Source organism: Symphalangus syndactylus, chromosome 5 (assembly GCF_028878055.3).
Source record: "Symphalangus syndactylus isolate Jambi chromosome 5, NHGRI_mSymSyn1-v2.1_pri, whole genome shotgun sequence".
Taxonomy (NCBI): Eukaryota; Metazoa; Chordata; class Mammalia; order Primates; family Hylobatidae; genus Symphalangus; species Symphalangus syndactylus.
This window is the reverse complement of record NC_072427.2, coordinates 91,358,471-91,498,568: the sequence shown is the minus strand read 5'-3', so window position 1 is coordinate 91,498,568 and position 140,098 is coordinate 91,358,471. Positions and strand designations below refer to the sequence as shown.

Genomic DNA, 140,098 nt, shown 5'->3' with positions numbered 1-140,098 from the left:
GCATCTTTCAACAAGGGTGTTGGTTTGATTCTGAGAATCTCAGAGCCATAATGAACCTCTTAAGAAATACTTCCTGGATTCAGCCGTTAGAGAAGGAGGTCAAAGCCCATGTTCTAAGTGGATTTCCAACAAGCATACCCCTAATGTGTTTCAGGTACTGGCCCAGGTACTGCAGGCATTGAGTAAACAAAACAGTCCCTGCTCTTACAGCCGGGTTTCTCCACGCTTTGGGATATTTATGGAGGCGATGCAGGAATGTGGCATTTCTTTTTATGGAGATGTAACATAAATACAGTGCACACGTCTCAGGTCATATGGCTGGTTGAATTTGTGGATGTATGTATACCTATGTAATAACCATCCAGATGGAGATAGAGAAGTTTCCAATAGCCTGGAAGGTTCCTTCATACCCCTTCCCATCAATAACATCCCCCCCCACAGAAGGGAACCATTCTGACTTTTATCATTATGGATTAGGTTTTGATTTTCTTGAACGTTACATAGATGGAACCATGCAGTATGTTTTCTTTTGTTTTTGTCTTTTACTCATCATGATGTCTGGGATACATGCATGTTGTTGGATATAGCAGCCACGTGTTCTTTTTCATCGCTATATAGTATTCCATTATTAGAATTTTATTCATTCTACTGTTGATGGAAGGTAGGATTTGTGTAGTATAGTTACCCTAAGGAATAAGCACCTGAGTAGAGAGCATTTTGAGAAGTCTGAGTGGTTCTACACCAGCAGATGCATGATTACACTGGTAGTGGTTGGTGATGCTGTGGTCGTGCCCAAGACCAAGTGTGCCCTGGAGGAATCAAAGTATGTGTTTGGTTGTCTTTGCCAGGGACACCCAAAGACCACGACTCCCCTGAGAACGGTGCGGACAGCTTCGAGAGCTCAGACTCCCTCCTCCAGTCCTGGAACAGCCAGTCGTCCTTGCTGGATGTGCAACGGGTTCCTTCCTTCGAGAGCTTCGAAGATGACTGCAGCCAGTCTCTCTGCCTCAATAAGCCAACCATGTCTTTCAAGGATTACATCCAAGAGAGGAGTGACCCCGTGGAGCAAGGCAAACCAGTTATACCTGCAGCCGTGCTGGCCGGCTTCACAGGTGTGTGTGGAACTCCAAGAGCCTGGCCACCCAGGCTCCTGGGTCCTGTCCCTTGCTTTCAAGCCACAGTACCACGTTCACCGAGGGTGTTTCTAAGCTAGGTACACCAGTGCTCTACGCTCCATGTTTTATGCATGGCTTGCTGTATCTCTGAATTCAACAAAAGCCACACTTGGAGGAATTTTCATGTACACAGAGCTCCATGGAGTGAATGAAAATCGACAGGCCACTCCCTCCACCTGGGACGTTCTGAGGAATAGTTGGAGCAGGGGACGTGGCCTGTGCAGTCTTCAGCCCTGACTCACCCACTCCAACAATCTCAAAGAATGTAAACTGGCTTAGGGAGGGGCAGCAGAGCCAGTCTCAAATAATATGGGCACTGTTTACCTTTTCTTGCTTCTAAAATCTATCTGCTCTTATTTTTGAGGTTTGGGTGACAGCTATTCTAGGCAGAGGACAAATATAAAGCTGTTTTTAGAAACAGGTATTTCCAGTACTTTAGCAAAAATACTGGGGCTTTGTTTTCACTACTTCATGTATCCTTAAGTGGGTTTTTTTTTTTTAACCATATGGAGCCACTGTGGATTGAAATTACCTAACTTAAAAAAAACTGATAAGTTTAAAATAAGGATACTGAGGCATTCATTCTTTTTCTGTCATCCAAGAACAACCAGCCACGTAAACGTATTAAAATACACGGAAAGAGTGTGTGAAAGCTATTACCGGTTTCATTATTGGGAGTTCAGGGCCTGAGAAGAACAAACAGCCATAACATTAGTGTGGTTCATTTTAATAGTAACATAAGTTTGTGTTTATTGACTGCCAACTCTGTGGTTAAGTAGCCATACAGTCTGTAGTCTGTGGGACAGCCTGGCATGGGGGTTGTATGAGGCCATTTTACAGATGGCGAAATTGGCTCACAGGTAGACAGCTATCGGTGGTCACACAGCTCTGGTTCTAGAATGCCTGTCCTATGCTTTACAGCAAAGCTTTATTGATAACGGCCATTGCGTTTCTGAGGAAGAGCTATTTGGTAGAAAGAGGTTGGGCTTAGGCTCGGAAGATCTAAGCTTTTCTCCTGTTTGCTGTGATGGGCGTGTGATCCAGGACAAGGCACCTGGCCTCTGAGCCGCCTCTTATCCCTCCGCTTTAGAACAGGACCACACTGACACTTGCTTTGCAAGGTGGTAGTTCTAAATGTCAATCGAGAACAGGTGCACAAGAAGCTCTTGGCAAAGCATGCTTCACCAGACAGAGGCTGTGAGGCAACGGATGTGACCCCGCATGGCTATTGAGTAAACCGGGCTCACATTAAGCAATTTATACATGGTCATTTGGCAGGAAGGTGGCACGGGATCCCACGTATGACACGCCTCATTCTGTGATGAAACACCCCTTCAGCCACCCCCATCTCTGCCCCACTGGGTGTTTCTAGAAATAAACCTTGAAGGTTTTTACATAAGGAACAATTAAACCAGATGGGGAATTTTAATGCCAAGAGTTGGTGGCCCTAAACTTTCTTCCAGAAAGAACAAACCTAGCAATCAACGGGAAGAGTGTCTCGTCTAGTGACCTTATTTTCTAAGAGGAGGCAGTGTGGAGGAGGAACTCACATTTGGTGCCCAGCCCCATCTCGTTAAAGCACTTAGTACTGTCACCAACACCTTGAGTGCCACCTTTGATTGTCAATCGGAACCCCATTCAGAGAGTTGGGTCTGCATTCCTAAATCAGCATGTACAATTAGGATGGTTAAAGCCTTGCTGTATTTTACATCTGTGAAAGGGTATGATCCATCTCCCTCCATCTCTCTGCAGGAAGTGGACCTATTCAGCTGTGGCAGTTTCTCCTGGAGCTGCTATCAGACAAATCCTGCCAGTCATTCATCAGCTGGACTGGAGACGGGTGGGAGTTTAAGCTCGCCGACCCCGATGAGGTATGGCCAGAGCCCTGGGAAACCTCTGGGCTTGGAAACCTGATTTCCTGGTTGCGTTCAAAAACTCAGTTCTTTGGGCACAAAGAAGGGTTCACCAGTACTGATGAGAATCTTTCCACATGAGGCATCCTTGACTGTTGGGAAAATGGAAGTGGAGTCATTGCTTTGTTGATAAATGTGTACAGTGTTTTCTGGGTATGCTTCATACAAGGGCGTTGCACAGATTTCACTGTCTTGATCAGTTGTCTGATCAAGAGGCCCAAGGTGCAAACTGAGGTTCTCTGCCAACCATCTGAAAACGCCTTACGAAGGCTGCCATTGTCCATCGGGGGAATAAGCCTCATGTGGCCCCAAGCCGGCCTTCTGTCTGCTCCTTAGCTGAGCCCAGCAGCATTGACCCCAGCCCTGCAGAGTTGGAACCAGGAGCCCTGTCTAAAGGAGAAGGCCAAGGGCAGGTGGGACACCAACCCCTCCAGAAAAGCGTTGGAGAGAAGCCCTTGGTCTCTGGCACCGGGGAGCGTAATCTGTCACCATTCCCACCCCGCCTCCAGTTCCCTTGGGAGACAAGCATTGAGGAATGAGTATATCACACAGCTCAGAATCCCACTCGGCACCTGTTAACTTCAGTAGTTGGAATAGAAGCCTGGAGGGTGGGTGACACCACCTTTCCCTGGTCTCGGGACCCTCCTGGCTCTGAACCCTTGGATCCCAGGAGGTTTCACTGAGCTGGGGCCAGGGAGCAGGGAGTGAGGTCTCCCGCAGATAGATTTTAGAACCACCACAGCAAACAGTGGTTCTGCCCCTTGGGGACACAGTGCCCCTGCCATAGGTACTCAAAGGTACTCAGAGGTACTCAAAAGGTCCTCCTGCAGACCTTGTGTAGGTGTCAAGTTCTCTCTAGGGTGACCCTGCCTCAGAATCATAATCAGGGAGGAATGTCATTCACTTTTTCTTCATTGACAAATTGAGTTTAACTCTTTTCCATCTGTGTTCACCAAAGGTGGCCCGCCGCTGGGGAAAGAGGAAAAATAAGCCCAAGATGAACTACGAGAAGCTGAGCCGGGGCTTACGCTACTATTACGACAAGAACATCATCCACAAGACGTCGGGGAAGCGCTACGTGTACCGCTTCGTGTGCGACCTCCAGAACTTGCTGGGGTTCACGCCCGAGGAACTGCACGCCATCCTGGGCGTCCAGCCCGACACGGAGGACTGAGGTCGCCGGGACCGCCCTGAGCCAGCCCCAGGCTCGTGGACTGAGTGGGAAGCCCATCCTGACCAGCTGCTCCGAGGACCCAGGAAAGGCAGGATTGAAAACGTCCAGGAAAGTCGCCAAGAAGCAGTGGCCTTATTGCATCCCAAACCACGCCTCTTGACCAGGCTGCCTCACTTGTGGCAGCAACGGCACAGCTAATTCTACTCACAGTGCTTTTAAGTGAAAATGGTCGGGAAAGAGGCACCGGGAAGCCATCCTGGCGCCTGGCAGGCCGTGGGACGGGATGGTTCTGGCTGCTTGAGATTCTCAAAGGAGCGAGCATGTCGTGGACACACACAAACTATTTTTAGATTTTCTTTTGCCTTTTGCAACCAGGAACAGCAAATGCAAAACCTCTTTGAGAGGGTAGGAGGGTGGGAAGGAAACAACCATGTCATTTCAGAAGTTAGTTTGTGTATATTATTATAGTCTTATAATTGTTCTCAGAATCCCTTAACAGTTCTATTTAACAGAAATTGTATATTGTAATTTAAAATAATTATATAACTGTATTTGAAATAAGAATTCAGACATCTGAGGTTTTATTTCATTTTTCAATAGCACATATGGAATTTTGCAAAGATTTAATCTGCCAAGGGCCGACTAAGAGAAGTTGTAATGTATGTATTATTTACATTGAATAGACTTACAGGAATAAGGCCTATAGGGGGTAATCCCTGCTTTTTGTGTTTTGTTTGTTTGTTTGTTTGTTTTGGGGGGTTTTCTTGCCTTGGTTGTCTGGCAAGGACTTTGTACATTTGGGAGTTTTTATGAGAAACTTAAATGTTATTATCTGGGGTTATATCTGGCCTCTGCTTTCTCCTTTAATTGTAAAGTAAAAGCTATAAAGCAGTATTTTTCTTGACAAATGGCATATGTTTTCCACTTCTTTGCATGCCTTTAAGTCAGTTTATACACAAAATGGATTTTATTTTTTAGTTTAACTGTGTTTCTCCAACAGCTCACCTCTCCCTGACCACCCAGCCATTTCCTTCCTGTGCTCCACGTTCTTCTGTGTGATTAAAATAAGAATACTATTTTTGGAAATATGCAACTCCTTTTCAGAGATCAGGAGGGATTTATGTAGCAGCTATTTTTACTGCAAAAGTAATTCACTGGAAAAAAAATGTAATTTGTAAGAAAGCTTTATTTTTATCTCAGCTCTATGTAAAGTTAAAGTTACTGTACAGAGCTGAAGGATGGGGGGCGGTAGGGGTCTTGATGAAACCTCCTGAACTAAGCACAGTCTGTCCCATCTTTGTTCACTCGTGTGTCTCAACCATCTTAATAGCATGCTGCTCTTTTTGCTCAGTGTCCACAGCAAGATGACGTGATTCTTATTTTCTTGGACACAGACTATTCTGAGGCACAGAGCGGGGACTTAAGATGGGAAAGAGAAAGCATCGGAGCCATTCATTCGGAGAAAACGTTTTGATCGAAATGGAGACTTTTGTAGTCGTTTCAAAAGAGCACCTGAGTCATGTGTGTTCCCGGCCTTTATAAATGACCCGGTCAAGTTGGTTTCAAAGTCCGACAGGCTTGTCTGTTTACTAGCTGTGTGGCCTTGGACCGGTGGCTGACATCTGTAAAGAATCCTCCTGTGATGAAACTGAGGAATCGGGTGGCCGGGCAAGCTGGGAAGAGCAAAGTCAGAGCTGCGATGCCTCAATACCCACAAAAGACCATTCCCAGTATACATAAGCACAGGATGTTTTTCTCAAGAGGGACATATTTATCACTTGGACATCTGTTTATAACATAAACAGACATGTGACTGGGAACATCTTGCTGCCAAAAGAGTCCTAGGCATTGGCTCATTGTATGTGAGGTTGAACCACGTGAAATTGACAATATTAGACTGGCTTTTATCTACAAAGAAGGAGTTTCATGGGGTTCAGCCTAATAGTTATGGAAACTACAGTCCTTATAAACCATTGGCATGGTAATAAACAGATCTTAAGCATAAAAATTTTGTAATTGGGCCTTTACTCTCTCAATAATAAAGTATTTTGTTTATATAAACTCTTTGTGATAGTCCTCGTTCTTCCTCTCCACACGCAGCATGAAGGAGTTGGAGGAAGGATGTTAATCCCAGATCCATTCTCTACTCAAAACATTCCATCATCAAGAGGCAAGTCTCTGTTTAACTGGTTTATACACAAGTGACTTAGAAACCACAACCCAAATTGGAATCAACTCTGAGCCCTTCCTAAAAAAATTCCCAAAAAGTGCTCCTTCAAAGCAAAAAATTCTTTTAAGGAAGTGTTATAGTAGAAAGATTCAGATGTCTTTCTTTGCCAGAAGCTTGGCAGAGATAACTGAGGAGAGATTCCGGGATGTTTATATTAAGTACATTCGAATTTGAGGTTTAAGTACTTTTGGAACTGAGGCCGCAACACTCTGTCCCCTCAGTGGACTCTGACGTTGTTAAGGTGATGGTGGTCTTAGGACACCTGTTTTCAAATTTATTCTCTTTACATGCTCCAAAATTAGTGAGCATGCCAACAAGCTTATATTCATTGGTGTGCTAGAGCCAGCTCACTGCGTTCTCCCGAGAACTACATGTCTCTTCCCATCACCGCATCAGTAATGGTAGCTTGAGATGGGGCATGATGAGAGTATTTACACCATGGGAATCAGCAGACACTACAAATCAGGGCCTTCTCTCCCCCAGAGTGCTGATTGTTAAACATTTACTAACATTCTACTGGTTATATCTATCAATAATTTCCATATTAGAAATTAAAGTAAATTTTAAAAGAATTCATTTAAAAATAATTTTACTTATTGGCATTAACAGCATTTTTTTCTTGCAAAAAGTAATTATTTTTTAAAAAGTTAACATGGCATTGTTTCACATTTGCAAATCTCTTTAATGTCTGGTTTAGTATTAGAGTTGGATTCTTCTGTTTCTGCATTCAATCTGTTCGCATATATTTTGATAGAGTATGTGAAGAAAATCTGGCCTAACAGATATGTAACAGAAAAAAGGAGGAGCATTTAAGGCTATTTCAGATAATTGTAGATATTCTTTCTTTACTATGCCAAAACTTAACAAAGTATAATTCCTTAGTTGCAATTCAGGTATGAAACTATATTAATAAACTTTCCTAAGGTTACATTAAATTCCATTGGTCTACCTTGCACTTTGAACAGATCTTTCAGCCGTGTGTGATTTTGTAACATCCCACATTGGTCATTTGGAAAATATTGCTTCAAAATGTTAACACATTTCAAAATATAATATTAAACAATTACTTACTATCACCACAAATCACATCAAAAAAGTACTGGGAAACTATCAAACTCACAGTAGTGGATACACATTTTTTAAAATTCAAATTTTCACTTGAAACCTCAAATTTTACAATCAGCAACAAATACCCTTAGTATTTGAGGAGAGATTCTGGGATGTTTATATTAAGTACGTTCGAATTTGAGGTTTAAGTACTTTCGGAACTGAGGCCGCAACACTCTGTCCCCTCAGTGGACTCTGATGTTCTTAAGGTGATGGTGGTCTTAGGACACCTGTTTTTAAATTTGTTCTCTTTACATGCTTCAAAATTAGTGAGTATGCCAAAAAGCTTATATTCATTGGTGTGCTAGAGCCAGCTCACTGCGTTCTCCCGAGAGCTATGTGTCTCTTACCACCATTTTGCGGGGGAAGCGACAGGCTCACTTTATTTCGTTTTTGAGGAAGTACCAGCCAAATACCCAAATCAGAATAATTTGCCAGTTATTCTCTCAGATAAAAGTGATGTTCATGAATAGAGTGGATAGTTTAGCTTGCAACTCAAATACACAACTGCATTTCCTTAGAACAATCGCCATATTTCAGTATGTGTGCAGACCAGTTCTTTACGTGTACTTTCCATTTTATTACACAGAAATTAAAAAGATGTGTTTTCCATTAGTAAGAAATAAGTTTTTACTGCTTCGTCAAGAGCATTCTTGAGGCCAGGTGTGGTGGCTCACACCTATAATCCCAACACCTTGGGAGGCTGGGGCAGGCGGATCACCTGAGGCCAGAAGTTCGAGACCAGCCTAGCCAGTATGACAAAACCTCATCTCTACTAAAAATACAAAAATCAGCCAGATTCGGTGGCACATGCCTGTAGTCCCAGCTACTTTGGAGGCTGAGGATGGAGAATCACTTGGACCTGGGAGGCGGAGGTTGCAGTGAGCCAAGATAGCGCCATTGCACTCCAGCCTGGGTGACAGAGTGAGACTCCATTTAAAAAAAAAAAAAATCTTGCGTGAAACTCTTATTTTTTCTTTTCTTTTTTTCTGCAAGTGCATGGTGGTGGTGGAGAGTGCAGTGACACAGTGACTGCCAACTGTTCCGGTTCACGTGATTCTGGTTCAGCACCACAGTGCAAAACCACCTGTGTTTTTGTACCATCATAGCAAAGGTCAAAAAGTCAAGCATGGATTTGTATCCTTGTAAAAATAGTCTTAACCATGAGGATCCTTCCGAAAGGGTCTCAGAGACCTCAGAGTCTGTGGGGCACATTTTGACAACTGTTCTAGAAAGAAGAGAGGCTCACCCAGAGCAAAAGTGGTGGACCTCAGGAGGACGAAGCGAAGGTAGGGAAAATTAGCCTTTGGCCTCCCGAATCCAGTGTCTGTGCTTCCAGTTTTCTGACCTTTTCATAGCCAGGTAAGGAGGAAGCATTTCTTATTTAAAGCAAAAAGAATTGTCTGGTCTGCATGATAAAGAAAAGTTCCTTCACACAGGGTGAAATGGATACTCTCAAAGCCCTTTTCCTGCCATCCTTCTATTTTGTTCTTTTCCATGCTCCAGTCCAATTCCAAATCTGTTTTAGGAAACAAAAAATGTATATTTTGCTACTTTTTTTTTTTTGAGACAGGGTCTTGCTTTGTTGCCCAGGCTGAAGTTTAGTGGCAGGATCACGGCCCACTGTAACCTCAACCTCCTGGACTCAAGTGATCCACCCATCTCAGACTCCTGAGTAGCTGGGACTACAGGCGTGCACCACCAGACCCATCTGATTTTTAAAGTTTTTGTAGAGATGGGGTCTCCCTATGTTGTCTAGGCTGGTTTCAAACTCCTAGAATCAAGGGATCCTTCAGCCTTGGCCTCTTAAAGTGCTGGGATTATAGGCGTGAGCCACTGCACCTGGTCTTGCCACAGTATTTCTGAAACTCAGAAGAAAAGAGGAAAGGGAAGGGAAATAAGTATTTAGAGAAATCATTTTTTGGAACATCTTCAAAACTGAGATTGTGCAGAAATGAGGTCATGGGGCCTGCCTGCCTGCCTTTTCCATGGTGGGGAAGAAGCAGAATTAAATTTCCGTCAGTGCTGCCCCACATCCTGGCTCTCCCTTGTGTCCTGGCTCTCCCCAACATCACCCTACCAGCTTTCTTTTCTGATAGGGCTCCAGAACTCCACGTGGTGGACACTTGTCACTGGGAATGATTCAGGCTTTAATGGGGCTGCTGGGCGGGGGCACAGGGCTTGGGGGCCAGAGGAAGTGGTGCAGGAACTGTGGCAAGAGGTAGAGGGAGCAAGCTGCCCCATCACCTCTCCTGAAACATCAAGCAAGTTAACAGGAGGATTTGTTGTGGTTTGGAGCTGGACCTTGGATTATCACTGTCACTGGGTCTGTCAGGCACTGTTTGTGACCTTGGGCATGCAATTTAATCACTCTCTGCCTCAGTTTACCTTCCATAAAGCCAGGTCATTGGTGGCTGTGGGGGGGATTGATCTATTGGGGGTGTAAGATTGTGTGAAGTCAGTAACCTGGGGTGGGGGTGCTACTTGAACAGAGCACGCCAAGGAAGGTGTGTTTGAGCCAGGGGATCTGCAAAGAAAATATGGTTCCCACACAATCATGTCTCCATTTTCATCAGAAGAAACCCAGGGGCAGAGTTCAGTCATGAAACAAGTACTTAACTGAACCAAGACTCAAACCCTGGTCTTCTGTTTTCTGCTGTTGTCCTCTGGCCAAATTAACCCTGTCATGTTTGGTTGAAGTCATTATAAATGCTGCCCCAGATGCTACCTAGGGATCCTCCAAGTTTCTAGTTCCTCCTTCCACAAACCAGAGGCCACAGCCCTTGATTTGAATTTTAAATTATCCAGGAACCTCCTACCCAAAGAACACACAGCCCTCATGTACAGCAGCTGGTGGCAGCTAGCTGAGTTCGAACAGATGCAAGAACCTCATAATCTGGGCCAGATGTTAATCTGTCTTTTCTGTAACAGCAAAACAGAAGGGTGAGTCTTGAAGCAGTGCAGGGGGAAACCCCTTATTGTGCAACTCTTTTGTAACTCCTGGGCGGAGTTTGGACATGTGACTTCTGCTTGAAATTTAACATTAGGGGAAAGACCATTTTTGGTCATAGCTGAGGTGATGACATCTTGGCAACTGGAATGGACATGACCTCTGTTCCATGTACTATGAGTAACTGCCCCCTCCCCATTTCTCAAAGTCATGTTCAGATGGCAAAACTGCCTGGGATTACCACATCTGACTCTTGCTAGCTGTTTCTGTGTCTATGGCTTCATACTCTCCAGACATAGACCTGGGGCTCAGCACACATGTGTGTTTGAGTGGCATAAGGTCAGAAGCGCAGATACAGGAGAGACTGTGGCCTGGAGGAAGGTGGGTTGGTTGGAGGACAGAAAGTGGAGGTGGTAGCGAATGCAGATAAGTAAACAAAAAAATGAGCTCTTAAGCAAAAAAGATTGCTTGTCTGCTGTAGCCTGTAAAGCTCTGATGAGAAACACCTTTATGATTTGCTGGTAAACTCCACCCAATTTGGTTCTGGAAGAGGTTATTTTTCATTGCAGTGCAAGCATGTAATTAGTTAATTGGGAAATATGGCGCCATTTTCAAAGCTCACTTTCATCTGTCATCTCATTTACACCTCCCTGTGACCCTGGGAGATTGGTTTTATTATGCCCATTTCACAGATGTGGAAACTGAAGCTCGGAGAGGTGAACCCCCTAAAGAGAAATTGGAGAGGCTTATCCTGACTCATCCGTGACCCGATTCCTTGTGCCTGAGATGCAGACTGTGGCTTGGGAATAGGGGAGGGCTCAGAGGGCTGGAGCTCAGCTGAGTGGCCGGACGTTCCCTCAGAGTGTACCCTCCTTTGGGTTCCTGGTGACCCTAGTAGTTGTCAATAGTGCTGCAGGTGCTCCACGCCTTCCCACCCTCTGGATGAAGCTCATCCTAAGGAATTAGCATCTCATTTCTAATTCTCAGGTCCTCAGCAATCAGACTTGTATTTTGGGTCAAATTTGCATACCTTGGGGCTTCTGTCTTCTCAAGCTATGTATGGACCCCAGAGCAAATCCCAACCATGGTTCAATGTCAGTCTCTGGGAATCTGCAGATCACTGGAAGCCAGGCTGTCCACACTTTATGGAAGCCACTTCCTAGTAAAGGAGGCCTGGAGGAAAGAGGCAATGGTATAGGAGTCTCCCTAGAGTGAGAAGCGTGGAGCCCAGCACTTCAGCTATGTCTGTGGCTGGAGCCAAAATAACCAGTTGCTCCTGGTCGCTGCATGTCAGCAATTGTATTACAACAAGAGGCCACAGGGCATCACCCTACCCAACACTGTGATAGGGGCTGGGGTCACATGTGCTTAAGTGTCTCTGTAAATCAGCCCTTCAGTTGGGATTAAGACAGTTCAGGATCCCAAGAACACACATGCACACACACAACCCACTTGCACATACATGTGTGCAGTCACACATCCAGAGACACACATAGACATACATACATATACACACATGTACGTGTGTGCACACAGGTATTCACATGCACACACACATGCACACTCATACACTAACACACATGTGCATATGTGCATGCATGCACACACACACACATACACCACTCCTTTTGCTTGCTTCACCTTTTCTGTCTCTGCTCCTCCTGGTGGTCATCACCTCCCATGCCCTGTCTCCCGTATCAATGCCCCAGGACTACCTACTATAACAAAGTGTCACAAACTGGGTGGTTTAAAGCAACAGAAATGTATCCTTTCACAGTTCTGGAGGCTAGAAATCCAAGATCATAGTGTCTATAAGGTTGGTTCCTTTTGAGTGCAGCGAGGAGAGAGCCGGCTCCAGCCCTCTCTCTCCTTGGCTGGTAGATGATCATCTTCTCCCTGTATCTCTTCATGTCACTTTCCCTCCTTGCCCCTCTCTGTGTCCAAATTTCCCCTTTTTATAAGGATACCAGTCATATTGCATTAGGGCCAGCTCTAATTATTTCATTTTAACTCAATTACCTCTGTAAATAACGTACCTCCAAAGACAGTGTCATTCTGAGGTTCTGGGGGTTAGGACTTCAACATATCAATTTGAGGGCACACAATACAGCCCATATATGCCTCAACACTAAATAAGTTACATGGTAGTTCTGTTTTTACTTCTTTGAGAAATCTTCATCCTGTATTTTGTAGTGGCTGCACTAATTTTCACTCCCATCAACTGTGTGTCCCCTTTTCCTGGCATTTCGATTTGCATTTCTCATGATTAGTGATGTTGAGCTTCTTTTTTCATATACGTGTTGGCCGTTTGTATGTCTTCTTTTGAAAAGTGTGTATTCATGTTTTGACCACTTTTTAATGAGATTATTATTATTTGTTGTTGTTGTTTTTACTGTTGACTTTGTTGAGGTTTTTGTATATTCTGGATATCAGCTCTTTGTCCAAATGAATAGTTTGCAGATATTTTCTCCTATCCAAAAGGGCATCTCTTCCCTTTTAGATTGTTTCCTTTGCTGTGCAGAAGCATTTTAGTTTAATATAGTCTCATTTGTCTATTTCTGTTTTCGTTGCCTGTGTTTTTGAGGTCTTAGCCATAAATTCTTTGCCTAGCACAATGTCCTGAAGTGTTTTTGCTATGTTTTCTTTTACCAGTTTATGGTATCAGGTCTTATGCTCAAGTTTTTAATTCACCTTGGGCTGATTTATGTACATGGTAAGAGATAAGGGTTCAGTTTCATGCATCTATATGTGAGTATCTAATTTTCCCAGCATCATTTATTGAAGAGGATGTCCTTTTCCCATTGTATGCTCTTCATGCTTTTGTGGAAAATCAATTGACTGCAAGTGTGTGGATTTATTTTGGGGTTGTCTATTCCAGTGGACTATGTGTCTATTTTTATGCCAATACCATGCTATTTGGGGTACTATAACCTTGCAGTATATTTTAAAGTCAGATAGTGTGATGCCTTGTTCTTTTTTCTCAGAATTGCTTTGGCCTTTCAGACTCTTTTACACTGTTTTTTTCTATTTCTGTGGGAAAAAATGATGTTGGTATTTTGATAGGGATTTCATTGAATCTGTAGATTGCTTTGGGCAGTATAGTCATTTTGATTATATTAATTCTTTCAATCCATGAGCATGGGATGTCTTTCCATTTGTTTGTGTTCCTTTCCATTTTTTTTTCATTAGTATATTATTATTTGTGCAGTGAGCAGAGCCAAGTCAGGGACACTGTTTCTAGAACCTGGCTGGCTCCCCTCCCCCAGCCCAGCTGATCGTCCTGGTTGCCAGGCACTTGTTTGCATTAGAGACAGAACACTCTGCAAGGTTCTGAATGGTCAATTGCAGCCCTTAGGCCACTGGCAAACAGAGGCAGAGCCACAGAGGGGCTGCTACTCCTCAAAATGTCTCTCCAGCCACTCTGGAGCTGGTGGGGGCTGCCCTGCTGGTGATGGCTTGAGAGAAGCCCTGGGGGTCCCTGGGCATCCTGGGGAGGTCCCGGTTTGTGCTGCTGTGGTGATCTTAATCATCAAGAGATGATACACTTTATGACAGAGGAAAAGAACTGAGCGAAACACTGTTTCCATCAGGAGGTCCGTGTAGAAGGCAGCCAGAACACGTAGAAGGATGGGAGTTAAGACCCAGGCCCAGGAACCGTTCAAGTCACCCTTGATGGAGGCCAGACCTTGAACGTTATAATCCCTCTGCTTGTCAACCATTAATACAAATCTGAGCAGGTCTTCCCTGCAGGACATAGGAGGCTTTCTGGAAAAAGCATGGAAAAACAAGCCTCCTAAATGTTCTCAAGTGACTGATGTAGGACACATCTTAAAAGGATCAAAGGAGGATGAAGAAAAACTTCAGAAGAAAATGACAGGTGGTTTGAATGAAAACACTCATTTTGCAGAAAGTCCAGAAGTGCTCAACCAAGAAATTACAAGATGCAAGCAAAGAGTACAGAAAAAGGAGGCAAAAGAAAAGCTGGAACTTTTGAATGCACAAACAAAAAAGGTCATAAAAGATACCATGAGCCAATTAAAATCTATGGCTGAAAATTTGCTAGACACCACGCGGTTGTGAGATTTCCCTAGGGACCGCAGTGACGAGAACTAGAAAGCAGAGCTAAAGAGAAAAGCAGAAAATGAAGACCGCCTCCCCCGGCCCCAGCCCTCCCAACTGTAAGTCAGAAGAGTATGCTGGGTGACGGTAACTTAAATGTGTCCTGTGAAAGTCAAGAAAAATCAAGAAATAGCCAGACAATTGTGGGAAGAAAATGCAATGAATGAGAGCTCACAGGAAAAATCAAATGCCTCCAAACTGAGAAAGCATCTTTGCAATTTGAAAATTCCTAGCTGGGCCAGGTGTGGTGGCTCATGCCTGTAATCCCAGCACTTTGGGAGGCGGACGCAGGCTGATTACCTGAATTTGGAAGTTCGAGACCAGCCTGGGCAACATGGTGAAACCCTGTCTCTACTAAAAATACAAAAAATTAGCTGGATATGGTGGTGTGCACCTGTAATCCCAGCTACTTAGGAGGCTGAGGCAGGAGAACCGCTTGAACCTGGGAAGTGGAGGCTGCAGTGAGCCGAGATTGTGCCACTGCACTCCAGCCTGGCAACAGAGCAAGACTCCATCTCAAAAAGAAAAAAAAAATCCTAGCTCACAGGTGGGATCCAGAACCTGCAGCTGAAGCTTCAAATCCTGCCTGAATCACATCAAGAACATATAATGCAACTTCAGAGATCACCTGAGGTGGAAACACACAGCTTAGAGATGAAGAAACTTCCCAGTGTGTGTAGAAACGTGAACACACACAGCGGATTTGAAGCCTCTACGAGGAGATGGCCAAAGACATCAGCAAAGAATTGGAGAGAACCACTTCCTTCTGTCAGGAGATTATTGGCCGGGCGCGGGGGCTCATGCCTGTAATCCCAGCACTCTGGGAGGCCTAGGTGGGTGGACCACGAGGTCAGGAGATGGAGACCATCCTGGCTAACACAGTGAAAAATACAAAAAATTAGCCGGGTGTAGTGGCGAGTGCCTGTAATCCTGGCTACTCGGGAGGCTGAGGCAGGAGAATGGCGTGAACCTGGGAGGTGGAGCTTGCAGTGAGCCGAGATTGCGCCACTGCACTCCAGCCTAGGCGACAGAGCGAGACTCCATCTCAAAAAAAAGAAAAACCTCAGGAAAGCTGGAGGGCAGTTCTGCCCACTGAGAGAAAGCTCCGGGAGCTAAGAAAAGAAGATGATTGTAGTAGGCCGATCCTGGCTGACATGGGGTTCAAGTTCCAGGCTTTCCCTGGGGGATATTTCGCTCCTGCTTCTCCAGGCACAGCCCACAGACGCCCAGAAGTAGCAGGGGTCCCCTGGGTCATCAGGTCCCCAGCAAGGAGGAGGGAGGTGCTGTGAGGCTCAGGGACCCAGGCCACCAGGTTTCACTCAACTCTCCCAGCAGTAGGGCCCTGAATGCGCAGGACCACAGTGGGACACAGCAGCCTGGGCTGTCTCTCTAAAGTGATCTTGATTTATCTCTTTTTAGTTTAGCTATTGTCACTTGGGATGCCACGATTTTCGTTTCTTGAAGTTTGGTATAGCATTATAATTTTATGTTAGTATTTTAAAATATAGACATCAATATAATTCTCATAAATATAATTCCTCATCACTGGACCCTTTAAATTACATGGTATGAGTATCGCATTTTTATTTAAGTTCACCTTTTATGTTTGAGATGGGTGGAGATGTTTAAAACAATAAAGTTCATTTCTGAATGCCATAAGCTGTTATTGTATACAAGTAACAATATTTACCTGAATAAATTTTGTTTTTAAAAACAATGCAAAAAAACTTAAGAACAATATGCCATTCAAACTATCTAATATTTGTATTAGTTTAGTCCTAAATTTATTGACTAATCTGGGAGAGTCGATATTTTATAACTATTTGTTTCTTGTTTTGTATTTTTCTTAACCATTGATATTTGAAGACAATGTTGTTTAAACATTTCTAAACTATATAATCAACAAAAAGATTTCCATTGATGGCAAACCCATTCTCTGTTACACACACACACACACACACACACACACAACACCCGGAATGTTGAGAGAAGGGGCTTTCAGTTGTTATGTCAGTACCTGAAGAAAATGTAGAATTAAAAGAGATACAAAGTGTTTTTTTAATATTGAAATAAAGGAAAAAATTTGTACGTACACAATTTGTACACACAGAAAAGACAACTAAATTATCTATACACTAAAGGAGAGTTGCCTGATGTATCAGACAAGATTTCAACAAGAAGCAGTTCATTCCAAATGGTGCAGATGAAGAGACTTTGATAAAGGAAAGTTTCCTGGGCTGTCACAGTTTCCTATGACAGTTTCCTGGGCAGAGATAAAGGCTAGGACAAGAGATGGTGAGGCTCCCAGGGGCTAGCACTAGGGAGAAGGTAGTCTCACCTCTGGGCATGAAGGGAGGAGGATGCGGTGTCATCTGAGCCCAGTGAGGAACTGTCTTAAGACGTGCAGAAACTAGAGCTAGAGGTGCCTACTAAGGTGGCCACGGCTCGTTGCTGGAGTTGCACCCCATGCTCCAACTGTCTCTGCAGGCGGCTGAGGAGGTGGGAAGATCAAGGAAGGCTCTCTGGAGGAGGTGGTCCCTGAGCTTAACACTGATGGGTGAGTAGGAGCTACCTTCAATGCTTTTCACACATGAATGGGTAGATGAATCACTTGGAGATCTTTCACTAAGCAGGTTCAGATTCATCAGGTCTTGCAGCGGAAGCTGAGACCCTGGGTTGCTCCCAGGTGATGCCTACGGCAGGATGAGAGGTGGAACAGCAAGAATCCTTCGATAAATACAGGGCAGGATCCGGGGAAGTTGAAGGGACAGGAGCATTTCCTGCAGACAGTACAGCCCAGGCAATGACACGAGGGCACAGACAGCCTGGTCTGCGTGAGCTGTGCCATGCAACTGGGGTTCTGCAGCCCAACATCAGGCAGGGAGGACAGGACCGTGAGAACCAGCGTGCAACATATGCAGGGTGTCTTCCCAATTATCCTCAGAAACACTCATCTGCCATGGGCGAGTCTCGTCCCGAGGATACCACCTGTCCCAGAAAAGTGTGAGGAACCGTAGGCTGAAGGTCCCCCTTGGAGAAGCCACCATGGAGGGTATGCTTGGCCTCCAGAATCCCCTGTGTGGGTCAGCAGCTCCCTGCTCTCCCGGTTGCTCAGCCCAGACATCTGGAAATCCCTCCTGACTCCTCTGTATCCATCCATCAGGTACTCTCATAAATTCTGCCCTGCAAAGCCCCTCTACTCTCTTCTGTCCATCTCAACTACCGCCATCCTGCAAGCCACGATTACCTCTTCCCAGGTGCTCTGTTCCTTGGGTAACCACCTCCCTTACTAGGCCCCCACTGCACTATTACTTCCTCCAATTCATGTCTGCACACGGCCAGAGTGGACCTTTTACCAAAGACCTGAGCATGCCTCATAAGAAGCCAGACCTTGGCCTGCATGCAGTGAGTGTGCAGCAGCCCTTGGCCTTGGTCCCTGTCGCCTACCTCGGGTCATGAACAGCAAAGGTGAGCACACATCCCTGAGTGCCCTCGACAGGCCTGGCTGGGGCCAGCATATCATGCTGTGCCCAGTGTATTATTCATAGCTCCCTTTCACTCTTAAAATTGCTTCAGTTACGACAATAAATTATATGATCACACAATGAATGGGTCACTTGAATTCAAACTTTTCAAAGAGAGCTGCAACATTCTTAAAATATAGAAGCTCATGAGAAAATAGACAACATGAGTCAAATCAAACTCTAAATACAGCCGTGGACAGTCAAAGAAACGCCACTGCTTTGCCAAGTTAGCCCATGTGGGAACATCACGTTTTTGGTTAAGACAATTCTATATTCTTAAAGGCCAAATGTCAGCCACCTCAGTTTTGGGAAGGTCCCAGTAAAAGCTGAATAATGTGTAAGCATAGTTTCAAGTTAAGGCCCCTCTAATTTATTGTGGACCTGAAGATACTACGCTCGAAAATCATTTCACAGGAGTCCATTCTAAAGTTGATATGATGCAACGTTCTTGTGAGTTATAGACAAATGATTCATCTGTTTGACTCAGATTCAAGGACATTTTTTGTGGTGAAGTAAGACACTGAGTCTCAAGATAGAATGTAAAGATATGGAGTTGCTATGCCAGGAAAAGAACTATAGAAAGGGCAGCTAGGAAGTCAATGCAATAGTCAGCACACCTCCGGGGCCCTCCCTGGGAGCCTCTGATTCCATTACTCTAGGGTGGGCCCTGGACATCTATATTTTCTCCAAGTTCCATTCATGATTCTAATGCTCAACAAAGCTGGGGAACCACTGCGATAAGGCATGATCTTGAGAGTTATGGCGCAGAGACACGCATCTGCCTCTGACTCAGCACAAGGGGCACCCCGCGTCTCACGTCTCGTGACTGCATGGTGTACGGTGTGGTCAGTTCAGCCTTTATGTCTGATCTCTGTCCTTCTCCACCCTGTGGGGTGCTGCTGACCTGTGGGGTGTTGACCACAGATTCCTACCCCATGCTTCTTGGGGGTTCATCCCATGGGGATTTCCAGAAGGAGACTGGAGGTTCACTCTCCTGCCTCCCCTGATTCCTGCTTTTTTTGTTTTTGTTTTTGTTTTTTGAGAAAGGGTATCACTCTAACACTCAGGCTGGAGTGCCGTGGCATGATCTCGGCTGACTAGCAACCTCAGCCTCCTGGGTTCAAGCGATTCTCCTGCCTCAGCCTCCCGAGCTGCTGAACTGCAGGCACGTGCCACCATGCCTGGCTAATTTTTTTATTTTTAGTATATTTTAGTAGAGACGGGATTTCACCGTGTTGGCCAGCCTGGTCTTGAACCCCTGACCTCAAGTGATCTGCCCGCCTCGGCCTCCTAAAGTGCTAAGATTCCAGATGTGAGCCACCATGCTCTCCTGCCTCCCTTTTGACCAGCTGGCCTTGAGCTGGCTGTGTCTGTGGGCCTGAGGCTATGCTCCTCTCAAAGGCTGACTCTCCATGGCTCTCCTTGTGGTTCCTCTAACTAGTCCCTTCCCTTGTCCCTCGAGGCTTAGAAGGTGCTGAAGCTGAACTGCAGGGAGCCTCAGGTTACTGTCTGTATTCATTACCTGTGTCTGCTGCAAGAAATTTCCACACACTCATTCACTTAAAAACAACATATATTTATTATCTTACATTTCTAGAGGACAACAGTCCAGAAATAGTCCCACTGGGCTAATGTCAAGGGCTGGTGCCCTCTGGAGCTCCTAGAGTCAGCCTGCATTCCCAGGCTTATGGCCCCTTCCACCATCCTGAGAGCCAGCAGTGTGGCATCTTCAACTCTGTCTCTGCCCACCCTCTGCTTTCATCATCATTCATCTCTGACTGTGAGGATCCTACTTCCCTCTTTCGAGCTACCCTGTGATTACATGAGTGATCCATGACAGTCTGCCCATCTCTAGATCCTCGGTCACCCTGCAAAGTCTCTTTTGCTGAGTAAGGCAGCATGTTCACAGGTTCTGGGGAGCAGGAGGGGGACCTCTTGGGGGTCATTATTGGGTGTACCGCACCTTGCTTTCTACTTTGCAGTTTCCTATGCCCACACCTTTGTGAACCCTTGTGAAGCCCCTTGGTGTATGAACCCTCCTCAAAGTCACCTATTTCCAGCATCATTGTTTCCCTAACTCTGTGCACCATCTCTAGCACTTATTTTTTAAATGTATTGAAAAGATAGACTCACTTAGCATTTATGGAACAGATTCCCAAGGTAATGAATAGATTTGAGCAGTTTGCTGACAGAGGTGCCCAATGGAAATATCAAAGTACAAATGAGAATGTTGGTGGTTTCCATGAAGTGAAGCTATCTGACCAGACAATAACATAAGAATCATATCTCCACAGAGATTACCCACTTTTGAATCACTCTGTCAAGGTGTTGGCACAATGCTGCCCTCATTATCGAAAGGCGATGACTACAACAGGCTTGTTCATTCAAGAGCTGTACTCCAGTCAAGGAACTGAGAACCTCCCGGGGGGCACAGCCTTGTGCTTGGTTGTGCAACCAACGTGCCTTATTTCTAATTTCACACACAATGTGTGTGATCAGCAAAATAAGGGCCCCCCAAATATGTCTATGCCCTAATCTCTGAGGCCTGTGAATGTGCTGTGTTACATGGTCAGAGAAACTTTGCAGATGTAATTAAATTTAGGGGCTTTATAATAGCGAGATTGTCCTGGATTCTCTGGGTGGGCCAAATTAATTTCATGAGTCCTTCACAGTAGGGAGCTCTCTTAGGCTGGGAGCAGAAGAGAGATGCAGCAGGAAGGGAAGTCAGTGGGAGTCTGATCCTGAGATGGATGCCATGCACGCTCACTGGCCCTGAGATGCAGGGGCCACGTGTGAGGACCAGAGGGAGATCTCTAGGGGCTCTGACGGCTCCTCCCAGCTGACAGCCAGCAAGGAAACAGGGACCTCAGCCCCACAACCATGGGAACTACTAGCAGTATCGATGAACCTGACTGCTGATTTTTCCCAGAGCCTCTTAGTAAGAACCCAGCTGGTTGACATCTTGGTTTCGGGCTTACAGAACCCAAAGCAGAGAAAGCAACTGAGCTGACCCAGACTTCTGACCTACAGAACTGTCAGGCAATAAACCGTTATTGGTTTCAGCCCCTAGCTTTGTGACGTTTGTTATGGCAGCAACAGAAAACTAAACGAAGCCATTTCAGTGAGAGCATGATAAGTGCTGTAAGATAGTATTCTCCAAAAGAGAAAATTTTCAGTTTATTTCTGATGATAAAAGTAATACACTCTCATTCTTGGAAAATAGAATAACATGGAAAAAAATAAAGAAGACAATTAAAATTACTTATGATCTCACCAACCAGAGATCATTATCATTATTGCAATGGACTATATCGTGTTCCCTCAAAATTCGTATGTTGAAATTCCCAACCACCAGTGGGACTGTATTAGGAGGTGGGGTCTTTATGGAGGTAATTAAGGTAAATGAGGCCACGAGAGTAGGGCTCTGATCCAATAGGATTGGTGTCCTCATAAAAAGATAATTTAATAATTATATATATTGTATATACACAATCTCTCCCTCCCTCTCTGTCTCTCTCTCTGCTACGTGAGGACACAGCAAGGGGAGAGAGCAGCTGTCTGCAAGCTGGGAAGAAAGCCCTCATCAGAAACTCAATAGGCTGGCACACTGATCTTGGACTTGCAGCCTCCAGAACTGTGAGAAATAAATGTCCCTTGTTTAAGCCACTCAGTCTATAGTATTTACTTATGGCAGCTCAAGCATACTAATACAATTACTGATCGCATTTTCCTGTATTTCTTACCGATATTTTAAAGCCCACATACAATATTTTTCTTAGAATTAAGATCATGTCATATATAATCGTATAGCTTCTTAATAAGTAACATTGTTACCATTAATATGTTACTAGAAAAATTTAAAAAATCTGTTTTTCAATGACTACAGAATAGTTTTTCAAGCTCCATAATGGCAAGGTCTTTCCTTTTTTAAAAAAGTGAGGTTTAATTTACATGCAGTAAAATGAACAGATTGTAAGAGTTCAGTTTGATCAGTGTATTAGTTCATCGTTGCACTGCTGTAAAGAAATACCTGAGACTGGGTAGTGTGTAAAGAAAAGAGGTTTAACTGGCTCATGGTTCTGCAGGCTGTACAGAAAACACGACAGCCTCTGGGGAGGCCTCAGGAAACTTACAATCATGTCGGAAAGCAAAGGGGCAGCAGATGCATCTTACATGGCTGGAGCACAAGGAATAGAGAGAGAGGAGAGAGGTGTTGAACACTTTTGAACAACCAGATCTTGTGAGAACTCCATCATAAGAAGAGCATCAAAGGAAGAAACTGCTCCCGTGATCCAATCACCTCCCACCAGGCCCCCGCTCCAACACTGGGGATTACAATTCGACATGAGACTTGGGCAGGGGCACAGATCCAGACCATATCAATCAGTTCTGACGAATGCATTCAGCCATGTAACTCACACCACTATCAATACATAGATGTTTTCGATCACTCTAGAAAATTTCTTCTGTGCCACTTCCTGATCAATTCCCACCATTCCAGAAACAACTTCTATTCTCATTTCTATCCCCATGAATTAGTTTTCCTTGGGAAGGTCATAAATGTTATCATACACTATGTACTTTTGTGTCTGCTTCTCTCACTCGGAATAATGCTTTTGAGATTCATGCATGTTGCTGTGTATTGGTGCTTTGGTCCTGTCTGTTGCTGAGTCATATATGGATACACTGCAATTTTGTTATTGGTTCACCAGTTCATGAACGCTTGGGACATTTCTGTTTTGGAGCTGGTATGAATAAAGCTGCTATGAACATTTTTGTGCAAGGATTTTTGTGGGGATGTGTTTTCATTTCTCTAGGAACTGAATTGTGAGTCATAGGATAGATATATGTTTAAAATTGTAAGAAACTTCCAAATCATTTTTCAAAATGGTTATATCATTTTACATGCTCACCAGCTACATACAAGAGTTCCAGTAGTTCGGCTTCCTCTGCTGTACTTGGAATGGTCAATCTTTTTCATTTTAGCCATGCTAGAGGGCTGAAGTCCTATCTCGGTTTTAATATGCATTTCCCTGATGACTAATGCTGTTCATGTGCTTATTGGTCACATATCTTATTTGGTAAAGTCTCTTTTTAGTCTTTTACCTAATTTTAACTAGGGTTTTTTTTTAATTATTAAATTGTAGCAGTTTTTAAAAATATATGCAGATGCTCCCTGATATGCAATGGAGATACATCCTGATAAACCCGTTGTAAGTCAAAACCATCATAAGTTGAAAATGCATTTAACACTCCAATAAAGCCATCATAAGGCCAAAAAATCATAAGAATGGATGTTTTCTCTCAGCCTGTGGCTTGCCTATTTCATATCTTAATAATGTCTTCTGATGGGCAGAAGTTTTTAATTTTGGTGAATTCTCATATGGCTTGGCTGTGGGTTATCATCCAAATCTCATCTTGAATTATAATTTGAATTGTAATCCCCACATGTTGAGGGAAGGACCTAGTGGGATGTGATTGGATCATGGGGGCAGTTTCCCCCAAGCTGTTCCTGTGATAGTGAGTTCTCACAAGATCTGGTTGTTTAGTAAGGGTCTGGTGCTACCCCCTTCTCTCTCTTTCTCTCTTGCCACCATGTAAGATGTGCCTTGCTTCCCCTTCGCCTTTGTGAGGCCTCTACAGCCATGCAAAACTGTGAGTCAATTAAACCCCTTTTCTTTACCCAGTCCCAGGTAGTATCTTTATAGCAGTGTGAAAATGGACTAATACAAATTCCAATTCCAATTTTAGTGAATTCCAATTCCAAATTTTGGTGAATTCCAAAAATTTTTTTTCTATGACTCTGCTAACAAATGTGTCCACCTCCAAATTCATAAAGATATTTTTAAAGTTTTCTTCTAGAGGTTTTACAGGTTTAGTATTATGATAAGGCCTATGGTCCACCTTGGAATAAATTTTTTGTCTGGTATGAGGTAGGGATTGAGGTTCTTCCCTCTCCTCATATGGATTTCACTTATTTCTGCATCTGTTTTTGGAAATTTCCTTTTTTTCTCATTGAATTGCTTTGGCATCTTTGTTGAAAATACCATTTGACCGTATAGTTGGGAACTTATTTCTAGAATTTTTATTTTGCTTGATCTTTTATGTCTATTCTTTCAGCAGTACAGTACTGTATTAGTCTGTTCTCATTCTGCTAATAAAGACATATGCAAGACTGGGTAATTTATAAAGGAAAGAAGTTTAATTGACTCACAGTTCCACATGGCTGGGGAGGCCTCACAATCACTGTGGAAGGCAAGAGAGCATATGCAGGAGAACTCCCCTTTATAAAACCATCAGATCTCATGAGACTTATTCACTACCATGAGAACAGTATGGGGAAACCACTCCCATGGTTCAATTATTTCCACCTGGCTCTGCCTTTGACACATGCAGATTATTACAATTCAAGGTGAGATTTGGGTGGGGACACAGCCAAACTATATCAAGCACTGTTTTGATTACTACAGCTTTAGGTTAAAATTTGAAGTCAGGTAGTATAAGTCCTCCAAATTTGTTCTTTTTCAAAATTATTTTTGCCATTCTATGTGCTTTGAATTTTCATATAAATTTTAGAATCTGCTCATTGATTTCTATTTTTAAAAACCATCTGGGATTTGGATTGGGATTGCATTGCATCTATACATAAATTTGGAGATAACTGACATAATAAGAAAATTGTCTCCCAATCCATAAACATTGTATATATTTCCATTTATTTAGGTCTTCTTTTATTTCTCCACAACATCTTATAGTTTTTATTACAGAGGTATTACATACCTTTTGTTAAATTTCTCTCTAAGTATTTCATATTTTGGGGTGCTATTGTAAAGAGTATTTTAAAACTTTTATTTTTAAATGCTATATAAAAATATATGTGTATATAAAAACACCTATCACTACAGCTATATGTTTATATTAATGTCTCTATCTATATCTATCTTTGAGTCTCTATTTTCAGACTTGGGCAAACTCTACTCCTCAATTCATGGAACACTCTCAGTATTGATCTATGCATGGTAGGTGCATTTCATACATATGTATGTATTTTTAACGATGTTAACAAGCACCCTCTATTTCACCTTCCAAACAAAAACTTAACTTAATCTATATCTAATCACATGGTTCCCTCCACTTAAGGCCTATCCCCTGGTCTCCATAGTCAAGTATCATCATCCCAAATCAATCTCTGAATTTATTAAATCGTTTCCCTGTTCATGGATTTTGTGGTGATGTTTCCAGGTTTTTGCTGTCACAACTAATTCTATAGTAAGTATTTTTGTGTGGTATATTTGGTCCAAACACTGATTTTATTCTTGGGATGTGTTTTTATAATTGGAATTCCCGTGCTAAAGTACATCAAAGGGCATGAACATTTTAAGATTCTTGATATATTTTAGCAAAAGATTTCCAGAGTGCTTGTATCAATTAACTCTTTCACCAGCAAGACAAGAATGCCCACTTCAGAGTACCTTTGCCAAAATTTATTAAATTTTTTTAACATTGTTAAATATCACGAGTGACACTTTTAATTTTTGCATTATTCACATTTTATTAGACAGTGGTTTTTCCTACTCCGCAAATTTTCTATTTTGACTTTAAAATATTTGTGTTTAATGATGTTTAATGTATTGTGGAGAGTAACTAACTGCACATCACATTTATGGAAAGTATTTTTCCCTTTTAATTTTGTACATGATTATGCCAAATTTTATACATGCTCCATCCTCATGACCTAAACACCTCCCAAAAGGCCCAATCCCCACCCCCCCAACAGGGTTACACTGGGGATTAAGCTTCCAATACATGAATTCTGGGGGACTCATTCAGACTATAGCAAATATTAAAACTATAAATTGTATAAAATTGTATAAACACAATTTACCTATAAACTGTTAGGAAGTGCCATTGTTCTAAGGTCACCCTAGTCCTGGTCAGCCAGTCTCACGTGAAATAAAATCCACTCGGCTGTGAAGTCACCTCCTTCAGCACAGTGCCATCATCCCTGCCCCCTACTTAGTGAAAAACAATGAGACTTTTAAAGCGTTGCATTGGAAAGCATTACCTACTCCTGCAGCCTGATATGGAATAGCCTCAGACCCTCCAGCCCCTCTCAGAATGAGGGAACTTTCTCCAGCTCCGCAGGACTGTGCAGGGCCCCTTCCCAGTGCAGCCTTGACTGTGGGGTGCGGTCCCTCTGCATGCCACTCACAGGACAAGTTTAATCAAGCCCAGTTTAAGGATCACAACCATGATGTCTACAAAAACATGATGAACTACAACCATTCGTAGTTCATTAGTTCAGAAATTCATTACTGAACTTCTGTGAACCTCCACAGTGCAAGAGCCCTTTTTGAAATGCAAATTTGGATAGATTCCTGGTTCAGGCTTACTTATATGCCAAGATAAATGAAAAGGGGATTCTTAAATGTCATTCAAAGATGATTTCTCATCTAGCACACACCCTGAGCTTCTGGAAGTCGCCCAATCACTCACTACATTATTCACCACATAGGTATTACACAAAGACCACGAGAAAAAGTCATCGTCCAAACCAGAGAAAGGAAATTGACCAGTGACCTGTCCTGGGCACATAGCCGCATGTGATAACAGGCAGGACCCTGGCAGGGCAGAGAAATCAGCTCTGTTCAGAGGTTTCCAGACTAAATTTCAAAGCCCTGTACAGTTTCAACAACAATGAAAATTTAAGGATCAAGTGTACTGGCCTTTCAACCTTCTACTTTGCCAAATAAACAAATTGAAAAAATAGTTACACTCATTTTTGCTATCATTTTATAAAAGGATATTTTTAACAGAAAAAAGGGTAAATAAAGTTATCTTAGAATAAAAGACAGTTTCTCAATTAAGTTCATTTGAAGTATGAAAACTTGCTATACATTCCTTATTTTTCTACTTTTGTTTGCAGACCAGTGCAAAGGCTTTTATATGGACCAACCCCAGTCAGAAAGCAGGCACTTGGAAACCTCATGTCTGTGAAGAACAAGGGGTGGAACCTCTGAAATCCTCCCTTTTGAGACTTCCTGAACATTCACACATCCTTCTGTGTGCCTTGAAAATGTAAGAAACAGATGTGGGCAAGAGGCAGCCAGAAGTCTCCAGCACAGACCCTGCAACCTATCTGCTCGCATCGCGCTTGTGAGACATGTCAGCGATAAACTCCAGGAGTAGTCACAAGGGGTGACAGTGGTTCCCGCCCAGCTCTGCATCCAACAGCCTGGTGGAGCCTAGGCTAAGTCTACAAAAAATACAGAGCTCAGAGCTCCTACCTAGATTTCTTTGCTTTATTCAGGCAGAATTGACAAATTAAAAGGTATGTATTTAAGGTGCACTACTTGATTATTTGAAATACATGTACACAATTATTCTAATTAACATATCCATCGCCTCACAGTTACCTTTTTGGTATGTGATGAGAACAGTCAAGATCTGACCTCTTAGCAAATTTCTAGTGTACAACACAGTATTGTTCATAGCAGTCACCACACAGGACACTAGATCTCCAGAATTTAAGTTACATTTTGATTGATTAGGTATGAGTTGGGCCTAACGATAGCATTTTACTCTTTTCTTTTTTCTTTTTTTTTTTTTTGAGACAGGGTCTTAACTGTCACCCAGGCTGAGTGCAGTGGCACAATCGTGGTTCACTGCAGTCTCAACCACCTGGGCTCAAGCAATCTCCTACCTCAGCCCCACAAGTCGGTGGGACTGCAGGCACACCACCACGCCTGGCTCATCTTCTATTTCTCATAGAGACAGGGTCTCACTATGTTGCCGAGGCTGGCCAGGAACTCCTGTACACAAGTGGTTCTCCCGCTTTGGGCTCCCAAAGTGCTGGGATTACAGGCTTGAGCCACTGCACCTGACTGGACATTTTACTCTTTATCACAGCATTAGATACACAGGGTCTAAAATATCACAAGGCTTATAATGGAAACAACTAGCCCCTGGCTGTGCCTACCCCACCCTGCTCATAGCCATGAGATTACGACCACCAGTGCACTTAGTGATGCTTTTGGGAATTCACCTCAATGCTTATTAATAACATGCTCATAGGGCTAGATCCCGATCCTCTATTGAGCACATTAACTTTTGGGGTCTGCAAAACCATGGCTTCTCCCCACTAAAGATGTCCATGTCCTAATCCCGGGAACATAGGACCCTGTGAACATGTCACTTTCTATGGCAGAAGGGACTTTGCAGGTGTGATTCAAGTAAGCATCTTGAGATGGGGAGATTTTCCTGGATTAGCCAGCCTGGTACAATATCATCATAAGGGTCTATATGAAAGGAAGGGATTATCCAGCCTGGTCCATTATAATCATCAGGGTCCATATGAAAGGGAGAGATTATCCACCCTGGTCCAATATCATCATAAGGGTCCATATGAAAGGGAGGGATGAGAGTGGAGTCAGAAAAAAGAGAGGTCACCGTGGAAGCAGAGGTTGGAACAATTCACTGTGAAGACAGAGGAAGGGGCCAAAGCCGAGGAATGTGGCGGCCTCTGGAAGCTGGAAAGGGTGAGGAAGATTCTCCTCCGAGCTTCCGGAAGGACCACAGCCCTGCTGACACCTTGACTTTAGTGCAGGGAAGACTCATTTCAGACTTCTGAACTCCAGAACTGCAAGGTCACACTTGTGTTGTCTTAAGCCACTGAATGTCTGGTAATGAGTTACAGAAGCAACAGGAAGCCAATACAGCTCTTTAATACTCCCCCAAATTACCACCCTGTTGCCCCAACAAACATTCGCTTCTCTTTCTTCATCTTCCCAATGTTGTTTATCTGGGTCTTCAGGAAGTCAATACTATGATTATGTAAATATTTTCCAGTGAGCCACATCAAGAAATAAGATTGCATTTCTGTCTCGTACATGTGTATGTTTTCAAGCTTATAATTACTTTGGATTTTCCCTGATGCACCTCTGGCTAATTTTCAACAGCAACAATTTACTTGTAAAACCCTTTCTCAATTCTATTTTCCGCACAGCCTATATATCAAAAAAAAGTTCAGTTCATGTTTTTCCTGGAGGAATCCCTCTGGGAAACCCTGGTCTCCCAGCTTCCACCTGGACCGATGGCTCCCTGGGTCCCTGTGTGGCTGCCAGCCTGACAATCCCTTCTGTCCTGCTCTGCTTCATTGGTTTCGCTGCTGAGACTCCTCTTTCTTGGTTTTCTCTCTTATCTTGGACGAGCACGTGCCCAGTAACTGCCTGAGAAAGGGTGCAGACAAGAAACGTTTCTTGAGATATTGAGTGCTTGAAAATGTCTGTATTTCATTTTCATAATTGATCAGTAGTTTCATAAGCCAAGAATTCCACATTAGAAATTCATTGCCTTTCCAGAATTTTGAAGGCCCTTGTCTTCTAGCTCCCTGTATTGCTCTTGAGAATTCTAAGGGCCTCCTGATTGCTGATATTTGCTAAGTGGCCTCTGTGTTCCTCTAGAAGTTTCTAAGGCCTTCTCTTTATCTCTGCTGCAGTGATATTCCATGATGATTTGCCTTGGCCTGAGCATCTATCAGGAGATTTACACCACTTAGCTCTAGGGAATTTTCTTGCATTTTAAAAAATAACTTATTCTCTATATATTTGTTTCCTTTTCTCTCTTTTGGAATTCCTGTTTGTCAGGAGTTCAACTTTCAGGGCTTATTCTCTTGTCTTTTCATCTTTCCTCTCCTATTGTTGACTCTTCAGCCTTTTGCGGTATGTTTTTTTGGCAAAATTTCTTATTGTTATCTTCTAATCCTCCTGTAGAATTTTGTTTCAGCTCTGTCCTCTTTCCTGCCCCCAATCCTGGAGCTATGAATGTTCCTGCTAGGAGCCTGATCTTGAATCACAAGTATACAGTTCCTCTTAAGTCCTGGAAGGTTTTAATTGTGGGTGTGTCCAGAAAGTTTCCCTCTGCTCCCTGAATTGCCTGTTTTCTCTGAGATCCTTTCTGCCTTGTCTTTAGTTTCTGTTTGCCTGTGTTAGAGGACTTCCTGTCTGGTGATCCTGGGCTATCTATTCATAGTTAAGAGTGAGGCACTAAAATATTTATCAGAAACTGGTGTGCTAGGGCAGGATTTGCCTGTGTGGTGAGAGGCAAAGTACATGTTCAGAGGAGCCCACATTGTTAGCATCTGGAGCCTGTCCTCTGGGTGATGTTGACCTCAGAAGTCATCTGTTTTCCTGCTTGCTGGTTATAGGCTTGGCTATGGCTGCCCTGGAGCAGGGATGGGGAAGGCACCGGAAGTCCACCATTCAGTGTGCACAATTCATACCCCCACCTCACCCTGCACTGGAGTGCCAGCTGCCTCGATTTCCCAGGGGATCACCCTCGAGTCTCTCGTGGGATCAAGGAGTTAGTGTCTGCCTGAGCAGCAGATCTAACAACCCTTGGACAGCATTCAATAACCCACCTCTTGCCAACCCCATCTCACCCCGACCTTTCAGAGGGCCTGGAGTCTGATTCCTGAGCCTCTCGGGTGGATCCTCAAGGTCTTCTGCTTGCACCTCTGACTGCAGACACTCAGTAGCCAGCTTCCTTCCCTCCGCTAAGTCACCTCCCACCCATGGCTGTGTCTGCTTTCCCCTTCAGACATAACTCACATTGTCATTCATCTTATTTAATCCCCAGTCCTGGGTTCCTCACTCTGTAGGTTTCCTGTTTTCATGCTTTTACTGACGTTTTAAGGAGGGTGGGCAGAAACAGAAATGAAAGTGCATGTGCCACTGGCCATGTTTAAGGCTCTTCTGCCTGGGCTGGGCACGGTTGTTCATGCCTGTAATCCCAGCACTTTGGGAGTCCGAGGTGAGTGGACCACCTGAGGTCAGGAGTTCAAGACCAGCCTGGCCAACATGGCAAAACCCCGTCTCTACTAAAAAATACAAAAATTAGCTGGGAGTGGTGTTGGGCGCCTTTAATCCCAGCTACTTGGGAGCCTGAGGCATGAGAATCACTTGAACCCAGGAGGCAGAGGTTGCAGTGAGCCAAGATCGGGCCACTGCGCTCCAGCCTGGGTGACAAGAGTGAAACTCCATCACCAAAAAAACAAACAAAAAAGCCCCCCAAAAAGCAAAGACTCTTCTGCCCATGCCTGCCGTAGACACTGAAAGGAAAATGCAAAGCACCTTCCAGGAAAGCTGACTCACAGAGGTGCACAGAGCCAAGCCAGGAGCTTCTCTTTCTCCCACAGCATGCACCTATCCCCAGCAAGTCCTGCCAGCTCTGCTCTAAACAGGACCAGGCTCAAAGCTCATCTCTTCACCTCCTTCACTACCTTCCCTACTATTCGTCTGGGATTCCTGCAGGCACCTCTGACTAGACTGCCCTGCTGTGCCCTCTTCGGTCTATTCTCAGAAATTAGACTCAGCTGGACAGATTCCTGTTAAAATAAAAGTCAGATAATATGACCCCTTCATTCTAAACCCTCCAACAACTTCCCATTTCACTTGTGACAATATCCTAAGGCCTTACCAGGAACTGCAGAGTCAACACAATCTTTCCATATCACCTCCTATTCCTGGCCTCTTTGCTTAATCTGCATCAGGCACACTGAACTCCTTGCCATTTCTCACACACCCTGAGTGTGTTCCAGCCCCAGGGCCTTTGCACTTGCTGCTCGATCCCCAGATACTCCTATGATCATGTCCTCACTTACTTCCATGCTCAGCTGAAATGTTACCTTATTAGAGAGACCTCCATTGTTTTATCAATCCATTTGTGGCCTGAAAAAGTCTGATTGTCATTCCTGGGTTCCAAACACCTTGACCCTTCAGCTGCTGATATTACAATCAGAAATTCATGCTGTTTATTGGTATTCTGACTTCTGTTTGGAATCCATGAAGATCCCTAGGCCAACACTTCTCAAGCTTTAATGTGCATGTGAACCAGAAAGATGCTAGCCAATGCTTCTTAGACTTTTACATACAAAGGAATCACCTGGAGAACTTGCCAAACGCAGATTAAGACTCAGTTTTGGGACTGGACCAGAGGTTTGCATCTGTAACACGCGCCCAGGTGATGTTGAGCCTGCTGCTCCCCAGCTTACCTTTTGAACAACAAAGTCTAGACCAAGGTGAGGATACTGTCCCTCTCATCCCAGGACACGAGAGAGAGAGGCTGGGCCTTCACCCCTCCCATCCCCACCTGTGGGCAAGTTACTCCATCAGCCAGAAGATGGTCAGCTCTTACAGCCTCAGAGGTCTAATGACACAACAGCTGCAGCACCTGCTCCCTGGGTGCCCGCCTGTGGGGTGAGTCAGCGGCTGGACTGAGATGACAGCTCATGAGCATGTCTCCTGGGACTGTGCCTGTGGCCTGGGCTTGGGCCAGACTCTGTCAGCAACTAAATGCACCCGGAAGGCTCTCCTCAGCTCTTCAAATCCCACCAGCTCCCTGACCTGCTTTCCCCAAGCCCTACCACTCCTCTCGCCTACTCTTAACTGCCTTCGTCACCCCAGTTAGGTCAAATGGCATTCTCTTCAGAATGACTTCTACCATTTGTTGAGACTCTGTTATCTGCCAAGCAGTGTTGCAGGCATTTCCCTGGCATCATTTGATGTAACTCTCACAAGTGTGCTATGGGATGACTGTTATTACTTTCTTTTAAGATGAGGAAATGAAACTGCAGTGAGGGTAACTAATTTGCTCAGGATCACAAAGCTGGGAAGTGACGGAGGTGGGATCGCAGCCTGGCTCTCCGATTCCATCTTGGGCAGGGGACATCACATCTGTGCCACTACCCTACCTGTGGTCTACCAGCCTCCACCACCTCCATTATCTTAGTGGACAGGTGGAGAAGCACCACCTCATCTTTGTGGTGGGAAATGCTGTACTTCAGCTTCCTTCATCCTAACACCCAGGGAAAAGGAAACATCCCAGTTCCATCTCAGCTAGCTTTCCTGTCTTACCTAATATAAGATGGGATAATAACTGAGACTCCCAGGTGAAGTTCACAGCCCAGGGATACAGGCTCACTAAAAACCTGAAACCTAATCACTGAACTCTATATAGAATGATTCGCCTCTCCCATTTCAGCCCAGCACATCAGCAGTGCTCTTTTATAGTAACTGGAACACAATACAAGCTATATGTCAGTGAGCTTGAAGATATATGAATAGAAACTTCTCAAACTGAGAGACAAAGGGAAGAAAGACTGAAAAAAAAATGGAGCACCATGTTTAAAAATGCAGGAAAATTACAAAAGGTGTAACATACATGTAATGGGAATACCAAAAAAGAAGAAAGGGAGAAAGGAACAGAAAAAATATTTGAAGTAATAATGACAGAATTTTCCAAAATTAATGAGACACCAAACCACAGATTCAGGAAACTAAAGAGAACACCAAGCAGGATGGATATTTTAAAATGTATACCCAGGTATATAATATATGTTCAAATTGCAGAAAATCAAAGATGCAGAGAAAATAATGAAAGAATTCAGAGGTGGAAAAAAAAAACCTACCTTACATATGGAGGATCAAGGGTAAGATTACATCAGACTTCTCCTCGAAAACTATGCAAGTAAAAAGAGAGTGTGGAGTGAAATCTTTAAAGGGCTGAAAGAAAGAAAACACCACTAGCTATAGATAGAATTCTATATCCAGTGAAATTATCCTTCAAAAGTGAATGGCAAATACTTTTGCAGAGAAAGAAAAACTGAGGGGGTTTGCTGCCAGTAGGACTTCCTTGGAAAAGAAGGGAAAATGACCGAGGTGAAAAACTCAGGTCTACTAAAAGGAATGAAGAGCATTCGAGAAGAAAGAAATGAAGGCTAAAATGAATATTTTCTTTTTCTTATTTTATGCTAATCTAACAGTTTATCATTTTCTTCAAGATAATAGTAGTAAACATGTATTGGGTGATTACAGTTTATAGATTAGTGAAATGAATGACAAAAATGTTGTAAGAGATGAGGAAGAGAATTGTGAATACTCTGTGATAACATATTCTCACTACACATGAAGTGGTATTGTGTTATTTGAAAGTGGACTTGGATCAGTTTTAAATGTATATTGCAAAATCACAGGCAACTACTAAAAATAATTGTAAAGATGTATAACTGATATATAATGAAAGAAGAAATAAAATGGAATCATATAAAATTCTCAAGGAAAATCAGAAAAGGAGAAAAAAGTGTAAGAGGAAAAAGAAACAGAGAACAAGGGAAACAAATAGAAACAGTAATAAATATGGTTGATATTATATCAAATATATCAATAATTAGTTTATATGTCAATGTTCTAAATATGTGAATTACAAGACAGGCGCTGTCTGGGTGGATAAAAAAAAGCAGACCTAACTGTATGTTGTCTACAAGAAACCCACTTTAACTATAAAGACACAATTAGAATAAAAGTAAAGAGGTAGAGATAGATACACCATGTTAATGCTGGAGTAGCTGTATTTATATCAGACAATGTGGACTACAGAAAAAGTATCAGGGCAAAGGGGCAAGAAGGGAGGGGTGAGCAAGTGGAGCCAGGAGGAATTTTAGGGCAGTGGAACCTCTTCTGTACTTTACTGTAATGGTGCATACAGGACATTACGCATTTGTCAAAACTACTAGAACTGAACAACACACGGAGTGAACCCTCACGTAAATTATGGACTTTCACGGATAATAATGTACCAGTATTTTCATCCATTTTACAAACCTACTGCAACAATGCAAAATGCTAATAATAGTAGGGGACACTGTGGGAGGAGTCAAGGGTCTACATAATATCTCTGCACAATTTTTCTTTAAACCTATCACTGCTCTAAAAAATAAAGCCCAGTTTTGCTTTGTTTTGTTTTTAAAAAAAGAGGCCACATGCAGTGCCTCATGCCTGTAATCCCAACACTTTGGGAGGCCAAGGCAGGATTGCCTGAGGCCAGGAGTTTCAGACCAGCCTTGGCAACACGGCGAGATCCTACCTCTACAAAAAAAAAAAAAAAAAAATAGCTGGGCATGGTGGTGCATTCCTGTGGTCTCAGCTACTGGGGAGGCTGAAATAGGGGGATTGCTTGAGCCCAGGCATTTGAGGCTGCAATGAGCTATGATAATGCCACTCCACTCCCGCCTGGGCAACAGAACAAGACTCTGTCTCAAAAAAAAGAGAGAAAGAAAGAAAGAGAGAGAGAAGGAAGAAAGGAAAGAAGGAAACTATCACAACTATAGGCATTGGCTGACCTTGACCTCCACCCCGGCCCTCACCACCTGGCTAGTCAGAGCCTTGGTCCTCTACATCCATGGGGCCCCTACTGCCTGAGCTAGGCAACCCCTCAAGACCCCAGGGCTGGCCTTGGCAGACAGTTCTCTAATTTCATTCTGGGTAAAGGGACCGTGAGCAAGTTGCTCATGGCAAAGTCCCAGAGGATGAACAAGAGGCTCTGAGTCTTGATCTGCCAGAGAGATTCTAGGAGAGAGAAGTGGCTTAATAAACAAAAGGTGGCAAATATGAGCCAAAAGAAGGCCCCATCCCCTTGTAGTAAACATGCACTTCTGAAGACGGCTCAGTGGATTGGAGACTGTTCCCAGGGCCACCTTGGGAGGCATGAGGGAAGGAGCTTGGGTCAACCTGTCATACTTAAAACAGAGTCACCCTCACTCAGACACTTACTGAGCAGGGACAAACCGGCTTCACAGAAAATTTATGAAATTTTAGACTCCATCTACTTATTTCCCCTGGGTTGTTACATTGAAAATCCAGGTCTCTCAGTTTATACCTTTGGGGAGACTCTTCAGTCACCTCCCCATCTGCTAACATTGATCAAACACAAAGGAGAGAGGGGCCTCAGAGGAGGGTCCCTGGGACCTTGGTGGGCAGGACCCAGCTTCCCTGTGCAGAAGGAAACTTGAAATCAGGAGACTGAGCCTCACCCAGGGACAGGCCCCACCACTGTGCCCTGAGAGGCCTTTGTGGACAGAAAGGGACAGGGCGTAGCCTCACTTGGACCCTCTGGGTTTGCTGTGGGGCCAGCTGGGCCTGGTGTGGCTGAGCTCCAGGGTGCTGTCAGCCACTCCCAGTTCCCTCATGACCTGGGCGGGGAATATAATATCACCTCTATCTGTGCAGTGAGCACAGCAATGTCAGGGACACCGTTTTTAGGACCTGGCTGGCTCCCCTCCCCCAGCCCAACTGATTGTCCTGGTTGCCAGGCACCTGTTTGCATTAGATACAGAACACTCCGCAGGGTTCCGAGTAGGCAGTTGTGGCCCACAGGCCACTGGCAAACAGAGGCAGAGCCATAGAGCGGCTGCTCGTCCCCAAATGTCTCTCTAGCCGCTCTGGAGCTGCTGGGAGCTGCTGTGATGGTGATGGCTGAGATCATGAGATGAGCCCCGGGAGTCCCTGGGCATCCCTGGGAGGTCCTGGTTTGTGTTGCTGTGGTGATCTTAGTCATTAAGAGATGATACTTTTTAAAGAGGAAAAGAGCTTAGTTAAAGTGTTGTTCTCACCAGCAGGTCCATGGAGAAGGTGGAACACTGGACTAAAGAGACAGGCTGAGGAAGTTCTCACCCCTGATGGAGGCCAGACCTTGAATGTTACAATCCCTCTGCTTATCAACCCTTAATAAAAATCTGAGCAGGTCTTCTCTGCAGGACACAGGAGGCTTTCTGGGAAAAAAACGTGGAAAAGTGAGTCTCCTAAGCGTTCCCAAGTGATTGATGCAGGACCCATCTTAAAAGGATGAAAGGAGGATGGAGAAAAACTTCAGAAGGAAATAACAGACAGTTTGAATGAAAACACCTATTTTGCAGAAAGTCCAGAAGTGCTTGACCAAGAGATTGCGAGATGGAAGCAGAGAGTACAGGAAAGGAAGGAGGAGAAAGAAAGGCTGGAAACCTTTGAATGCACAAATAAAACAGGTCATGAAAGATACCATAAGCCAATTAAAATCTCTGGCTGAAAATTTGCTGGACACCATGTGGTTGGGAGATTTCCCCAGGGACCGCAGTGATGAGGGGAACTGGGAAGCAGAGCTAAAGAGGAAAGCAGAAAATGAAGAAACCACCCCTCTTAAAAACTAAGTAAATTTTTTAAAGTTATGTGCATACATTCTGTATATACAGAAAAGATATCTAAATTGTATGCACGCAGAAGGAGCGTTGCCCCCACAAGGAACAGTTCATCCTAAATGGTGCAGATGAAGAGACTTTGACAAAGGAAGTTTCCTGAGCTGTGGGCAGGGATGGAAGCCTCCCAGATGCCAAGGTTTCCCACCCCCAGGTTTCAAGGGAGGAGAGAGGAAGTGATGTCATCTGAGCCCAATGAGGCCCTGACAAGGGACCAGGGAAAACTGCCCCCACTTTTTGCTCCCATCCTCTCACTGACTGCGGGTGCACAGGCAGCTGCCTGAAAGAGGACCTGCGAAGTGCAGGCCAGAGGAGTTGGCCTCCAGGGCACAGAGCAGGCAGAAAACAAATCTGGAGAATGACCAGCACTCTTGGGTTTATTTGACTGAAAGTGCTTGTTTTATTGCATTCATTCACATCCATTTATTTAATAAATAACCGTGGAGCGTCTATCAAGTCTTCTGCACTGTTCTAGGGGCTTGGGATGCAGAGATGAAAAATACCAACCCAATGAGGCCTGCAGACCCCTAGAACTTACATTTTAGTGATGGGCAAGGTCAGGTAATAAAAGACAAGCAAGTGATGGGAATATGTGCTCTGCAGACATTTCCAATCCAGTGATGGGAGAACAGGGGCTATGGGAGAGCACCCAGGAGGCAACATTTAACCTGAGATCTAAAGGTAAGAAGGAGGACCCTGGAAGGGTCAGGGGCAGAATATTGCAGGTAGAAGGTACAGGTAGGATAAGACCAGGAGAACTCTGCTTCTGGGTCCAGGGGAAGCAAAGCAAAGTGGGGTTGTGGGGAGTGTGCAGAGCCCTGTGCACAGATGTGACCTCCAGTGCAGTGTGATCACCCAGGGAAGGGTGTTAACCCCTGGAGAGGTGGGGTTGCAGGGAAGGGGGCATGGAGGAATGTGTATGCCACCTTGACCTTTTTGGTTGTGGAGAGAATGGAATAAGAATTGCGGGGGAGGCAGGATTTCAGCGAGGGGTGTCACAGGGGTCTGATGTTGGGGTGGTCATCACAAGATGAATCAAGGACAGATCGGGCTGTGTTTGGATGGTTGTGAGGGTCAGAGAGGAGGAATGAAAGACACCCTTGGGTGTTTTCTTATAGGATGTTTATCACTACTTTAAGAAAGCCTTAGTAAAATCTCTGCAGGAGAGCCCCTGACAAAAAGTCAGAAAGGCTTTAGTATATGAATTACACCAGGGAAAGCCTGCTTTTCCCTAGCATAGAGTGTGGTGTGCTGCCTGTCTCTCTTGAACTTGCGTTTGGTTCCCGCACTACTCCCACAACAAGGACTGTAGGGGCGGGTACAGGTGGGGCTCCAGTGAAGGGTGGGGGTTCTCAGGTATGATGTGTTTACAGCCTACATTGAGGCTATATGATGCACCTCGTTTGGAGATTCCAAGAGGAATTTTAAGTTTATTCCACCAGAGTGCACCACCATTAAATGAGAAAGACTCATGAGCCATAAGTGCTCATGAATGTGGTGGGTGTACATGCTGGGGCTGTGCCTGGCTCTTTAATTGTCCCAGCAGCCGGCTGTGGTGGGTAGGAAGATCAGGGCAGGCTCTCTGGAGGAGGCGGCTCCTAAGCTGAACACCGAAAGGTGAGTAGGAGCTATCTCCAATGCTTTTCAAAATTGAAGGGGCAGATGAATCACTTGGAGAGCTTGTTACTAAGTAGATTCTGATTCATCAGGCAGGGGCCTGAGCCTTGCTTTGCTCCCAGATGATGCCTATGCTGGGATGAGATACGAAAGGGTGAGGCTCTTTAGATCATTATAGGGCAGGAGTCAAGGAAAGATGAAGGGACAGGGAAGGAAAGATTTCTGGCCAGGACAATGCACAGGCAAAGACACGAGGGTGCACACAGCTTGGTCTAGGGGAGCAGGAGGGTTTGAGCTCTGGAGCCAGGGACTCAGGAGGGAGGGCAGGACCTGGCAGCAGAACAGATCCCCAACCCGCACAGATGGGCCCTTCCTGGCCATCCTCTCCAATGCCCCTGTCGACCATGGGTGATCTTTAGCCCCAGAACACTTTATTTTTCAGAGGAGTACAAAGGACCACAGACTGGAGGTCACACTGGGGAAGCAGCCATGGAGAACGCACTCTGCCTAGACACAGAAACAGCTTGTACAAGGAACAGCCTGAAGACAAGGTCAAAGGCTTCGAATCATGAACCAACTCACGAGCTCCGGACAAGCTCATTGGTCCCATGAGCAGGATGTCTGAGGGCTCAGCGAATCTTAGTGAACACATCAAATACAAATACACCTTATGTCTAAGGATCTGATGACAGATGAGTATTTTTATCCTCTTTGGGGTAAAATAATCTGTATTCTGCTGTGTTCTTGACTGAAGAGATGTATATATACATATAATTCGATATACATATGTATACATACACACATATATATAATTGTGTGTGTATAAGCACATTAAACCATGCAACACAACACCTATATGCTTTTTTATTTCATTCTACAAATATCCTCAGTGAACTCCAACCGCCGCACGAGGTACAAGGTTCAAGAAAAGATGCTACATAGGTTGCGTGTACTTTTTCAAGGGTTCTATGCTAGTTAGACTTCTATTTTTTCATTTATTCATTCAACAGAGATTTATTAAGCCCCTTCTATGTGCCAGGCACCAGGCAGATTTGGGAGATACTACTGTGAACAAGACAGACAAGGTCCCGGCTTGAAAGAGCTGAACTTGACTGAAAGGCGGGTGGTGACTGAGGCCTCGCGGATGCAGCGGCTCCCTGCCAGGATCCCTCTCCAGTTCAGTTTCCCAGGAGCCAGGGAGGGAGCTCGCCTGCTGCACAGCATGGTCAGGGAAACTTGTAATTACAGCATTTATTAGGACAGATTAGAGAGCCAAAAGAATCACGTCGTTAAAGGAACAATGAAATTTAAAAAGAGGTTAAGCAAAAACCACAGGAGAAAAACCCTTGCATTCGCCAGCTATTACAGGCTCACAAGATAGCAGTTACATGATTGAAATCTCCACTGTAGCCTCTGATCTGCATTTTTAGCTGGAAGAGACCAATCATATCTCTAGTCTTGAGCCTGGGGCTGTCTCTTCTCCAGCCGTGTGTACAGTTGGGAGGCAGCTTTGCAAAGGCCAAGGGCCGTGGTTTGACCTTGGGCAAAAGACTTAATCTCCAGGAGCCTCGGTTTACTTATCTGTAATAATTCCAGCCTTGCAGGCTGGCCATATGGCCACATGATTGAGAAATCATACCTGTGTTGTGACCAGCACATACATTCTCAAAGAGACGTAACTGCCAGTCAGTGGTCAACCAAGCCATGTTACAGCCTGCGGCAAAAGGCAAGTTCAGAAATACAGATCCCCTTTATTTAAAATGTTGCTATTTTGTCATCAAGGAATTTATTGCATTAATTTTGATTATATTTATAGCATTAAAATAGTATCTATCTTGGCTGGGCGAGGTGGCTCAGGCCTTTAATCCCAACACTTTGGGAAGCCAAGGCAGGAGGATCGCTTGCAGCCGGGAATTCAAGACCAACATAGGGGCTCTCACAGTCCCCTCCTCCCCCATGAGATAGTCATCATCATCCTTATTTTACAGGTGAGGACATGGAGGCACCGAGACATTAAGTAACTTGAAGGCCACACAGCTAAGCAGCCAGAGTTCCAATCCAGGCTACAGAATGTCAGAGCCTGCATTCTTAACCACCAGGAAACACATGGCTTTAGACTTTTACCACAGACACGTGCTCCCAATGTGCAAACCAGCCAACCCACAAAAACTGCTTTGCATTTTTAAGCAATTGCATTGAAACTCACAGAGTGTTCCAGTGCTCTAGGAGCCCCACTGACCCATCCCAGGCTGGCCAGATGGGCTCTTTTCATAACTGTGTGTCTGCGGCATCTGACCCTGCTCGTATCTTCTCCTGGAGGACTTTGAGACAAGACTTCATCTGGGGACACTGAGAGTCCAATGAATGGAGACATTAGGACACCCCCGACTAGAAAAGACAGACGGATGTGCACACCGTCACCCTCTACCTCATTCCACCACAGACCCAAGGTGGCGTATAGGAAGGCGCACACTGCACAGAAAAACAGAAAACTGGAAATGTGAGTGCACAAGGGGGCAGGGCCAAGAGGACCCAGGAGGAGGCTGGGCCGAGAGGGAGTTAGAAAGTACCCTGTTGGCCGTGGGACTTCAACAGTTCACACAGTTGAGTCCCCAGCTGAGGCCAAGCTTTGTGGGCCAAGAACAAGGGAAACAAGATCAGGGCTGAAGCATGCCCCTTCCTTGGGAGAAACACACGTGCTTAGGGCTTGGCTTTAAAAGAGCTTTTCCTTGTGAAATCCACTCAGGGGCCCCTGAGGAATGCCATGGACTGGGTCTTGATGTGACCCTTTTTATGCCACTGCATATGACAAGTGCTGCAGCTTCCAAGGCCCCCATCGGGAAAGCCCTGAGAGAGGGAAGGAGGCTCCCCCATGGCTCCCAGCACACGGGTCCTACCTCCCGGGACACGTTTCTGGTCTGTCTGATGTGATGGTGTCGCCTGTCTGTGCTGTTCACCTGCTCCACCCCAAGGGTAGGCCCTGGGTCCTGTGCATTTTGCACTCCTCCCAGCAACACAAACCAGTGCCAGAAAGGCCCTCTGTTGAACTTGCAGGGTGCAACCGGGCTCCTCAGTGGTTGGGAAGACCCTGCACTGCTGCTCTGACCCCCCCCTCTACATGGAGGGATATGTTGGGGTCCATGGAGAAGTCAGCAGGTGATCAAGATCTGACCTCCCCCGTCCCATGTTCTTCCGTGGGAGGATTAATCACTGCCTCTCTCTAGCTCCCCTTTCTTAGCTAATCTGGAGTCATAAAACATCTTAATATTAGGCCACATCCACACAAGCAGCAGGTAAGTTCCCTTTTAAATATAGCCTCTCCCAGGTGTTCTGACGTGGGCATCTCCCCCACTCCAGCCTACTCACAGATTTCAGCATCCACCCTGAGGGTGTCTGTGTGAAGAGCCTGTCTCCTCCTTGCCCATCCAGGGCCTAGCTGCTGTCCAGTTATTGCTGGAACCCTCATCAGTCTGGCTGAGTCACAAGGAAAAGATGTTCTGCCCCAGGCACTGATCTGGGGACCGCACACTCTCCTTCTGAGGTTGTAACATGGCAGACTCTTCACCTTTCACCCCAACCAGCATGTCAATCAAAGGACAGGGCCACACAGGCAAGGTAGGTCACAGCAGCCAGTTATTAGGAAAGAGGACTGAGGTTATAATCTCACAGGCCACTCCCACCTGGAAGATGGTGGCCTTGTTTTCAGGGTCAGGCATAGTTTACCAAAGGATATTTGGAAAAGGGCCTTGTTATTTATAGTTTTTAAGCTGTGCAAGTGAAGATACCAGGAAGAGAGAGCTAGGGTCAGAGTGGGTTGAGCTGGGGTTTTTGTCGTTGTTGTTGTTGTTGTTGCCATTACTAGAAAAGAGATAATGCAAAACCCAAGGCATTGCCTCCGAGTCCAGGGGTAGGGATTCTGGACTCCCTCCACAATGTTCAGGTCATTCTAAAGATGCTGAGAGTCCACGAGGAATGAGATGAAATGACAGGGCCATGAATCAATTCCCGTGGTGTTGAAAGCTTCAGGGAGGAAAGCTTCTGGCTCACAGCTGGGTTTTCTTGGGTCCTCACAGTACCATCGCGCTGGTCTCTGTTGCTACAGCTTCTTGGTAGGCGATTGCAGCTCCTTGCTGGTGGCAGCTGTGCTCTCTGATCCCAAAGGACCACTATGGTTCCAGAGGAAAGAGTGGTTGGAGAACAGGAGCAGTTTTCAGCAGAAGCATTTGTGACTGAGATAAGACACGGAGGAGAACTCCATCCTCTAAGCCCAAGTGAGTAGCGGCTCTTGGTGACAGAGCAATGCCAGGCCCTACACCACTTGCATTTCTATTCACGGAGTGCCTATGGAGGGCGAGGCCTGGCTCTGTGCTCCTCAAGCCCCTCTTGGCATTCCTTAATTCTCTGGGGTTTGTGTGTGATCCCTAGTCTATGGTTGAGAAGTCAATCAGATTCAGAAAGCTGGCGAGGCTAGAACAGGGCTTGAACTCATGTTTACAGAGAAGCAAACCCCAGACCCCTTTCCCTCTTCTCTAATTTGTTCAATCTTTGTCTCTGTTTGCCTTCCCTCTATCATTCTTTGTCTTTCCTATTTCTCTCTCCCTTTTCTTTCCCTCCTCTGTCCGTCTTTTCTCTTTTTTCTCCTTTTTTTCTCATTTTTCTCCTTGCCGTTGTTTGAATGTGTTCTCCAAAGTTCAGGTTTTGGAAACTGAATCCCCAGTGTGCAAGCGTTAAGAGGTGGGGCCTTAATAAGTGGTGATCAGGTCACGAAACCCTGCCCTCATGAATGGATTAGTGTCATTATTGAAGGAGCAGGTTAGTTATTGTGAGCGTGGAATTGTTATAAAAGCAAGTTCAGCCCTCACTCTCTGGCTCTCCCAAGCTCTCTTCTGCCTTCTGCCATAGGATGAGTAGCAAGAAGGCCCTCACCAGATGCAGCCCCTTGACCCTGGACGTCCAAGCCTCCAGAACCATAAGAAATAAGATTTTTTTCTTTATAAATGACCCAGTCTGTGATATTCTATTATAACAACACAAGATGCTCTTCCCACCTCAATCAACTTTCACTGCCCAACCCTGTTGCACATAGACTGAGTACCAGTTGCACATAGACTGAGTACATTGCTGGGTCCTGGGCACATGGCGATGCCTGAATATTCTCCCTGACCTGGAGCCTTTGCAAATCTGCTTACTAAACTCCATGAAAACTGTGCTCAGGGTTTTTCATTGAAAAATTCAGGTGAAGTGAATATTTTACTCATCTCTTTTTGGTTGGTTTTAACTTTTATGTAACATTTAATTAATTCTTTTGAATGAACTCTGTGAATACCTAATTCAGGGAGAGGAGCTTGAAAGGAGAGAGGAACATGCTGGGAGACTGACGATGTACTGGGGGTAGGGAGGAAAGGGAAGGGAAATGGAAACAAAGGAAAAGGGAAGGGAAGAAAATTTAGCATTCCCCAGCATGGCTCAAGGTTTTCCTGGTAGTTCCTATAATCTTTCAGGAAAGTAGAGCCTTCTTCAGTGAGAAATCTTTCCCTAATATTGAAGTCAACTTTGAATTTAAATCCTTTCTGAGCCACTGACTATTTACTGACAGTCCTTCTGAACTTTAACTGTGAGCTAAGATTTTCCAGTTGAAAGACTAATGAGGGATTTATTCCTAGGATACAAAGATGGTTTCACATAATTAAATCAATAAATGTGATACACCACATTAAAAGAAAGAAGGACAAAAACCATGTGATCATCTAAAGAGATAAAGAAAAGTCACCGGACAAAGTTCCAAATTTTTCATGGTAAAAAGTCCCAATAGGTGAGAGATAGAAGGAGTGTACCTCAATACAATAAAGGCTACATATAAAAAGCTCATAACTAACATCATACTCTACAGTGAAAAGTTGGGATCTTTTCCCCTAAGATCAAAAAAAGACAAGGATGCCTACTCTGACCACTTCTATTAAACATAGTTCTGGATGTTCTAGCCAGAGCAACTAGAAGAGAAATAACTAAAAGGCATTTGAATTGGAAAGGAAAAAGTTACATTGTCTCTATTTGCAAACAACATGATCTCATATATAAAATATCCTGAAGACTCTACCAAAGAACTGTTAGAACTAATACATTCAATAATGTTGCAGGATACAAAATCAATACGCAAAAATCAGTAGTATTTCTATATAAGAACAATTAACTATCTGAAAAAGAAATCAAGAAAACAATCCCATTTACAGTGGCGCCTCCGCCCAAAATTACTTAGATGTAAATTTAACCAAGTTAATGAAAGATCTGTAGACTGAAAACTATAAAACATGAATGAAAGAAGTTAAAAAAGACACAAATAAATAGAAAGATATTCTGTGTTTAAGAATTGGAAGATTTAAGGCCGGGTGTGGTGGCTCAGGCCTATAATCCCAGCACTTTGGGAAGACAAGGCAGGTGTTACACAAGGTCAGGAGTTCAAGACCAGCCTGGCCAACATGGTGAAACCCAGTCTCTACTAAAAATTCAAAAAATTAGCCCTCTGTGGTGGCAGGCGCCTGTAATCCCAGGTACTCGGGAGGCTGAGGCAGAGAATTGCTTGAACCCAGGAGGAGGAGGTTGCAGTGAGCCAAGATCGTGCCACTACACTCCAACCTTGGCGACAGAGCGAGACTCCAACTCAAAAAGCAAAACAAAAAAAAAAGAATTGGAAGATTAATATTGTTAAAATGTCCATACTGTCCAAAGTGATCTAAGAGTCAAATACAATCCTATCAAAATTCCAATGACTTTTTTTAACAGAAATGGAAAAAACAATCCAAAAATTTGGATGGAACCCCAAAAGACCTATGAATGGCCAAAGAAATCTTGAGCAAAAAGAACAAAGCTAGAGGCATCACACTACCTGATTTTAAAATCTATTACAAAGCTATAGTAATCTAAACGCATAAAACTGCCACAAAACAGACACAGACAAGTGGAGCTGAATAAACAGTCCAGAAATTAATTCATGAATTTATGGTCAATTGAGCTTTGACAAAGATTCCCAGAACATATAATAGGGAAAGGACAGTTCTTCAGAAAATGGTGCTGAAAACATTTGATATCCAGATGCAAATAAATAAAATTAGACCCTCATCTCACACCACACACAAAAATCCACTCAAAGTAAATAAGAGATTTAAATATAAGACGTAGAACCTTATAAATACTGGAGGAAAACATGGAGAAAAAGCTCTATGACATTGGTCTGGGCAATGAATTTTTGGATATGACCCTAAAAGCACAAGCAACAAAAGTAAAAATGCAGCCGGGCGCGGTGGCTCATGCCTGTAATCCCAGCACTTTGGGAGGCCGAGGCAGGCGGATCAGGAGGTCAGGAGCTCAAGACCAGCCTGACCTACATGGTGAAACTCCATCTCTACTAAAAATACAAAAATTAGCTGGGCATGCTGGTGGGCACCTGTAATCCCAGCTACTCAGGAGGCTGAGGCAGGAGAATCCTTGAACTCGGGAATGGGAGGTTGCAGTGAGCCAAGATCGTGCCACTGCACTCCAGCCTGGGTGGCAGAGCAAGACTCCACCTCAAAATACATAAATAAATAAATAAATAAATATGCACAAATGGAATTCAATCAATCCAAAAAAGCTTCCACACGGCAAAGGGAATAACCACAGAGTGAAGAAACAACATATAGTATGGGAGAATATATTTACAAATCGACATCTGATAAGAAGTTAATATCCAAAATATACAGGAAACTCAAACAACTCAATAGCAAAAACAAAAACAAGCAAAAACAAATATAAATCAGTTAAAATGGGCAAAGAATCTGAATAAATATTTCTCAAAAAAGACATACGAGTGGCCAATGGGTATATGAAAAGATATTCAACATCACTAATCAGAGAAATGCAAATTAAAATCACAATAAGACATTAATATCACTTCACATCTGTTAAAATGACTAGTATCAAAAAGATGAAAGATAACAGATGTTGGCAAGGCTGCGTAGAAAATGGAACCCTTGTACACTGTTGGTGGGGATGTAGATTAATACAGCCATTATGGAAAACAGTATGGAGATTTCTTAAGGAATTAAAAATAGAACTACCATATGATCCAGCAACTTAATTTCTGGGCATATATTTAAAGGAAATAAAACCGGTAGCTTGAAGAGATATCTATACTTTCATGTTCATTGCAGCATTATTCACAATAGCCAAGATATGGAATCAACTTAAGTATCCATTAATGGATGAATGGATAAAGAAAATACTATTCAACCTTTAAATTAGTCCTCATGCTAATTTATTTAGAAAAATTATTTCTTATGGTTCTGGAGGCTTGGAAGTCCAAGGTCAAGGGGCTGCATCTGGTGAGGGCCTTTTTGCTACTCATCCCATGGCAGAAGGCAGACGGGCAAGATAGCATGAGAGAGCAAGAGTGTGAGGGCTCTTTAAAGAAGTAAATTCTGTCATTTGTGACAACATGGCTGAAGCTGGAGGGCATTAGGCTAAGTGAAATAAGCCAGACACAGAAAGATAAATACTGCATAATCTCACTTATACGTGGAATCTAAAAAAGTAGGGCTCATAGAAACAAGGAATAGAATGGTGGCTACCAGAGAGTAGAGGTTGGAGGATGAGGAGATGGTGGTCAACGGACACAAAATTCCACTTAAACAGGAGGAATAATTTCAAGAGATCTATTATACATAATGAGACTACAGTTAATAATAATATACTATACACTGGAAAATCTTTAGAAGGGCAGAGTTTTAAGTGTTTTCACTCCAAAAATAAGTATATGAGGTAAGGCATATGTTAAAAAGCTTGATTTAGCCATTCCAAAATGTACACAAATATCAAAACATCATGTTGTACAACATAAATATGTACAATTTTTACTTTTCAATTTGAAAAAAAAGAAAAATGAAGAAAGAAACCTTCTTGTTGGATTGAGCTCTCTATCATCAACAGGGATGGAGAGGTTTTAGGGAAAGAGAAAATATCACCTCTCTCACTGTAAGAAACAGATTTCATTATTACGAACCTAGAACACTGCGTTTTTTCTTTGTTGTTGGAAAATTTCTGATGACACCTTTAAAAAATTTATCTGAGATTTGTCTCTGGGTAAGTTAAATCTTCATTAAGTGATCACAGAAAGTAAAAGTTTGGGAAACTTTACCAGGAGCGTTTTGGGGAAGCAAACCCGGCACAGCCCTTGGTGGGTTTCCTTTGTTCTTGCGATAGCACTTCCCTCTTGAGTGTGCCTCGGGGCCCCTCAGTTGGCCCTGGGACATCTGCTCACTTTGGGACTCTCTCTGAACATCACTGGGGGAAGGAAGCACTGGGCTTGGGACAGGGCTGGGCGCTGCCCCTCACTGGACGAAGACAAGGTTGTCACCTCATCAAGGAGAGGTGCAAAAAGCTTAGGGGCTTGGATTTCTAGATTTCAGTGCCAACTGTTCCACTTACTGGCTTTATCCTTGGGGAATTTATCTACTCTGTGACCCTCAGTTTTTTTCATCTTAATTATTAATACCTATCTCATAATGTGACTATGAGGATTCACTTAATAATATATGGAAAACCATAGAATAGTGCACAGCATCTAGGAAGTGCCACAGCCCCTTTCAGCAGCTAGCAAAACCCGCAGACCACTTTTCAGAGTGATATTATTATTTTTATTTTTTTCTAGGTTTGTTGAGTTATAATTGAAAAAATAAAAATGGAATACAGATGTACAACATGAAGCTCTGATGCATATATCCACTGTTAAATGATGACCACAATCAAGCTAATTAATGTTATCTATCACTTCACATAGTTCAACCTTTTTTTGTGGTGAGACTACTGAAGATCTACTCTGTTAGCAATTTTCAAGTCTAAAATACATTATTATTAACACAGTCACTGTGCCGTACGTTAGCTCTAAGGACCTTATTCATTTTATACCTAAAAGTCTGTACCCTTTAACCAACATCTCGTAATTTCCCACTCTCATCCCTACTGCCACCTCTGGTAACCAGCCTTCTGCTGTTTCTGAGTCCAGCCTTCTTAGATTCCACATATGAGTGAGATCATGCCGTGCAGTGTTTGTTTTCCTGTGTCTGGCTTGCTTTCACTTAGCATAATGTCCTCCAGGTCACCCATGTTGTTGCAAATGGCAGAATCTTCTTGTTAAAGACTGAATAATATCCCTGTGTGTGTGTGTGTGTGTGTGTGTGTGTGTGTGTGTGTGTGTCACATTTTCTTTATCCATTCATCCATCAATGGACACTAAGCACTAAGGTTGATTTCGTATCCTGGCTATTGTGAATAATGCTGCAATAAACACATGAGTCCAGATACCTCTCCAAGATACTGATTTCATTTCCTTTAAATATGTGCCCAGAAGTGGGATTGCTGGATCATATGGTAGTTCTATTTTTAGTATCTTGAGGAATTTCCATACTGTTTTTCATAATGATTGTAGCAATCTACATTCCCATCAACAGTGTACAAGGGTTCCATTTTCTACATAGCCTTACCAACATTTGTTATCACTTATCTTTTTGATAATAGATATTCTAGCAGGTGTGAGGTGACATCTCATTTGTGGTTTTAATTTGTATTTTCCTGATGATTAGTAGTGTAGAGCATCTTTTCATATACCTGTTGGTAATTCATATATCTTCCTTTGAGAAATATTTATTCAGATCTTTTGCCCATTGTTAGCTGAGTTATATGTGAGTTGGTTTTGGTTTGTTGTTGTTTTTTGTTTTTTGCTATTGAGTTTAGTTCCTTGTATATTTTGGATATTAAGTCCTTCTCAGCTGTATGATTAATAGATATATTCTTGCATTCTGTAAGTTGTCTCTTCACTCTGTTGATTGCTTGCTTTACTGTGTGAAAGCTTTTTTAGTTTGATGTAATTGTGTTTGTCTAGTTTTGCTTTTGTTGCTTGTACTTTTAGTGTCATATCCAAAAAGCTATTGCCCAGACCAATGTCATCACCTATGTTTTCTTCTAGGAATTTTAAAGTTTCAAGTCTTATGTCTATATCTTTAATCCATTTTGAGTTAATTTTTTGTAGGGTTTAAGATAAGAATCCAATTTTATTTTGATTTTTTGTATGTGGATATCCAATTTCCCCAACACCATTTGTTGAAAATTCTATCCTTTCTTTGTTGTGTATTCTTAACATCAGAATAATATTTTTAAATACATAAAATTCAGAAGATGACAAAGGAAGCCAATTATATTGAAATGCATAAGAGTTATAATTCTGAAAGAGTAATATATGTGCCTCTTTGTAAACACATCATATATCAAACTGCAGTGACAGTTCTAACAACTATTGCAATTTCAAAGTCATGTTGAGTAGGAGGAGTACTTTGAGATTCTGAAACAAATGTTCTTGTGCTATGAAATATCCAGGATTTTGATTGGTGATGATATCCCAGGTCTTGTTAATGCTGCTGTAATCTGTTGCTACCATTCCCTAGTTGAATAAAATGCTTGATATCTGTTGGAAATTAGTAAAAATAAAAATGTATTTTTTTCCATCCAAGTTCATTCTCAGACCCTGAAGAGTCACTTCTCTGGATTCTGCAGCAAAGTTCCCAGCTGGGGCAGCAAGATTTAGGCAATTGAAAAGAACATACACCTTGTTCTCAGTGGCAAACCACATGGAAAGCTTTAAATGTCAGAGAAGAATTCTGCCATTTTGCTGACTTTTTTGTAGTTCTCCTAAGAAACAAGTGTTAAGTGACAAGCTTTTCAGAGGAGATCATTTTCTCCCAAGTGGTCTTTTTATTTACCTGAATATTAAGTTCAAAGGTACTCTAGTCTCTCAAAGGAAACCTGTGGGTGGAGTGTTTTTTAAAATGTCAATTCCAAACGAAGCTGAAGGGCACAGCCTCAAGAAGGTTCTGTGTTCACCAATGCACAGGGACCTGCCAGCCCTTTATTGCCATTGTCTACATAACATTTTTCAAGTTCTCTGAGTTGTGAGGCTGTCAGTATGGAGACTCCTATTTTTTCTGCTATTAAATTTTTTTTTCCTCCACCTTTTTTTTCTTTTTCTTTTCTTTTGAGATACAGTCTCACTCTGTCACCCAGGATGCTGGAATGCAATGCAGCCTTGAACTCCCAGGCTCAAACAATCCTCCTGCCTCAGCCTCCCAAGTAGCTGGGACTACAGTCATGCACTGTGGTGTGGTTTGTCTCTGTGTCCCCACCCAAATCTCATGTTGCATTGTAATTCCCAATATTAGGGGAAGGGCCTGGTGGGAGGTGATTGGATCATGGGGACAGATTTCTCCGTTGCTATTTTCGAGACAGTGAGTGAGTTCTCATGAGATCTGATGGTTTAAAAGTGTGTGGCACTTCCCCCCTGCCCCCTGCCACCTTGTGAGGAATGTCCCTGCTTCTCCTTCACCTTCTGTCATGATTGTTAAGTTTCCTGAAGCCTCTCAGTCATCTTTCCTGTACAGCCTATGGAACTGTGAGTTAATTAAACCTCTTTTCTTCATAAATTACCCAGTCTCAGGAGTTCTTCATAGCAGTGATGATGAATACACACCACCACACCCAGCTAATTTTTCTTTATTTTTTTAGTAGAGTTGTGGTCTCGCTATGTTGCCCAGGCTGGTCTCAAACTCCTGGGCTCAAGTGACCCGCCTACCTCGGCCTCCCAAAGTGCTGGTATTACAGGCGTGAGCCACCACACCCAGCCCTCCTCCAACTGCTGCTGGTTGCTATCATAGGCTCTCACTGGGTGTCCACCTAACATGTCCCTTCAGGAAGGCTGGTGTCCTGACATTCAGTAGCGGAGGCCTGGTGTTGAGCCCACCCTGCATTTCTGCCCCCTTCTCTGGCTTTCTGGGGATGCCCTCCTCAACCTGAAAATGACTTCCAACTCCTCAGCACAGGGATGGGCACGTGACCCAAGCAGGTCCAGGATTCCATAAGATCCCAAGCACAAAGAATCCTGTAATCCTGGGGCTCCAGTGGCCATCTTATTCCTTTTGGAGAAGTAACCTATTGCATAGAAAGTAGTAGAGCTAACAGAAAGAGAGAGAATCCTGATAGCATCTGTGACTCTGGATCCAGCTATCCATAAAGCCCCATACCCTAATCTGGTCAATTACCCAAGTCAATGAGTTCCCTTAGAAGCTTAAGCCAGTTTGATCTGAGTTTCTGCCACTTTCGGGAGGAAGAATCATATTGGTATATTTTATAATAATCCTGCTGATATGCAAACTGTCTTCAATAGAATGATCTGTCCAGAGTCACAGTGGAGTCCATCGGAACAAATAAGGTCAGACAGCTCACAGCTACAACCGGGCTCATGCCTTCCAAGTATCAAAGTCATAACAAACTTCCTCTGTGTGAGTCCACAAGGCGTTCTTCCTCTGGGGGGATCACTCCCTTTCCATTGTCCTGACACTCTCTCTGTGGGGCTGTAGAGGAGTGCGTGGCTTTTGCCCTACTTCCAAGCCTTCTCAGGGAACACAGCAGGGACAAAGAGTTGAAGTCTCAGCCTTGGCCATGGCCCATCAGGCCCACTGCAGTCTTCTCCTGGGAGAAGATCCAGAGCCTCGGGCTCCAGGCTCCGAGCTCCCATATGCAGGGAGAACCTCCAACCCCAGAAATTGGAAGGAGCTACCACTCCCTAGGAGACATCTTCCCTTGAGCTTTTTCAAGGGCTGAACAAATAGATCCCACACTTGTTCACTGAATCCATGGGCCTCAGCACGTCAGAGAGAGGAGAAGAAATTGACCCAGAGTGTAACCCACCCCCACCTTCGGGCCCCACCAAGAATTGTCAGTGATGCCAGAGGAAGAGGCACCTAATTCAACAGATCAATGGAGACTCACGTCACCCACAAGCACCACTTCTCTGCCATTTCATCCCACACCGGTACCTGATCATCAACCGTTGCAAACACTCATTGCTGTAATTGTATCATTAGTTTCAATCACAGCCAATTTGGGGCTAGCATGTGAATATCCTTTTCTGTTCCCACTGCTGATGAAATTTCAGAATTATAAGGTGAATGAAACCTAGTAGATTAAGGTATTGTGAAACTGATGCTAAAGAACAGTCCTATTCCCCATGCCACCTAAACATGTAATTTCAGACATCAAACAGAATCTTTAAGCTGAAATAAAATCTCTACTTAGTCTAGCACCATTGTATTCTCTGTATGGGATGAAGGCAGCTCTTACCCCATCTATTAAGATTTATTATTAAAATTGCCTGGGAATTTAAAAAATACATTTTTTCCCTTGGCAAAGTTAGCGCCAAGCTATCTCAGTTAACTCTCTGGAGGAGAAAAAGGGGAACAGTGGTTGTGAAATTTGAGACTTGCAAGAGTGCCCAGGACTGCCTAGGCATAGACTAGACTGTTCCACCTAAGTGCTCCCGTAGAAAATGCCCTAGGTGAAGTCTCCAGGTGTAGTTTTCAGAGCAAAGCCCTCACCCAGTTCTTCAGGTTCCATAATACATTAGTGACCACACTAAATCTTAAAGTCCTTGCCATCAGTTGACATAAAAGTCCAGTGAGAACTCTTGCCTTACCAGTGAAGGCTAAGCCCCAAGAAAGCTGTGTGAGCTGTTGTATGTTGAGTCAGGCTCCAGCCGGTCTTCTACCCATTGCTAGAATAACAAATCAAGTCCCCTCCTTCAACTTGGACTCATGTGATCTTCACCCTCCTTGAAAGACAGCCCTGTCCTAACCTCCTCCAGAGCTGCCACATCCCTGGTCCCCAAACAATCAAGTGAGAAGGGAAGGCTGCTGGCCACCCACAGGGCCCTGAAAGTACAGCGTGTTGACTCAGGAATAATCCAAGCCTATGGCGGGAGGAACAGGACTTTATGGAAGCTGGGAGAGCCCTGGAGACTGAAGAAGGAGTCACCATGGCAACCAGCTCTCCAGCTTTCATTCTCCTCCCCATCACTTGATCCAGACATTCTCCTTCCAGAACATAAGGCCTGACATCCATCCACTTCCTATCATGTGGTCACAGGCAGATCTCTCTACCCACTGGCAAAGAGTGGGCTGATGGAAATGAGCATTGGGTGCATGGTGCTTGGGCTGGGTTTCATAGTTATCGCTCCAAAATCCATGGCCTTTTTGGAACCTCAGAATGGGACCTTATTTGGCAAAAGGGTCTTTACAGATGTAATGAGTTAGTATAACATCATTCTGAATCAAAGTGGGCCCTAAATCCAATGACTGGTGTCCTCTATAAGGAAAGAAAACAGAGACATAGAGTCACACAGGGAAGAAGCCATGTGAAGGCCAACGCAGAGGTTGGAGGGATGCAGCTACAAGCCAAGGAATGCCAAGGACTGCAGCAACCACCAGGAGCTTGGAAGAGGCATAGAAGCTACCAGAAGAAGCCAATCCTGCTGACTCCTGGGTTTCACACTTCTGATCTCCAGAACCATCAAAGAATACATTTCTGGTGTTTTAAGCCAAGCCGTTTGTGGTGCTTACTAAGCCAGCCACAGGAAACGCACGCAGGGCCACATGAACACTTCAAAACACAGCCATTGCAAAACCTCAAACCTGGAATCTAATTAGCCTGAACCAGCCATTAAAAGAAAAAGTTATGTATGCCTGATAACCATTCTCCATATTTTTAAGGAGACAGAACCAATAAGAAAAAGAACATAGATAAATTAATTCCCCCGTTAGATATTTATTTTACAAGTAACCTTCCAGGGAATTCCCTAGTATGAACAAATGCATGCATTATGAACCCATCCAATGACATTGAGTTCACTGCTGGAATCTGGGCAAAACACTACAAGTTGCTGGGTGAAAACAGGCCCAATTGTGTTTGGTTTGCTCTAAGGCAGCTGAAGGGAGGCACTGCTCTGCCACAAGACAGGAGGGAGGAAAGCTGGGGAAATCAGATAGGTTTCCTTGTTGCAGGTGTGTTCAAAGGAGGGTTGGAGCATCTTCCACTGACTTCACCTCTGTGAAGCTCCTCTCCTCTCTTCGTAGTGAGAACAGAGATGGCTGTAAGTCAAACACACCTGGAAAAGGCATTCATGGACCAGACCATCCATGCACTGTGTTAACTGACCACTTAAGGCGAGCAGCGTTACAGGCCTGTAGTGGTGGAGGCAGGAGCTACAGGGACATTTCTAATGTGGCTCCAGCCCTCCAAGATGGTAAGATCCAGTTGAACCCAGAATCCCAGCACGTGTGGACCAGTCAGGAAGCAACTGACTGAGAGTGGTAGAGGACCCAAATTTCCTCGGAGGAAGTATTTACTTCGTTGAGAAAACCCACAGGGCAGCTCCAATCCCACATCCCTGGCATCCTGTGGTTTATGGGCGTGGGGCCACTTGCCTGTTGCGTGATGCGTGATCCCCAGTATTTGCTCTGCAAGGCCAGGCATGGGCTCACCGAGAAACTACCTCGCCTTTGTGTTGTCCTCCTCCTGGACAATCCATGGGACAGGCCGGCCCTTTGGAGGGCGCTTCCTCCTGTCCATCCCTCACTGGGGAAGCAAGAAGGCTCTGGATTGCCTGCCCCCCCTAGCCACCTGACATGAGTTGGGCACAGGGAGTGGCATTAGCCTGGGACATTAATCCCCTCTGGTAGATGTCCCAACAAACATGCACCAATCAGAGACAGGGGCAGGGCACCAGGGGAATCTGTAGTCTCCTTTGCTTTGAATCGGTTGTTATGGAGGACTTTATCACAAACACAGAATTACATTCCCAAATATTCATTCTTTTCAACACAAAGCTTAAAAGGTATTGCAGTTTGAATTGTAGTTGAGACATGACTCTGTAGTACCCACTTATGTAGTACATACGGTTCAAGCCCAAAATGATCCACAGTCTCTTTCTTCTTTAATATTTTCTCTTTTTCACTGAGATGTAACACTGTACCTTCTTTTGTAGGTGCTCCAATCTCAGGTATACCATTCAATAATGTCTTACGTATGTCTACAGCCATGCAACTGCCTCCCAGAGCAACATCTCACATTTCCAGGCCCCAGCAGACTTCCTGATGTTCCTCCTCTTTCAGTACAAACCTCCGGTCCTACAGGTAACTGCTATTACAACTTCTAGTACCATGTGTTATTGAGCTTCATATAGATTGGAATTGTACAGTGTGGGCTCCTTGAGATTTGCTTCCTTCTGCTTAACGTTATGTCTGTGAAACATCTTTGCATGGGGCAACAGTTTATTTTTTTCATTGCTATGTACTATTCCATCGAATGCATATGCCCCAATTTATTTAGTTCATCCTAAAGTGGATAGGTATGTGTTGTTTTCTGTTTGGGAGTATGATATATAAAGGTGCTAGGACCTTTCTCACACATGTCTCTTGGTGGCCACAGCCCTCGTTTCTTTTGAGAATATGCCCAGGAGTTTCTGGGGCATGGCAATATGTATGGTTAACTGTAGTAGACACTGCCAAACTGTTTTCCAAAATTGAACCAATTTACACGTCAACCATCAGTGTGTGAGAGCTCTCGCTGTTGCCCACCATTGCCAACACTTGTTGTTGTCAGTCCTTTTAATTTTAGCCTTTCTAATGGATGCATAATGGTATCTTACTGTGGGTGTAATTTGCATTTTCCTCTTAGCTGTAATACTGGGCATCTTCTTATGTGCTATTGGCCACTTGTATTTTCCTCTATTATGGGGGTCTCTGTGAATCACTCTATAAAGGGCCTGATAGTTAATATCTCTGGCTTTGGAGGTCATATGGTCTTGTCCCCACTACTCAACTATGCTGTTGTCAAGCAAAAGCAACCATGGGCAATGTGTGAATGAATGGGATTGGCTGTGTTCCAACACAGCTTACTTATAAAAATAGGCTGGGGTGGGAGGTGGATTTTGCTGGTGAGGCTTTAATTTGGTGACCCCTGCTATATTGTAATGTGCCTGCCCAAGACTTCTGCCCATTTTTAAATTAGGTTGTCTTTTTAATTTATTCATACAAGTTCTTTGTAAGTTCTAAATTCCAGTTTTATATTCTTAATCATTTATCACGTTTTGAAAATTAAAAAAAAAAACATAGTTATTATGTTGGACAATTCCTATAGCTTTTGCCCTGCATTTCTACCATAGTCCCCTAAGAGATGAGATCACTCTTGTGACAAGAGCTTCCTGCTGTTACCCAACAGAGCTGTCTGCTGCCATCTTTGCCCCAGCATGACAGTGTGGCAGCCCAGCCCAGAGCACTGTGGCTCTGCTTGTAGCCCTGGGGAGTCCCACTGCCTAGGCCAGGCTGGGTGAAAATATCCTGACTTCTTGGAATGGACACAGTTTTCAAAAGGAGCATAAATTTAGTCTGCCAATTCATGTATATGCCATGATGGTCAAAATTGAGGGATCTGGGCAAAGATTCCTTTTCCATTCTTAGCCAAATGCTTTCTAGGTTGGGCATCAGTTGATGGTGCAATTGAGAGGAAATTGCCCAATTATTTTGTTGCTTCACTAACAAAATGCTTACTGTCTTTGCATTGTAAAATCTTTTTTTCATTTATAAGCTCCCCAGGGGAGCAAAAGCCATGCACAGTGGTGTGCCAGGAGCCCTCATGATTGTTTTGCCTGTTATCTTATTTGAGCAAATATTAGTATCTCATTTTGCAGCAAGGAAACTGAGGATCAGAGTAGTTACATGAGTTGATCGAGATCAAGAGATTAAATAATTGACCAAGCCAGAAATGTTTTACTCCAAAGTCCATGATCTTCCCCATGGGCCCATACTGTGGTTTCCCTTTCATATAGAGATGGGGCTGGAAGGGCCATTATTGAATATCTGGTCAAATTCCCTCATTTGATGGATGAACATTGAGATCCAGAAGGAGTCAACCAACTCATCACCCAAGGTTCCCCCAACAAGCCAGCAGCAAAGCTTGGATGAGAACCCAGATTTCTAAGTTTAAAGTCTTCCTCACATCTTCCTTTATTTAAATAATTTTGACTTTACTACATCAACCATAATACAAGCTATATAAAAACAGCAATTTGTTTTGTCTAAGACTATACCTAGTGTCTGTAATAGCACTGAGCAATTGAGATGTTCCATTTGTTGAATAAATGGATCATAAGACAGTAAGTAGTAGGTGGTTTGATTACATCCTGCAAAGAAGTTTTGATGCTCTTCCTACTTTTCACTCCCTCTTAAGTCTTCATTCAAGACAAAGAAGCTCATTGGATGCCCAACATCAGCCAAGACCAAAGGCCAAAAGGAAATGCACATCAGGCCTTTTTTTCTTGTTCAGTAATAAAATCTGTAGCAATATAATAATTTGTTTCCTTTACAGATACTTTAATCACAAAGAAACATATCAAAATATGGTAAATTCTGTTTGTTCATCCAAGTTATCCAATTGGCTTTAGAATGCCAATTATCCTTACTTTCAATTGTATTCATTTCCAAATATACAGCTGCTTAGAAATGTAGGGACACTATTCTCAGCCCTTAAATGTGGGATTTATCAACCCCATATTGTTTATTTTTGTGCAATTAGCAACATCACTTCTGGGAAAAAAAAAAAGGACTTTGGGGACTGATAAATGTATTTGTGACATTTTCCTCTAAATATCTTGCTTCTTTATGCATCCTCTCATTTTGTACTGAGCTTGGTCTATGGGAAGTTTGGGTAAACAGATCTCTTATGAGTAATTAGTGTCCAATTAAGCCAAGGTTTCATGTCTGTGTGAGTCAAGCCTCTTTTTCCAACCTCTGGGAAGACTTAAGTAGGTCAGGTCTTTGTTTACAAAGCAAGCCCCAATGCTGTTGACTATCCAGGGGATTTTACAAGTTATTCCCAGTAGCTGGACAACTAGATAAAGCTACTCAAAAAATTTGTGTAGGCCTTTGCTGCTAGTGCAAGGGGCAACATTGACCATCCAGTGATCTAGGTCCTTCCTTTCTGCATTTGTCCTGTGGGAGTTTCCACAGACTGTTACATCACCAAGAAGCTTCATCCTGAAACAAAAGGAAGGTCACAACCCTGATCTCATGGTCAAAAGATCATGACACTATCCTTCCCATCATAAGCCCTGTTTCAAGTGACTCAACTTGAATGGCAGCCGCTCTACTGGCAATCTTTTGTGCATAATTTATTTTTTCCAACTTTGTATTCCAAAAATTTTCAAATATACAAAAAAGATAAAAGATGAATACGAGGAACATTTGTATACTCACCACTTAGATTCAACAATCATCGACATTTGGCTGAACCATTTGAAAGTGAGCTGCACTTTAAATGTTTTTGCATCTATCGCCTGAGAATAAAAACATTCTCTCTAATACAAAGTAACACTGTAACAAAGAATTATTTCATTTAAGTTATCAAAGTAGTCAAAATGAAGTTGTTCATAATATTTTCTTATTATCCTCTTAAAGTCTGTAGGACCTGTAGTGATGCGTCACTTTCGTTCCTGATGTGGGAATTTGTGTCTTCGCTCTTTTTTTCTGTGTAAGTCTAATTAGAGGTTTATTAATTTTATTAATTTTTCCCCAAAGAACCTGCTGTGGGTTTCATTCATTTTTTTAGTTTTGGTAAATTTAATTCATGTCTGCTTTTACGTTTATTATTTCCTTTTTCCTATTTTTGGATTTAATTTGCTTCTTTCTATCATCTTGAAGTGGAAGTTTTGATCTGTTTTTAGCCATATCTTACCTATTTTAATATGCTGCGTTTTTGTTCTTAGTTAGTTCAAAATATTTTTAATCCTCCTTGTTATTTCTGCTTTGACCCATGGGATATTTAGAAATACGTTGTTTAATTTCCACATATTTGGCGACTTTCCAGATTCTTCTGTTGTTGACTTCTTATTAAATTCTATTATAGGCAGAACATAAACTTTTTATGATTTCAATCCTTTTAAATTTGTTGAGGCTTGGTCTTTGGCTCAGCACATGGTCTATTTTGGCAAATGTTCCATGTGCACTGGAAAAGAGTGAACATTCTGTTGCTATTATATGGACATATTTACATCAATTAGTCAAGTTGGTAAATAGTATTATTCACTATTCAGTAAATAGTGTTGCTGAGTTTCTGTTTACTTCTTCTATAAGTTATTAGGAAAAGAATGCAGAAATTTCCAGCTATAATTGTTGATTTACCCATTCTTCCCAGTTCATCAGTTTTTGCTTCTTTTATTGTGTGCATACACATTTAAGATTGTTATATCTTTGTGATGCATTGACCCTTTGTCAGTATAAAATGTCCTTCTTCATCCCTGCTAATAATCATTTTTCTGATTTCTGTTTTCTCTGATGTTAATACAGCCAGTCTTACTTTATTTTGATTATTTGCATGAAATATCTATTTCTATCTTTTACCTATTTTTGTCATCACATGTGAAGTGAATTTCTTGGATAAAGAAAATGTGGTACATACACACCATGGAATACCACACACCCATAAAAAAAGAATGAAATAATGATCTTTGCAGCAACATGGATGCAGCTGGAGGCCATTATTATAAGCAAATTAATTCAGAAACAGAAAATAAATATTGCATATTCTCACTTATAAGTGGGAGCTAAACCTCAGATACATATGAACATAAAGACGGGAACAAGAGATACTGGGAACTCCAAAAGGAGGGAAGACAGGAGGGTGGCAAGGGCTGAAAAACTTTTTATTGGTACTATGTTCACTGTTTGGATGATGGGATCAATAGAAGCCTAAGCCTCAGCATCACATGATATAACTAACCTTGCAATAAACCTGCGACAAACCTTGTAACAAACACATACCCCTGGAATCTAAAATTTAAATTTAAAAACTTAAATAATAATAATAATAAAGTAAGTTTCTTGCAGATCACACACAGCTTTGTCTTTCATTTTTAACAAGCTCTGTCTTTTGATTGGGGTGACATGTTATGTAATTATCAACATGGTTGAATTTAAATCTACCATCTTCCTTTTTTTTCTATTTGTCTCATCCCTTTTTTATTTCTTTTCCCCTAAATTTCCACTTTCTTTTGGAATATACTGTTTCTACTTTATTTATAGACACTATTGGCTGATAAGCTATACTCTTTTATTATTTTAAGTAGTTCTTCTAAGATTTACAATATTCAAATTTAACTTTTCACAGTCCATATAGATATAATATTATGCTACTTCATGTATAACGTACAATCCTTAGGACATTATATTTCTATTTTTGCCTGCTATCTTTTGTGCTATTATTGTCATACATTTTATTTCTCGCCTTATTTTAACTGCAAAATACATTTCTACTCTTTTTGCCTTCAATATTACATTATTTAAGGCAAATAATGGGCCAGGCATGGTGGCTCACGCCTGTAACCCCAGCACTTTGGGAGGCCAAGTGGGCAGATCTCTTGAGATCAGGAGTTTGAGATCAGCCTGGCCAACACAGTGAAACCCCAACTCTCCTAAAAATACAAAACTTAGCCTGGCATGGTGGCACATGGCCTGTGGTCCCAGATCTCCAGAGGCTGAGGCAGGAGAACCGCTTGAACCCAGGAGTCAGAGGCTGCAGTGGGCCGAGATCACATCACTGCACTCCAGCCTGGGTGACAGAGCAAGACTCTGTCTCAAAAAAAAAAAAAAAAGAAAAAAATTCAATTATCTTTTAAGAAAATGTTTAAATGAGGCAAAAAACCCTTTATATTTACTCATATATTTATCAATATCAGCCCTTTCCATTCTTGTGTATACATCCAAGTTTCTATGTGACATAGGTTTTATATTCCTGTGATTTAAAGGACTTGATTTAAATTTATTGTAGTGTAGGTCTGCTGGAAGTGAATTCTTGTAGCTTGTATTTGTCTGAAAAATATTTTATTTGACTTCCATTTTCAAAGAATTATTTTTCATGAATATATAATTATAGGTTGACAGGATTTATTGTCTATCTATCTATTGCTCTTTAAAGTATTCTGGTCTGCATAGCTTCTGACAAGAAGTTTGCAGTCATTCTTACTGTTCCTCTGTACATATATCTATTTTCCCTCTCTGCTTTTAAGAATATTTCTACCACTTGTTTTTAGCTATTTATTATAATGCTTTATCATGGGGTGTGTGGGGGGGTGTATGTGTGTGTTTATTCTATTTTGGGTTTGTTGTGCTTCTTGGATCTCCAGGGCTATAATTTTCATCCGATTTGGAGACATTTCAGACATTATTTCTTCAAATGTTTTTGTCTTTTCTCTTTTAGGAATTTCAATTACCATTACGTTAGACGACTTTATATTTTTCCACAGATCTCTGTAGCTCCATTCAATTTTTCTTAGTCATTTTTCTCTCTATGCTTCATTTTGGATAAATCCCATTGCTATATCTACAAGTTCATTGATCTTAAAAGAAAACAGAATATTTCACCCCAAAATGTGGCTGAGCTAAAGAAGCAGTCTCAAGGTCTCTTTGACCCCTTCTCCTATCTCTTAATCCTCTGTCTCTCCCAAAAGGATGAAGCTGCTCTCCAAAGTTCCCTTATCTACCTAGAAACTGGACCTACCAAAGAGGAACACACTTTTCTTCCCCAAAATTTCATTAACCAGAGAAGATTAAAACTCATATCAAAAGGAAGAGACTGAAAATTAAACACCAGATGAACTCATCCCAAACCGTTGTCTGCTGTCTGTCCACTCCAATATCCAAAGACTATTATTTACTAGCCATTGTCTGAGTATGAGGCCCATTCATTTTCCCCTGAAAATCACTTACTATCCCTCAAACCATCCACATTTCCCCCATCTTCCCTTCTGCTATGAAGCAGAGTATATATGCATCCATACCCCATTGGGTAGTCATTTTCCTGCAATTCCCCTATGTTATGCACATTAAAATAAAGTTTGTATGCCTTTTTTGTCTTATTAGTCTGCTTTTCTCTGTTGATTTTCAGCAAACAGTCAGAGGATGAAGAGGGAAATGTGCCCCCTTTACTCTTACATATTTCGTGCTGTGAGCAGCACATCCCAAACTGCTCTGCTTTTCTGGAAGCCACAACCAAAGAAACTCAGGACCTGAGAGGCTAATATAAGAGTAAGAAATTGTTACCAGACTCCTAGTCTCTCTCTGTGGAATCTGGTTGAGCAGATGGTAAAAATTACTGTTTGTCTATTTTTCCTTTTTACATTTAAGATTAATGGGAGAAAAGCATTTGTATGACTATTGTTAGGTGCAGTGACTCTGGTGTATTTTTGGTATGAATATTCATATTGTCTGATCCATTTATGCCCAGAAATAGTCTTTGCTTTTTCTTTATCTTTGTCTTCCTGTGTCATTTTGTCATAAAGAGGGGTACCATAGGGTAGAACACAGGCCTAAAACATAAGCCTGTTGTTCAAGCCAGCTTCAACAGACCAGTGAGTTTTACAGTTCTCAGCACACCTCCAGCATCTATTTAGACAAATTGTGCTGCGGGTCTCCAAAATAAAAACGGAATGAGGTTGCCCTCTCTTCTTGTTTTATGTCCTTGAAAGCTTGCCTTGTGACCAAGTGGGAGCATTTCTCTTTTTGGTCTCTGCTATCTAGGGTGTGTGATTTTCAGACCATGTCTGGTGGCCAGTCTGAAAGGACTGGGACACACAAGAGGCATAAAATTTTAAGCAGCGTACTCTGTTGCTAAGATGCTATGCTCTCAGGATGGTTTGTCTTAATAAGGAGCCTCATCCACAAGGGGCTTTGTTGTCTCAATCTTTGTTGCCTGGTTAGTGCTGGGCAAATCCAATCCCAGAAGTTGGTGGATCTATAACTGGTGGTACGGCCGAGTGTCCATGTGTCCATGTGCTTGTGTGGAGAATAGAGACATCATTCACACAAATACCATCCTTAATCACCTGCAGCAACAAAAATCTTTTGCTATCTTAGCCTATTTCTGGGAGTAAATTTTTGAGAATCATGGAGGCTGCATCTTCTATGCCTCCTGATCTTCCCGTAAAGAGGCTTATTAGATTGAGTCGCTATTAAAATAAATACACCATTGGAAATTCTAATCATCAATGGCCAGATAATAGTTTTTTGAATTAGAAAGACTTCTACGTTTGAACACAAAATTTGAAGATCTCTTGCCCTAAGCAGTTGCCTTATTTGTATTGATGAGAGAACCAAATTAAAAGAAAGACACATAATATTGGGAAGGCTAGTCTTAAAAATTATTCTGACAAAATTAAAAAGCAAAAATTTGACCTAAAACGAAAGTTAAAATTCTTTGAACATTCAAACTGCCAACTTTGAATTTCCAGGGGGATTTGTAAAAAAGTCACTCCAGCCTGTGGTCTGGTGTTTAAGATTCTGTGCATTTACCACTGTGGTCTGGGTTTGATTTAGTTCTCTGGTCAGGGAATCAGCCCCTTGAAAATATAAATCCTTTAACTCGGGGGAAACATTTATAAAAATTAGTTTGAATTATTCATTTTGAATTTATATTTGTATGACTCAATATTTGAGGTACCCATTTGTTTGTATTCTTTCTTCTCACATAGACAACTTTTCATTTTCTGTTGTCTAACTGACTGTCGCTTTTAATTTTCCACCTATGGGGCACACAGATTGCTGGGCCATTGTGTGTAGATGGCCAGCTGAGAAGTTAGGTCTCTAGAAAATATGACCAGACAGAGATGTGTGCTGTACTTCATTTGTGACTGGTGACACTTTCCTTGCTTTAAGCTGTCACTGGGAGGGGTCTAGATCTTGGAAGGGTTGCAACTTTTGCTTCTCTTTTGGAGACTTGGGTTAAACCCATAAAGGGCTTCTTGGTTTTAACCCATAAAGGGCTTCTTGGTTTTATTCTCATGTATGCCTATTTGTTTTGGTTTTGAGTAATTTACTTAGGAATACTTCTGGTTTAAAACTCTATTTTAAGAGTGTGATAGCAACTTTTTTTTCTGTTTATCTTGCATCCTCTACTGGATCAGAGAGATGTATGTCCCACCACCACTGGGAACCAAAGCCTTTCTTAGGTGGCAAAAGAGAGGTGCTGCTCCCACTACCACTGCCAGTGCTCCCCTCCTCAGTCTCTCAGCTCTCACAAAAGGCTGGCTGCTCACATAACGGAAAGTTTGCTGCTTGTATGTTTTTTTAGAAAAAAAAAAATTTACAGAGCTCTATGGTTGAAAGTCAGTTTAATTAAAAGCTAATCTTCTCTCTTCTCTTTTAAATTCTATTTCTCCTATGGAAACTTCTTAGTCAACAAGACCCCTTTTTTTTGAACCCCTGCTAACTAGAACTTCATTGACCTTTTGGGCAACTTAAGATTCTCCCAAACTGACTCCTCTAAGACTTGGTCCATTTACTTCTCCTCTTTCCTTTTGGCACCTTCAATCTTTCATCCAGTTAATCCCCTCCCTCCTTCATTTGGTAATCAGTTGATAAAAATTGCTAAAAGGAAGCAACAGCACTCTGGCCACCACAAAGATCTAAAGGAAACTTTTAGCAATGCTGAGAACCTGAGCAGAACACAGAAAAGGCACTATTGACCCTCTCTTTTGGGGTCCTCTGTCTTCCTCATGAGCCTCAAAAGTCATAATCAGCTTCTTCTCAGATCTAAAGGTCTGCTCTCTTTTGCACTGAATTCCTGTATCTCTTTGGTTTTTAGATACATATCATGTATGCATGTGGTGCTGTATATTGTGTCTACATGTATGTAGATTATTATACCTGTGTTTCTATATTGTCTACATAATACCAAATTGATTTTAAAATAAACACTCCTAAATTAAGTAGATAAGCTCAAATGCTTTTCAAGTTTACATGACTGTAATAAATCTTTGGTAAATAAAGCTAATTTTTAAATTGTTGGTAAAATAAAATGGAAATGCCTTCAGAATTGTCATTATTAATGCAGACGTTTTTGCCTGGGTCTACTGGTCAGACAGATTTATGCTGTCTCTTATAGACATTTTAAGGTTACAAAATTGTTGCTTCTGTGATATTTTTAATACTTGCTTGATTTGTCTGTGAGGTAAAACTGTGCTGTGGGCTGGCTGCTGGGTTCCCCCTAACCTTACATACATCTTACTGTGAGCTTATATCTTTCGTTTTGAGCTTCTGGATTCTGGGCTCTGGACAGGTGGCTATGGTGAGGCCTGGGGACATGTGGGTCTACAGTGCCTAAGCCACCAGCTGCAGGGCAGAGCCAAGCCCAATATGGCCCCATCTTCCCTGGCCCAGCTATACCTTCTGGCCATGCTCAGTGGGGTTGGATCCTCTAGACATTGTCTTCAAAAGTCTATCCTCTGTCCTGGGCTCTGCATCTGATATGTAACTCTAGGACCCAGATGGGCCCTGCCCTTCAGAGCTTTCCTGGATACCCAGGATGGCTGTGGGAGGGACATTGCAGGGGGTATCTGCGTCCAGTATCTCAAAGGCCTTGGTAGGATAAACTCCTTGCTGACACAGGATTAGCCTCGTGTTGCCTTTTAAAAAATAGACCAGACATAATGGCTCACACCTGTAATCCCAAGACTTTGAGAGGCCAAGGCAGGAGGATCTTTTGAGCCCAGGAGTTCAAGATCATTCCTAGACAACATGGTGAGACACCATCTCTACAGAAAATTCAAAAATTAGCTGAGTGAGTAAAAAGAAAAATATTAGCTGAATGTGATGGTGTGCACCTGTAGTTCCAGCTACTTGGGATGCTGAGGTGGAAAGATCACTTCACCCTTGGAATCAAGGCTGCAGTGAGCCATGATCATGCCACTGCACTCCAGTCTGGGTGACAGAGTGAGACCCTGTCTAAAAAAAAAATGAAATAAAATAAATAATAAATTAAAATTAAAAATCACTTAAATGACTAGCTTTATTTTTTATGACCAATTCAAATATAATTGTTAAGAATGAGTAAATCAGGTAAATGTAAATGCAATAAACAAGAATAAAAGTTGTCATCATTTCAAAAACCTTTTTAGTAAGTTAAAAGGTTTTTAGAAAACTTTGAGACCATACCATTCATTGGACTGGTTAAAATTCCAGAACTCTAATGAAAAAAAAATAGACTTATAAAATTGCTAACCTAACATCAAGCAGAACAAGAATTAATTACATAAAGCTGAAATGATGAAGGACTGAAATAATTTTTATGATTCTTTTGTTTGAAACATTGCTTATCCTTTTCAAGTTTTATTTTCCAGAGTTAAGAAAACTGTTTTCTCTTAAGCTATCTATAGCTTTACAGTAAAAGCTATAGACAAAGTATATTTCTGTGAAAAAAGTTGAAACATTTACCTTTCTCTCTACCTGATCCCTTCAGAATTCAGAAATTCTTCATGAGTATTCTTACTTTATGGCAATACAATTATTTCATAAGTTCAGTAAGAACTCATTCTCTTTTATAACAAGACACAACTGGAAACACTGGTTATTTTACCAAGGCTCTGACTGAAATGCAATATTTTTAGATGTGATCAGATTGCTTTGAGGGACTGAAGTTGACTTTTGTGGAGCCAATAAAATGTCCCTTGGAGAGACTGGCCTTGTACCTTGTCTACATTGTTCCCTTACAAGCTTCCTGATTTTGTGGTGAGTAATGAATGTCACCTTAAGACAGGCCCATGAACCTCAAGTTATTTGAGGGACCTTGAGAAAAGAGGTATTCACCCATTTATACAGGTATTACAGACACAGTCTGAGAGTGAGTCAGATTTTTGGCTTGACTTCTTAACATAGCTAGGAAGCCAAGGGGCTTTTTAAAAAGTCTAATCTGGGATTCTTTATGAAAATATCCCAGCAAAGCCAACTTAGAACAAGCCTATAGGGTCATTCATCATTCTTACTAAACTTTTGTAAATAATCAGGTCAAAGACTAAACTTAAACAAAACAGTCTAATTATGATTATCTTTGGTTGAAATGGGAGGATTAGAGAGAAAAAAATTATGTCATAGAAAAAAACCTCACATATGCCTGTTATTAGATTCTAGCCTTGTCCATTTGTTTCTGAGCTTTGTATCTGGACTGAATCACACATTTTTATTTTCCTCCAATATCTGGCTGAGACACTCAGACTAATGTTTCCAATTTTTCTTCCACCCTTCTGACTTGGAATTATTAGAAACTAAAACTGCCTTTTTCCTGAGGCTGAAACTAGTCAACTTGGCTTTGAAGAAATATTATTGCAACAGCTTATATTTGGACAAACTTTCTACACGCAAAATGCAGACTACGAAAATCTGTCAGATTGCCACTAATCTTCTCAACTGACTGCCCTCTAGACTCTAAAGAAACTAGTTTATAAATTGTTTCACCCATTAACATTTGTTTTTTGTTTCTGTTTCCATAAAAGCCCTCTTATTAAAGCTCTATTTGCCTACATCATCTATAGAGACCTAGCTTTGAGAATCTATCTACAATGCCACCTTTTAAAATGAAACACACTTGTTTAATTGGACTGGCCAATTTCCAGAAATAAGGACTAGTTTAATTGGATTTTTAAAAGTGCTTAGATTTGTTCTTTTTTTATGTATTTATTCTCATCATAATCTATGTTCTTTTCTCCCTTTACAGATCCCTTGCCGCTGGATTACTAACCCGATTTCTCTCTCCATAGCTACCAATCCTACTTTAATATGTGAAACCTTTTGAAAATAAAGTTTCAAACAGGAGACTAAAAAATCAGTATTTCACCCCCAAAATATTGCTGATCTAAAGAAGCAGCTCAAGATCTAACTCCTTCCCCCATCTCTCAGTCCTCTGTCCTCCCCAAAGCATAGGATGAAGCTGTTCTCTAAAATTCCCTTATCTATCTAGAAACCGGACCTACCAAAGAGGAACACAATTGCCTGCCTTGAAATTTTATTAACCAGAGACGATTAAAATTCATATCACAGAGGAAGAATCCCAAACCATTTCTTCTTTCTGCCCCATTCAATTTCCAAAGAAAATTACTAACCATTGTCGGAGCATTAGGCCCATTTATTTCCACCTAAAAATCATTTATTATCCCTCAGATTGCCACATTTCCCCCATATTCCCTTCCCCTGTGAAGAAGGGGCTATAAGTATCTGTACCCCATTGAGTTATTGGGCAATCATTCTCCTGCAATTCCCCTGTGCTATGCACATTAAAATAAAGTTTGTATGCCTTTTTCTCCTACTAATCTGCCTTTTGTCAGTTGATTTTCAGTGAACTTTCAGTGAACCTATACTTTTTTCTTCTGCGATATTGAATTTACTCATATTACTTCCACTAATTTTTTAATTTCATCTATTGTATTTTTCATCACTTGAAGTTGCATTTGGTTCTTTCAAATTTATTCAATTCTGTCCTCACTATGTTTTTATTTTCTTTTAAGTACCTAAATGTATTTATAATACCTGTTGTAGGGTCCTTCTCTGCTAATTCCATAATCTCTCTGTATTAGTCCATTCTCACACTGCTATAAGGACATACCCAAGACTGGGTAATTTATAAAGGAAAGAGGTTTAATTAACTCACAGTTCAGCATAGCTGGGGTAGCCTCAGGAAACTTACAACCATAGCAGAAGGGGAAGCAAACATCCTTCTTCACATGACGGCAGGAAGAAGAAGAATGAGAGCCAAGTAAAGGGGGTAGCGCCCCTTCTAAAACCATCAGATCTCGTGAGAATTTACTCACTATCATGAAAACAGGATGGGGAAACCACCCCCATGAGTCAATTATCTCCACCTGGTCCCTCCCACAACACATGGGGATTATGTGAACTACAAGATGAAATTTGGGTGGGGACACAGCCAAACCATATCACTCTGTCCTTTCTGATTTGCTTCTAATGGTTAATATTTCTCCTAGTTATTACTCACATTTTCCTTTTGCTTCTTGTAGTTTTTAGCAGGATACTACAAATGGTATGTTTTGGGGTTTGCATTTTGCCATTTCCCTTTATAGAGTGGTGGGCTTTGTTTTGAAAGACATCCAAGTCATTTGAAGATTAGACTGATCCCTTGGAGACCTGTTGTTTTTTTTTTTTTTTAAAGCTTTTCTAGGGTAGATCTAGAATAACGTTGCTCCACCAATAATTTGGTCCTATCAGTACTGCATGACTGTCCCGGGGCACTCAGTGACCACTCCAGGGTATTGCTGAGGACTCTCCACTCTGACAAGCCAGACCATAAACACCTGCCTTCCTTGAGTGATGGCCTTTCAGTCAGCTCACAGCTCACTGGTCATGCTTGGCCTATCTTTGTTGACATTCACTCTACACAGGAACAGCCTAAAACTCAGCAAACACTCATGAAGACCCTCTGCAAATTTCTGCAGTGGTTTCTCTGGGTAGTTCTCTCCACTTTGGAAATCATCTTTACAATGTCTTATAGCTTCGCACTCCTTGAACTCTGATCTCTATCCTTTCAACTCCAAGGCCACTGGGCCCCATTTGGGTTGCTGCTTCTGTGACCATGGTCTGAAAAACGCCTCCAGGTAGAAAGGTGTTTATCTGTTGTTAGGGATCACAGTACTGTGCTATCTATTGTCCAAGATCTGAACACAGTTGTCTAATCTATTTTGTCCTGTTTTGAAGCTTTTTATAGTAAAAGAAGTTCAGGTATTGCTGTTTCCTCATGGCCTGAGGTGAAGTCCTCCTTGTTTTGTTCACTTCCTTTGTTTGCATAATTATTTCTCCCTTATCATTTGTTTATATTTGTGTTTTCTCCCTTTTTTTCCTAAATAGGTTTGTCTGCTTTGTTGTTTTTTAATGAACTAAATTTGAATATATTATATCTACTGTTTTTTAAGTTTCTAACTCATTAATTGTTGCTTTCATCTATTATCTCCTTTCTTCTGATTTTTTTTTGAGTTTGCTTCCTAAAATCTGTTGAGTTTGAAACTCTTATATATTCTGTTTTTAAATTTTTTTTAATTTTTACTGAGGCTAGGACTATACTTCATATAATGAGTGTACCATGAATAAATATGTGTCAAGTGAACAATCCTCTTGGTGACATTCAAATAGGAATCTCATGCATTACTTTTTTAAATAACAGCTTTATTGAAGTTTAACTCACCTATCACAAAATTCACCTTTTTAAGGTTTACAATTCAGTGGTTTTTAATGTACTCACAGAGTTATACAACCTCACCACTCTCTCATTTTAGAACATTTTTGTCACCCTAAAAAGAAAAACTGCACCCATTAGCAGTCTTTCCCCATCTTACCCTCAGTTCCCGGCAACTACTGGTTTTATGTCCCAATGGACTTGCCTTTTATGGACATGCAATAGGAATGGGATTATACAATTTGTGACATTTTGTGACTGGTTCCGTTCCTTTCATGTAATGTACTGTTTTCAAGAGTCATCCATGTTTAGTATGTATCAGTACTGCCTTCCTTTTTATGGTGAATGATGTACCATATCTGTTTATCTTTTATCAGTTGATGGATATTTGGGCTTTCTGACTCTTTGGTTATTATGAATAATGCTGCTTTGAACATTTGTGTAGATGTTTTTGCATCAACATATGTTTTCAGTACTCATAGGGCCGAACTGCTGGGTCACATGGTAACTTTAACCTTTTGAGGAATTGCCAAACTTGTTTCCAAAACAACTGCATAATTTCAATTCCCACCAACAATGAATGGGGAGTCCAGTTTCTCCACATCTTTGTCAATATTTTTTTTTTTTTTAGTTTAACCATCCTAGTGGTGTGATGTGCATCACATTGAGGTTTTGATTTGCATTTCTCAAAAGACTAATGGTGGGCATCTTTCCAATGTGCTATTGACTATTTGTATATCTTACATTTTATCTTACATTTTCAATTCTTACATCTAGACTTCTGTAAGAGGCCTATGATCCATTTTTTTTATGATCCATTTTGAGTTAAGTTTTATGTATGCTATGAGGTAAGGCCCCAACTTCATTCTTTTGTATGTAGACATCTAATTGTTCCAGCACCATTTGTTGAAAAGCCATGCAGCATTTTTGTCAAAGAAAAAAGTCTCTAACATATAAATGGCTATAATTTTATGAAATCATAGGACATTCCCTCTAGAATTCTACTTAGAAGTAATTTATTTCAAATGTCCTCAAACAGGTCAGCTAATTTACCGAGAGCATCGATTCTGCCCCCAGCTCATGCCCCCAGGATCTATACCAACCTAGAAACTGTGCAGCTGGTCCTCTACTGTGTTGATGATCAGAATTCCCTTCTCCTTTTTCTCTCCACATATTTTTATTTCCAACTTGATACTAAAACTCTCAGAAAACTAGTAGATGTGCAGGGATCGGGGAGTGATATGGTGTGAAGGGTTTAGGGAGAAATTGTTAGTAACATTTCATTTGAGAAAATAAATTTCTTTTAGGGAAGATGAAGGCAAGAGGAGCCCTAGAGTAAGCAAGAAGGGATTGGTGATTTTTTTTTATATCATTCTTTGGCACAGAGTTCTAGGAAATCAGTGGTGTGATAGGAGACCCACTCCTGTATAGTAAAGCTACCATGGATGAAGGCCTTCTAGACCTGGGATTGTAGGAGTTCTATCCATCACTAAACTTTAGAGCAGCAGATTTTTCACTGACTCCACTGCCATTCCTGCTTGATTCTAGTGAGGCTTCTGATATAACAATGCTAGAAAACTAAAAAGCCCACTTACCAGAGCCAGGATTTTGTATGTGGATGAGATTCTTCCAAGCAGATGTCCACATATGAGACTAGGAGGGTTTGAGCAATGGGAGGCAGTGGCCAGGCTCAGGGACACTGGAGGTCTTTGCAAGCAATAGACACGTTGGTTCTCCTGGGGCAGTTCTAGAAGAGTTTCCAGAGTCTGGTTCCTAGAAACTTAGGTATGGAGCAGTACGTGGTTGCTATGGTGTGGTGGTGGCAATCATGGTGTTTCCACTAGAAGAGCTCCATGTAAGATGGGGCATTTCCCTTGATTGCCATTGTTTCTAAGTGTGTAGCAATCAAATCTGATTCCCTGAGTCCTGGTGAAGTTCTGTAAGATTCATCATATCATCTGATAAATCATTTTCTTCTCAGAGTAACTAGAGTGCATTCTGTTGTCTGCCACTATGAGCCATAACCAGTGACCTCCTTAACAAAGATAGGGAAGTTAACACATTCTTACGCAGGCCATCATCAAGTCTAGATAAATGTTTCTTCTAAGAGTAAATCTAAAAGGAAAATATCAATATGTGCCGATGGGAATAAAATATTTTTTAAAAACTGAAAGAAAAACAACCCCAACAACTCAGAAGGGGGTGGAGAGACTTTTGAAGACGATTTACTGCACAAACCAGAAATAAATAATTTTGGAAACTCAAAATTATTTACTAGAGACACCAGAAGTAAATTATTTTGGAAACAGTGTGCCATCACTAATGGAATACACAAAGACAGCAACTCTATGAAACAAGATCAAAAACCAAAACCAAAGAACAGGCTGCAAAGGAAGGGGAAAGAAGATGAGCATCAAAGACAGAAAGATGGCAGGTCACGTGCTCCACAAGGAGCACGTTTTGCACTAATACCACAAGAGTCTGGCTCAATGAATGGGGATTGATAGTAGTTTAAATGTCTGAGAGCTTTGAGGAGGGATTAAAACATATGAAAAATGGAGACGAGCTCACTTCACAGGTCTGATGTGTGGCATGCTGGCCCAGGAAGTTCTGTGCATGGTGGCACCCCTTTGACACCCATGGAAGGCCATGTCTGATCTCCAATTCCACAGAGATCCTGAAGAGACTGAAAGGGAAGAGCAGCCGCTGTTGAAAAGGTTGTGGCCAGGGAGGAATTTCAGGGAGAATGGACTGCTCCAGTTCCTGAGTTGACTGCTCTCCAAGCTGAGGCCACAGACTGGGCTATAGGTGTAGGTGGCTTCTGGGCCCATTCAGCTGATCCCTACTTAAGTCTAAGGGGCTCAGTCTCCCACTGAGGGCTGATTTGCAGCTCCCACTGCCCAGCCACTGAGGGGTCTTAACTGTTTTTCCACAGGCTCTTACACAGAAAACAGAAAAATGGTGAATGGAAAATTAACATCAGTTTTTTAAAAAGTAAGACGGGCCAAGACAACCAGATGAGAAGATAAACATGGTTGGTGAAATAAGAAAGGATTCTAAGAAAACAACTGCAATAAGATAACTATGTTTTAGAGGAGGCTGGGAGTATAGTGTCAAATTTGATGTAGTGCAATATTTGGCTCTTTAAAAAATATAATAAACTCTAACAAATATAATTAAGAAAACAGAAAAAATGAACAAATAACAAAAAAGAAAGGCAAAATTATAAGCTTCAGGTAAACATAAGCAGGAAAAATGGGCAAATAAGAAATCAGAAATAAGAAATGTCAAGGGAAAAAAGAGTTGGAGGGAGAAAGGTATAGTAACAGAAATGGAGGCAACATATCAACTGATTATAATGTATGTACTCAAATTGTATAAAAGCAAAAGATCATTGGAGAAACATGAACATTGAATGAATATTTGATGACATCAATAAATTATTGTTAACGTTTTAGGTAGATAGTGATATTTTCACTATTTTTAGGTCCATATATTTTAGAGCTACATGATGAAATATTTAAAGATGAAATTATGATGGCGGAATTTGTTCAAAATAATGGGAGAGGGGTGGCAGTGAATGACAAAATGAATGGGGATATAAGTAGAATGAAGTTTTCATGAACTGACTAATGTTGAAGCTAGAAGATGGGACAATAGTTAATTGTACTATCTTCTCTAATTTTATATAATAAAAAGTTTTTCAAATTAAACTGAGCTGAGAACAAAAGTGATGGGAGATTATGATATTCCACCTTGCAAAATATAATTTAAAATCTTAAAATTAAGCACACTTTTCTGGGCGTGTTACCAAAATTGACATAACAGAAAAATTTAAATGTGAATATATTACTAGCCACAAAAGAAATTTAAAATACAATTAACATATGTCAAAAGTTTCTTTCACAAATTTGAGGAATTAGGTTATGTGAACTCTTCTAGAACACAGAAAAAGATGGAAAGCTACACAATCGATTTCATGAAGCTAAATTAATCTTGATTTCTGTACCTAACAAAGATAATGCAATAAAGAAAAGAAAATCATGAGCCAGTCTCACTTAGGAATAATTTTAAAATCCTAAATAAAGTAGCTGCAAAATAAATAGTATCCTAAAGGAATTTTCTAGCATGACCGAGGAAAGCATATTTTATCTTGGGAATGCAAAAGTGTTCAATATTAGAAAATTCAACGTTATAATACTTTATGTCAGCGGTCCCCACCTTTATTAGGATTTAAAGGGCATTAAATAACACCTAAAACACATTCTCACGTTGTTAAAAATCCTTAGGGAAAATGAGAACTCAAGGATACTTCTTTCACATCATAATTATGTAAACGTAAACAAGTGGCCAGCATATGAAACATTAAAAGTATTCCTGTTAAAACCAGAAACAAGGCAGGTGTGTCTACTATTTCACATTGCTCAAGAAGATCAGAGTCACGTAATAAGACTGGAAGTAGAAATATGAACCATAACTAAGAGAAGGGAGGTAATTAAAAGTTCATTATAAACTAACAACATAGCCAGATAACCTAAACACCCAAGGGAATCAACTCTAAGCACTTTGAATTTAAAAAAAAAACACAGTAAAGGGACCAGATTAAAAAATAATAATGAATGTACAACAGTCCATTGCTTTTCCATACACCAACATGAAGCAAACAAAAATATACTCTCATTGGTGAAAAAGATTTCATTCTTATTCAGAACATGAAGAAAAAAAAACTATTGAGATACAATACAAACATAATCAACAAACAGAACAAAATGAAATGCTACACAGCTGGTAAAAATCTGTAACAGTAAGTGAAAATCACTCTAGAGAAAAAGATAAAATAAAATAAAAAAATAAAGCCCAGTATCCATGAATATATTCACTATGATTCTTTTTTTATAGACTACAGGTTAGATATAATGTTAGAAAATAAAAACAAAAATAATAGCAAGTAAACCTAGGAGATTTTAATAGTAATTATTTTGTGAGATCAGTTTTTAGGTCAACCTTATTTTCTGTATGCATTCATGCTATATTATCTACAACAAGCAAGTATTACTTTTGAGATCAGATCAGAAAAGAATTTTAATTTGTTGAGTTGACTTGAGATAAAAAATTAACCAATAAACTCAATGGCTACATATGATTTTCAAGATTTCTGAATCACCCTGGGGATGACAGCTTTTCTAAAACATGGGGTTAGCACACAGGAGCCATAGGTCTGAGGCAAAGTTCAAATGCATGAGAATGGAAACGTTGCTCTGGCTTACCCAAGCTGGCCAGTCTGGCTAGAACTAATTTAAGAACATAAAGATGACATCATTGCAGGTGTTCTTTCAAAGTGGAGCATACATTTATAATGCTTCTGGCTGACAAAATTGGAAAGGAGACAAGGTTTAAAAAGCCTCAGATATTCTTTTTGTCGATGCTCACCATCTTTATCTTCAAATAAAAGTATTTATATTTCTTCTGTCTGCCCCTTGGGCTCTGGTTCTTGGTTAAGAAATGTCTCATAAATTTCAGAAGAGGAGGAAAACAGAAGGTGATTGTACAGAACATTCTATTTTCAAGACTATAAATATTTCAACTTCTCGAAGAGACCACCTATCATGAAAACTTCAGATCTTCCTAAGTAAGTCTTATAAAAATTAACTGTAAAGTTTATGACAGTTTCCACAATCAAGTACTATATGCCAGATTGGCTTAAAGCATTTAGAAATGAGCAGCCTGAATGTTTGCAAAAGGTCACATACTGGAAAAGAGTAATGTCCAATTCAAAAAGTGAAAAGTAAGAGACGCTGCCAATCCAAAAATTGAATGCCCAAACTTTACTGAATTCTGTTAATAAAACCAACAGGTTGTTCCACTGCACAGGCAGGGTTACTACTTTATGCTGATAATCCAATAAGTGTTTATTAAGCACCTGCTATTTACAAAGCACTGTGGTGAACACTGTAGAGAGAATTGATAAAATATCTCAAGGAATTTAGAAGGTAACCAGGGAAAAGGACAAGTACAAAAATAAATAATGGAACTCTTACCAATTAACGTGAGCAACCAAATAACCTGATTTTAAACATGGGCAAAAGACTTGAACAGACATTTAACAGAAGAACATGTAGGAATGGTCAGGAAGCACATGACAGGTTGCTCAGCACCATTAGTCATCAGAGAAATGGAAATTAAAACTACATCAAGATGCCATTTCACACCCACTAGAGTAGCTCAAATAAAAATGATTGACAATGCCAAATGTTGGCCAAGATGTAGAGAAACCGGAACTATCTTATATTACTAGGGGAGAGTAATGGTACAACCATGTTGAAAAACTGTTTGGCAATACTCTTAAAGCTACCCTATTGCCCAGCAATTCCATTTCTAGGTATGAATACTTACCCCAAAGAAATGAAAACCTATGTCTACAGAAAGCATATGCAAGAATGCTTATAGCTGCTTTATTTACAATAGCCTCCTTCCCCAAAAAGACAAATGTCCATCAACAGGAGGATGGGTAAACAAACTGTGGTATAGTCATACAGTAGAATACTATTGAGCAATTAAGTAGAACAAGTTACCAATAGGTGCAACAACATGGGCGCATCTCAAAAACTCCACTTTGAGAGACAGAAGTCACACACACAAAGAATACATGTTGGAAGAATTCATTGTTTGAAACTCTAGAACGGGCAAAACTGTCCTATGAGGTTAAAGCTATGGTGATAGAAGTCAAAAAGTGGCTGCCCCCAAGATTGTGGTGGTGGATCAACAATTCACTGGAAAGGAAGAGAAGAGGAAGTTCTGGGGTGGTGGATGTGTTCTGAATCTTGATTGGGAGGATGGTTATACAGGTGTACAATTTTCCAAACTTATCAAACTAAGCATGTAAGATCTGTGCATTTTGTTGTACTTAAATTATACTTCATTTTTTAATACTCAGAAAAGCTAAAAATAGAAATAGTAGACATTTGACAGTTGTGAGTTTGCATTGCAAGGACTGCAAAAACCCTCACATTTGTTAATATCACCATAGAACAGGACTTCACAATAAAATGTTCACTTTGGCTTGAAAGGGAGGAGGTCAGGGTGAGCATGGGATGATGAAGCCACAGTGAGGCCAGGTGCTGGGTGAAAACAGGAACCCACTTCTGGGACCCATTCCTGTAGTGCCTGAGACTCAAAGTTGGGCCTCAGAAAAATTGTAACTCATCACACATCATGAACCTGTACACTAGCTTACAAAGGCTCAAAAGGGAGGATTTTAAATCCAAAAATGTAACTGCTGTACAAGATAGAATATTAGAAACACTAGAAGGAAGTTATAATGTTTTAAATGAGGTCTAAAATGACAGCTAAATCTCACCTCCTGGGTAGTAAAACCACATTAACTCATATAGTCACCACTCCTCGTATGAGTCTGGCCCCATCCAAAAGAGATGGAGTTTAAATTGGTTCTATGATTTGAAACAAACACATGGAAAGCCCTACTGGGATATTTATTAGCTACATTAAGATACACCCCTTAAGAACCTTTAAAAAAAACTCTACCATGTTATCTGGTGTAGCTCTGCTCAGGATACCTTGTGGGAATATAAATGACAAAAACTTAAAATTGCCTTAGAAAAGAGTTTGCACATTGCTATTATCCAAATGTTGGTGTCTTCCCAAAATTCCTATGTTGGAACTTATTGCCTGATATGGTCTGGCTGTGTCCCCACCCAAATCTCATCTTGAATTATAGTTCCCATAATTCCCACATGTTGTGGGAGGGACCTGTTGGGTCCCTCCTGTTGGGAGATAACTGAATCATGAGGGCGGTTTCCCCCAGACTGTTCTCATGGTAGTGAATAAGTCTCACAAGATATGATGGTTTTATAAGGAGAAGCCCCTTTTGCTTGGCTCTCATTCTCTCTTGCCTGCTGCCATGTAAGACGTGCCTTTCACCTTCCGCCATGAATGTGAGGCCTCCCCAGCCATGTGGAACTGTGAGTCCATTAAACCTCTTTTTCCTTATAAATTACCCAGTCTCCATTGTATCTTTATCAGCAGGTGGAAATGAACTAATGCAATGCCCAGTGTGATAGTATAAAGAAGTGGGGCCTTTTGGAGGTGAGATTTGCTCTTGAAGGCTCTGCCCTCATGAATGGGATTAGTGCCCTTATAAAAGAGGCCTGAGGGGCCTCCTTGCCCTTTTTGCCATGTGAGGACACAGCAACAAGGCAGAGAACAAGCCCTTGCCAGACACAAATCTGCCTTGATCTTGGACTTCCCAACCTCCAGGACTGTGAGCAATAAGTTTCTGTTGTTTATAAATTACCTAATCTAAGGTATTATGCTATAGCAGCCCAAATGGATGAAGACACACATATTAGGCAATAATTATGTCAGTTAAATTTGGTGTGTTTACACCAAATGTCTTCAACATTTTCCCTGCCCTAATATCTGCAAAGAGTACAGTAAGTATCTGCCCATTAGCACAGATGCCTCCATAAGGCAGTGGTGTTAAAAGGAGGGGAATGGTGTAAAGATGTTCCCTGGTTGGTGGCAGGGGTAGGGGGTATGATATATAGTTTCCCTCCCCCACCATGAGAATCACTAATTCAATAAGGAATTAAATTAATCAAATGCCAATATGCTTATTATGGCTTTTGTTTTTGCTTTTGGTTTTGTGCTCAGGTTCGAGGGCATCTTTGATTTTTCTCATTCTTCCCAAGACCTTACATGATCTGGCCCCCACATTCCTCCTTTGCCCCAGCCTCCTACTTTCCTCCCTCCCTTAAGACTCCAGCTGCACTGGCCTCCTTGCTATTTCTTGAACATGTCAGATGATCCTGCCTTAACACCTCTGTAGTGGCTGTTCCACCTGCCTGAACCCCCTTTCCCAGACACCCCAATGACTAACTCCTTTCCCTCTTGCAGGCTTTCTCATAAAGGTCATTCTCTTAGAAGGGCCAACCTTGACCATTCCTATTTAAAATTGCAATCTGTCCTCTCACAGGCAAGGCCTATGCCCTCCTTCCTCTCTCTGCACTCCTTTCTTTCCAGTGCACTCATCAACTTTGACATACTGTGACTTTTTTTATCTTATTGTGTTATATGTATTACCTATTATATTATTATCTTTTATTTTTTGTCTATTGCCTGCTCCTCCTGGTACAACATAAGCGCTCCATGGCAGGTGTCTTTGCTCGTTTTATTAACTTCTCTTAAGCACCTACGACTCAACCTGTTCAACGAATGTTGATCAAGTGAATAAATGTATTCTTTTCTATGCTTCTTTAAATAAATACAGCTGACCCTTGAACAATGCCGAGGTTAGGGGTGCTGACCCCACACATGGTCGAAAATCCACATATGACTTTTGACTCTTTCAAACTTAACTACTAATAGCCTACAAGTAATCTTACCAATAACATGAACAATCAATTGATACGTATTTTGTATGTCATCTATATTATACACTGTATTCTTACAATAAAGTAAGCTAGAGGACAGAAAATATTATTAAGAAAATCATAAGGAAGAGAAAACATATTTACTATTCAGTAAGTGGGAGTGGATCATCATAAAGGTCTTCATCCTTATCATCTGCATGTTGAGTGGGCTGAGGAAGAGGAGGAGGAGAAGGAGTTGGTCTTGCTGTCTCAAGAGTGGCAGAGGTGAAAAAAATCTGCCTAGAAGTGGACCCACAGAGTTCAAACCTGTGTTGTTCAAGGGTCAACCGTATAACCATGGTATTAACATTGTGAACATTCTCTCTTCGTCTCTTCCTTCCACCTACCCAACTCTCCACTCAGGGGAGATTTATAAGTAAGATTTTGAAACTGAAAATCAAATTAAGTGGTCTGGAAAAGCTGCAATGGCAAACAGGGGAAAACAATTTGGAAAGCAGCCCTTAACCCTACATTTTCCTATCCTGTGAAATCTGTGAATGATTGTATCTACACGAGGCCAACGGCCCCAGCTCTATCCACTAATCACCTTCTTCTTCTATTTCCCAAACGTAACACTTACCCAGCCAACAAGTAAGGAAATAGATTAGAAAGCTTTTGAGTGACTCTTTTAGTGAACCTGAACTCCAATCAATCAGAAAAGTCACGTGGGATTATGCCATTCGCATTAGTTTTTCATGTATGGTAAATACATGGGTTCATCTCATTTGAAAGGAATAGGCACATTCATGTCATCTTAAGAACTAGGGTTTTATGATTTATTTAAGGAGCCATCTAGTAATAAGGTACACAGGGGTAGGACAGAACCTAATGTATTACAGGCGCCATAGAGGATAGACTTGGGAGGTTGTTCAGGACTGAAGCTGGCTCTGGGCTCCTTGTTGGCTTGTTGCCCCATGAACATCAGGAATTCTTGGATCTTCACTATGGCACTCCCATTGGCATGGATCCCCTACTGTCTATTGATTTCTGCTTCTCTCTAGGCATCTTCTTTTTGGTACCATCTGACTGACTCTATCCATGTCTCCAGGAGAAAGAATGTGACCATACTTGCCAATTACCATGGTCCGTGCTTAGGGCTCTTACCCCATGGCCCCTTGTAGGTCATCAGTCAACCCACAAAGTGGCTGCCTTTGGTTTGGGTAGGACCATTAATCAAGAGGAACCCAGTAGGCTTGTGTTTCACCATAATCATAGCCAACCCCTCTTTGAGACTATTCCCCGCAGGACCTCTGGGATCGTGTCAAGCTCAATACATTGACCCAGGCACCCAGAATACCAGTCACTGTGTCTTTGTCCCCACTCAGAACACATTACCCCTGATCTTTTCTTACCAGCATTCTAACCCTCTAGCCTTCATCATGGGGAAGTGTTGACAGCTTAATACGAAACAATCTCGCCACAACACCACCTGCTCGTTTCCAGAAACTCCCCAGCTCGCAGACTAAGGCATTCAGGACAATCCAAACTCCCATTTCCACAAAATCCAGAATGGATTTTTGTAAGCATCAGGAACACTGAAAGGGCCTGTAGGCTCCACAGGGCACTTACATTTCCTGGGGCTTCCCTCAGAAAGAAGGTGGAGGGTAAATGCAGTGGCTGTGTATAAGGAAAGGAAAATGAAAGTTTTCAAGCCTGCATGAAGCCTAGAAAGTGCCACTGTGTGTCTGTGTGTAGCCACACCCACAAATATTTTTGCTTTGGTAAAATTACAGACAGAGGGCCCTGCCAATTCAGAAAACAATCTATTGGCTGCCATTGCCTTGTGTTCCACACTCTGTGCAGTCTTCACTGCATAGAGAAAGCCACCTGGAATTAATAGGATTCCTTGATATTTGTTTTCAACAAATACTTGCTGAATGCCTACTATGTACCAAACTCCACGGTCAGGAACAGGCCTAATCCTGTTGGTGTTTTTATTTCAGTCTCAGCTCTGTCAACCTGCTTGAAGCTGCAAGGAATTTAGTGCTCGGGGACAGGCCTCCACAAGTCCAGTGAAGTTGGCTGCGTTTCTGATTCACTTCTCTATCCAAGAATAAAAATAGGGGCTGATCTACTCAAACGATCTTGGGAGATTAAAAGATTTTGAAGCCAAAACAAAACCCGAGATAAGCTGCCTACGTGTGCATGAGGAGGCAAGTCAGTTCCAGGAGCCAGCAGCGTCCGGGAAGGGCTCCCCGCAGCCTGACGGGACTTGTCCCAGCAACCTCTTCCCTCCCGAGGTCCTGTTACCTGTGTGCGTGTCAGGACAAAGCCCTCTGTGCCACTGGCCTACCTCTCACGTGGTGCTGTCCTGCCCTTTTTTGCTTGGTAATTTCCAGTTAAAGCTCAGCTTTTTTTGTGTGGGTGTGTGTGTGTGTTTATGTCTACTCCACTCATCACAAATACCTTTAATAAGCAAATTTACCTCCTCCATTGGCTGAATTTTATGTCTTCTCTATTCCTTGATGAGAACTGAATGGGATCATTCCATGGCTTTGACATTGATTTCTTGTCCTCTCAAGGGCTCACAGAGCACAGCCCAGAAAGGACTAATGGTGCCGGCGCTGTAGCAGGACCTCCTCTACTTGGGACAGCCTAGCGCGTGAAATCCTCCAGGACCCCCAGCCTGCAGTGGGTGGTCAGTGTGTGTGCAGTGAAAGAGCAGGGATTCCAATGTTGAGCTGAGGTGAATGTAAAGGGGGAAGACCTCTCCAGAAGGTGCAGGTAGGAACGGGAGCAAGAGTCCCCCTAAGCAATCTTTCCTTCTTTGCCTTCCACCACCTAAACATCTGGAAGCAGACACCTGGACCACCCGCACCTTGGCAGAGGGAAGGAGCCTGGCCAAGAGAATAAAAAAGGACCAGCCACACTTCACTGTAAGCCACATCCCCAGGCTTCTCATTTTCCCTACCTGGGGAGGCAATGACAATAATAGACTTCAGAAGTTAATTAACTTAATGAGTGGAGCTCCTTCAAGCCATTGGAGGCCTCAGTAGAACAACAACAACAACAAAAAGTGGAGGGAGAGAAAATTCTTTCTCTCTGCCTAATTGCTTGAGCTAGGTTACTGGGTTCTCCTGCCCTCAGACTGCGACTTACACCTTTGGTTCTCCGGTTTCAGTCCTATGGACTTGGACTAGAACTCATACCATCAGTTCTGGTTCTCAGGCCTTCAGAATCAAACTGGAATGGCACCAGCAGCCTTCCTGGGTCTCCAGCTTGTAGACAGCAGACTGTGGAACTTCTCAGCCTCCATAATCACATGAGTCAATTCCTTATAATAAACCTCTCTCTCTCTCTCTCTCTCTCGATAGGTAGATAGAAAGATAGATAGACAGATAGATAGATATAGATAGATAGATAGATCCCTTTACAGCAGGTGGCAGCTGGGGAGGGTCTTCCTAGAGGAGTCTGCATGAACATAAAGGGCAGCCCTAGTGCTGGATCCTGGCCCTTGCAGGTGATAGGGCTCTGATGAGCAGAGGAACACCAGGGTTCTTCGTCTCCAAATTAGATAAAATGACCTGGACATACATGGAGTGGTTTTAAGAAGCAGAGAGTTTAATAGGCAAGAAAGAAGGGAGAAGAAAGAAGGAAGAAGCTACCCTGTACAGACACAGAGGAATGGGGAGCTCCAAAGCCAAGAGAGGAGACCCCGTGTGCCATGGGAAAGTGGCTGCTTATATGAATAGGCTGGAGGAGGTGATGTCTGATTTGCATAGGGCTCAGGGGATTGGTTCAACCAGGCATGTCACTCACGTAGCCTGCAAAACAAACTGGCCCTCCTACCCTAGCCTTTTACTATGCAAATGCAGGGCACCATGATGTTCTACACACGTGGGGGATATGTGGGGGCGGCCATGTTGATAATAAGCACCCCTCCCCACCATCCCCCCACCCCCCCACAACCCCGAGAAAGCACACCTATCCTGTTTGGATTTACCGCTTCTCAATCAACCACACGGGAGAGTGGGAAGACAACTCACAAACCTCTTTGTGTTTTTTTCAGGTTTTGAAGAGCCAGCTGTAAGCTATATTGTTTTGCTTTGGAAAGACACTGGATTTAGAACCAGCTGTAGTCCTTTAACAACCTCTCTGCCCCTTATTATCCACGTGGCCTTTGGCAACCTCCCTGAGCCTCAGTTTTCTTGTCCTCCCCCGCTATGGGGATGTCAGAGGCAACTCCAGGCGATAACACACTGGAAAATGCTGCAAGTCCACAGTACTGGGTGGAGAGAAATGTATTGTTATTACTGTTGTTCTCTTTCACCCCAAATGGACAGCTTGATCTTTCCCTTAGGGAAACGCTTTCAAATAAAGTGATTATGTTTTGGAGGCTTAGCAAAATGGATTTGGGTAACTTCCATCAGCAGGGAGGAAGAGAGCCAGTGGCCTTTTGTTATGAGACCACAGGTAACCAAATGTTTGAAGGAAGGCGCCACGGAAGCCCCCTACCCCGCACACGGCTCTGGTTATCCACAAAGCCCCCCACAAATGCTCACTGGTGGCCTGTACCGCTAAGAGCTTCTGTGCTGGCCCTCCCTGGCTGTCTGCCATTCTTTTTTTTTTTTTTTTTTTTTGAGACCGAGTCTCGCTCTGTCGCCCAGGCTGGAGTGCAGTGGCGCGATCTCGGCTCACTGCAAGCTCCGCCTCCCGGGTTCACGCCATTCTCCTGCCTCAGCCTCTCGAGTAGCTGGGACTACAGGCGCCCGCTACCACGCCCGGCTAATTTTTGTATTTTTAGTAGAGACAGGGTTTCACCATGTTAGCCAGGATGGTCTCAATCTCCTGACCTCGTGATCCGCCTGCCTCGGCCTCCCAAAGTGCTGGGATTACAGGGATGAGCCACCGCGCCCGGCCGCGACTGCCATTCTACTGAGATATCTATGTGCCTCATCACACAAAACCCCACCATAGCCCTGAGCGGTCCTGGGTACATAAATGCCCCGCTTACTTGGGAAGACGCATCTTGGCGGGGTAAGGCCTTTTCCACTTCCCCACGGCCAGCAAGACAAAGGACTAGGCCCAGAAGCCCCCGTGCCTAACATGCTGCCGTGCTGCCACTCATGAAGGCATCAGAGCATGCATGCCCTCACTGCACGGGTGGGAAACTGGAGCCTCCAAGAGGAGAAACGATTTGCCCAGACCACCCTGGCAGTCAGTGACCTGAGACCAGTTCCTACTCCTAGATCAAGGTCCCTTGGCTATTCCGACCTTCTCAAGAAGAAATTCTTGTTTAAATGGGCCTTTCCCGAGTGCAGCCTGCTGTGTGCTCCAGGGCAGCCTTCCCACAGTGATTGGTTAACCCTGGGGTCTTCGTGTCAGGTGATTTACCCCACAGCCAGCTAATCTCACCTTTCCTAGACTCTCCCTTTCTTGGCCCACGTGCTGCCCGAGTGACACACTCAGTGCTGTAAATGAGGATGTCACGGTGTGTTCTCAGGTTTTACTGGAAGTGCAGCCCTTAACAAACAGTCTAGTAAACAGCCAGCCCAGGCGGTGCACACGTCAGCAGCGCTGCTCCAGGGCTCCAACGTCAGCAAAGGCGGGGCCCAGGCCTGGAAGCCAAGGCCCTTTCCAGCACCCCTCCTGTCACTGGGCCAGCCCCGCCCGCCTGCTGGCTTCTGGAGCTCCCACACTCAAAACTGGGATCTGGGAGTTGTTCTCCCAGGCGACCACATTCCCTTCAGGGGTTGTGCAGAAAAACTGAACCAGAATGTGGATAAAGATGCAGAAAATTAAGACTCTAAACTGAAATTGCATGAATGGCGGCCGGAACGTTTATTTCGTGCCTCAGCAACACAGGTCTCCTATCCACGCTGGTCCCATTTAAGGTCTCCTTGCCAACTCATGACAAATAAGAATGGTTTGCTTGTAAAATCACAGTTCAGCAACAGTCCACAGGAGGACTAAATAATTTATTGAAAGAAAGAAATCAAAACTCTTCACTGGAAATGTGAGGATGGGCGCTCAAATTGGCTTCTTTAAAATATCAGCGAGAACGAAAATGATGCCACTTAAGCACTGAGGCTACTACAATGTTTTGATAAAGGGCGAAAGGAGCCTTCTCCCTTTTATCAAAAAGTTCCCCATCTGTCGGCCCTGCAGAGAATCATGCTGATGGGAAATGGGCCACTAAGTAGGACCTGAAAGTGAATGTCGTCCTAAGTTCCAAATCAAACCACCAACAATAAATCACAAGTAATCATAACAATTACTATTTATTAAGCCTTGTTGAGAATCAGAAACCAATACCCCAAAATAGAGGGTTTTAACAGGTCGAATTGAGGAAGCCTCAAGGTCTCTCTGACCTTCCCCTATACACACCGTCTTTCCCAAAGAAGCTGAAGTTTATCGGCCTAAGATCCAGACCTTCCAAGGAGAGCAATTATTCTTTCTTCCCCTTCCCGCTTATCTTCTTATCTATGGCAGAAAAGAAGACCAAGGTGTGATCTGACCCGAGAAGACTCCAAGGATCATCTGAATTCCAAAGAAAGCTACTTACAAGGTTACTTCTGTTCTCCCATCCAATCATTCTCCCTAGCAATCAGTTATTGCCCGTCAATCGAATTCCTCTTCTTCCCGTTCCAATAACCTGTTTTACCAGAATCCAAGCCCCCATACATTCTGTAACCCTAAAACGGCACATAAATTTCTGTAACTCATTGGGAAGTTGGGGCTTCATTCTGAAAGCTCCTGTGCATACACATTAAATAAGTTTTATGCCTTTTCTCCCATGAATCAATCTGCCTTATGCCTCTCAGCAAAACTTTAGGGGTCAAGAGGCTGTGACCCCCACAGCCTTAACCCACTAAAGTGTAAGCACTCAGAAGGCAAGGACTCTGTCTTGTTCCCAAAGGGATCTCTAGCCCAAGACAGGCCTTGGCACGTGGCAGCTCAATGCATGTTTTGAACAGATGAGTGCATGCATGATGTCGTTCTGCCAGACACTGTATTTCACACTATGTGTCATTATTAAGTCTTTTACGCCCCATGAAACAGATGTGATTCCCATTTTATAGATGCAGAAAGGGAGGCTTGGGGAGGTTAGGAAACTTGTCCAAGGGTTCTCAGCTGTATAGTGGGAGCACTTGGCTAGGCAGCATGGCCAGTCTGCTTCCAGAGCTTATGCAATTAACCATGGCATCAACCTCCCCTCCCTACATGCTACCATCTTCAGCCTAGGTCTCTGGACAGGTCTATGGGTCCCTAAGTCCTCTCTTTGATTGGGAAGGGGATCCCAGCACCCCTGAAATTGCATGCACAATGGCGTGCGTCTGTGCTTATGGAGGCTGTGCTGGAGAGAGGGTCCATGGCCTATCAGATTTTCAGGGAAACCTGGGAACAAAAAAAGTTTAAGAATCACTGTCCTGGTTTCAGCACTGAAAATCCCACGTCCTGGGATGCCCGCTGTTGGTAGCAGGCAGCATAGAGTCCCCAGAGGAGGAGAAGATTGAGTTTACATTCTTGGCGGTTCTCCTATCTCAGCAGGAGGGAAAAGGCTATGGGAGGTGGGAATAGGGTACAAAGCTCAGAAATGGACTGGGGGAAGGCTGAGGAGGAAGTCCTGGGACAGAATGAGGTGATTGTGACAGCGGCACTTCAACGTTCCAGGCAGAGGTTCCAACAGCAGATCCCTGCAGAAGGCACCTGCCTTCCCACTTTCCCTTTAGTTGATGCCACCGTTTCTGGGACAAGTTGAGGAAGGAGCACCAGGCAGTAGAGGTTTCTGAGGAGCGAAAGGGTGGTCAGGAAGACCCCCTCACCCAGAATTCTGTGCTGATGTCTGTTTAGGCGAGTACCTAGGTCATGCGTGGTGATGACATCTGACATTGTGCTGGCATCATCCAGAGTTCATAAGCAATTCTCCCTCCCTCAACCACTGGGTGGTCCCTGGGGTGGGAGTCCCCAGGAACCCCCAAGAACAGGCCCCCCTGCAGACCAGCAGTTCTGGACAGGTCAGACTCTGAGGCCCACAGTGAGTAGCTTGCAAGAACATCCTGGAAGTTTCCCAAAGCCAACAGAGTCAGGAACATGAACTGTGTGTTTGATGCCCATGGGAACTGCGTTCTGAGTGAGATATCTGGAGTGTGCTCCAGGGCCAAGTTCTCCAATGACAGATCAGGGGATGGGGCTCTGAGATCACCCAGGCCGCTGCTACAACTCCAGTGAGGCCCGTGTCTGGCAACTGGAATTGATCAGCATTTACAGCTAGCCCCGGCCTGCTAAATCAAGAAAGTGAGAAAGGACTGGCCTGACACATTTCCTTCAAGGGCTCAACAATGGCTAGAACCTCCCAGGAGAGCCTGGGCTTCCTTGAGCCATGTACCGTGGCAGCCCTATGGCCGGCACAGGCGTGAGTCAGTTTTTGAGATTACAAGGGGGTTGCTGGATGCTTCCTCTTCCGCCTGTCTTTTGTTTCCTAAATTCAGGGTGCTTTTGTCCATGAAGCCCTTTGGAATGTGTGGCTCCAGCTTTCCCAGCTGCTTTTCACCCTAAGGACCAGGCAGCCGCAGACTTCCAGAGACAACAGCAGGGAATTATAGGCGTGAGTCCTTCGAGAGGCAGTTCTCCCAAAGCAAGCCCCACTTCCTAAAAGCAGCCACACTTGTCGCTCAAGCAAGGCACAGAGGACCAAGGACAATGGTGTCAGAGGCACTCCCTTTTGAACATTTGCCTCTACAGAACCTGGCGGGGGCCATGGGATGACCTGTTTGGCCACCTGAGGCCTGCATCCATCGGGATCTGTAAGAAGCGACCACTGACATTGAGAATGGCACCAGCCATCTCCAGAAGGGGCAGGTCATCTAACTCACTGGCCACACACTTCGCCTGGCCTGCGGAAGAAAGCCCGAGGCTACCTGGTTGAAGAAAGAGGCATTTGTGCTAAATTAGGCGGTTTACAGACCTAAGACCAAAAAGCAGCCACAGGGCTCCCTTCTCTCCTCTCAAAATTCTTAAGGTGCCAAAGACACCCCCACCCACCAGCCTCTTCAATTCCAGGCAGAACCCAGCCCTGTGCCTGGCTGTCATCAAGGGCACCAGGCTGGTGTTTTGGCAACAAACCAGCTTTCAAAGTGACATCAAATTGCTGTGAATCACCTGATCTGATTCAAATGAGGACTTAGGTGGATTTAGAGATAGCTGATTGCCTCAGATTAATGCACAATTGCCTCAGAAAGTAATTTACCTCTCGGAGTTTCAGGTACTAAACACTTAGAATTTGCATTTAAACTCTAAACTGGGGCAGGGGCAGCCATTCTTTTGCTGGCAGGACCCTGTGAAGGCTGATCCCAGGTATCTACGACTCTTCTGTGATTGGTCCTTCCCTACCTTCCTGCCCCACCCCATCTAATCACAATTCATTTTATTTCAAAGATGAAAAGGACCCTCGAAGTTGTCACTTGGTCTCCCCGGTCACACCCCTAATGAGTGGAGCCCCGTGTCTGTCTGTGTTCTTCACCAGGAGTTTTTTCCATTTCCTGTGACTTCCGTTGCTGCGAAGTTCTTCCTGGTCCTGGGTCACAACTGATCACCTTCCAGCCCCAGTCACCCTGCAGGTCCCCATGGTGGAAGTCAACTCCCCTTCTAATGCCATGTTCCTTCACAGATGTGAACAGCACTCTCTGTCTTGTCTTTTAAAGACCCAAGCCCTGAACCCCTCCTACTACCAAACCATGGCTCTGGAGCTCTTCCTGTCTTATCCATCCTCCCTCTGGCTTTTCCTATTGGGGGCCTCCTTCTCAGAGTGTAGCAGCTACATCCGCCAGGGATGGACTTAATAATGTCACCTCCCTTGTTTCAGCCAGTAGACCTCTATTGATTTAATCTAAAGTCACATTTGCCTTTTGGCAGCCTGTCCCAATGGTGACTCATAATGAAATTCATTTAGAGTCAACCAAAACTCTTATAAAGGACACTGCCTGGACACATCCACCCCTGCCCCCAGCAGCTAGCTGTTTTGTTGAACTTTGGAGCAAAATGTCCGACTTTTACATTTGTCCCTGTTAAATTTCTCCATTTTAATCTGCCCCATCATTCCCTGTCATTCCTATAGTTTTCTGTCATCTGGGAAGCTGTTGCAAGTGTCTTCTGTCGATTGATCCAGATGATTGTTTACAGAGCAATTTCGTTATGGAATCACCTAACCATGTCAGCCTACAGCTTGCTTTCCTCTGCCTTGTTCAGAAAGGTCACAGAAGGCTGCTTGTTCACTGCTTTGCTGAAACATCTTAAAGTGTTGGGCCAGGAGAAGTGTTAGAGACCATCTGCTTCAAGCCCTTCATTTTTCAGATGAAGAAACTGAGGCCAGGTGAGGTAAAGGGGCTGCTAAAAGATCACACAGTGACCTGGTCTGCAGCACAGCCAAAGATCAGGACTCAGAGATTCCCGTACCCAGGGACCCTTTGGTTATTTGCCCAGCAAGGAAACCACTGGTACACTCCACCAAGTCTGCTGGAAGATTCCAAAACAGTGGACAACAGAGCCCCTGCCCTGGGGAAGAAAGGCTAAGTGGGCCCTGAAAAGCAGTGATGACTAGAGAAACAGAATGTGGTCCAGACATACAGTGAAATACGGTCCAACCATGAAAAGCAATGAAGCACTGACGCAGGCTACAACGTGGGTGAACCTTGAAAAATTACGGTCAGTTAAAGAAGCCAGTGGCAGAAGACCACACATTGTATGATTCCATTTAGAGGTTTTGCCACAATAGGAAGATCCCTTGAAACAGAGAAAGCACCTTCGTGGGTGCCAGGGGGCTGGGGGATAGGGGGAAATGGGGAGTGATTGCTAATGGGTACAAGATTTCTTTTTGGAGTGACAGAAATGTTCTGGAATTAGACCGTGCTGATGGTTGCCCAACAATGTAATGCACTCAAAACCACTGAACTGTGCACCTTAAAATGGTTAAAATGGTGAATTTTACGGCATGTGAATTATACCTTCATTTTTAACAAGAGCATCAGCCTGTCTTCCTGCTCACTCGTGGACAGTGGAGAAGAAAGGAACGGAAGGGGGTCAAGAACAAACCCTTTCCTCCTCTCCCAGCTGAAGAGCTTTGTAAACGGTGGGGAGGGCCTGGAGGGGCCGCTCTCTGGGCAGCTGAGGGTTGCTTTTCCATCTAAAGGGCCTGTCTGCCATGTCCTTCCTGGCGCATCCTGAGTGTACCCTGGGCTGCGGTCCTGGGACCTCCCCCACTCTTCTGCCCTTCACCTGGAGCCGCGATGGAAACTGGGCCTCCCTGGGCTGCTGCTCTGCCTTGGAAGGAAATGGGGGACACTTGCTTCGCTCTTCAGCACCCGCCCCGTGTTTCCGGCGTTTGTGTGAAGGGCAAAGGTTTTGGCGATCTCCTGCCAGGCTCAGATCCGCTCCTCTACACGGCAGGCCTTGCTCTGGCCAAGGCTCCATTCGGAGGAATTCGGGGGCGGCACAGCGTCAGGGTCCAGTGACAGCAGCAGCAGGAGTCACCTGGGGGGACCCCAGCTGGCCTCAGAGCACTGGCAGGAAGAGGAGCCAGAAACTGGACAGCGGTGGGGTGGGGGTTCGGATAAAGTATGCAGAAATCGCCGTGGAGAAGAGAAGCAACTGGGGCTGTTTAAGAAAGTAAAAAAAAAAAAAAACTTAAATCCTCTGCCAGTTTGGAATCGCATTGCTTTCATGTCGGCCTGGCTGATTCCCGCGTGGGCGAGCGGCTCTGGCTCTGGCGGCCTGCCGGGGAGCGTGGGTGGCGTTCCCAGAACAAAAGTTCAGGCTGCACAGGAGTCACCTGCGGGAGAGCCCTGTCCCCTCCCACCAGGGACGGCTCCGCCCACCGCCCAGGGCAGTGAGCACCGCAGCCAGGTAGCCCTGCTGCCAGGGAGGGAGGGCGAACATGCACTGCGCACAACACACAACACTTGCACACAACAGACAACACACACAACACATACAACACAAACACAACAGACAACACATACACACAACACACACAACAGACCACACACAATATACAACACACACTACAAACAACACACAATATACTACACACAATACACAACACATATACAACACACAATACACACAACGCACACTACAGACAACACAACATACACACACCACATAACATACAATATACAACACAACACACACAACAAACCACGCACACAAAACAACATACAACACACAAACCATACACTACACAACATACACCACATACAACACACAAACCATACACTACACAACATACACCACATACAACACACAACATACACCACACACAACACAGGAACCATACAACACACACAACATACAACACACAAACACATACCACATACCACACACACACAAACATATACCACACAAACCACACACCACATACACAACACACACCACAAACAACACACACAACAGACCACACACAATATACAACACACAAGCCATACACAACACACCTCACACACAACATACAAGAAACACAATAGACCACATACAGTATACATCCAAACAACACATACAACACACACAACAGACTACACACAACATACAACACACAAGCCACACACAACAGACAACACACCCAACAGCTCACACACAACACACAATGCAATATACACCACACAAGCCACACAACACAAACAACAGACTACACACAATACACAACACACACTACAGACAACAGACCACACAGACCACACACAAGCCACACAACACACACACAGCATACACCATATACAACCATAACACACACAGCACACACAACACACAACAAATACACACAACAGACAACACATTACACATACCACACAACACACAGAGTATACCACACAAACATACCACACACACCATGTATAACACGTAACACAACATATACATACAACAAACAACACACATAGATAAACCGCAACTCATACAACAGACCACATAAAATATACACCACACAAGCCACACAACACACAAACACACACCATACCACAGACAGCACACAACACACACCATATACAACACATAACACATACACACGACACGCTATAGACAACACACAATATACAACACATAACACACAACACATACAACACACACTATACAACACACAATATACACAACACACTACAGACAACACAACATACCACACAACACACCATATACAACATACACAAAAAACCACACACAACATACAACACACATCACAACTACACAATATACACCACATACAACACACAATATACACAACGCACACCACATACCACACACAACACATACAAATGCACACCACATACCACACACATACAAACACATGCCACATACCACACAAACCACACAGACAGCACACACCACATACACAACACACAACACAAACCACACACTGCACACGCCACACACATTACACAAACCACACACTACACAAAACACATCACACACATCACACACAACACATGCACCAATATACGCCCACATACACACCACACACACCACACTTCACACACATCCCACACACCCCTCTCTCTCTCTCCTTCCCTGTGTCTCTCTGTCTCTCTCTCTCCCTCCCTCTCTCTGTCTCTCCTCACGCGTTCTTGCCCATGGAGAATGTAAGTGAGAGGAGCTATTTACGTCATCCATAAAGAAGAAGCGGGGAGGGACCACGGAAGCCCACTCTCTACCAGAAGGGCCAGAGCTCAGGGAGCGCCACTGTCAGCAAGATGGGAACCAGCTTTTACGGAGCACTTAGTGTCTTCAAAGAACTTCACCAACATTGACTCATTAAGCCACCCACACCTCTAAGGCAGCTGGGGCGGCTTGGTTCTCCCTGTCAGAGAGGAGAGAGGTCAACGCTCACCTCAGGGCACAGGGCAAATTCAAGAGAGGGCGAGGGCCAGTGTGTCCCAGATGACCCAGCCAAGGAACCTGCTTCTGTGTCAGGAAGGGGTCAAGTGAGGTCGGAAGTCAAGGACCAGCTCTCTGGGTGCTGAAGGGTTAAGGAAGGAGGAAGGAGGAAGAGAGTGTGGCCAGTGGCTGGTGGCATCATATTACCTTCTGCCTGTCACCCAGAGAGCCAAGCTGAACAGGCAGAAGGGTGCCTGTGAGGAGGGGTGGGCCCAGCCTTCCTGGGGAAGCAGCCCCTCCGCCCTCTTTTCCTGTGCTGACAGAGACGAGAGAAGAGGTCTCAGAGAGGCTCTTGGACCGAATTCCTTCGTTCCTCCCTTCTGGGAGTGGTGCATTTTTACAATATCAACAGTCCTCACTCCCAGACAAGATCTCTGTAATGCATCACACGGATGAATCCTTCTATATCTCAAAGTTCACACACAGTATGAACTTAACAGCCAACAGGGAGCTTGTTTTTATGCTAATGGAATGGCAAAGGGAAAGTTCTTCCCAAATGAAAGAGCTTTGATGTCCTGTATTTCTATATGTGTACGTATGTGTGTACACATATATATACACACGAATATATATTTATGTATATATATATTATATATATATATATATTTCCTCCAAAAAAAAAAAAAAAAGGCTGGTCGGGAGCTGAATCTCTTTCCTCCTCAAACCCCTGTTTGGAAGCAGGCATTCCTCCCATCGTGAAAAGGGCTCACATACCGCACAACTTGGTTTCTGAAAGCTTGGCCTTTGGAGCTAGAAAGATTTGTTTCACTCATTGTCTGGATGTGGAGAAGAACCTGACTCTCAGAGGCAGCTTTCTCTGACCCCATCGCCGCCTGGGATCCCAACACCTAGGAAGAGGTTTAAAAGAGAAACTGTCCAACCCCAAACCAAGGGCAACACAAACCAGCCTGGCTTCTTCACTCATGGCCTGAGCAAGCTGCTTGTCTCCGTGGTTATTTGGACACATGCTACGAAGCACAGAGACGTACACTCCCCTTTTGTTTTCAGGGATTAAAGAGAAGATTTTAAAAATCTGAAGCCAAAAAGACACAGAGCAACAGAAGCAGCTGTACGAAACACACCCTCAGAAGGGAACAACTTCAGAAGAGAGAACGAGCAGGACCCTCAACTTTGTCCTGAGCCCTTCATTGGAAAGCTTATCCATCTTCATTTTTCCTAAAACTGGGGTTCGTAACTAAAACCATTTCCTAAATGCTACTATGGACATTGTAGTACCAGGCACAAACTCAGGGTAGACGTGTCATTTTCAAGGACAGTTTAACTGGGTGCATTGTATTTAGGTCAAGTGACTTAAAATGCTACATTGGACGACTTAGGTGAACTCTTTATTGGCACAATGTAAATGCATGTTTTGCACAGCCAAGTCAATCTTGCATTCTTGTTAGAAGGTGTGAATTGGTAGTTTTAATCAGTGGCAGCTGACTGTAGTATCAAGAGCCCAGGGGTTCAAATCTGCTGCTGTCATCTACCCACCAAAGGACCTCAGGCTGATTAACCCCTTCTAGACTAATGTCCCCACCTCTAAACAAATAATAGTAATGGCACCTCCCCGGTAGGTTTGCTGTAAAGATTAAATGAGATGTTGCCGCAAAACACTGAACCACAGTAGGCATTCTCTTTGCCCTTGGATTTGTTTTTCCGCAATACAATTCTATGTACCTTAGAAAAATCAAATGATGATCTGGTTACTTATTGAGCTAATTGAAGAGATGCCTATAAGGTTATTGAAATTTATGCGGTTTTTTTGTTTGTTTTATTGGTCTTTTAGTTAGAAATAAGGATTGATGAAAGAAAAAAGGGGGAAGAGAGGGATGGAAGGAGAGAGGGAGAAGGAAGGGAAAAAGGAAGGGAGGGAGGGAAGGAGGGAAGGGAGGGAGGGAAGGAACTGAGCCTATTTTAACCAAACACAAAGAACTTAGAATGGAGCTAACCTTATCTCTTCCACATCGGTATATGAAAATCTGAAAGAAACAAATGTCCTCCCATGTTTTTTTTGCTTCTTTATCAGAGGTGCTTGCAAGCCTCCGCCTGGGCAGGCTGTGGCCTGTTGCACCTATTTGTGAAGACTTTCCTTTTCTTGAAACAATACACTGAATAAATACCCCTGGAGTTAGAAATCTGGCAAAGCAACTGAAAAGGGGTGGGGGGGGGGTGCAAAAACTATAAGGAAAAAGGCATTACCCACAGTAAGAGCTTGCTCAGTCAATATCTGTTGAATGAATGAATTCTAGCTTCTGATTATACCTTTGAGCTGTAATGTCTCTTTGCTGCAGAACCGATCCCCCTTTCAGCTTTCTGTGTTCATGCTGCCATTGCACCGACTAGAACGGCCATTTCATGTCACCTGTTTCACAAGATTTAGAGCACATTCTCAGACCACCTGCATCACAGTCATCTGCTAAAAAGGCATATTCCAGGCCTTTCCAAATGCCAAAGACCAGGGATTCTGAAGATCCATCCAGTAAGTGACTGGCCCTAAACTGGCTTCTTTAGGTGAGGGGAGAGAGGGGAAGTGTCTGGCTTCTACAGAGGGGAGAAGGGAGAGTTGACCCAGGGCCCCAGCCAGCCTGCACCCCGGGGGTGGAGGAGAGTTGGGGGGCAGGGGCACTAACATTATTCTCTTTTTTTTTGAGATGGAGTTTCGCTGTTGTTGCCCAGGCTGGAGTGCAATGGTGAGATCTCAGCTCACCACAACCTCTGCCTCCCGGGTTCAAGCAATTCTCCTGCCTCAGCCTCCTGAGTAGCTGGGATTATAGGCATGCGCCACCACGCCCAGCTAATTTTGTATTTTTAGTAGAGACAGGGTTTCTCCATGTTGGTCAGGCTGGTCTCGAACTCCTGACCTCAGGTCATCCACCCATCTCGGCCTCCCAAAGTGCTGAGATTACAGACGTGAGCCACTGCGCCCAGCCTAACATTATTCTCTTTCAACCTGAGGGTCTAAGACACACTGTTTAAGAAGCTTCAAATAAAGGCTTGTTATTTAAACTTATAAAACAGCCCCCTAAGAGACCAAAATAGCAATAGCCTAAAGCACTATATTAACAGGAGGGAGGAGGGAACAAATCTTCGTTTCTCATGGGAGAAATCTACCGATAATGCCAAAAATGGGTATTTTTGAAGCGGTATACGTACATTACTTAGCAACCTGGGGTGGATTGCCATCAGAACTAAAAGCAGAAATAGTTACAAGATTTAATTTAAAATGGTGATTTCTGTGAAGCTAGCCTGGGGTGGGGTGGCCAGGGCAGAGAACTCTTGTTTTCCACAATAAAATATTTCTATACGGGTTGATTTTTTTTCCCAGCCATGTCTAAATCACAAAAGAAAGTTAGACTTTGTATTTGAAAAGCATTTGGGCTGGTTGAATCAGTCTCTGGGGTTGGGGGTGGTGGCCCATGAAGGTGACTCCAAAAGCTCCCAAATGAGTCTCTGAGCTGCTGCTGAACCTGGCACCAGGTACCTTTGTGAAGTGAATGAACCAATGAATAAATAATGAAAGAAGAATCAGAGAGTCAGTGCTGGCTGTTTGATATGCACACGGATATGCCAGTCTTGCCCAGGAACCCAAATCCAATCTAAATTGAAAGGCAAAACTGAATGTGGCGTCACCTCAAGGTGCCTCTTCCTCTCCTGCACCTCTTTATTTTTTTAATCTATTCTAATTTCACAATTAGGAAATAATATAAGTATTGAAAGTTACATCATACATAAACCATTTCCCCAAATGTCCTTGGCTGGCGCCATCTACCCAGGAGCTCCCCGGGGTGGCTGGTGATCACAGAAGACTCCATTTAGACCACTCAGCAGGGTATGCCAAGGACGGTCCTCTCAACCTGCAGGACTTGCTGGTTGAAAAAAACAAAACAAAACACTGCTTTTAAGACTTAAATCAAGGTCTTCAACAGAAAAGCCAGAGACAAACAAAAACAAACTGATTCTGGTTTTCCACCAAGCTCAAGGAGCCTTTGTCAAAGTAAATCAAAGCACTCGGCAGCCAGCTTATTAGGTTTAATCATCAACCGTGCTTATCAAATCCTTCATTTGTAAGTCCCTTGAAGAAAAAAAAGTGCAAAATGATTCCTTCTGTGCTTTGGAGATTGATATCAAAGCAGGCCTTGAGGTCAACTACAGAGGCGCTTTAAGTGGAAATTATAAGCAGGAAACAAAATGCACTCATTCAATTTCTTCAAGTTGAGCAGAGACCTCCTGGATGCCACGTGTCAGCTTTACCTGCTAGAAACACACGCTCACCTCGCTGTCCAAGACCCTGGAAAGGGAAACCCCTTGAATTGGTTGGGTTTTGCTCCCCTTGGCCAATTCTTCACTATGGTTTAGAGATTTGCGGTCTTCTAGTGGCATTCTAGTCAATCAAGGTGACCAGCCATCTGTTGAACTGTCTCCTCCGACCTGATATACCCAAGTGCTGTGGTTCCAATTTCAATATTCCCTCCTAGGGATAGCAAACAAGAAGATCTATGGGTGAATAATGACAAGAATACGGTAAATGGTTGACATTATTACCCACGAACCTGCATTAAGTCAGGTTGGTTCGCTGGCACCCTGAAGCCAGCCATGGCACAGTATCTGATTCAAAATCCAAACACACAGCAGCCAAAGAGGAAAGCAAACGGCAAATTAAGCCACCACGGAAGGTGCTCGGACAGGCCAGAGGAAGATTCCATTCCACACCCAGCTCAACTTCTTCCCACCTTTCTTCTTCATCTTTCTCTCTGCATCTCGCATTTCAGTTCTCACAATCTTCTCTCCAAAAAAATTCTGCCACATTCTCCCGGGACACTCTCTTGCTCTCCCTCTCCCTCTTGATGCAGCAGCAGTTCTCAAACCTTCCCATGGAAAATCCCACCAGTTTCTTCCTTCCTGGGACCCTCTCTCCTTTCCTTTCCCTATACCAAAAGATCAAGACCAAGCTGGGATTACAGAAAGGGGGGACCCTGAGAGTGGAGTAGGAACAGAGACTGGGGTTATTGGTGCACAAAATATGTGGTCCCTGGAACACTATTAATATGGTATTGATGGCCTACAGTGTGTTGGCCACCATATTAAATTGTTGAATTTAACAAGTGTCTAAATTGGGCTTTTCTAAGTGCATTCTGAGGACTCTGTTCCAGGGAGATGCTTCTTACTAAGAGCATTTGATGGTTAAATACATTTGGAAAATGTGTCATCTCTTATTCATCCCCTGGAGACTCCCAATACACATTACATTTTTGGTAATTCCTGCAATAGATATACTTGTCATTGGTTAGCCCATTATTTCCCTGTTTTTTTTTTCTTTCTTTCTTTCTTCCTTTTTTTTTTTTTTTTTTTTTTTTTTGAGACAGGGTCTTACTCTAGCAGCCAGGCTGGAGTGCAGTGGCACAATCTCAGCTCACTGCAACCTCTGCTTCTTGGGTTCAAGTGATCCTCCTGCCTCAGCCTCCCAAGTAACTGCGACTACAGGCACACGCCACCACACCTGGCTAATTTTTGTACTATTTGTAGTAACAGGGTCTCACTGTGTTGCCCAGGCTCCTAACTTATTTGGTCACCAAACCCACTTGATCGTGGAAAAAGCAGCAGCTAATGTCAGCATCACTCTTGGCCCATGTAGATCTTCAAGATGGAAGTCACCAAAGTACAAATGTTCCATGTGTGTAGGCTCTGGAGCCCTGGGTGGGCGTTCACCTGATTTACTGGAGTGTTTGTGGTAGTGTAGCCATGGGCGTGATGATTCTTGACCAGGAGGTTTTGTTCCCCGGGAACAGGGCCTGCAAAAAGATGAGCTAGGGAGACAACTCAGGCATGGATAGTTGAGTAAACACAGAACGTTTAAAAAGAAAAATCAGCAGAATTACACTGGTGCTCCTGTGTGGGATTCCTTTCCAAAATATAGTCATGGCTTTTAAAAATCTCAACGATCCTTTGGTTTTCTTTATCAGGCTCCCGTTCCCCAGAACCCCTACCCCTTCCTTAGCATCGTGGTTTCTTAAATGGAATGATCTTCTCATGGTCCACAGACCTAGGAGAGGAATGGAGACCCCTCCAGCCCAGAGCGAGCCCCAGATGTCTTACACCAGGGCTGCTATTTTGAAGGGTGCTTCGAGATCTGCAGCTCCAGGCATTTTGTTATTTTGCTATTTGCTTTTGGAACTTCTTAAAACAAACTTCAAAGACGAGAAAACTCCTGTTTGAAATGAATTCCTTGTAGAATCCAAGAAATGACTCATAGAAGCTGTTTTGGCATTTATGTTCCCTGTTAAGATGATTAGGCTCATAAATTCTATTTTTGAAATGCAGTCTTTGTACCCCGAATATTTTTCCAGAACAGCAACAAAAAAAAAAAACCTGAGGTGGAGGAGTAGGGGAGGAATGATATCCCTATTTACATGTTTGCTATGATTTAAATACATGTTGTTGCCTACTTATTTTTGTATTTTATCATCTATTTTTCCCCACACTATTAAAGAGGTTGGGCAATTTTCTTCAGTGAAGTTGCTTAAAATGCTCTTATTCTAAAGAAGAAACTGACTTTTTAAAATATTACTAGCTCATACGAACAAACTCATGTCTTGTTCATGTATGAGCTAGTAAGATAAAAAGTTCTGTTTTCACCCAAATGTCCAATGACTGATGAATGAATAACAAAAACGTGGAATAGTATTCAGCCTTAAAAAGGAATAAAATTCTGATACTTGTTCCAAGTAAGAATATATCTTGAGGACTCTGGGAGCACACTTTTAGAAACACCAGTGGCCTGGGGCTTCTTCCCCCGCCTGGTTTTGATCTTACCAACACTGCTGCTCCTGAAACAGCCTAGTTACTCATTCTTCAAAACTAATGCTTGGCTGGACCCAAGCCCTACTTTAATCACAAAACTGGTACCGTTCCAACTGAGTTAGGTGGTTTTCTTAGGGCCATGCAACGGACTGTCTTGGCAGGGGGCAGGTGCAGCCTTCCTTCCTGGGAAAAAAGTCTCAACTGTAGAAATGTGATGGCCCCTGAGATTTAAGTTATTGTAGTTGTTACCTAAGTTTTACGCACCAATGCCTTTGTTCTTGTGTAATAAACTGTCAACTGCAGCATGTTCAAAGTAGCTCAACCCTCTATTTGGTCATAAAATTAATCCTAATCTAAAAACCACTCTTTCAATTTTAATTGCGTGGCAAGCCCAAGTTTTTAAGGAGCGTTTTGTTGTTCGGTACTTTTGATAACACCTGTGAAGCAGTGCTGGTCATGAGAAAAGACTTCGTGTGTGCCTCTTCAAGAACAATGAACTGCACTGAACTCTTTTTTTTTTTTTTTAAGTTTAAGTTCAGGGGTACATGTGCAGGTTTGTTATATAGGTAAACTTGTGTTACAAATGTTTATTGTACAGATTGTTTCATCACCCAGGTATTAAGCCTAGTACCCATTAGTTATTTTTTCTGATCCTCTCCTTCCTCGTACCCTCTACCCTCAAGTAGGCCCCAGTGTGTGTTGTTCCTATGTGTCCAAGTGTTCTCATTATTTAACTCCCAGTTATAAGTGAGAACATGCAGTTATTTGGTTTTCTGTTCCTGTATTAATTTGCTAAGGATAATGGCCTCCAGCTTCATCTGCGTGCCTGCAAATAATATGATCTCACTTTTTTAATGGCTGCATAGTATTCCATGGTGTATGTGTATCACATTTTTTATCCAGTCAATTACCGACGGGCATTTAGGTTGATTCCATATCTTTGCTATTGTGAATAGTGCTGCAGTGAACATACGTGTGCATATGTCTTTATGAGGAATCACCACACTGCTTTCCGCAGTGGCTGGCCCAATTTACACTCCCACCAACAGTGTGGAAGCATTCCTTTCTCTCCATAAACTCACCAGCGTCTGTTCTATTTTGACTTTTTAGTAATAGCCATTCTGACTGATGTGAGATGGTATCTCATTGAGGTTTTGATGTGCATTTCTCTAACAATTAGTGATGTGTAGCTTTTTTTTCATATGCTTGTTGGCCATGTATATGTATTCTTTTGAAAAGGAATTGCCTAAACTCAGACCTCAAAAGAAGTATTCTACTGTTTGAGTTTCAAATGAAAAAGCATCAAGAATAAAGGTCTTCAAGAATGTCATTTTTGAGAGTCTCTGGCATGACTAAAGAGGTCAGGAATGCCCATCTCATGTGTATCTTCATGCTGTCCCTAAGGCACAGGCCATGTTTCTGAATTACATGTCAAGAGATATACACAGTCGAGGGAGTGACCAGCCATTACATTCCAAAAATAATCCCTGTGAAGTAATTATAATCTGTTTACCTTGATTTGTCCAGAACAACTTGGTCATCAAGCATCTCTCTTTATGATGCACCCACATGGATTTTGGTAAAGTAGAGATTGTGGAGGACTGAATGTATCAAATATAGACAAAATTGTCAGATAAGCTTTACAAATAAGTTTGCCACATTTTTTCAGGTGTAGGCAATTCTCGCTGTCTTTACCAGGGCTGATCTGGACTGAGCTTTGTCCTCTCAGCTTTGGGCTTCTGGGCCACTCGCAGTTGATGTCCTGGGGCACAAGAGGTGGGGGAGATGGATAAGAAGACAGTTCCCATTAGTTTCCAGGATGCCTTATTAGGAAGCTCTCTTTTTGGCCAGACCTGGGGGAGACACCATATGACACAATGCACAGCAGAGGAAAGGCAGTGAAGTTTAGCAGGGCTGAGCCACCCCCACTTGAGATACGAGACTGGGCACCATATTACACCAGTGATGACACCTCTAATGGGGTGGAAAGGTCACTTAGGCATGGCTATCTTCAACTCCACTATTGACCTTCCCCACCTCCACTCCTTTTCTGCCCTCCCTCTATAGTTTGAGCAGAAAGAAGGAAGAGATTTCTTCTGGAGGTCCTAAGATAAGCCACAGAAGAGCTTCTCTCCACAAAGCCCCCATTTGTGGCCATGGAAGGCAAGCGAAGGTTGGTGCCCTTGGATGAGTATCTCTTGCTCTGGAATGGAGGGCGGGGGCTGGTGCTAGCACTTCCCTCACCTTTGGAAACTCCCTTGGCTGTAAAGAGCAAGATGAGGCCGGGCGCAGTGGCAGGCGCCTGTAGTCCCAGCTACTCAGGAGGCTGAGGCAGGAGAATGGTGTGAACCCAGGAGGCGGAGCTTGCAGTGAGCCGAGATTGCGCCACTGCACTCCAGCCTGGGCGACAGAGCGAGACTCCGTCTCAAAAAAAAAAAAAGAGCAAGATGAGAGCACACGGGCAGGGGCGGCCCCAGTGAAGCTGCCAGCTGGGGCCTCCATATCCCCTCCCCAGCCTTCCTGCAGATCCGCTGCTGATGGTGTCGCCCAGCCCCTTGCCTGCAGCCGAGGCCCACTCCCCTCTCAGGTGGCGCTCCACCAATCCCAAGAAAGGGGCGATGAGTCCCAAGAATGTCTGCCTTTTAATGGGAGCCAGTCCGGGCCCAAACGGTTGTGGGAGAAACAATGGGCTGAAAGGGACCCCTCTAATCTTTGGACTCACATCCTTCAGGGGAACTACAGGCTGCATCATTCATTCCTTCATTCATTCAATAACTGTTCATTGAGTTTCTGCTCTGTGTTCTCAAGGTTGGGAATTGGCAGCAAACAAGACAAACAGACTCTGCTCTCATGGTGCTGAGGACCTTGAGACCTACAGCCCCAAGCCAAGGAACCCAGCTTTCCCGTCACAGCACAGGGTGCGATAAAGAACATCAGGTGGGTCATGGGCTGCAGAGCAACTGAACCCCCCTGAACCCCCCTGTTCAGGGAATGCCAAGCTAAGGCCTCAGTGAGGAAAAGGAGCCAGGTAAGTGAAAATACAGGGGAAAGCTTTGTGTGGGGAAAACGTGCAAAGGCCCGGGGGTAGGTGGTCTGGAGTATTCAAGGAGCAGCAGGTGTTTTGCAGCTGGAGGGGAAGGAAGGAGGGATGTGCAGAGATCTCAGTGTAGCCCTTCACACAGGGCATCATGGGAGAGGCACGAAGACGGTCCCAACTGTCTTCTGAGGACACTCTTTGGTCTCATCTGGAGCCCCAAGCGTGGGCTTCTAAACCACTCAGGCGACCGATGGAAAAACTTGTCTGATTCAAAACCCAGTGAAGAAACCAAGGGTGCTGGCATGTGCCTGTAGTGCCGGCTACTTAGGAGGCTAAGATGGGAGGATGGCTCAAGCCCAGGAGTTCAAGGCCAGCCTGGGCAAAGAAGAGTCCCTGTCTGTCACAAAAGAGAAAAATTAAATAAATAAAATCAACCATGCACCACTGTCCTCCTTGCACATCTCTGAAGAGGCTTCTGCCTTCTTTGGCGGTCCCTCCATTCACATCCAGCATCATAAGATGTCAGGCACACATCTCAGCCTGCTGTATTCCCAGCAGAGGAGGCAGAGCCAGGACACCAGCCCACTCTTCCTAACTAATCTGTTTCCTCTGATGTTAATTAGACCAGTTCTTCTCAACAGCGGGGTGCTGTTTCCCCCAGGGGACACTGGCAATTTCTGGAGGCATTTTTGGTTGGCACGAACGGGGCAGAGGTGCTGCTGGCATCTGGCAGGTAGGGACAGGGATGCTGCTAACATCCTGCAGCACCGGGGACAGCCCCCCACACCAGAAAACCATCCCATCCAAAATGCCAACCCATAAATCAGAAGGAAGGTGAGCCTGGGGAGAAAACTAGAGAGGATTTTGCTCCAGAAAAAAATGACCCACAATAAAGCTGGCTCAGCTCCTTTCAAAATTAAATACCTTCCTTCTTTGTCACACACTGGAAAACGAGCGAGTTTCTATTTCAGGCTGTGGGGTGGGTTAGTGTTGGCTTGGCCGGCTGTCTGGCAGAGGCTCCGATTCATCAATGACAGCTAAGTGTGGTTTGCTGTGTGTCAGGAGAAGGTCCAGGATGGGCTGGGGCAGGGAGTGTGGGGGGCAGACCACCCTCATCTCTGGGGCTGCTGGAGCTTCCGGAGGCTGGAGCACACCCAGCCTGCTCCTCCTTGTGGAAAGTGATTAAATGTGAAGCTTAAAGCTGTAAGGACTTACTGGCATCACGGGTTTTTACTTCTGAACTTGTTCTCCCCTCTTTTTACCTGCCCTCTGAAGCTCCCAAATTCAGGGCCAGGCACAGTGGCTCATGCCTATAATCCCAGCACTTTGGGAGGCCAAGGCAGGTGGATTGCTTGAGGCCAGGAGTTGGAGACCAGCCTGTGCAATATAGCAAGACCCCATCTTTATAAAATAAATTAATTAAGCTCTCAAATCAAAAGCAGAGGTGTGTGTAGAAATACCCTTAAATAGATATGACAGTGATGTCATTGTACAACATAGCTGTCAGGGTGGAAGTGTGTCTCCCAAAATTGATATGTTGAAGACTTAACCCATGGTAGCTCAGAATGTGACTCTGTTTGGACATGGGGTCTTCAAAGGGGTAATTAAGGTAAAGTAACACTATTTGGGTGAGGCCCTAATCCAGTCTGACTAGTGTCCTCATAAGAAGAGGAGACAGAAACATACACAGAGGGATGACCCTGTGAGGACACAGGGCGAGGACGGCATCTATGAGTCGAGGAGAGAGACCTCAGGAGAAATCTACCAGTCAGGAGAAACCAACCCTGCCACACTTTGGTCTTGGACTCCAGTCTCTAGAACTGGGAGACAATACATTTCTGCTGTTTAAGACACCCAGTCTGTGGTTCTTTGTTATGGCAGCCTTGGCAAACTAATCCCACATCCTTAGAGCTACAAGGGGTTCAGATATTCTCCTGTGCAACCTGCCCCCCAGGGTCACCATCTCTTTTATGGACACACTCTGAGAAGCCATCAGTCACTGTTGGGGATGGAGACCTCACTACGTCTCAAAGAAATTGTTTAGCATGGTATATTAGCTTTCTCTTGCTGCTGTAACAAATTATTTTAATCTTGGGTGTTTAAGGAAATAGCAATTTATCCTCTCATGGTTCTGGAAGCCAGAAGTCCAAAACCAGTTTCCCTGGGCCAGCTCCCTCCAAGGGCTGTGGGGGAGAATCTGTTTCCTTGCCTTTCCCAGCATCTGGAGCTACATTCCTTGCATTTCTTGGCTGCTGGTCCCTTCCTTCCACCATCTTCAAAGCCTGTAGTGTAGTATCTTGCTTCCTTGATCAAATGGCCCTCTTCTGTCTATGTAAAATCTCCTTCTGCCCACCTCTTCTAAGAACACTAGAGAGTGCCTTTAGGGCCCTCCTGGATGATCCAGGACAAACTCCCATCCCAGATCCTTAATTTAATCACATTTGCAAAGTCTCTGCCCTATAAAGTGATGTATTCATGGGTTCCAGAGATTAGAATGTGGACATCTTTGCAGGGAGGGGTGATTCTTCAGCCTCACTCACATTGGCCTCCTCTCCAGGGCTGAAAGTCACCTCTCCAGAGCTTCCAACCCATCACTCCTTGTCATGAACTCTGCAGCAGATAACCCACGTCTAACTCTTCCTGCTTGAGATCTTCCTCCAGCCTTCTGAGAACAGCTCAGGTGCACCTTCAAGAGTGCCCATTTTCAGACTGGCTGCCCCATGATTTCCCTCCTTCCTCATGGGCTTTGGCCTTCCAAGGCCTCTGCAGCCTGTTTCCTCTCCAACAGACTTGAGTTGGTCAATATCTCTTGAGAAATGTGGCAACAAGAATGGCTGAGATGCTGCAAGGTGACTCCACAGCCCAGAGAACAGCAGGTGCCTGCCCTTTAGTGCCATAGGCTATGGGCCACGGGCTGCAGAGCTTGCTTCAGCTTCAGTATCTGCATTTCACCTGCAAGGCACTGAGGCCCCATCACTGAAAAACCACAAGAGCATAAATCTTCCACCTTGCCTACCACAGAGTTCCAGTTCCTAGGACACTGGCCTACTCCTAACTGGGGCTCAAAAAATACCTGTTCATGAAACAAATGTAGTATTAATTCTACCTGCCAAGTCCATGAGTAGAAATTTATCTTTAATCTTCCAGGATTTCAACTTTGCCATGAATATAACATTTTTTTGTCTCATATAAACAATGTTTCCAGAAAAACAAAAAAAGGCTTTTCAATAAACAGAGAGAGCCCAGCCAGAGAAGCTTCGACACTTTAAGATTCTAAGTCACTAGTTCATGGTTAATTCAAGTAAGTACTTTGCAGATTGGGAGGGTGAAAAAAGTGACAAAGACCCCTCTTCCTCTCACTTCAGTCAGGGGGTAGGGGAGAGAGAGAGAAAGAGAGAGAGGGGAACATTTATCGGACAATGCAAAGTCCAAAAGGAAATAAAAAAATTTCCCACGTCAAAAATGGCAGAGTCCAAAGAATATCATCAGCTGTTATAGAAGAACGAGTTTGATTTAATTGTAGCAGCTACACTTGTATACATTTGAGGTGGAGAAAAAACTGGACCTCCCGACACAGTCATGTTTTCACGTGAACAGGAAAGATTCTACTGCAGCAGGCCATGGGCCATCCCAGATGGCTGTCTGCAGCCAGCACCTGCTGTGTGTACTTAGCTCTTCACTGGCGGCCTCACCTTCCCTGCACCCACATCCTTAATGGGGGTGATGCTGTTTCCAAAGGGCAGAAGATTGGTTCTTATGGAGTCAATAAATCTTAGACATCATAATGGTTTGTGGCCCTTTAAATTTTCATCCTCTACAGCACATTCTTACTCTTTTGTATTGAATTTCCTTTGTTGTGAGGAAATTAAATTAAGTTTAAATTGATTAGTTTTTCTTTATGGGGGGTGATAAGGATGGAAAGGTTGTACAACACGGCCCCAACCCACCCTGGCACCAGCAGCCCTGTCCACCGAGGAGAGTCTGAAGCTCACTCACACTTGGGCCTAAGTGTTTGACTGGGATGTCTGATGGATGGAACCTTTCCCACCAGTTGCCAGCCATGCTGCACAGAGGTGTGAGCATGTAGGGAGGAACCAATGCAGTGGGCCAGGGGTACCATCTTCATTGCTCCTCGAAGATGGTGGCTCTTTTCTCTGTTGCTGTGACATATGGCTTCTGCTAGTCACAGGCCTGTGGCCACATAGCTCCCACGTCTGGCTTCCTCTTGCAGCATGCTGCTTTGCCCTTGCCAATTCTTGGTTAGTCTTTTCCTCATGCTTCCCAAGAGGGTGACAGGGTGGGTTGATCAGTCATTATCTAGTTTCCAATATCCTTTGTGTTAGTTTCCTTGGAGCTGCTGTAATAAATTACCATAGACTTAGTGGCTTTAAAAACACAAAATTTGGGGGCCATAAAGGAGGAAAAAACGTCTACTCTCACCCTCCTAGATTCCCCAGCTATAGCCCTGTAAATGAGACTAATTGCTAATAGTTTGAATGTCTCTCTTCCAAAACTCATGTTGAAACTTAATTGCCAGTGTGATGTAATGTAATGTATCAGGAGGTGGGGCCTTGAAGAGGTGATTAATAGATTAACAACATCATTGTGGGATTGGGTTAGTTATTGCAGAAGTGGGATCCTGATGAAAAGAATGAGTTCAGCCTAATTTTCTCTGCCTGTCTCACATGCTCACTTCTGCCTTCTGCTATGGGTCCACCTTGGCCAGATGCAAGTGCCAAGCACTTGGACTTCCCAGCCTCCAGAACTGTAAGCTAAATCAATCTCTCTTTTTTGAAATAAATTATCTTGTCTGTGGCATTCTGTTATAGCAGCAGAAGATGGACTAAGGCACTGATGAAGGACAGATTAGCAAGAGAAAAGCAGACAGAAGTTTACTAATGTGTGCATCTTAACTATGCATGAGGAGCACTCAGGGATGAGTAACTCAGAGGGGTGGATAGAACTTGGGTTTACATAGAATTTTAACAAAAGAACAATCAATTTTGTAGAGAAGTGACAAGACAAGAGAAAAGGACTTTGAGTTTCAAGGGGGAGGATGCATTGTGGGAAGACAAATATATGGAAAAACTAATGGTAGATAAGGGCTAGTTAATAAGGTTTGTTGATTCCCCTGGTGCCATCACAGGCTGATAAGGGTCTAGAGCTGTTTCTGATGACTAACATTTGCCCTTCCTGGTAGAGAAAGGAGGGGGATACCTTTACAAATTTATGTTCCACTTTTAGACAAACAGGGGGAAGGCAGAGAGCTTTTCTTATATCTACTTCTTCTCAATTGCCTTCAGCTTAAAATAATCCTGTTACCAACATGGCTTATATTGGGGAGGCATATTATTCTGCTGTGCTTCAGGGCCTGCTTAGATAATCCAGTATAATTTCCCATCACAAGATATCTTATTTAATCACATCAGCTGTGTAGAGTAACATATTCAAAGAGATTTGGACACAGGCTTTTTTGGGGGAAGAGAGGGGCATTGTTCAGGCTACCTCATGCCTTAAGACAGAGTTCTTCTGCCAGGACACTTTGCTGACTGACAGCCTGCCTGGAGAGCAGGCCTTATCAGTGGTGGATAGAGCAGTTAAATCACAGAATGCAACTCAACTTGGCAACCTGTGGATCGGGGGGCACCCCAAGAAACTGGGTTGTTGTAGATGCTCTGCTGGGCCATGCCTGCAAGGCCTGCCCTGATATTTTCCTAAGACTATTTGTATTTTTGAAGATAGCTTTGGATTAAACAGTTAAAAGTCAAATGGCAAGGAGTGGGGGGTATTGGGGATAAAGCCTTTGCCTTGAGACAGCAGTCACCCACTCTGTTAAAGGAAACAGATAAGCAATGTTCAAGCAGCCAGAAACTCAGAAAACTCCAGATGGAGTAATATCCCCCAGACTGACTCCATTCCTCCTTCTGAAGTTGTGCAAGATATTGCTTGGGGGAAGTGAGGTCACCCGCTTCACCATCACTTTAGCCAAAGTGCAGCAGTGTGCAATATACAAAGTGTTTGTGGAGGTTTGGATTCGTTCATTTTCTTTCTCCAAGAGCAGATTTTTCCCCCTAAGAGCATGCTCTTAAAGGAATGGCCCCCAGCTAGTCACAAGGAACTCGAATACTAACAAACACATCATTAAACATATATGACTTCCTTTCAGTACATTCCGTCCAGATGCAGGAGAGAGTTACCACATTTATTTTCAGACCACCCTCATTATTGCTTCCACCCATCTCTCATTAAATTGCCTTCAAGCAAAAAAAAAAAAAAAAGGCATTAAGATCTAACTTCTGCTTCTCCTTTTTCTTTATTCCATTCTGTGAAGTTAAATAGGCAATAGTTGGTTCAAACAACCTATGATATTTCCTCATTTTCTCTATTTTGCAGGTCCTGAGAAGCTGCCATTACCTCTCAAGGGTTTGAGAGTCCAGCCAGTTTCTCCAGAGTGAAGTCCCCATCCTCGGAGGAACAAATGCTTTCAGAGGAACAAATGCTTTCAGAGGAACAAACGCTTTCTGAAAAACTTGCCATTGGGCAGATCCTGCCGCCCACCTGCCTGCCGCTGCAGAGCAGAGCCTGCTCAAAGAGCCGCCATCATTCCTGGCACTGTTACATAAATGCTGAGTGTGGTGGCTTGAATTGTGTCCCCTGAAAAGATATGTTACCGTCCCAATCCCTGGTACCTGGGAATGTGACTTGATTTGGAAAGAGGGTCTTTGTAAATATAAGAAGATGGGGTCACACTGGAATAGGGTGTGCCTTAAATCCAAAGGCTGTGTCCTCCTAAGAGGGAAATGTGGACACAGGCACAGAGGTAAGATGATGTAAAGACACACAGGGAGGAGGCCATGGGATGGGAGGCATTTGCTGCAAGCCCCGGAACCCCAAGGATCCTTGGCAACCACCAGAAACCAGGAAGAGGCAAGAAGGGTTCTTCCTCCGAGCCCCCAAGAAGGAACTAACTGATAACAGACTTCTGGCCTCCAGGACTGTGAGATAATACATTTCTGTTTTCTTTTTGGTTTGTTTTTTTTTCTTTTCGAGACAGGGTCTCACTCTGTCACCCAAGCTGAAATGCAGTGGTGTGATCACAGCTCACTGCAGCCTGGACCTGCTAGGCTCAAGCAATCCTCCCACCTCAGTCTCCTGAGAAACTGGGATTACAGGCATGCACCACCACCATGCCCAACTAACTTTTGCATTTTCTGTTGAGATGGGGTTTCTCTATGTTGGCCAGGCTGGTCTCAAACTCCTGAGCTCAAGCGATCCACCTGCCTTGGCCTCCCAAAGTGCTGGGATTACAGGCGTGAGCCACTGTGCTCAGCCCCATCTCTGTTGTTTGAAGCCACCGAGTTTGTGGCTCTTTGTTACAGCAGCTCCGGGAAACTCACACACTGAGTTCCACCCTAAAATGCCCCTTTAGGTCACTTTAACTCAAAGTCACTGCTTATCTCTATTTTTATTTATTTTTTTATTTATTTTTATTATTATTATTATTTTTCTGAGATGGAGTCTCACTCTGTCACCCAGGCCGGAGTGCAGAGGCATGATCTCAGCTCACTGCAACCTCTGCCTCCCAGGTTCAAGCAATTCTCCTGCCTCAGCCTCTCAAGTAGCTGGAATTACAGGCACATGCCACCATGCCCAGCTAAGTTTTTGTATTTTTTTTAGAAGACATGGGTTTCACCATGTTGGCCAGGCTGGTCTCAAACTCCTGACCTCAAGTGATCCACCCACCTCACCCTCCCAAAGTGCTGGGATTTGAGCCACCGTGCCCGGCTTTATCTCTATTCTTAATACATCTCTTCTGCTGCTTCTGTCTGCTTCTGAGGTTTCAACCTAAGCCCGATTTGGGCTGCAAATCCAGGTAAGAACCACTAAGGCCCTCTGGGAATTTGACTAGTTCCAAAAGGGGTCCAGGGAAATGAGCTGTGTCCTCCCCAAACTTCCCTCCCTCCAAGTTCTCTTAAAGCAGGATGGCCCACGTTGAAGGATGCAAAATAAAAGCAAAATAATGCCACACCTATTGCCTACAAGGGGCAGGGCCCAGGGAGGAAGGAAAGAAGATGCTGTTAGGTCTCTAGTCCTGACTCTCTGCTGTGAGTGTCCCATAGAATGTCTCATTCTCACCACCCTAAGGTCAGGGCCAAGGTCCCTATCCTATAGGTTCAGGGAGTCTGGGCTGGGATCCAAGCCAAGTATCCTTGTTCCGAAGATCACATGAAGGTTCACCCCAAGCCCTGGTGTTACAGCAGCCTTCTTCTACATCCACGGTCTGTGCAGAGCCACTCAGTTTAAGTTCAGTTCAACATAATTACAGTTTAAGTTCAGTTCAACATAATTACAACGGCAGTTCTCAAACTTTCGGGGGCATCAGAATCACCTGAAGGGCTTGGTGCAACACCCATTGCTCCTCGCCCCGCAGTTTCTGATTCCGTGGGTCTGGGTAGGGCCTGGGATTCTGCATTGCTAACACGTTTCCAGGCAATGGTGAAAGGTCAGTCCAGGCTCCACAGTTTGAGACCCATCACTTCGTGTAAACATGGGATGGTATTAGATATGAGCCAACTCCTGGTGTCTATGCCCTCAAATGATGGATGGAAAAGACCAGGAGATGGAGGGGCCCTCCTTCCTCAGCCCCCCTCCACCCACACACACACGGCTTTCATGACCTCCCCTTTGCTAGCTGCCTCTGCCAGGCGGTGGCCGGAGTGCTGCTGTCACCCACACCCTCCATCCTTCCTGTGCCCAGAGTCCATTTCTCCACTTCCCTCTGTTCACGGTTAATTCATGTGGAGGAAACATCCCTGAGCTTGTGTTCACATGAGCAGACACACCCACAGGGGCCGCCATTTCTTTTCCCACCTTTCCCTGTTTACCTTGTCCTTCCCTTTTGGATTTGTTTTGCTACACGTTGTGTTATGAGCTGGACTGTGTTCCCCTCAAAACTCATCTCTTGGCCTAGCACGGTGGCTCACGCTTATAATCCCAGCACTTTGGGAAGCCGAGGTGGGTGAATCACCTGAGGTTAGAAATTCAAGACCAGCCTGGCCGACATAGTGAAACCCCATCTCTACTAAAAATACAAAAATTAGTCGAGTGGTAGTGGCACATGCCTGTAATCCCAGCTACTCAGGAGGCTAAGGCAGGAGAATCACTTGAACCCAGGCGGCAGAGATTGTGGTGAACCGAGATCGCGCCACTGCACTCCAGTCTGGGTGACAGAGTGAGACTCTGTCTCAAAAAAACAAAAACAAAAACTCCTGTTTTGAAGCTCTATCCCCCAGTAGCTCAGACTGTGACTGTATTTGGAGATGGGGCCTTTAAAGATGTGATTAAGGTTAAATGTGACTGTTCCAGGGCCAGAAGTCTCTTATATGGCTAGAGGCTTTTCAGAAATGATGGGCTTAAGGATTTTTTTTTTTTTTTTTTGAGACAGAGTCTTGCACTCTCACCCAGGCCAGAGTGCAGTAGCGTGATCTCAGCTCACTGCAGCCTCTGCCTCCGGGGTTCAAGCGATTCTCCCGTCTCAGCCTCCTGAGTAGCTGGGATTACAGATGCCCACCATCATGCCCAGCTAACTTTTATATTTTTAGTAGAGATGGGGTTTCACCATGTTGGCCAGGCTGGTCTTGAACTCCTGACCTCAGGTGAACCACCCCTCGGCTTCCCAAAGTGCTGGGATTATAGGCGTGAGCCACCTCACCAGGCTCGGTTTAAGGATTTCTCAGATGAAGAGATTGTCCTGGTATGTCCTAAATGCAATGCCAAGAGGCCTTAAAGAAGAACACAGACGAAGATATGCTACGGCAGCAGAAGGGCTGTTACCAAGGAGCAAGATGCTACATGGTTGCTTTAAAGACTGAGGGAGGGGCCATGGGCCAGGGAATGCTGGCAGCCACCAGGGGCCAGAAAAGACAAGAACAGATTCTCCCCTAGACCCTCCAGAGCGGCACAGCCCTGCCAATGCCTTGACTTTAACCCAGCAACACTAACTTCGGATTTCCGCCCTCCAGCCCCATAACAGAATGAAGTTGTGTTGTTTGAAGGCATCGGATTTGTGGTCATTTGCTATGACAGCCACAGCAAACTCCTACAGACAGAAGAGAAAACGCTTAAACCCAGGCCGTCTGTCTTCAGAACCGGTACTTATTAATAAAGATTTTACCGTTTAAAACATTCTTAATGAGGCAAAGCTTCATTAAGTGAAATTCACAATATGATTTGACAAATTTAAGCCCTGTGTAGCGCCACCTGAATCAAGATACAGAACAGATCATTTCCCCAAGAAAATTCCCCACTGCCCCTTTCTAGTGGATCCAGTCCCTGTCCCAAGACAGCCACTGTCCTGATTCCCATCACCACCCATCAGTCCTACCTGCTCTTGAATATCACATAAATAAAATAGTACATTGCTCCTTTTCTCCTCTTCTCCTACCCATGGTTTGAATATTCCACAGATTGCTATCATTTGCCTGTGGGCTAACTCTTGGGTTCCAGTTTTTGGCTACGACGCATCAACCTGCTGCAAACACTCTTGGGCAGGTCTTTCGGTGCACATAAGTTTTCATTTCTCTTGGGCAAACCCTTCCTCGGAGTGGAATTTCTGGGTCATGGGAGTGGTGTGTGTTTCATTTTACATGAAACTGCCATGCTGGTCTTCCTAAGTGCCTACCATTTGACGGTGCCCCCACAGCGAGGGGTCTCCCCTAGCTTCATGTCCTCCATAGCACTCACTGTCGGGCCCCTGCACTCTTGACCACTGTACACAATGAGGTCTAAGCTTTCACGGAGTTTGCTGCAAGGTTGAAATGAGGCAACCTCCAAAAAGCAAAGCTCCAGGCACGCACCTGCTTCATGCGCCGGAATATTCCTTTCTATTCCTTTTACTAAATAAATGGAGTTCATTCCTCTGAAAAATAAGCAGCTTTGGACCATAGAGCCACCCAATGACATTTTTGTAAATCATATTTCTTTTGAAACCTTGCTGAAATATTTGAGCCATTACTTACATTCTCTTACTACCCAATTAAAATGCATGGTCTCCAGGTCCCGTCCTCCAAACTCTGCTTGGCACACACGGACCTTTGTTTACATGCATCTCAACAGCTGTGTTTGGCGACAGTGCTTCTTTCCACGGAACCAAAGGTGCGACGCAGACCGCTCCTGAAAGACTGTTTGGAAAAAAACAGCTCCAAACACTGTCTCTCTCTCTCTCTCCTCCCTCTGTCTCTCTTTGTCTCTGTCTCTGTCTCTCTCTCTCCAATGTCAGGTTCACAGAAATAGATTACCACCCTCTTCCTATTGGAAGCACATCTAAGTATGTGGACATTCACAGGCATCTGCATACTCTCAGCCCAGTGAGGTCACCAGCACCATGTGTCCCGAGCCTTAGCACCAATTCACACCCACTTACAGCTCCCTCTTCCTCTAGAGGCACCACTTGGGCTGAACCTGTGTTTGGCCTTTTTTATTTGAACACTGTAGTTTTATCCTGGGTAGGTATTCCTAAAAACACACTCTTTAGTATTAGTTTTTTCATATTTTTATAAAAGGTTACCATGGTGCATGCCATTTTCTGGGATTCATGTTTTCAACTCTACATTAGGGCTCGCAGTGTCCGAGACCCCTCTAGTCCTTGGACCACAGAGGAAACGGAGCCTCAGAGAAGGGCAAGCTCCTCCCCACAGCACAGCTATAACCCATCACATAGCAACCAACATATTAGCATGGAACAATCATTTCTTAGAAGCTGTGGGAGGAACTTCCACCCCCCACATCATTTCTCTGTCTTGTCTCAACCTCAGGTATCAAGGTTGTTTTGTTCTATATTTCACAGATGAGGAAGCAGGGACTCAAGGCAGGTGAATTTAACTCTGGTCATACGGCTGGCAGAGCAGGCCCTGAACTTGGGCTTGTCTGACCTGCTGCAGGAGCCCACGTCAGCCTGACTCTCCCACCTGGACACGAGTTCCCAAGGCACGTGTGGCATCAGAGGTCCTGCCAGTCAGAGCGTCGGATCTGTGCTTCCCCCATCAAGCTGGTGTCGCGGGAGGAAGGAAAGGGCAAACCCCTCTTCCTGGGAGCAGAGGTCAGGTCAGCCTGAGGCAGCAGGAATTTTAGCAAACCCAGATTTTCTCATGTCTGGACAGCACCTTGTAGCACCCACTCTGATGGTGCCAAGGCTCAGGCCGAAGCCAGTCCCATGAGTGTGGCCAGGGCTCTGTGCCCATGGCAATCTCAGGCACGAAATATGCATAGCTGTGTGTGGTCAATGTGGCCTGTCCTGGGATGTCAGGGCTCTGCACACGTGCACACACACACAGTCAGGCACACACACTCACTTAACATGATGTATCTCTTTGAATCCTCACAACAACCTTTGCTATGAATTGGTGATTCCAAACCACCCCATTGTACAGATGAGTGCACTGAGGCTCCGTGGGCTAAAGTCTCCTATCTGAACAATCAGCTCATGATGGCAGAGCTGACATTCCTCTCCCGTGAAGAAACCACAGGCTTCTCACACCAACCCCAAGACAGGAACATCAAGGACACACCTCAAGCCTACACAGGTCCCAAGACTCTCTTCCAATCGCCATGCATTTCTGTCTATTTGTCAGGGAGTTGGTCTTTACTGTCTTCATCAAAGGTAAGGAGGTAAGGGTAAGAGGTCACTGTTGCATGTAAATACATTTGGAAGAGCCTCCCATCCACCTTATTGCAAAATAGAGACTGTGGGAGGGAACGGGCCTCTGCAGTCTCCCTGTTGCCTTTGCTCATGTGAGCAGAGGCTCCCCTCTCTCCAGGTAGACACAGGTGTTCATCAGGGCTCAGGGATACTTCAAGGAGCACAGGCAGGCTCTTGTATCCTCTTCTGGGTGCTTGGTGCAGGGCACAGCCTGTGCAACTGTGCATAGCAGCCCTGCGATGAAAGAGGAGACCAGCCTTGGGTGCTGTGGGCTGGAAGCAGCTTTTGCTCTGTCTGGTTTTGCCAAATCTGGTGCCAGGCTCAGAGCAGGGAGAGACACAGTCAGCCTACTTCCAGCAGTGGCAGCACATTTGTCCAAAGAGAAACATGCCTTTTCCTAGTACAACCAGCAGCACCAGAAGCACCTCTCCTAATCTGTCTGTCAACCGTCTCTGTTCTCTCTCTCTCTCCCTCCTCCCTTCTTCCCCCTCCATCTATCTCTGTGACTTTGTCTCTCTCCATCCCTCTCCCCTCCTCTTTCTGTCTCTGTCTCTGTGTCTTTGTCTCTCTCTCTCTATCATTCTCTCTGTGTCAGTGTCTCCCTCTGGGTCTCTGGGTCTCTGTCCCTCCCCAGTAGGTTCTATTTAGATTTGTTGTGACAAATCGATGTCACATTCACATAGATGGCATTTTAAAACCACGGAGGTCTTCAGAGCCAGAGCTTCATTCACACTGCAGGCCAGGGACACTGTTGCCATGGTAACATGACTCTCCACTTCCTGCCTCACCCGGGCTCCTGCATTCAGCATCACCTTCATCTCTCTCAGCAACACCACAGATGATTAAATAAAGCACTTTAATTAACTCGGCTTTGGTGTGGGGGTCTTCATCATTGCTGCTGGGAACAAGCGTTTGTAAACCCTTGGGGCTACATGTGCCCCTCTCCGAGGCAGTTTGTGAGCCCACACTGGCCATTTCTCACAATTTGGGCCATAGGAAATTTATATCCAAGTAGCACTTGATGAGATTCTAAGGTAACAGCCACAAGCCACCTCCTTCGCAAGGCGTGAGCTTCCTTCATCGCAGAGACACATTAACTTCATGTAAATTATAATGTCTTTGAGATGAAAGTGTCTTAGTCTGTTCAGGCTGCTATCACAAAATACCATCAAGTAGGTGACTTATGAACAACAGAAATGTATTTTCTGCAGTTCTAGAAGCTGGAAGTCTGAGATTAAGGCGCTGGCGGAGTCAGCTCTGGTGAGGGAGGCTTCCTCTCCGATGGCCTCTGCTCACCCTAACTTTACATGGGAAAGGGTGAGGGGTCTCTTTGGGGTCTCTTTCATGGGATCACTAATCCCAATCGTGAGAGTTCTCCCCTCACCACCTAGTCATCTCCGAAAGGCTCCACCTCCTAATACCATCATCCTGGGGGTGTGGATTTCAGCATATGAGTTTTATGGGGACATAGACGTTCAGATCATTGCCAAAATCAACGCATTATTAGGCATGGCCAGGGAGAATCGATTGTGGATCTTTTAGCTAAAGGGGCTCTGGTGCTGGGGTGACAGGCCTGCCTTCCTGGTTTTCACTCTAGAAGCAGGCAGGATGGAGAAGGAAAGAAGGGAAGGGGGAGGGAATGACGCAGGCGGGGGCCTCTAAACCTGGATCCAGGAACTTAAAGGGTAAAAATTACATTTTTATTTTCACTAGGCTTTAACTGAAATGTATCATTTCCTTTCAAAAGGTACCTAGGCAACAACCACAGTGGCGTGTTAGCATCCTTGTGACTTTGACACCAGTAAAAATTACTGGATCATCTCATTCCACGTTGTGCCTGTCCACCACTTATGCCCATCACTGCTTCAAAATTCCCAGGTCATTAGTACCACCTCCAAGGCTTGTTACAGATCTGGTTATGGTATATTAATAGCACATATGTTGCTACCTCATTCATTGTTTTATAATGGTATCTTAATCTTAATATAAGTGGTTTCCTTTATAACCTGCGTGTTTTATTTTGTGCATTCAAAAATCTGATTCTGAAAAGTGGCCCACCGGTTTCACAGACTGCCAAAGAGGTCCAAGGGCATAAATGGCTCCAGAAAAAAAAATCTAGTATTATTAATATGGTCCATTATTATTGGTGTTTTTGCCATTCATTGGTGTTAGTCATTGGCCCCTCAATAAAAAGGATATGTATCTATATCAATAAATCAGATAGATACAAAATTCTGAAGATATTTATAGAAGATATAGATATACAGGTATCTATATCTACCTGTAGATATGGATCATTTGTTTGCCAAGAAAATTGAGGATTTCAACATTTATTTATCTCTATTTTTTTTCCATTGAAGTCCTCAAAAGTGATGCCAATAGGACATGCGGAAGTGAGAACTTAGGAAGCTGGCCTGGGATTTCTAGTGGGAAAAAGTAAATTTTAAAAACTAAGGGCCAGGCGTGGTGGCTCATGCCTGTAATCCCAGCACTTTGGGAGGCCAGGGGACAGATTCACCAGAGGTTGGGAGCTCGAGACCAGCCTGGCCAACATGGAGAAACCCTGTCTCTACTAAAAATACAAAATTAGCTGGGCACAGTGGTGCATGCCTGTAATCCCAGCTACTCAGGAGGTTGAGGCAGGAGAATCGCTTGAACCCAGGAGGCAGAGGTTGCAGTGAGCTGAGATTGCGACATTGCACTCCAGCCTGGGCAACAAGAGTTAGACTCTGTCTCAAAAATAAAAAAATAATAATAATAAGACCCAAGGCATGAGAGAGATAATACAAGGCTCATTACAGACCACAGAAGCCATTATGCCTGTTACTTAAAATCTAGGCCTGTTTCAATTCATTCTACCAAAGTAGACACTGAAGCAGGAATACCACTCTTTAACATAAACGGACACACACAAAGGCCCGGAACCAGTGCCAAAAGTTTTGCACCCATTAATTCATTCCATCATTTGTTTTATTTTATTTGACAAATGTGCAGATAGTACTTACCATGTGCCAGGCACTAGTCTAAGTGCTTCAAAAGCATTATCTTATATAACGCTTTGATATGGTTTGGGTCTGTGTCCCCACCCAAAGCTCATCTCGAATTGTCATCCCCATAATCCCCATGTGTTGAGGGTGGGACCTGGTGGGAGGTGATTGGATCATGGGGGTGGTTTTTCCCAGTGCTGTTCTCATGATAGTGAGTTCTCACAAGATCTGATGGCTTTATAAGAGTTTGACAGTTCCTCCTCTGCGCACATTCTCTTTCCCGCCGCCATGTAAGACATGCCTGTTTGCCTTCTGCCATGATTGTAGGTTTCCTGAGGCCTTCCCAGCCATGCAAAACTCTGTCAATTAAACCTTTTTCCTTTATAAACTACCCAGTCTCAGGTATTTCTTTACAGCAGTGTGAGAATGGACTAATACAACCTTATAACAATACCAAGAGGTAGGTACTACTATTGTTGCAGATTTTCAGATGAAGAACTGAAGCACAGAGGGTATAGAAACTTGCAAGAAGTTCCTACAGCAAGTAATTGGTGGAGCCAGCATTCAGCCCCTAAGCCCACCCACCGTGGGTATTTTGGGAGGCTTGTCACACTGGCCTTCCTGCTTCTGGCTCCCCCTAAAATTCAACAGCTAATGGTAGGATTCAAATCTAGGTGTTCTGAATGAGGGCACTGATATGGTTTAGCTCTGTGTCCCCACCCAAATCTCATCTTGTAGCTCCCATAATTCCCACATGGTGGGAGATAATTGAATGATGGGGGCAGTTTCCCCCATACTGTTCTGAGGGTAGTGAATAAGCCTCACAAGATCTGATGGTTCTATAAGGGGTTTCCACTTTTGCTTCTCTCTCTCTCTTTGCCTGCTGCCCTCCATGTAAGACATGACTTTCTCCTCCTTGCCTTTCACTATGATTGTGAGGCCTCCCCAGCCTCATGGAACTGTAAGTCCATTAAACCTCTTTCTTATGTAAATTGCCTAGTCTTCGGTAAGTCTTTATCAGCAGCATGAAAACGGACTAATACAGGCATGAACCCTATCCCAGAGTTCAAGGAGATCGGTGAGATCCTGCCCTGGGCTCCTCGGAAACCCTCTGTGTGCCTCACCACCCATCCATTAATGCGAGGCAAAGAGGAAACTCACTTTCCTAACTTTGCTTATTTTTCATCCTTCAAAGGACAGCTCTTGTGCGGATCCCAAATCAACATCAGATGAAAGCACAGGAACAGCATCTAATCAGCCATCTTGACTCAGGTGGCTACTTAACAGCCACCTGCCCCGACCAGTCCTTCATTTGCAAGCAAGGCTGCTGCTCAGCATTCTCGCCCACTCGGTGGTTAGTTCTGAGAGCCACATGTTGGCCAGTGAGCCCATCTGCACAGCCCCTTGGAATTGGGTCTAAGCCATCACTTCATTCTGATGATGGAAAAGCAGGAATATGGAGTCCGAGTGACTTAGCCCTAGCTCAGCAAGATCTGAATTCAACTCAATCCTCAATGCTTCCTTCTCCCAAGAAAAGCCTATGGTACTCCTTTCTAAAAAATCATTCCTGCTATGAACTGACATACAATAAAATGCCTCCATTTTTATTTTCATAACCCAACGAGCTTTGACAAAAGTAAACACACATGACCATCACAACAATATAGAATTGTCCCGTTACCCCAAAAAGTTTTCTACACACCTTTGCAATCATTCCCACTCCTGGCCCAAAGCAACATGGGAGATTTGACTTGCCTTTTCTAGAACTTTGTATAAATAGAATCAGATAAAACTTCGTAGACATGGAAGCTAGAGACAGCGCTGTCTGCGCACTGACTGTCTGCTGTGCTCCAGGGAGGTTGGGAGGATATTTACATCAATGCCGTTTGAAGGCGCTTCTCCACCCTAACTAGGTGCATGTCTCATGAGCTACCTGTGAGAGTCTCGTTGACACAGGAATGACAAGATAACGTGCTTTTAGTCCTCCATGCACTGAGAACCCAGCACAGCCTTCCACACACAGCTTCCCCCACCTACATACACTTGTCCCTTAGCAGTCTGGTTGCTAGGAAACATTCACTCTATTTCATCTTTACACATAACATGCCGTATTTCCCTAAGCCCCCAGAGTGGGCTCTTGTCACTTCCGTTTCATTCCTCCCTACTCAGCCCACATCTCTCCCAGGGCTCCCCGTAAAGCACATTCCCACTAGAGGAGCAAAAGCTGGCGGTTCCTCTTGTTTCCTTTTAGGTGAGCATGAATGAAACGCGCGGGGGCTGCTGTGGGAGAGAAGAATCTCACAGAACATCTTGGTTTAGAGCAGAGGCAGGCATGCACTGAGCCCTGGGTCGCCCACTCTCGGATGAGAGAGGCTGGTCTTTCTGAGCCTGGCTTCCCCCATTAAAAAACCCAGGCTAAAAGTGGTCCCCATCTCCAAGAACTGTGAGGGGATCGTCACTTCCATGCTTTGCATGGAGCATGGGTGCCCAGTCAGGATTTACTGCTGTCAACGCCCACCTCACCATGCCCACGTGTGGTATCAATAAAGGTCAATGCAAAGGATCTGCACTTGTCAAGCTCAACTCAGGGGTCCCTTTATAAAAGCATCATGCTGGTCTCGTGTGGTGGCTCAGGCCTCTCATCCCAGTACTCTGGGAGGCCGAGGTGGGAGGATTACTAGAGCCCAAAAGTTTGAGACCAGCCTGGGCAACAAAATGACACCCTTTCTCTACAGAAAAAAAAAAAAAAAAAAAAAAAAAGCCGGGTGTGGTGGTGCACACCTGTGGTCCCAGCCACTTGAAGGGCTGAGGTGGAGGGATCACTTGAACCTGGTAGATGGAGGCTGCAGTGAGCTGTGATTATGCACTTGCACTCCAGCCTGGGCAACAGAGCAAGACTCTGTCTCTAATAAAAATTGAAAATAAAAATAAATTAAATTAAAGCATCATGCTCAGAAAAGTAACACCATGTCTTTTGTTTCAGACTTTGGTAGGCAGAATAGTCCCCAAAGATGTCCACGACCTAATCCCGGAACCCATGAATACGCTTTGTTACACAGCAAAAAAGACTCTGCCAAAGTGATGAAGGTAATTTCTTCATCTCCCTTTTGAAAGGGCGGTCGTCTGGGATTCACCAGAGGGGCCCCAGGAGCTCGGGATGGCTCCCAGCTCTGACAGCAAGGAAGGAAACAGGGTCTCAGCCATGTAGCCACAGGGAACTGGAGGCTGGCAATGGCCTGGAATGGTTTAGAAGTAGATTCCCGGAGGCTCCTGATGAGAGCCCAGCTGGTCAACCCCAGGGCGGTGGTCTGTGAGAGCCACGGGAGAAACCAGCTGAGCTGAGCAGGCCTTTGGGCCTACAGGCCTGTGTGACAGAACAGTGGTGGGAGGGAGCCATCCACCTCTGCCCACCGCTCCCCGTGGCTCCAGCCACTCGGGGTCCCACTTGCACACCCTCTGCAAAGGCCCTCGCAGCCTGCCCATGTCTCCGCCTCCTCCTCAAGGTCTCCCCTCCCGCCCGCTCCTCCAGCAGATGGGCCCCTGGCTTTGCACTACTCCTCTTTTCCCCTCCTCGGGACTTTATTTTTATTTATTTTTATTCCAGTACCACCTCTCAGTGAGACCCACTGTCACCCCATCAGCGCCCACTCCACCCTCCCCTGCTTTACTTCTCCTTATCATCCAGCATGCATCTATTCACCGATATATTATTTATCGCCTGGCTTTTCTACTAGGCAAATGATTCTCAACTGGCGGTGACATCGCCCCTCACTTCTCCCGGGGGACAGTGGGCAGTGCCTGAGGTCATTTTTGATTGTCACAATTGGAGGAGGCCCCTGGCATCTGGTGAGTGGAGGCCAGGGATGCTGCTTAACATCCTTCAATGCACAGGAAGGCACGATCCAGCCCAAAACGCCGGCAGTGCCTTGGTGGAAATGTCACCTCGTATACCATCAACTCTGAGAGCGGGGATTTGTTTGTCACGACTGCGTCCTGGTGCCCGGACCAGAGCCTGCACATCACGGTGCTCCGTGGATGGGTTTGAAGGAGCAGACCTGGACCAGAGTGTACTCTAGGCCACAGTCAGTGCCGGCCCACTCAGAACTGGCCACTCAGCGATTACCCATCTCCATCGCTTTCTTTCCCAGAGTCGGAAACTTGGAACCACTTTCAACTTTTCCTCTTCTGCTCCCCTCTAGGTTCCACAGGGGGGGCCTCGCTGCTGTGCAGGGGCCTCCGAGATCCTCCATCCTCTTCCGCCCAACTCTGTCCTCCCAGTGAGGAATCTTCTGCAGAACATGGTGGGATCTCATTGTCCCTGCTGCAGGAAGTGGAGCAAAGAAACCGAGGTAGGGGGCCAGGTTCAGTGGCTCATGCCTGTAATCCCAGCACTTCAGGAGGCCGAGGTGGGCGGATCACCTGAGGTTAGAAGTTCAAGACCAGCCTGGCCAACATGGTGAAACCCCATCTCTACTAAAAATACAAAAATTAGCCGGGGTGGTGGCATGTGCCTGTAATCCCAGCTACCTGGGAGGCTGAGGCAGGAGAATCACTTGAATCTGGGAGGCAGAGGTTGCAGTGAACCAAAATCGCACCACTGCACTCCAGTCTGGGCGACAAAGTGAGACTCTGTCTCAAAAAAAAAAAAAAGAAAAGAAAAGAAACCGAGGCAGGGCCATTTCTCTCCCTTCCTGCAATTCGCTCTGTTTCCTTCCCTGGCCTACCTGATGTTCATCAACATTCGAGAATTCTGCACTGAAGGAATCCCATGCAAGTCTGTCTCACAGTGGGAGGGCAAGGCCCCCATTTTATTCACGCGGGCTCTGGGATGACCAGGGTCAGCATAGCATGATTTACACACGCTGCTTGAACCACGTCAGTGAATGGAACAGCCCCGGAGTCATTGTAAACAAACCCAGATTCGCTGGACGCCCGCTGAGCTGAAAACCGCAGGAAGAGGAGAGAAGACATGCAAACCTCTTTCTCAAATGAGACTTCCTCCCAGAACCTAATGTTCTGGAAAAATCTTCCTAATTACTCATTAATTGGTATATTATCAGCACTTTGTGCCAAGGATTAAGTGGGTGATTCCCATTATTTCTAGAGAGCAAGGTAATGCATCCGCTCAGCCAGGCAGAGTGTGTACAGCTCTGGAACTGTCACCACTGAGGCCTGCGGGCAGCCCCGTCCACCAGCCCAGTCCTCAGCCCCGCAGAAACGCTGGCTCCAGCGTTGAAGCCAACTCCTGAGACTTGCATTTTTCCAACAATGTGAGAAAACATTTCGTCCTTCAGCCTGATTTTCATTTCTCACTTCTTGGGTATACATTCTTTGAAAATGGATTTTCCTCTTAAAGAATAACTTATTGTGTAAGTCAGTCTAATTCTCCTGCTCCGGAACTTCGTGTTTTAAACCTCTTGGTCATTCAAGTGAGAACACTGGGGTAATTTTAGCATTGCTAATTGGCTCGATAAAGAAATGTATTTTAAACAACTATGAATCAGCACTTAATCATAGCATTTGATGATATTGTCATTACAAAAACCTCTATTCTCCATCAAAAATAATTAAACCATCTTAAAGTTTGACCATCCTATATTGGTCTAAACTTTCTATGTTTCTATATTACTCAAATGTTTATGGACAAGAGAACTGTGGTGCATAAAGAGAGAGAGGGGGAGAGATGGAGAAGGAGGGAGAAGAGAGCATGCACCCTGGAACTTGGGTTTAAGTCCCAGCTCTTCCATCTGCCGACTGTCTGCAGAACAGTCCTCACCCTCTGAGACCATTTCTTCTTCTCTGTGGGGAGGATCTGCTGGGACCACAAGGTATCAGGACAGCTCTGTCCCCAGGGGTAGGGAAGAATGACCTCAGAAGGAAACGAGAAGGAAGGGGCGCTGGGATAAGGCAGGGGTCTAGTAGGGTGTACCAAGCACTCCTGTAGGGCAGGAGCCCCAGGGACATATGTGGAAGCACATATATCTTGGGGAATACGTGGAAGCGCATATACGACAAATGACCCTCTCCTTCCTGGGTGTCTGCACCATGGGACATGCTCTCGGAGGCAGCTTGCCAGAAGGGCCACCAGTCTCCAGTCACTATTCAGGCAGCCCTCTACTTTAGCCCCCAAAACTTTTATTTTTTTATTTTTATTTTTATTTTTGAGACAGAGTCTTGCTCTGTCGCCCAAGCTGGAGTGCAGTGGCGGAATCTTGGCTCACTGCAAGCTCTACCTCCTGGGTTCACACCATTCTCCTGCCTCAGCCTCCTGAGTAGCTGGGACTACAGGCACCCGCCACCACGCCCGGCTAATTTTTTTGTATTTTTAGTAGAGACAGGGTTTCATCGTGTTAGCCAGGATGGTCTCGATCTCCTGACCTCATGATCCGCCTGCCTTGGCCTCCCAAAGTACTGGGATTACAGGCAGGAGCCACCGCGCCCAGCCCTCCCCCAAAACTTTTAAAAGGTAAAAGTCTGAAAGTCCAAGAATGAATTTACCTATTTTACCAGTTAGAATCGGGTTGACTGCAAGTATCATAGACACCAAATCACAGTGGCTTAAACAATGCGGGACTGGGTTTGGTTTCCTTTCCCTGCAAAGTGTGGCAGAAATGACCCAGCCCCTCTTCACCGAGCCTGCAGGACCTGGCTTCTTCATTCTTTCACTTGGCCACCTCTAAGGTGAGGTCCTTGTCTCATGGTCCGAGATGGCACCCAGCCACCACATCTGCATCCACATTTATGGTAGGATTTGTTGTTGTCACCTCATTGGCCAGAACCAGCCACATGTCTTCCCCTGGTTTCAGGGGAAGCAGGGAAACATAGTGATCTCTTCTAGGCAGTCATGTGCGCAGCCAAAAATTCCACTCTACGGAAGAAGATTTGGGGGAAATATAGCAAATTCTGCCTCTCACATTAGGGTGCAGGGAAGTGGTACTTCTATTTCCAGAAAACAAAAATACCCGTAATGATGGTTTCATAAGTGCTGGCAACTCAGTAGGAAGGGAAGAGCAGCAGGAGAGCCTGGCCAAGGGAGGTTGGTGCTGGTGTCACCACCCTCCATCTCTCCTTTCTGGTAGCCAGTGCATCTCCCCACACCTCTGGAAAGGCCAAGACAGGCAGATGGGCAGCCATGTCCCCTCTACATGGACGCATTGGGTGCCTATAGCCAGGCTCGAGCAAAAGAGTCTGTCTTCTCCATTTCCCACAATGCAAGCCTTGCGGGGCTTCATCTCCAGTCCCCTCCCCCTCAACAAGCTCCCTCTGCAAGCCCTTTACCCTGAAGAGTGCCCACAGCATTTAGGGCTGCACAGGTCTTTGTTGAGGGAGCTGCCTTGGGCACCGTAGGAGGCTGAGCAGCATCACTGTCCTCTACCTACCAGATGCCAGGAGCATCCCTCAGTGTGACAACCAAAACTGTCTCCAGAAGGTGCCAAATGTCCCCTGGGGGGTAAAATTACACACACACCCTCCCCCAATGAGACTCACTGACACAAACCCAGGACCAGCTATGTCTCCATCTCCAGGTGAAGCACCGATTTCCATAAGACACAAAGGAGGCAGGGCTGGAAACTCCTCTATCTGCAGTAGGGATGGTGTTTGTTGATGAAGGGGCACAGGATCTCAAAAGAAAAGGTGGGAAACTGGGGAGAGATAGAGGCAGATAACAGAGGGAGTGCCACTAGAGACATGCTCGTTTGGAGACCTCGGACTAGAGCCATGGCTGCAGTGAGATGCAGGTGGCACAGGCGACACACCCCTCGCAGCACTTCCCACGTTTCATTATAATCTTGTTTCTTCAGTACCTTCTGCCTCTACAATTATGAGCTCCTCAAGCGCAGGTCTGGGTCTAGGTCACTGCTGCATCCCCAGTGCTAGGCAAGTACTTGACCCTTCACTGGTGCTTAATAAATATTTGATGAATCAATGAATGAATCAATGGGTGGATACTTATTTCCCCACTAAAGGGACTGTTTCATATCAAAAATATGTGGTTTAAACAACACCAGGCAGAAGGCACTCAACTATGTAACATTTCCATATGCCAGGCACTAATCTAAGAGCTTTGTATGAAGTAGCTTATTTCATTCTCAAAGCAACCCAATGAGGTGGAGTACTAGTGTTACCTCCACCTCCAGGAAGAAGAGTGAGACACAAAAGTTAAGTAACTTGCTCAAGGTCATTATCGCTAGTAAGTGATAGAGCCAGGATTGAAGCCCATATCAACCATTTTACTCCCAGGTTACGCTGATTTTTCGATATTTACTCTGCAATACTGCCTTTTCGTCAAACAATAATACAATGCTGACATGTGTTGCCTCTCCTGCCTCCTTTCCTTCCCAAACTGCTCTCCCTCCCTTCTACACAGGTCTCTCCAGTGGATGTCATGGCCATGTGACCCACTTCACCCACCCTAGAAGTGGGCAGTCACTCAGGCCTATGAAATTGTCCCACCCCAGTCCCACCCACACACACTGTGATTGGCCCAGAGCTGGCCCAGTCAGAATTATTTGGGGGAACTGAAATGGAGCTTAAGGTAAGAGGTCCACTTGGTCTGGAGGTCCTACTATGTAGTCACAGAAACTACTAGGGACCACCTTGAAGCCATATGAAGAAAATCTGTGAAACTGAAGTTAAGCAGAGGCAACTACAGCTGAGACAGTCATCTCGATGATGTCATCTGAGACTCTGGATCCAGCTGGACCCAAAGCCCCTCCGTCCCTTCTGCCTTCCCTTTTTTCTTAAGCCAGTCTGAGCTCAGTTTTTGTCACCTGCACCTGGATAAGTCCTGACCCAAACAAATATCTAGATAGTATTAGTTGACTCTATGAAGTCCTAGTATCTATGGACCAAAATGGTCTTGATTTTATTTAATTTCTATTAATTGAGTGAGATGCTGTTTAATCCAGCATTTGCATCTCCTCAGCATGAACATGAAGAACAGAAACAAGGACAGACCTTATTTCAAAATGGAATCTCAAGATATGTTTGGCTTCTGGGGAAAAAAAAAAAATGCCTTATTGACTTTAGCATGAAGGATGGGCTTCGTGGCATCTTCACCCCCAAGCATCAGTGCTCCATGCTTGTTCTGAACGACAGAACAGGGCCTCATCCACACCACTGATTCAACACAGAATGTATGGCTCATTTCCTTTGCTTCAGAGAAAGAATTTAGATGGTAAGATTGGTGAAACTCTCAATGACCTTTGCGTTTTCAACACCTTTGTAAGATCTAACCCAAAGCTGATAACATACATGCTCAAGAAGTAGTATTGATTGATTGAAAGAACATAGGTGACAGGTGTCAGATACATGAGATGGTTCTTTGATTTTGAACCATGTATTATTAACCATGAGTATCCACTGAAAAGCTTCTGATTATAAGCAATTCTTAGTTTCACGTTTTAAGCTGGAGAATAATCGTTTTGTATTTATTATGAAAATTTGCTGTATATGAAACAACTCAAGTTACAGCAAAGAAAACTCAAAAAGTGCAAATGATCAAAAGCTTAGAGATAATGGAAGGGAAAACTTCTCATTGTAATCTAAAAATAATACCAGCAATTTTTAATCAGCTCATTTGTGTTCCAGAAATGCAGGATGATTCAGAAAGGTGAAGTGCTTAGGATCTCAGAAACATTTCTTTTTACCTTTGGCTTTCTTTTTAAACACTTAATATGGTTTGCCTGTATCCCCACCCAAATCTCATCTTGACTTATATTTCCCATAATCCCCTCGTGGGAGGGACCCAGTAGGATGTAATTGAATCATGGAGGTGGTTACCCCCATGCTGCTGTTCTCATAAGATCTGATGGTTTTATAAGGGGCTTTTTCTCCCTTTTCTCAGCACTTCTCCTTGCTGCTGCCATGTGAAGAAGAACATGTTTGCTTCCCTTTCGCCATGATTGTAAGTTTCCTGAGGCCTCTCCAGCCCTGCAGAACTGTGAGTCAATTAAACCTCTTTCCTTTATAAATTACGCAGTCTTGGGTACGTCTTTATTAGTGGTGTGAGAACAGACTAATATAACACTCAAACACAGTCTCAGAGATATCATCCCAGTGTTTTAGCCTTTCTGTTTGCATTAAAGAGTGGATATTTTATCATAACATGCATATTATTTCTGATTCATAGAACAGGAATGGAGCAACCAAAAGCTTTGGTTAATGAAAAACTTCATTAGCAGGAGAAAAAACTTCCTAAGTACAGCAAGTTTCCAGATGTTTACCATAAAAGTAACCTAGACTCCACCTTGAAGCATGTAAATATACAGACTGTTCATTGTATATGTTGGCAATGGTTTAAAAAAAAATAAGATTTGGAAACATATCCTATTAAAATGTAATTGCCACTTTTATCATTTACTCAAATAACATATGAAAGGACTGGTATACATTCATCAAGGAAGTAGTCATTTTATTACAGTCAAGTGATGGGGTGATGTATTGTGCAACATGCCCTGCCTTCCTGGTTTATGGGACAGTTAGAGTACATTGCCCATGACTGTTATCTACACACAGCTGTAAAGAGCCCTTTAAAGACCATCCAGAAACATCAACTGGTTAAATATCTCCATGTATAAGTTCGTGTGTGTATATTTTTCAATTTCCTAATTATGTTTGTTTAAGAGAAACCCAGTTGAGTATCTTTAGACCCAAAAGTTGGATTTCAACTCTGAATCTAAAGTGAAATGAGAACTTTCCCCAGGGTTGAAACTTACATCCAGGGCAACTCCTAGAGGTCCTATGAAGCCCTAAGAACCACAGATGTTAGAGTCAGATTCACCCAATTTTTTATGGAGTGATTGATTCCCCTGTGCTCAGGACTGGGCTGAAGGCAGCATCTATTCCTAAGTTCTGCTAGATTCTACAAGATGTTTTGTTTTTTTCTTCTTTTTACCATGAGGAAGTGGAGTCAGGTGCTGACCTTCAGGCCTTTGAACTTGCCTAGCTACCAGCATTTTTCAAACTTCAACACTGTGACCGTCACCTGGGGAATCTCATGACAATGCAGACTCTGATTCAGCAGGCTGAGGGTGGGAGGAGGCAAAGGGGAATTCATCCCATCTGTCCACAGCCTTCCCATTGGAACGTAAGTGCCACATGCCTAGAAACTCCCTTGGCCAAAATTTCTCCGAAGATAAATAAAATGGCAAGAGCCAGGGGCGCTTGCCATTTTCATCTGCCAAATGAGGTTATAGAAGGCTCTGTTTTAGAAGGGCCACAGCCCAAAGAGGTCTAGGTGATGCTGAAAAATGACACGTGGCCGATTCCCAACAAAATGATAGAATTTCCCATCTAGCAAAGACACCAGAAAGCTTAACTCACCTTTCATCATTTTTAAAAAAGGAAAACGTCCTTGGCAAGGTTTTCTTCCCATGAAATCTTACTGCCTTCCCAGGGTATCACATATTTAAAGTAGAGCTGTGCTCATTGAAGGAGAGAGAGGACAGGGGTAGGTAAAACCTTTCTCCTGCCCTGTAGGGGCCTCTCCCCAGAATTCCTCAGGACCCACAGAGGAAAGCTGAAATGCTTGGATTTAATACAATGCCCCATTTTCTTTAACTGAGGTGAACATAAAATTAAGCATTTTAAAAAGAAAGATTCAGTACATTCACAACGTTGTGTGACCACCACCTCTATCTAGTTGCAAAACATTTTCATCAACCCCAATAAGCCCCAAACCCATTAAGCAATCAATCTCCAGTCCCTCCTCCCTTTACCCCATGGCACCACCAATTTGCTTCCTCTGGGTACAGGTTTACCTATTCTAGTATTTCATATCAATGGAATCGGACAATATGTGCCTTTTTAGATCTGTCTTCTTTCACTTAGCATAATGTTTTCAAGGTTCATCCACACTGTAGCACATATCAGGAGGTATTCCCTTTTATGGCTGAATAATAATCTATTGTAGGGAGATATTCATCTCCCCATTGATGGACATTGGGGTTGTTTCCACCATCTTTTGGCTACTGCGAATTACTGTGTCTCTGAGCATTAGCGTGTAAGCACTTGAGTTTTTTGTCTACAGTTCTTTTGGGTATGTACCTCCATGCTCCAATGCTATAGATGAAGAACAAGGCCACAAAAGATCTAGTGACTTGGCTAGGCGTACTCAGCAAGCTAATGGCTATGCTGGACACCAGGTCACCGAGTACCTGCTCCAGCTTCTACTGAATCCCAACATTCCATGAGAGCTTGGACTTGGCCCCACCTCTCCACTTATGGCAATGCCAGTTCCCTAGCTGGGAAAGCCCTCTCTGGTTTTCTTTCCCTTCCAAATCTTCCCACCTCAGATCTCAGCACTCTATCCTCCTTCCCCACTAGGTGTTCCCTGAACACCCACAGCCCTTCCACTTCTTCCTCTAATTTCCAGTCTTATGAGAATCTAATTATAAATCCACATGGTACACAGTGTGTTTCACAGGTATCTTGCTGACTTGTGTTGATAGTAAGATCTTTGAGGACAAGAGCTTAGCAAATCTTTATGACAGATTAAATACGTGGGCAGAGGCCTGCAGAGCCAGATGGGTGACTTCATCTGGTCTGCTGGCATCCACTTTGGCTGACATGACTGGCGATGTCACAGTTGCTACACAGTTGACATGATGACGGTGTCATTCAACAACACCAAAAGGTCTAAACAGGGCATTAGATCCCCTGGCTGGTGATGTTCACAGAAGCGAAGTCACCATGAATATGCAAAGACACAACAAGCCTTATCAACACCACCTTGCCCCAGCTGGAGCCACTAAATATGTGGACAGAGTCCTGGCCCAAGAGTATAGCCCAGGAGAGGAATGGACATCCCTCTCCCCACCTTTGAGTAGAAAATGACCAGTGAGCCTGGCACGATGGCTCACGCTTGTAATCCCAGAACTTTGGGAGGCCACAGTGGACGGTTCACCTGAGGTCAGGAGTTTCAGACCAGCCTGACCAACATGGTGAAACCCCATCTCTACTAAAAAATACAAAACTTAGCCAGGCATGGTGGCGGGTGCCTGCAATCCCAGCTACTCAGGAGACTGAGGCAGGAAAATCACTTCAACCTGGGAGGCGGAGGTTGCAGTCAGCCAAGATTGTGCCATTGCACTCCAGCCAGGGCAACAGAGCGAGACTCCGTCTCAGAAGAAAAGAAAATGACCGGTGAAGGCAACACCAAAGAGATCAATGACCTCGTCAATTACAGGATCATGCTCGATTATCTAAAACTCAGTTTACCCTGTTGTAGGACTTGATCTTTCATAGAGATTGTTATTACAGAAGTACTTTAAGGACTTTAGAAATATGCCAGTAAAACACACACATTTTTTTTTAATTCATCCCAGAGATTTCCATTCTCCAATGAGGTCCTCATCAGAGTCATCAAAGGAGCAGCACATCCAAGAAAGTCCAAGAGTCAGATTTTTTTTAATGATGCGTTAGAAAACCTGACCCCACCCCCTGCCTTTCTTTGTCTACTTTCTCACATTTATAGGTTTAGAAATAAGTTTGTCTTTCAGTCTCAAAACTTTTGGAAAAAATAAATGTCCCACTGTCTTTCATATCAAAAAAGACAAGTGTGTTGATCGTACAGAGCCAATCTCCTCTTCACATGATGAATAAAGAGAAGTTTCCATTCTTTTGGTTACAAAACAGGTCATTTTCTTCAAAATGTACACACTAAAACAATAAATTAAACACTTATGCTTCCAAGGGAGAAGAGAAAGATAAGAGCAGGAGACATATGTGTGTCTTGATGGTGGGTGCTGGTGTATCCTGGGAGCTTAACCCTCACTGCAGATTTAATATTCACAAAAGCCCAGCAAGGCAGGTACTATAATCTCTGTCTAACGGTGAGAAGATCAAGAAACTAAGGCTTGGGGAGAATAAGTCATGAACATCAACTTCCCATGTTAGGAATGGTGGGATCAGGGTAGAAATCTCAAAGCTCAGCTTTTCCCGCCACACTTGAAAGGAATTAGTAGAAATTAACGGCTTTACAGACCTCACAGCCACCAGTTCTGCTGTGGGGCTGCGTTTTGCTGTGGGACCTCCCCTGCATCTGTCCTCTCCATGTGTCTTGTGTCAGGCCCTGGAGAAGCACAAGGTGCCGTGACCTCTTCACCTGCTGAGCAAGCCCTGTCATTAAAGCAACCAGGTGCTCACAAGTGTTGTGAACACAAGACTCCAATAAGGGGACACCTGTGTGTATCCAATTTTCTACCAGCAGCAGCTTATCCACTGGGCATGAAAGGGAGGAAAACTACTCAGCCAGTCATTAGGTAAATAGTCACTGCTTATCTCAATGCAAAAAAAACAAGCACCCTTCTGCAGGAGTAAAAGGAAGTGTGGAAAGGTGAAGAGAGCGAGGGGCAGGAAGCAGACAGTTCAGAATCAGGAGGCTTCTCTGCTTGTGTGGACAAGCTACTCACACTCTCTTAGCCTCGACTTCCCTATCTGTGAATGGGGCTGGCAATCAAACCTCACTACTATAAAAAAGGAAACGTTTGCCCAAAATAGCCAAAAGGTGGAAGCAAACAGGCGAATAGATAAACAAAATGTGATCTCTACATACAATGCAATATTATCCAGCCTTAAAAAGGAAGGAGCTTCTGACACAGGCTACACCATGGATAGTCCTTGACGGCATATTGCCGAGTGAAATGAGCTAGTCACAAAAAGACAAGTACTGTATGATTTCAACTTATATGAGGCACCTGGAGGAAGGAAATCCATAGAGACAAAGTAGAATGGTGTTTACCAGGGGCTGTAGGGAATGGGGAGTTAGGGTTTCATGAATAGAAAATTTCACTTTTGCAAGACAGAAATAGGCCTGGAGATGGATAGTGGGGATCGTTGCACAGCAGTATGAATGTACCTAGTATCAGAATTCACCGTAAAAATGGTTAAGTTGGAACATTTTATGTTATGTGTACTTTACCACAACGGAAATTAATAACGCTAAAAAAAAAAAAAAAAAACATGTTTGCCGTGATTCTGTCACTGCTGCTGAGGACAGAAAAAAAATGCCTTGTACTGTGGACCCAATCAACTCAAATTAGAATCTCCTGGGATGGTGCCCAAGCACAGGCATATTCTAGAAGCTCTATCACACCCACGCCAGAGCTGAGCATCACCCAACGAGCCGAGTGCTCAGGTCACATTAGTGACTCATGTCCCTCAGCCTGACACTTACTCATGTTGCTGCAAAACAGCAGGATACATTGGGAGCACCCAGGCATCTGTGTGCACTGAATTAACTTTTATTTAGTTCAAGTCGAGAAACATTTCTTGCCTACCAACAGGGCTGGCATCACAGGCACCTGCAGGTAGTGCCACAGCGGGCACCCTCAGAAGGCCCTGCTCGTGGTTTAATGCTCAGTGGCTGCCATCTTGAAATTCTTAACAATTTTTGAACAAGGAGTCCTGCGTTTTCCTGTTGTACTGTGGGCCCTGCAAATTGTGTATTTGATTCTGCCCACAAAACCAGATCCTGTTCTAGGCCTGGAGAAGCCAGAGATAAAAGGCAAAGTGGCTATGGGGAGGCCATAGGCTGCAGAATGCCCCGGGCAAGGCGAGGCCAACCGCCATCAGGACGTCCTGGTCCACCACTCACCCCACCCTCTTCACCCGGAGAGCCAGACATGGATTTGCCTGCAGAGGAGGGAGGAGGAGAACCCCTGACTGTGGATGGATATAAACAAGCTCATGACGAGTGATAGGTAACACATACAACAGGAACAATGGTGCAAAACGTCGGTGCACGTTGGGCTTTAGGACAGGGCAAAACTATACACAAAGCAGGCATCTAAGAAGCTGAGTTCTGAGTTCTCAACTCACCCCATGCTCACTCTTCTTGCCAGCATTCATGGAATATCTAGCGTCGTGCACTGGAGTCCCTGCAGCTTCCAGTCTCAATAAGCCATGGCCGCAAATAAGCACCACCTACCACTTACTGAACGCTTCCTTTGTGCCAGGCACTGTGCTGAGTGCTTTATATAAGCAGCTGCAAGTGCTTCCCATCATGGCTTCCTAGCTGGCTATTAACTGAACTGTTTTACAGATGAGGACCAGGAGTGATCGAGAAACCAAGGAACTTTCCCAAGGTTACGTAGCCAGTCAGCAGGTGATCAGATGTGAACTTGGGTCTTTTGCTTTGAAATCTGTAACTTTGCCCTTCAATGTAAAATACCCTTGGGCTGAACCACACGCAGTTGGTGTTTGGCCAAGTATTGTCAATTTCATCAGGCAGCGTGTGATGCAGCTCAAACTGAGACCATCCATAAGCCCTGTGGGAGGCCAGTGAACCCACAGATAAATCCAGATCACTCCCCATTCTGTAAATCAGCGTGCCGGGCAAACAGCTCTCTTAAGCAGGCAAATGAAGGGAATAAAGAACAAACAAGTGGGAAGCCCTGTAAGAACAATATCCTGTGAGCAAGCTGAATGAAAGCACCTGCCTTCCTCCCTCAGCCCAAGCCAGCTTGCTTAATAAATTAGATTGCTTGTTTGTTAGAAGCACCTTTTTAAAAGGTGAGTGTAGACAGCTGCTCTCCAGATAATGACACTAAGCAGAGCTGTTGCTACCAAGCCACACTAGAGATAAGGCTGCTTTCCCAGAAATACATTTTGGGACAGGGCAAATTGAAAGTGCGTACTTCTCAGGTAATCGGTAATAAACATTCCATTTTGGAGCTTTCTATATTGAGCTTCTGCACCTGGTCGCTGGAAGGCTATGGTGTCAGCACCAAGCCGGCAGATTGCTTTGTATATCAGCCGCCCCTGTTCTTCCCCAGTAAAATACCACTCCCTGCTTGGCCGCCAGCTCCTTCCTCTTTCTTGGTGGAAATCTACTGCCTTCTTAAACTGGTGCATGGAAAATTACATGGTCAGCGCCACACTCGGGGCTAGAAAAGCACACATCCCACAGTGATTTCAAACGATCCAGCCTTTCATCATTAAAAAATAAATTCTGTGGGCGAGGGGAAAAGAAGAATCGTGAGGCCCCTAAGCAGGTGACTCATTTCAGACAGAAATGACAAAGCCATTTCTGAACAGATGGGTTGACAGGACACTTAGCAAATGCTGCTTTTAATTCTTTCTTGCACTCATTCATTCATTCAACAAATATTCCCCCAGGCTTACGGAGCACGGGGCACCACTTTTAGGACTGGGGAAGTAGCTGCCAAATACAAAATAAAACCCAAAAAATCCCTTCTTCCCTGGAGCTTCCACTCTACAGGTGGAGACAGAGAGGAAACCGATAAGGAAACTCTAAGAGTTATGGGGTAAAGACAGCTGGGGGGCGGGGGGGGCAGGTGGAGGGGTTGCCTTGGTGGAAAGGTGATCTTAAAGCAAACAGGGAGAGAAGGTGCAGAGGGAGCTTTGTGGTTACCTGGGGGGAAAATGGTCCTTCCAGGCAGAGGGAGTGGGAAGGGCCTAGGGGGAAGTAGGGCCAGCTCGAGCCTGGGAGCCGTGTGGCTGTGGGCATGGAGTAAAAGGGGACGAGCAGGTGAGAGGTGAGGCAGGTACACTGGGGCCAGGTGGCCACCAGGAACACCTTGACTTTGCCTCTGAGTGGGATGGCACTCGCTGCTCTGTGCAGACGAAAGTCATGACTGGACTTGCTTTTTGCCAGACACACTTTGAGGCCAAGGGGGAGCAGGGAGAGGAATGTTGACATCATTGGGGTGTAGGATGATGGATAAGGGATGGACATGGTGGAGTGGGAGCAGAGGCCAGGGTCTAGCTAGGTGTCAATGGGGATGTTACTGATAGAAAGACTCTACTATTCCTCCAGGTGGTGCATACCCTCAACATCAGCCCATGGATGGATGTTCCTGGACCCCAGGAGTCTCACCATAAATTCTGGGATAGCCTGTGGGTGGCAGTGGTTGCCATCTGTCCTTGGCTGACAAGTGACCGGAGCTGTGGCAGTGTCATTCCCAGCAGCCCCAGGATTAGGCTGTTATCTCTGTTTCCCAACAGGAAGGGACACTCGGTGGAGGATTCAAGCTGATACAGGAGCCGTGGATTGCCACCTGCCTCTTCTCCTATGCCCGTCATGAGTACACACACCAGTCCTGTCTGCTGGCCAAGCCCCCTTGCTCCCAGGTGGGAGAACAATGTGTAGAAGCACAAATTATAAACTGATTCTTGTGTTCTCTAAAGACAGTCTGTTTTTCAGATCATTATTAGGAATGAGTAAACGGTAAGTCTCAAAGTTTTCAGGGGCTTCTATACAGGGCTTGTCAGAGTAAAAATAGAAATTACAACAGCTCAACATGGAAGAAAGGTTTCCTTCCTCACTCTCAAACTTCAAACAGAGTCCGGGGGTTAGGATGTGGGTGTATCTTTTTGGGGGGCCACAATTCAACCCATTCCAGCTAACTTCATTGAGTATTGATGCCTTTTAAACAAGCAATGGAGTGATCATCAGAGATGAAGAAGCAATTTAAGCTCAACCCTCAAGTGCAAACCCTTCCAAACCAAACTTCCTAGGAGGTGCTACTTGAGTTAACCTCGGAGATGATTAACCTGGGTTTTGCACCACTGCCCTGAGCCATTTTCCACAGAACAGAACATAATTCTTTATTGTGTTTCTCAAGATGCTACTTTTCTACGCTGCAGTTATTTCAGGCATGACTCATGTTAAAATGAGTGTGATAAGATTTCTTGGTAAAACCCCTGGGAGGCTTTGAGTACAGAGTTTTTAACAGTAGCTACCCCAAGCAAGGCAGCTGGAGTGGGTTGAATGGTTGCTCCCCAAAAGATCATCCCTGTCCTAACCAGTGGACTCTGACTGTGACCTTATTTGGAAAAAGAGAGTTTACAGATGTAACTAAGTTTGAGATCTAAAAATGAGGTCACCCTGGATTACATAATGGGTCCTAAAGTCAGTGACAAGCATCCTTATAAGAGACAGCAGAGAAGACACAGACACAGAGGGGAAGGCCATGTGAAGATGGAGAATGGAGTGACACACCCACAAACAAAGCAACGCCTGGAGCCACCAGAAGCTGGAAGAGGCAAGGAAGGGACTCTTCTGCAGAGGGAGCAGGGCCCTGCCCACACCTTAGCTTCAGACTTCTAGCCTCCAGAACTGGGAGAGAAGAAATGTCTGCTGTTTGAAGCCATCCAGCTGTGGCACTTTATTACGGCAGCACAGGAAATGCATACAGCCTCCAAAAGAGAACACAGCCCTTCTGAGAGCTTGATTCCAGACATGCAAGACCCTGAGCCCACCGCGCCTGGGTTTCTGCCTACAGAACTGTGAGATAATCCATGGGTGTTGTTTTAAGCCACTCCAATTTCAATAGGATAGGACAGTGAGGATGTCATGTGAGTGACCAGCAAGGCATGTGGCTCAACCAGACAGCCAGGGAAGGCCTTTAATGAGTGACTTGAGGCTGAGAGTGAGGTGGTGAGTTGTGGAGAAAGTTCCAGCTCAGGGTTCACTGTGGACCAACAGCTCTTTACTGTGGGGTCCTATCTTCCTGGAGAATTTCCTGGAGAGTATAAGGCCTGATGTGGGCCTTCAAATATCTCAAAAAGAACAATAAATCCCTCCAGAAAACCATAATACTCCACTTTCTTTCCAAAGGAAATTCAAGTCTGTTGAAATGCTCGCTCTAAAACAGTCTCCAGTGATATTAAACGAATTGGCGGCTCTCAAAACACCTTGGGTGATGACCAATAAGTGTTGTATGCGCTTTACATGCTGATATTCACACCTAACCCACAGCACTTGTCTGATGCCTAAGTGGGCTCAGATTTGCCCAAGGCCCTGGTTCAAGGACCTCTGAGGGACGCAGCCTCATCACTCAGAGAGGAGAGCCCAACTCAATGACAAACAAAGGCCAAGGGATTCTGCACATGAAGACAAAACAGAGTCTTCCTTCTCAACTAGAGAATGGCTTATCGAAGAAAAAAATCAACTGGAGGGAAAAAAAAGTGAGGATGTCAGCGTTTAACAGGAACCTTGAAACTTTGACAGGAAGGGCGACCCTTTTCAGTCAATCTGAAATGTACACAGACAGGTCACAGATATATTCCAAGTACATTTTTTTATGCTAAATATGTTTAAAGAAGATTTTTAAAATAAAACTCAATGGACCAGTTTATACACTGCAAATTCATTACATTTTTCCAACCGTGCAGAGCTAGGCTTAAACTCAACTATACTGAAGGTTAAACTCAACTATTACCAGTGTTATTCTATCCCAAAGAACAAGCCAGGTCTAAGCTGATGTTTCCTCCTGTTGTGACAATAAGAACTTTCCCCATTGTCTTGCACCTTTCCCCTTCTCGCTCCATTTCCAGCTGTCCATCGCGCAGGGAAGGCAGATTAGAATTCACTAGAAACACAATACCTGAGATATAAAGGCCTCACACCTACCTGCCTAGGACTACAGCTCAGATGATCTTTCTAATAAGGAGTGGCAACGGAGCTTGCAGGCCAAAGAAAGTATAACTTGGGTGTGATTAACAAGAGCTTAGGCTAACACATGCCTGCTTCTA

The 140,098-nt window shown here is 44.0% G+C and overlaps 1 protein-coding gene and 5 long non-coding RNA genes across 8 annotated transcripts in view; 5 read left to right on the top strand and 1 right to left on the bottom strand.

Annotated features, from left to right (window-relative positions):
- The window catches only part of ETS2 (ETS proto-oncogene 2, transcription factor), a 19,773-nt gene extending 13,450 nt beyond the window's left edge, over positions 1 to 6,323 (top strand). For both annotated transcript variants that reach the window (XM_055279710.2, XM_055279709.2), the window contains 3 exons: positions 849 to 1,112; positions 2,928 to 3,046; positions 4,047 to 6,323. In XM_055279710.2, the coding sequence (XP_055135685.1) occupies positions 849 to 1,112; positions 2,928 to 3,046; positions 4,047 to 4,262 (599 nt within the window). In that variant the 3' untranslated portion in view covers positions 4,263 to 6,323. The remainder of the gene's footprint in view (positions 1 to 848; positions 1,113 to 2,927; positions 3,047 to 4,046) is intronic.
- Positions 6,324 to 36,435: 30,112 nt separating this feature from the next.
- LOC134736733 (uncharacterized) lies at positions 36,436 to 39,721 on the top strand. The gene is made up of 2 exons (XR_010120977.1): positions 36,436 to 37,936; positions 39,315 to 39,721. It is a non-coding gene; the product is annotated as an uncharacterized lncRNA (long non-coding RNA).
- Positions 39,722 to 39,926: 205 nt separating this feature from the next.
- On the top strand, positions 39,927 to 42,278 carry LOC134736734 (uncharacterized). The gene is made up of 3 exons (XR_010120978.1): positions 39,927 to 40,110; positions 40,861 to 41,372; positions 42,230 to 42,278. It is a non-coding gene; the product is annotated as an uncharacterized lncRNA (long non-coding RNA).
- Positions 42,279 to 42,990: 712 nt separating this feature from the next.
- On the top strand, positions 42,991 to 68,820 carry LOC129482992 (uncharacterized). 2 transcript variants are annotated; one of them, XR_008657868.2, is made up of 5 exons: positions 42,991 to 43,143; positions 54,787 to 54,875; positions 55,770 to 55,917; positions 67,228 to 67,338; positions 68,321 to 68,820. It is a non-coding gene; the product is annotated as an uncharacterized lncRNA (long non-coding RNA). The 2 variants fall into 2 exon arrangements; XR_010121193.1 differs by lacking the exons at positions 42,991 to 43,143; positions 54,787 to 54,875 and adding an exon at positions 54,884 to 55,028.
- LOC129482993 (uncharacterized) lies at positions 55,737 to 117,253 on the bottom strand. The gene is made up of 5 exons (XR_008657871.2): positions 116,636 to 117,253; positions 102,587 to 102,637; positions 91,694 to 91,698; positions 80,320 to 80,384; positions 55,737 to 58,818 (listed from the first exon to the last, which is right to left on the bottom strand). It is a non-coding gene; the product is annotated as an uncharacterized lncRNA (long non-coding RNA).
- LOC134736832 (uncharacterized) lies at positions 88,894 to 103,814 on the top strand. Its single transcript, XR_010121195.1, has 3 exons — positions 88,894 to 89,419; positions 102,943 to 103,048; positions 103,684 to 103,814. It is a non-coding gene; the product is annotated as an uncharacterized lncRNA (long non-coding RNA).
- Positions 117,254 to 140,098: the final 22,845 nt, after the last annotated feature.